The sequence below is a fragment of the Apostichopus japonicus genome, chromosome 7 (assembly GCF_037975245.1).
Source record: "Apostichopus japonicus isolate 1M-3 chromosome 7, ASM3797524v1, whole genome shotgun sequence".
NCBI classification, from domain to species: Eukaryota; Metazoa; Echinodermata; class Holothuroidea; order Aspidochirotida; family Stichopodidae; genus Apostichopus; species Apostichopus japonicus.
Genome location: NC_092567.1, coordinates 23849976 through 23959180, shown reverse-complemented (window position 1 = coordinate 23959180; position 109205 = coordinate 23849976). Strand labels below are relative to the sequence as shown.

The window sequence follows — 109205 nt, the reverse complement described above, 5'->3', positions numbered from 1 at the left end:
TTCCTCCAGTAAATTGTAAATACTCGCACATAAGTTGACTCAAGTGAATACAGGAATATTATCGCTATTTTAATACATTAATAGAAAAGATGACGCAATTCTACAATTAATCAGAGTTAATCAGTGTAAGGCTTTTACTTTGATGATTTTTTAAAATTTTATTTCAGGCCCGTAGCCAGGTTCGGGCACATGACATGGAAGGGGGGGGGGGCGGGGATACAAAGCATCATTTGTCATGGCGAAAGTAATGAACACAACAAAAAGACAGACACAATGTGAAGGAAACAAAACCGATATAATCAGAACATATTTTATTTGCATCTAGTCTTAATACTATTTTAGACAAAAAGCAGCATCAACAGTTAAACCTTGCAGTTCATGTAAGTATCGATGGAAGCAACAGGGGCAGGGTTGGAGAGAGGGGAGGGGGTTACTGATCTGCTATAACTGATTGTTTGCTAATGCTTGGAATTAACAGATCTTGTGTAACAACCAACATTGCCTCTTATTAAGTGTTACTTCAGTATTAAGTTATATTGAAATCAAGGACACAAGGAGTCGCTTTTGGATCACATCAAGAAGCAAGTATGCTAATCAGATGCAAATCTACTGACATAGATCATCACAATAATATCTGAAGCTTTACACTGAGTTGACTTAGCTGAGATTTGATGGTATCATACTACACCTTCAAAAGAAAGGGTAGGGTGACTTAACATAATTTATCTTTGTTTTGTAACATTTTAATCTAGTCCATAGAAGATCTCACGATGAAAGATGAGATTAGATATATAGTGTGCACAGTGTTACAGATGAAAAAAAAAACACAAAGGTATACTGTAACATTTTGTGGGCAGTTTTCTTTAATGAACTAAAATGTTTTTTTCTATTTGTTTAAAATGTTTCTGATTGAGAAATACAAGGATGTAGTCACATATTGTCAAACCAAAACTAACACACTGACTTATAACTTTTTGTTGGATATAAAATTTTCTGTAACTCAGCAGGTAGCTGGTCTCTCATTACGGGGCAGATACTAGGATGTAACCACATATAAAACCCTGTTAACATTAAACCACGAGCACAGGATCAAGGGAGGACCAGATGCTGTGCTAGGTGTAGGATCACAAAGGATCAGACACTGTGCTAGGTGTAGGATTAACAGAGGACCAGACCCTGTGCTACGTGTAGGATCAGCACTGCGCTAGGTGTTAAATCTGGACACAATGAGAGCACATGATGAGTTTGTGATTTCGCACCTTTTTTCTTCTGGTAAACAAAGCTAAACATCCTGTTCAGTGATTGTAAGTGTCTGATTCCAAGCAAAATTAGACGCTAAGAATCAATTTATCTTATTTTAATGCTGAACACCAAGCGAGTAACTGTGGCCTATGTCTTAAGGTTAATACCTCTCTAACTTTGTGTGAATATTCCATATTTATGTCAGAATGTCCCGCTGTTGCAAACACATCAAAACATGCAGCGGTAGCACCTCCTCCTTGCATACATTAACAGACTACCAAAAAATAATTCAGCAATTAATACTTTCATATGACACTAACTTTTGGCAAAAGCCATAGTGTATTTCATTCAGCAATTTACAAATGATCAGAAACTTTACTCAGCAAATCATATTTTGATTTGACAGCAACCTTTAGGATAAGCTATTAGCCAACTATTGATCATGAAGAAGTGAAATGAATATGCATTTAGGACATCATGCAGGAATAGGTGCTTGTTGTATTAAATTGAGCCAATGGTCAAAACAAATTGACCTTTAATAATTAATACTGCACACGTACATATATTATACCTAAACATACATTATATTTGATGTCACTTCATAACCTTGAGAAGGCATTTTACCTAATTACTCAAAATTCTGATAATTTTTGTTTCCTTCCCACAACAGCCATCCAGTCATACAGTTGCGACAATTACCCAGTGCTAATACCACTCTGTACTGTCCTCCCATATCATGCTTCAAAGCACTCGTACTGACAGTATGAACAGATCCTATCCTTCATATGATAGAAACATGATATGCATACTGCTCATACTGTCAGTACCAGTGCTTTAAATGCATGACATGAAAGTAGTTTATAAAAACAAAGTTGTACCAAACTGGGTGTAACTTCAATGCCAGCAGGCAAGAAAATTGACCCAGCACTCGAACAAATTGAAATAAAATGAATTGCTGGCGAGAAAAACAACTTGTTGAATTAAAAAGGAAAAGGTGAATGGACAGTTTGAGATAGAGGAATAAAACAATAAATAACTAACAAATAAACACACAGACACAAGAAGAAAGAAAGCAGAGAACAAAAAGCAGAGATAAAAGCTAGGTGAAACCAATATAAAGAATATATATGAATATACATTAGAAGATATATGAATAAACATACATTAGAATATATATGAATAAACATACCTTAGGCACTCCTTCTGATTAACATATACATGTAGTAACAGTATCTTATAATTGCTCTTTCTTTTTATCATACAAATTATTATTTAATTACTTTTTTTTTACTAATACTTAATAAGAATTGCAACGTAGGTTTTATTCATTGGTCTAATTAAAAGTGAACATGAACACTGTGAAGACTAATATTAATATTACCAGAAACATGATAGAAAATATTCACAATCAATCTTTTTGGTTACATATCTCCTGGAACCTGGAGGGACAGAACTAGATAGGCAAAAAGGAGGCGGGAGGGGGGGGGGGGGGGGGGAGATTCAGGTACAACAGTCTTCAGTGTTTTATCTTGTTGTTTCCTCATCTTCGTCAATGAGATTACACAAGTTTAAGCTGCTTAAAACCATTAATTTGATTTGAAACTTCAAAGATATCTTCCAAAAGTCTCCACAAAACAATAACTATGAACAAAATCTTATTGACTATAAGCGATCAACTCCCGGTACAGTTATGATCTACAGTCAGAGACTGCATGTTGTCAAGTTCGGGAAACTAGACAGACTGGATACGACAGCACTCTCTGATGATTTTGGGCGTGGAGAAGCCCCAGTAAAAAGCACTTTTCTAAAATGATTTTTCCAACTTACAAACAGGTGTCAAGATTTGACAACCTGCATCTCACCTGCGGCCCTTCCAGTCTGATTCTCCCTTCCTCCAACTGATCACCTGTTTCCAACCAAAGTCTAAAACCAATTTTGCTGCTTCTACCTCTGGTACTAAAACACCAAGATAATAAGACTTGAGAATTTAACTTGCAACATGAAATTCATCACATTTTTACAGCTTAATAAAAGAGACACATTTGCTTCAAGACCAACCCATTAATATATTGAAACAGTATTACAAACCAAAACGATAAGTAGTCGACCAACATTGCTGAACATTTTTTTCGTAAAATGCAAGGAAAAGAAAAACGTCAAAATCCCACTGATATTCCCCATCTTTCAACAATTGCAGACAACATTATACATATCATTTTATTTTGAAATAAACTTTTTTAAAGCCTTTGGTCAATTTTTATACAGCAGTGCATATGTGTATACAGAAATACTTTTCACTTCGATTCAAAACTGCTAATTTTGCTCATCATCATAAAACTTAGAAATCTAACCACAACAAAAATCAACGTTGTTATCTTACTGATCGGAAACTGAATGAAACGGATAAAATATGTGGCATGTGAAATAAAGACGAACCCCTCTCCTGAAGGTTATTACACTTGAGGTAACTGGTTACAATTCATACCCATAATGCACATCTCCACGCATACAATCAAGTATTTCTTTCTGCCCAAAAGAACATTAGTACAGTAGTTATCCTCAACTGTTAAAGGTCCAAAAGTCCTACATGCCCCATTGTTCATCCTTTATGTTGAAATGGTGTATCCCAACAAGGCCCCAAGCAGAAGAAACTCCCCAACATAAACCGAATTCAATTTTTTTATCTTGCTGTAAGGTTTTCAACAGCTTCCGAGCCACATTTTTGCCCACCTGTGATATAGACATATAGTGGTCCATATTTGTTTGAAGAAAAAAAGAAGATTTTTCCAAGATTATATATCCTTCCCGTACGACAGTAACAACACAAATATGCAGCAAAGTTATCTGTTCGTGATCAGATGAGAGGATGTGTATTGATTCCAATGTGGAACAGTTTCAGTCAAAGGCAAACTGGTTATAGAAATTGATTATTTTGTTTCTAGTTTCTCTAAACCAATTGAATTCAACGTTGACATTGGATATTCCATTTCTCTTTTGTCTCGGATGTGAGTAATAACATTTATGGCTATGTAGAGAGTAGCAGCAGAAAAATTAAAAAAAGTTGCCATTTCAATATCTCCATCGAAGAAAATGCATCCAAAAAGAGAAGATTTATGGAATCACGAGTAGAACCAATGAAAAGTAGATAAACATTAACAGTCCAACAGAAACTGCAAAAGCTGGTTATAGACTCATGAATACTCAGCCTCCTATATTGCTCCCAGCCTCTAGAAGCAGTGGCGGAGCGTCCATACAGTCAGAGGAGCCGGTTCCCCCCCTTGACGGACTCAAATGGACTGCTGGCGCCCTTTTCAGCTTTTTACCACTTTTTACTTATTGGCGATTATTGACTTTTGTATTGCGCTCTCAAATACCTATTGACATTTGTCACATTTTGTTGGTGTAATTTTCTGACAAAATGGCGATGACACCTATTTATTCTTCGTTTATCTGCAAATTAGCAAGGCCTAGAAAGGGTCATTTCCGGCGATCTAGGGAGTATCTTTACTCAAAAAACTTCTGTACGCTCTGCACCAACCTGTCGTGGTTCTGCGCTTAGATAGTGTCGAAAGTGCCCCTACAGACCATTCTCACCCCCCCCCCTGACCAATACCCCAAGCTCCGCCACTGTCTAGAAGGATATTCCGATGGCATACAATTAATACGCACTGCTAAGAGCACATATACTCTTTTAATGTTTAGTAGGTAATGACCCATCCATCTGAATTTTCTTTCATGATTTAGTTTCATCCTTCAGCAACATGATTTTCCATTAAAATTTTGATAAGATTACAACCGAAATTCTTTCGACCTAACTATAACCCTAATTGATAGTCTAACTATGTCTCAGAGTGCACTATTTTAAATTTATATCTATTGTTTTGGCCAGGGGAGGTTCCCCAGAACCCCCTACATGGTAGTCAGCTTCAACATCCACAGGGCCAAACCCTGTCCATTATAAACTACTAGATATGCCTTTGGTAGGAACGTGAATTGCAATGTTTAGTACCTTTTCTTCACTATTTGAGACTACTCAAGTTAATTAACTACAGGGTTATAAAAATTTAGCATTTTAAAGCAACATGATGTGATTCCTGACTTTGTTCCACTTACCCTCATATTCATCTCCAGTTTCTAATGCAATGTTCTGCATTAATTCAACAAATTGTTTTGTTTTAACAACAACAACAATTTGTTGAATTAGGGCAGGTAGCAGTTTCACATTTGCATTACCAGCTATACATGAAAAGTACAACTTTAGCCTCAATTCTTATATGCAAATTTCTTATATGCAAATTTGGGCTAGGAGATACAAGTGTGGTAGATCTAAAGCATAGTGTTGGTATTTTTTTATTTTTTGCAAAGAAAGTATTTTCCGAGATTCTTAATTAATGAAGTAACAATAGCTATCGTGCTAAGATTATCTTTGCTTGACAAATATTGAAATTACACTGCAAATTCAACAGTACTGCATTTAAAACAGTAAAGAACTCCACAAAAATGAGAATCTGCAACAAACAACTGTAAACCACCCCCTCCCCTCCCCAACACCCTTGTCCCCATCTGCCTCACTGCTCCGTTATTCCATTTATGTTCTTTTTACAAAATTGTGACGAAAATTATATCCTTACCTAAGTCTGTAAAGTTCTTTATCCATGAAGAAGATGGAAAACAAAGAATGAACAAAAATGCTGTCATTTCCTTTAACGGCAAGAAGACTCTTTTTGTTTGCAAGCAATGATTTGAAACTAATTATTGACACTATAACTGGTTGAATTTATCAGTTTTTATTTGTGTTCATTTTTGCCAGATTATGATATGACGAAATAGCCTGCATGCTTCTTTGATAATGTCAGTATTTAATGTTATATTTAACTGTTTAATACTCTCAATGGAATTTAATCCACACCATCATAAACACTTTAGTGAAATGCGTCCTAGAATACATGAGCAGTAACTACGGAAGCTTTAAAATTCCATTGCACTAGTCAGAATCACAGGAGAAGCATACCAGAGATATCAGGCAGTACCATCAGGGAGTTGTTATGGAACTACTCCCTGGTACCAGGCAGATGGGAAGACATATGGAGAGATGGACAGAGACAAACAGAAAGACAACCTCATCGTCTTACTGACTGGTTGCTATGGCTACTTGTAACATCAAAATACTCTCAACTACAAACTCTTTGTCTGAAGGGAAATGGTCCTCATTATCACCTTGTGATTCAGAACCTCAGGTTGAATCTAACAGTTGAACATTGTGGAGTAGTCGATAGAACGATTCTGGTTAGCATCTTCGAGAAGACAAGGTTATCCTTTTGCAAGAACAAGTGCGAAGGTCCTTATTATCGCCTTGTGATTCAGAACCTCTGTGTTGAATCTAACAGGTGAACATTCTTGAGTAGTCCACAGAACGATTCTGTGGAGCATCTTCAAGAAGACAAGGTTATCTTTTTGCAAGAAAAAGTGCGAAAGTCCTCATTATCCCCCTCGTGATTCAGAACCTCTGGGTTATATCTAACAGGTGAACATTCTTGAGTAGTCGATAGAACGATTCTGTGGAGCATCTTCAAGAAGACAAGGTTATCTTTTTGCAAGAAAAAGTGCAAAGGTCCTGATAATCGCCTTGTGATTCAGTACCTCTGGGTTATATCTAACAGGTGAACATTCTTGAGTAGTTGATAGAACTATTCTGCGTAGCATCTTCAAGAAGGTTATCCTTTTGCAAGAAAGCGTGAAAAAGTCCTCATTATTGCCTTGTGATTCGGAACCTCTGGGTTAAATCTTACTCGTGAACTTCTTGAGTCTTCGACAGAACGATTCCGTGTAGCATCTCCAAGAAGACAAGGTTATCTTTTTGCAAGGAAAAGTGCGAAGGTCCTCATAACGTTATTTTTATTGCAAACTCACTCTCAACCTTCATGTCTTTTCTATTCTCCTATTTGTTTTATTGCTCCGGGCTTGATCCCCGTTTTGGATCGACCGCCCCCGATATACTTGAATCAGTGTCTGTTGCCGCACCACTGGCTGCCGATCCTTCCTGACAGTTGAGTTGCATGATCTCGATCAAGTCCTCCAGTACGGCGGTATCTTTGGTGTCTATGAGATCAAATTCCACAGAAAAATGCATAAAATGACAGAAGATGCTGTTGAGATGACGATGAAGGTCGTGCTCTGTGAGGTGTAGGAAGTGACTGTGGTAGATGTGAGCCAGGAGGTGAAAGAAATAACGGTTTATACGCTGAATTATTGAACGGAAATCTGACGGGAAGATTTGACCTGCGGAGGAGACAAAGGAGAACAAATAAATACAAATAAAAACAAATAAACACAAAAAATAGTAGTTCGGGGAATAGTTTACATTGGCGGTCAATGTATTTTAAAGCAGCATTTTGCCTTTTGTCGCCGTTTTCCACTTTTTTGACAACTCCATCAAGTTTTTTACATATATCAATCACAAAACAGCAAACTAAGATATTAGCCAAGTTTCTTCCCTGCCAAAAGCGTTAATTGGCGAGTAATTACTAATTAAGGACATTTGCAGATAATAAGAAAAGTGTCCACCGACAAATTACACATTTATTATTAATCGCATACAGTTCCCCCAACCCACTAGTTTGAATTCAACCAAGCAGAGATGCAGGTTTAGTTATGAGCCGTTGCTAAAAATAGATTCAAAAAGTCGAGTTGGTAACTTGGTACAACCAGCGAGCTGGACTCTAACAGCTCCCTGGTACAACTGCCATAGACAATCTACACAAATCAAGCATGGTGTTGTATTATGTATTGACCAATGACGTTCGTAGCTTTTAAATATTCATATTATGGTCAAGGTTTATTTGGATCCCAACGGAAAATATCTTTGAGAAAAAAAAAGGTTGAAAGTTGTAAATTTTTCGACTATTATGCCACCATTTGAAGTATTTGAATAGATAAGCTAGTTATGTATGTCGTTATGGCATCGTGGAATCAGTGAGGTTGAGAAAAACCATAGAAAAGGATGCAAAATGCTGCTTTAAAGAGAAAATTATTACAATCTAGTTGAAAAAAGCAAATCGATAGCTTGTTCCTAACTCATGGTACTGACTGGCTACATCCCTCGATTGTTCTCAGAAGTGGATCACAGTGGGTAGTCTGTGATGTCATGACAGGAGTTCTTCAAAAGCTTTACTTTCCGTGTCAATTTATCCTTGAAAAGTGATGCACTTGAGATCTTTCCTCAACTTTAATTGTTTTCTGTATTTCTAATTTTATACAAATGTCAAATGCACTTTCTTTAGAAATGCTCATTTTTTCCCTCTGTGGATAAATGACTGATATACTGTAAAGAAAACCAAAAACATTTTTACAGCTCAATTGCCATGACGACACCCTTCATTCAGCTATTACCATGATTTCCAAAAATATCGCTTAAGTTTAGAAAAGTCATACAGCGATCGCTATACAAAGTACTGTCAAAATGTGGTTTTAACCTACAACCTAACAACGCAGACAATTTTCCAAAAATTTTACTTTAATACTCAATGGAATACCCCTTTAAATGACATTGGGATAAAAAAAATTAGGTCATGATCGACAAAACACAGAAATCTTGGAGAACATGCTGAGCGGCATTTAGCAACATTTGCGATCAAATCATATTCCACACCCTCTAGATATATTAATTGTAACATTCTCGGTGGTATTTCGTACAGTAGATTTAGTTGTAGTCCAAAATGGTTACATTTTTTCGCTAAGGAATAGCAAAGCATATCATGCAAGCATAACAACGTACCAGACAGACAGTACTGGAGATGTATATCATAAATGCAATGTAAACAGACAATATTATGCACGGCTGAGTAAGTCTGTAAGACTCCAAGGGTTGAACTCAACTGAGTCAACTCTTTGTTTTTTGAGGGTTTTTGGGGTTTTTCTTTTTCTCACTCCTACTTGTGTGTACAAACAATTTATTGCACAGTTGGATGCACTTATCCAGTTACTCTTAGATTGAAATAACAGAAGACTGACTTGACTATTAAATTGCATGGCACTTGTAGCAGTTTGTTTTCATCACTACTCAAAATAGCGTAAATGTAATAGAACATTTGACTTGTTATACAACTTTGCAAATGTTGTAACTTTTATGGAACACAAAGTGGAATTTATCTCTTCTCCAATAAACAGCATTGTTCCATGCCATAATGCCACTTACACTTAGCTGATATTAATGGCATGGCTTTTTCACAACATTTTATTTCCAAATAATAGTAAAACCTATCTTTGTTTGGCCTTCGTGTGGTTCATCCCATAACGTAATCAAACTGTTTGAGCACTTTCCCCTTGGCGACCCATCTTGTAATTTCCCTAGCTTAGCTGTGACTCAAACGTTTAAAAAAAAATTTCTTATTGTATAAATATGAAAGATGAACGGCCCCCCCACTTTTAACGATGATTCCGAGAGAGGGCTGGCATGCTTTAAGTTTTCAGGGAACATGTAAATTATATTCAGCATGCTTGATGAACGCCCACGTTAACTGGAGAAAATATGCAGAATTATGGAAGAAAATGTTCAACGGTAAAAGGATAAAATCGATGTGCGTTTGGGTAATGTTGTTCCCCCTCTAAACTTACCATACTTCGTGGGGAAGACAGTCTCATCTTTGAATTGTCTCTCTGAATAGGTCATTGCGTACTCGATATATTGCGGAGCAGTACACTTGGCTTTCTTCCCTCGTTCATCCTGCCAGTTATATTGTCTGGAGAGAGAAGACGTCGACGGGAAGAAACGACAGGTGAGAGACGGATGAAGTAAAATGTGTGACATTTATCCAATTGACCAGGGAATTAATTTCAGTAAAATACAGAAAAATAATCAACTCTTCATGCCCTGGCAATTATGATATGATATGAACATTGCATACCAAGTACAATATTATTATATCTACTGTATGAAGAAAGCAGGAGTTTAGACACAAACATAATACCAAAGAACAACAGTATCCCTATGGAATGCTATTGGAAGTACACTAAATTTGAAACCAGTTGATAGAAGCATTTTTTACCGACATGGTCCAATGAAGGGAATCTGGATAAACCAATAACAACAAACATAAATACATCATAGTAATTAATACTAGTGTTGGGGCTGACATAACCAATATTGGCTTTCACTAATATCCAATTTCCCAAAAGCAATTTTAGCAAAGAGTAAAACAATCTCCAAATGTTTGTCCTTTCCGTCATAAAGCATGAGATAAACGATAGAAGCATTTTTTACCGACATGGTCCAATGAAGGGAATCTGGATAAACCAATAACAACAAACATATAAATACATCACAGTAATTAATACTAGTGTTGGGCTGACACCACCAATATTAGCTTTTTACTAATATCCAATTTCCCAAAAGCAACTTTAGCAAAGAGTAAAACAATCTCCAAATTTTTGTCCTCTTTTGTCCCAAAGCATGAGATAAACTTTGTGTTTTAATGTCCAAAATGGCTACTAAACAAGCCTTGTTTATAACATGACCAGGTATCACTGAGCAAATTTACACACACAGTTTTAGGCAGTCGCCTTTTCGACCTTCATTTATAATTTGCTCGTTCCCAGAAAAAAATATTGCTGAGGTGGGGAGAAACGGGTGGGGGGGGGAGAGAAGTTTGCCATCATTATCATGAAAACATGACGGTGGGGAGAGAACTTTTGCAATCATAGTCATGGGAAAATATACACCTATTAGACAGACAGACTGGTATGAATTTGGCTACTTGCATTTAGTATTAGACTCCAATTTGTTGTATGGACAAACTCAGGTGTTCAGATGCACTGGATTGTTTTTTTTTTTTCGGGGGGGGGGGGTTTATTGTTTTGTTATGGTCTTATTGTCCTATTGTATGATATTGTGTATTTTGCTTTGTTGTACTTTGATTGGTCTCTTTCTCTGTATTTTAAGGGAGCGAAGCACCCCGTCAAGCCCGCAAGGGTTTTTTGTTCCGCTTCCTTCACTTCATGTATTATTCACTACTTCTTCATGTTATTTGTTATTTGTAAACGTTTAAATGCATGTTGTGAAAAACAAATATATGAAATGAAAATATTAAGGACTTTAAATTAAAATAATACTTACACATTATTAGGTGCTGACATAACAGGGCAAGATTCATTGTTGCAGTAATCATGAACTAGAACACCATAAAGTAAATTGATATTGTTGAAGAAAGAGAGAGCTGGAAAAAGGAATGAAAGAAAGAACAAAAAAATTATACACAAACTTATAAAAATATAAAACATGTAATCTGAATATTCATCACCAAAAGAGAAAAACTTACAGTACTATTTGTACCAAAATATTCTATTGATACAGTTTAAATTTTAGCCCCATATTTCCACTTTAAAAAAGCTGCCTTCATACACGGATTGTATTTCACACACCTTTTTTTTTATTAATTTTTTTTATTATAATTGTCATCTTTAATGAGGGTAGTCCTGCTCAGTGCAGAAGCACTACAACACCAACACGAAAGCAAAGACCATGTCGAAAGTGTGAGTCCTTGTAAATCAGTTGACACAGTATCTACATGAGTACAGTAAATGAAGACCAACCATCAATTTAAACTACACACGGATACAAATTTATCTCAAGTAGAGTCCCTACACTTACTGGGTTGGTTATTCAAGCGATACAGAGAACAATCAGACTGGTTTCACCATTAGTTACGGCAGGGAGTTGTTATGGAAACAACTCCCTGGTTACGGTATGCTCCACATTTCTGCTATAACTCGTGAGCAACTTTTAGTCCTCAGTATTTCCAAGACTACAATTAAATACAAAATCTACCTAATGGCAAATTTTTAATATCTGAGATGACCAAATTTCTGTAAGGACACACCACAATCAGGCTTGGGAGGTCATCTGCTAATTGTATTACATCAAATACAGATTGCACTGTAGCTAGATAACCCCACCCCATCCCCCCTAACAACTGATAAATTGGAATCACCCTTCATCACTTAGGAGATATTTACTTAAATAAAAAAAACAAATAAGTATTGGCCTATGATTCACCCGAACGGGAGTTTTACGTGTCCATAGCTGGTGTTCTAATCACCGAACCTACACGTCTCCCCTCAGTGCAAATACATTGATCATTCTTGACTGTTTTGTTGCCTTTTATTTCGGACAACCAAACAGTAAAGACCTGTTTTGTGTGAAGGACAACCAGAAAAAATCCTTAAAAATTTGCCCTGAATGGGCATTTATGAAACATGAATATTAGATCCTTTTGAATCAATATATTGAAAAAGTTTTAGTATTTTCAGTATCATTGTTGGTCAAATATGCTATCTAATAAGTAATTCTGCACGAAGCTGTGAACTTTATACAAAAGTGCCGACTTTGAAACAAAGAAAAGAAGAATTTAAGTAAAAGCAACAAAAACAAAGAAAAAGAAGGAAGATGCACCCTCTACTACTTCTATAAAATACATTGACTCATCTAAGTTTTGACATATAAACATGGAAAACCCCACTGTCAAATGACAAAATATTGTTGCCTACAGTGTGATATTTGCAGAGGTTGGGTGGATCCATACAAAATTAGTTTACATTAGACCATCTGTTTACAATGTAGATAAGCATGTTGAACCAAGATCAATACAAACATTGCTTGGCCTGGGCTCTAAATGATTTGTAACTGGCCAGCTTGGTTGTTCAAAATTCCTCGGGTATCAACATCCACACTCCGTGACCAGACTAGTTGGGAACATACGAATATATAAAAATTACAAATCCACTGCCGTTCAAATAGCAGATAAAATGCTCTAAGCTTGCTGTAATTTATACTGACAAGGACTTTAAATTAGTTAATACACACCTCCAAACAACCGTAGCAAACATGTTTTCATTTCACTTTCGAAACAACGAGTGCATTAATCTAAGTACTCTGGTGCATAAAGGCACAATGTCATACTGTAGGTGCTGCAGCATCCTGTAGTCAGGCTGTGTAGGAAGTATTCTGCTGTGCAGTGTCACACAATAGGCACTGCTGCTCTGCTGAGATTATCTCTAATTCTTTGAATATTCATGCAGCCTTACTGCAGGGCATTTTGCAGCTGCTGCAGCTTTCCTTCCTTGACACATCTATGTCTTAAATCTGAAGAAAGTCTGCTACCTCTCAAAACGGCATATCAATTTACTCCTTAATGGTTTTCCACCGACACCTACCATGCTTTCTGTACCAGTTATGCCTATATAAGGCTACCCAACATATATAAGAATATAAATACGAGGGTGACAAGATTTTTTTGACATTAACTGATGACCAGTTAATTTGAAACTATTTCATCATCGTCGTCGTCATCAAAGACAGACAGACAACTACAACCATCCTTGATATTCCCTGTCCTCAAGGAAACCCTGAGTTTCCCTATAGAAAGTGACTTTAAAAGATTTAACTCCTCCAAACATCAATTCATACAATCTGAATGTACACATACGCAATGCATCATAAACTTAACATGATAACGACTGATCAATGACTCACTTGTGCTACCAACCCACTCGTCATGTTCAAACCCTGTCGGTAACCTCACGATTTCTCGTATATCAAGGTCGATGACCTTTGCCTTTGAGTACTCAGGGTGGAGATAAGGGCGGGGTTCCTCTGATGGGGACGGGGTCTTCTTATCTTTTTTACTCGTTCTCCTGTAAAGAGAGAAAATAAGAGGTACTTGGTAACACATTTGAAGAAAATATTTTGTTCAGGTTCCTGTACAAGAGTAACACACTCTGAGCAGTTACAAGTAAAACACACACTGTTATGAGATACATTTGAACAATCTGTTACCGTTTATTCAGCTTTTTACGATGTTGGTAAATAATGCGACTGACATCATAATGTTTTACTAAACCTTAAATTATAGATCCACCTTAACGGGGACACTTTTTGAACCAGAAACTCATTCTGTAAAAGTCAAGTTTCCTACACTGTTTGTAAAGTTTCAAAATTAATGCTACAAATAAAAATAAAAAAATTAATAAAAAAAAAACATTTAAACATCTCTTAACCTTTTACTTTTCATAAATATGAAAGAAGGATGTCAAAGAATAATTTAAGAGATTCTGTTCCAGGAATACCCAATTTCAAGGCGGCTCTGTAAAATATTACGATAATGAACTTGAAAGTTTCAAAATTAATGCTACAAGTAAAAAATAATAATTTAAAAAACAACATTTAATCATCTCTTAACCTTTTATATTTCATAAATATGAAAGAAGGATGTCGAGCAATAATTTAAGAGATTCTGTTCCAGGAATACCCAATTTCAAGGTGGCTCTGTTAAATATTACGATAATGAACTTGCTTTTAGACAATTTCGTCTGCCAAATGCACTGCTCATAGACAAGCTATATCTTACAGATACAAAATTCCATCACGTACTGTAGGTGGGTATTTTTATTTCATAAATGGTAAATACCGGATGAGGAGGGAAGATGGTATGACCTCATAGGGTCAGTGAGGGTACACTGCTAAAATGTCACCATAGGTTCGGTTGATGAAAAGGTGCATGTTATGTTGAGTGGGGACAGGTAACAATGGAGTGAATACTGTAAATAAAAGACACTCTGATCTTGATACTTCTAGTACCACCAAGTGATTTTCTGAATATTTTGAGAAAATTGTCAAAAGCAAATGTGTTTCAAAAACATTTCTTCTCAAAACTCATGACTTGAGATTTATTCAAGCCTATTTAGTAAAGCATCAGTTAAAAGGCATGTAGTAGTGGTTTGCATTGAAATTCACATACACACACACGGCAATTTGAGTACACAACCTGTAAACATACCAACAGTCAACATCAATTTCTCTCATGAATGCAACTTCCACCTAAGACAGTAGAAAATGTTGTACCTCTACAGTCAACACAGTTTCCCCAGCTGCAAGGTGTTAAAACAGGCAAGCAATTCAGTGGGTACTGCAAAGGCATACTATACTTTAAATCCCCTATGTAGCCCAGATTATTTGTATTTTGTCACATAATTAAGTCACAGTTCGTGACACCTGACATACTAAAAATACACAAAACTGGGTCAACCCCTTTAGCCGCCAGCATACCAACTAGATTTAATATCCTTGTCATGTTATTTCAGCGGGACCGCATATATAGGATCACATTTTCTCATCATTAAATCTCAGTTCTTTCCCTCGACAAAATTGATTGTTTGACCTCAGCGGATGCTAGCTTTTTTAATCTGTCCTTAGAAGGAGCTCCAAGACTTATATCATAAATATAATATATAAAGAATAAATACTTGGAAATCAAATTTATTTGTTTTATTATTATTTTATCAGAGTAACATTTATCTGATTTAAAGTTTTAATGACTTTGATGTAAAGGAAATGCTGCAAAAAGGGTACTTTTAATCACTTTCTTCTTAAAGGTCAAATCTTGAACTTGAAGTAAAAACCATGTTTTTTTTCTTTCTATTGTGACATTGCCCACATAAACTGCAGTCTTAATGCAAACTTGTACAGAATATAACAATTTAAAACCCAATGTAAGAATCTTTGAACAATGACAACTTTGATATTCATTTAAGTGGGTCTACTTATTTGGCAAGCATATTACATACACAGTAGTAGTGGTGGTTTGGCATAATTTCAAACAGTGCAGATATTTTCTACCCTTCGTACTAGAGGTTATAGCTTGCTCAACTCCTGTAATTTACCTGCTGGGTTTTGGGAGTCAAATGATTACTTGATATTATATGTACATAAATAGAAGGCTCTTGAATTTCAAAGCAAAATATTTTCCTGACTTTCCACCTAAAAATGTACCAACAGAGGAACTGTACTCTACTGTAAATAACATTAAATAAGCAACATTTGACTTGTTTGCAGAGTAATAAAAAATACAACAAATGTTTCAAAACGTGGGTTTTCTGTTACAGTAGGTGAACAGCTACCCATGCACATGATATTTGTAATGTCAGTGTCTTAATGGCTGAGGTAGGGGAGAGGTGAAAGGGGTCAGAGAGGTAAATACCTTAAGGCAGGGTTGTCCAACCTTTTGCAGAGGAGGGCCACATGGAATGATTATGATGAAGGAGGGGGCCGCATGAACCCTACGCTTGATTTTTCGATTTTTTGCCCGAAGCCCAAGGCAACAAAATGTGAGCACTGCGCGCAGAGCGCACTGATTTATTTTCCTTCCTGATAAAACAGATGAATAAAGTTCAGCCGCCCCCTCCTCCGCTGAGAGAGTGTCACACAAACTGACCTGTATGCAGTTTTTGGGACCCAGAAGGTTCGAATGATTGATTATATAGCTTCAAATTGTTATCAATAAATCTGCTCACTAAAATTTCGCACCGTAGAGCATCTCTGGCGGGCCGGACGCAACCCTGCGGCGGGCCCGACTGTGGCCCGCGGGCCGTAGGTTGGACAACCCTGCCTTAAGGCCATGCTACACTAACACAAACCCTGTACAGTAAAGTGGAAAAACTGGCCTAAAAAGTTAAGAAAAAAACAAACAACATTTCTACACCAGCTGTAGATGCCTTTATATATATGCTTCTCATTATTATCATTGTAACCATGGTTACCATGTATATCTACCACAGATACGCATATATTAATATTCAACTTCTAACGACAGAGTCAAATGAAACATACATTATCAAATACAAACACAAGTTATCATCAAGATACATTTAGAGCTTTATATACCAAAACAAAAAAAACAACTTTATTTACCTTTCACAACTTCGATAAGCAGTTCCCTAGTTAATATACTTGCACTGCAAACAAAGGCATCATGCAAGGTACAAAGAGTTCTCTGTGAGCTTATCCCAACAGTAAACCTACCATACCAGTAGTATAACATTGTTTGTGCATCTATACATTAAATGTGTATATAGTACCTCATCTATTATATTAAAGACCGTCCAAAGGAAAATATTAAAGATGATAGGAACATAAGCATCCTGGTGAAAATTGCATTTATTTCAAGATTATACACGCACCTTTTTTCCAGATAAAAACGTTTGATGTTGAAACATTTTGCAGCAGATGTGAGCTTCAAGCAGACAGGTGTGGTGCCATAGAATCACAGCAAACAAAAACGTTTTAAATTTTAAGTTTTCCTTCAAAAGAGAATTACAATTTTCTACGTTAAAAAAAAAATCGGGACGCATCTCACTATGAATGTACACTATTGTCAGTGGTATACGTATCTAAATTTCAAACCCTCTTAGGTAAAGTTAGAACGCTGTCCAACCTAAGGTCAAGTGGGCTTTGTTCCCAATTATGCAAATGTAGATGGCAGAGACATTTTAATAAACATATATATATATATATATATATGATCGCTCAAAGCGTGAAACTCTGAGTAACAACTACAGTATACATACTGTATATATATAAAAATATTTAAAAAATCAGCCAGAATTTGTTTTATTATCTGTGTTGATAATTCTGCCATATTTCTTTGACAAGAAACACTTCAAGTCTGTAGATTTAACAAGACACTAATTTCATGCTCAATTTACAATGAGTGTCATCCTAACATACTACAGTAATATATTCAAGTTCCCTATGGGACAATGCATCTAGCTCAAGGCTTCCTACCCGCTAGTCTGAAAGATGCCTATGGTTCATACAATCCAGGGAACTGTTTACGAATATGCTCATTGCAATTAAAAGTTCGTTCTGTCCTTGTGTACAGTAGGATGTTAGTCAATCTCACCAGTAGGCAGATGGCCAGTAGTGTGAAGGATGCATCTAATAGCAAAGGACATCTCAGTGTCCTCAGGAGACAAAAAACTGACATGTCAATATTTTGTGAGAACTTCAATTATATTGCATGTATTGAATGTAAGGTAGTGGCTGCATTACACTACTGCACAATATGCCACAGTAAAATATATATATATGGAATGAGGAAGACACGTGTGCTGATTAGTAGTAAACCTTCTATACATACTTTTTTTAACAGTTATTAATTAATGAGATCTACAGTGTATAGTAGGCAAAATATTGTTTGTCATCTTCCCTCCTTCTCCAACTTTCTTTTCCAACCTCATCACCACGTTTTCCATCATCCTCCACTCTGTAAATTGTCTAATACAAAGATATACAGTAACTGGTATACTGTGTGATATTTGTGCATAACTGAATTTTAATATACGAATGTACAAAAGTAACATTTTGTCGTAAATGCCAAACTATTAGACAATGTGTCAAAAGTCAGACACTGGAAGGGCTGCAACATCACTGCTGAGTAGGACGTATGTATGTATTTTAGATCCTCCTGGAACTCGCCAAGAAGCCATCATTGGCTTATCAAAGCAGCAAGCTGACCCAAGTCAGTCTCTAAGATTCATATTTAACGTCCATGATTATGAATTGTCAATTGTCAACAACTCTGTAACTGGACGACATACTTTAATCTTTGAGTGACTCAAACTCGGGACCTTAAGATTGAAAGGTACCGGCGTTAACCACTGAGCTTACACTCTTAAAGTAATCTATTTGTGCAGTGCAGCGTCACACATTAGGCACTGCTGGTCTGTGGATATAATCTCTATTGCATGATATGATATGATATTGATTCAGTCTTGCTGCAAGGGATCTTGTGGCTGCTGCAGCTTTTCTTTTTGACAAGTTTCTGAGCAGAATTACAGTATGTACCTAGTATCATTAAGACCTGGGGTGGGTAACCTATGGCCCGCTGGCCACATATGGCCCGTCAGTGATTTTTTTGCGGCCGTGAGATGTCTCAAGAAAAAAATCAATCTATTTTACATCATCACAAAAAACGAGCAAGCTGCTTAGAATTTATCGGCACTAATTATGATGTCAGGTAGGCCTATAATCCCCATTTATTATCAACTGTAAGTTGTATTGACATTATGTTTTTGTGAATACAGATTTAAAGTACACAATCAAAGGTTTGAAATCAACAGCAGATCGTTGGTTAGGTGCGGCCCAGTCAATTTTTCACTCCTTATAACTGGCCCATTCATTCAAAAAAGGTTGCCCATCCCTGATTAATACCAAACACAGCTTTATGAAAGTAATACTACAAATCTTACTTGGTTTGGGTATTTTGGAAAAGGTACCTTCTACTGAACATACAACTTCCGATCCACATAGCTTATGACATTAGTAACATTTTTGCACTGCTGCCCACTGACCCCTCCCTGTTCCCCCACTCCCCCCCCCCAGGATCATTGTCCTCTGCCTATGGAATCAACCATGCTAAGTTCATGGCATTGACCCAGTGATTCACTACGAAGTCTGTGAATCATGAATGCATTCAAGTACTGTATGTACAGTGTAGCGTTGTCGTTGGGAAAAGCAAAGCAAGTTAACTTTCATTTTGATTTATTATCAATGGCTTACTCTTTATGCTGCACCTTTTGTTAACATTCTCAATCTCTTTCTTCCGAAGTTAATGGGACAACTAGAATTGGAATAGACATATGATGTGTGAAACTGTTCTCTGACACTAATACCAAGCCAAGTTTACAAGAAAATTTCTGAAGTAAGATGGAAACAAAAACCTTAAAAGAGTGGCAAAAAAATTAGTTTTTATGTTCACTGATGACTATATGCTAGTTGTGATCTTCATTTTAACATATATTTTCAAACATTCAATTTTCACTTTATAATTCAACATTTATCCTCTTTTCTTGTCCCAAATGTTTTACATTACAATGAATTATGGTCGGTTGTTAGATTATTACTGGTTGTGTAGCACATTCTTAAAATGTAATTAATACTTGTCTTATGCATGATATGGATTGCCAAGTGCAATTAGTATTAACTTCAGGCAGGTAAGGTTCCATGTCAAAAGTAGGACACTGCAGGGGCTACAGCATCTTGCAGCCAGGCTGCGTAGGATGCAATATTTTATAATCTGCAGGTTCACACAATAGGCACTGCTGGTATGTTGAAATAATCTCTGTTGCTTTACATTGATTGCAGCCTTGCTGCAGGGGATTTTGCAGCTGCTGCAGCCTTCGGACACATTGCCTAAGACTAACTATATAATGACAATGCTTTCTCTCTAGAGCTGAAAACTTAGAAAACTTGTACTTTGATTTGTCATCGGTCCTTTAAGCCATAAATGTAACATGTTAATTATACTTTGAAAGTTTAAAGGCCATGTAGAGAGCATTGTATTAACTTTACAGTTGTAATCATATTTCCTTGAAATCAGCATTGGCTCCTGAAGAATCCTTCAGATTATTACTCAGCATTGTGAATATGTGCATATACTGTTCATACAGTACTGCAATAATTACAAGAGTGCCAATTTCTGATTTAGAAAAAACAGTTTATAGGCCGCATGATTATTACATATCAGAATAATTGTAAAAGACGATGACAAATCCATATTTAACAGTGATTTTAAGAATAAAAGCTACAGTATGCAGCAGACTATCACCAGTTTTGATTGGCTAAAAAACTAAAGACACCTTGGTTAAATTGTAATTTTTGTCCTTCAAGCAACCACAAATTTATCCTCCTTCCTCCCTCTCCCCTCCCCTCTAAAATCCACTCTCTCCCTCTCACATTCCCTCCTAATCCCCACCAGCTCCGGAACCCCAGAAACATAGAGAAGAAACGGATCTAAGTGGTGGCATTTCTCATTGATTGAACCACCTACTGTAGCTGTGATACTAGCGAAACCAAAGTAACGTCTAGAGAAACATTTTCTAAGAGAAGTTAATGTCTTCTACAATTATAAAACAAAGGACTTACAGTTATTAATATTTTTACTTTACTACAATAAATGAGCTTCTGCTCAACTGAACATATTGTCTGAGATTGTCTCTCATGAGATGGTAAGGGGAGACATAATTCTCTTTTCATATGTGTACAAAAACTAATCTTCAGATTGCCCAAAGGACAACCAGTTCACTTACTGTATGGTATAATTAACAGACAATTCCCATCTAGCCCCAAGAAACCAAATTTACCGTTCAGAACACCTCCAGAAATGCCATGTTCAAATTGAAAGGATAACCTGCAAATCTCAAAACAGTCACCAATCACCTTACCGCATGATAAAAGGTCTACCCCTTATATTTCCTTAACTGTTTCTTCATATTTTAAATGAAGCCTATGTACTATATGTATCTCTCTATTTATAACTTTATATACATATATATATTTCTATCTATATATACAAATATATATATATATATATATACATACATATACATGTAGATATATATATGCCTTGTTATATATATATATATATTTATATTTTGATATATATATATATATATCTATATACCTATATAGCTTTATATATATATATATATATAAATATATAGATATAGATGTTTAAAATATATACCTGAATGGTCGCCACCATGTTGTTCCAGCTGTGACAGTGCTTGACATTCTCAGTATGTCAAATGTTACCATGTTGCAAAAAGACAGTACGATTCCCATAAAGGCATCTTAGATGAGATCAAACTTTGCATGTACGTAAAAAGAGCAGAGAACAATTCATCCAACAAGAGTGATTCGCGCCGAAGTAACAACTAACATCCTCCCAGTCGTGAATAAAACGAAAGAGCTCTTCAAATCTTGGACTTTGATTCGTTTGCACAAAACAGAACGAAAAAGAAAAAAAAAGTTGACATTCCTTTGAGTAAACAGAAGGTTCTTTGTTTGCAATGTCATCAATGTATAAACATTTGCCCCAAACAGAAAATAGAACCACAGAGCCTACTATCAAACATTCACCGACCTTTCAGGAGTATATTTCAATGTGTTTCTGTTCTTTTTTTGTTCGGTATATATATCTTTACATCATGGATACAAGTCTTGCTTGGAGCACGTTCTTGAGCAGACAATTACATATAATCTAGTTAGACACACAGTAAGATATTAACAGCACTCTGCTTGAATAAAGTATGTCAAGATTACAGCAAATATGTATATACACCAGAATGTGAACAGAGAAATCCTAGAAACGCATTAATACACGCGGTGTTATTTTCCACTTTCTCGCTTTGCTGTATAAGAACATTTCGTGCCTCGGCCAATCAGATTTTGCACACATCTATGGTACTCTTCCTCAATGTTTGTTCACATTCTTCTTAAAACGTAACAGCCCGACGATAACGGAACATTTCTGACACCAGCACGAGTCCTTCAATTTAATAAGGTGTGATATCTGCTAACCGAACTGTCTCAAACCTGCCAAAAAGACGTGGGCATCCGTGTCACCGAAAAATTCAAGTCAGGAAAGATTGCGTGTTAAGGCAAAATCGAAAGTGGAGCATATTATCTTCAAGAATAATTTCTGAACTGGCACACATTGAACAAAAGGAGAACAGGTGACTATAGGAAAATGAAAAGGCCAGTTAACAGCATAGCCAACAAGGATGCAAATTCTTTAAGGGCAAAAAACATGTTGACAATGAACAATATAAGTGATATGAATTGACAAAGTAGTTCAGTACTTGTATGTACATACTAACATCAAGGATATGAAGAAACTGCAAAGCTTGCAGGCTGTTAATAATGTTTAAACATCATTTAGTCATTCAATGTTTGCCTTACGTGCATGTCCTTGAATACAAGACCAAGTGGAAAGTCCCGAGCTGACAAGCAAATACTTCCCATAAGGAGACATTAACCGTTTTGTGATAATACACTATATAGACTAATACAGTACAGTAATGTAATGGTCTTGTTTGTCGTTTTCATAATGGTTCATTTCTTGCGACATACATAACTATTATCGCATAAATGGAGACACAAGCCCTGCCATGATCGCTGAGGTATGTGACAGCTCTAAGTGCCATGAATTTAACCTCCAAAAAACAGTTATTTTAAAATGAATTGATATGACTTTCTAAATTGAAAAGATTCTAAATTTGAGTTTAAAATGTTGAATTGGAAGCCACCCGAAGTGTAAGTTGTAATCCAAAAGCCCTTGCAGGTTCCTCCCACATTTTGTGGTCGCTTAAGCATCGTAAAATTAACTGATGATTATTATTATTATTATTAAATACAGTGCACACCCTTCTAGCAATACATCTATGAACAGTATACTACAATACAAAATCAGATTTGAGTACCAGTACAGATTTCACCACAAGACAGGTACATAGGTATGACACATTACATGTCAACAATATTTAAATTACGAATAAAAAAAAAGCGTCATTAACATTATGCGCAAGTTATGTATTTTCTTGATACTGTATAGCCAGCATCATCATTGAACAAATACTGAAAATTTCCCTGCTGTGTCATACATTCAAGGTTTGCCAAATGATTATACAGATGTTTACCCCCCACCCCCCCCCGACAACAAATTCACTAGACTGCAAACACCGCCAATGCAGCAGCTGTCTTTGCACAGTCGCAGGAGTGTCTGTTTCCATAGTAACCGTTCCAGATGAAACATCAAGGACATTTCACTATTTTTCCCACTGTTCCAATATTACTTTCTATTCATATATTGTCTGCAAATATGACAGGCAGTGGAAAACCTAATTACTATACCAAGGTTTAGTATCAACTATAAATGGAATGAAACTTTCTGTGTATTGATGGAGTTTTTTGGCACAAGAGAGAGACAAAGAGCTTGCCCCAATGTCATATTTACTGTTACATTATATATTTTTCATAAATTCATGGAATGTCAAACATGCTCACAATATACAAATTTCTGAAATTATGTGTTATATATATATCAGTATTAACCTCTATATGTGAATGATGTACTCATATTACCTATGTGGTTGCTGCGCATGAAATTACTACACAAAAACAGGGTACATAAACATATACCAGTTATATATCAAAATACATTTAGTATGCCTACTTGCACCAGGCCTGGAGAGGGTGTGGGGGGGGGGTATAGGGAGGGCTACATCATGCCTTATGACAGCTATTTTTGAAGTTTCTATTACATTTCAATCACCATGGAAATCCTGCTAATATTACAGTGTTATGTGTTTGGTTGTCAGGATTGCTCTGGGGAGGGGGGTGCTAAATAGGTAAGAATTCATGGGTGCAGTAGTGGTAAATGAAATGCAATTTTGATCAGGAGATTAATTCATGTGGTTAAAATTGTACTTCAATTAATTTACCTCTAGAGGGAACATATAAAACTGGCACTGCGACTGACCAGTTTGAGGAATGACTATACAAAACAAGTTGCTTTCCTCCGTTATTATTGATATCACAGAAAGGAAAACCAAGCAGTAGAGAGATACAGTTTACTATCACAATCATGAACCAGTGGTCATGCCTGACTAATTCTACCTTCATACTCAATTATTCCAGCTTTAAATCAATATTTAAATCTTGTTTATTTGTTTGTACTTTTGCTCCTAAATAATGCCCTTAATTTTCAACTTAAATGAAATACAGATACTAATTACCATAATTAAAGAAATGTTTAATTATTACCTGCCCATAAACAAGCAACAGGAACCCACTTTCATGATAGAAAGGAAGATTCGATTCCTGTTAAGAATTTCCATCGGCTGCTAGCAAAAATTCCGTCGAATTAATCCGTTTTTTGAAAAGCATGCAGTTTCATACTTTTCAAACGATAGAAAAAAACTCAATAAGAAACTCCACCAATCTTATATCAGAACATTAATCATTTTTAGTAGTATAAATGAAATTGGTTGCATTTAATATCAAAATTAGAATTAAATGTACATCACAGGAGACTACTGTTATGTAACATCGTTTTTTTCCTCCAAAACTTCTTGATTCGTTTGCAGAGACTCTTCTTCGCCAAAAGAAATGACGTAAAATTTCCGCTATTTGGCAAGGTCTTTGACGATCAATAAAACATCAGATATCCTCCTCAACAAATGTCAGCAGACAGTATAAAATATAACACCACTAAAATACATGTACAGTATATATGTTAAGAACGAACTTCCACATGAAACAACAGGCAGATAGAAGCTGTTAATCCACCACATATGCAACCCATATTAACACAAAAGAAGTGCTGGATTGTTAAATTTAGTTTTTTCTTTCGACAACATTGCATTCAGCCCACTTGAAGAAGTGATGAAGAGCTATCAAAGCAGTGCTCGAAAACCCTCTAGCGACTGTTTGCATAGGTGTGGTTTATTTTTCAATTGGTCTGTACAAATTGCCGGACAGACAGATTAATTAACGATCAATAGATAGCTTAACGGTTGAAACAATCATTGACTAACAGTAATTAGGCTGGAATTCAAGTAAATAATATGTCGTGAATATTCATGACGATATGTAATGTATATTCATTATTATTATTACTGTAATAAATAAACATCATCTGACTGACATTTCCAGCCAGTTGGGACGATTTCCTAATGCTAATACCGCTCTAAACTGTCCTCTGATATCATGCTTCAAAGCACTCACATTGACAGTACAAACAGTTCCTGACCTTCATGTGATAGAAACATGAAAATTGTCCCAACTGGGTGACAATTCAGCATGTGAAGCTGCCAGGCATTCATACCTACTGTATTATAGCACAGATCTGACTACTTTCAAAGCTGCATGACCATTTACACATCCATGTCCATGACCCCACTTTTGTGAGTTCCAATTTTGCTATATTTTGTATTCATATCTACTATTGTTACAATTGTGTGAATTTATGTAGAATTTTGTGAATTATGTACAAGTTTCTCGTATTTGGTTTGACCAACTGCTCTGGATAAACTGTTGCATACTATACCTCTTTGGTTTCTTGTACATAAAATGAATGTAACATCCTCAGATCCTCGGAAGTACTTTTTTATTTTTGGTAAGGAAAATCCTAAATATATTCAAGGTAATTGCTGTAAGTATATTCATAAAATTAAGATACCATTTGCTACACTGGGCACCTTCCCACCCCCCCATCCCCCTCTCCCATGGTCCTCTTTTTTTTATTATCAAAACAATTCCTTTTAGCCTGAACTTTGTATGTGAGGCTTTGAATACTAGTCTTATAATCCAATGGATGATCTTTGCCAAAAGTGCAGGAAGTTCTCTAAAAGTACTTACTAAGTGTCTTTACTGTATATTCAGATAAACAGGATACCAGAATGATGTATTCATTACTAGATTATTTTTTTTATATATTTTTTTCTGCATATGATCTGAACATTACTATCACACTATTAAACAGACTTGACAAAAGGTTGCTTTCATTGATAACATGAGGATCTGGACATCACAATCTCACAGAAAAAATATCATCCCTGAACTCATTTCATACTTTGACAGGAGGAATTCATTTTGATCCATACTAATTACTATATATACTAATATTACCACATTCCATTCATTGCCATGTCACCACTGTAACATATTTTCACTTAAAAAAAAATCACTTATTGTCATAAATTTGCAAGTAACTCTATAGACGGTGCTATAAATATTGATGCACTGTTCGTGCTCCATTCAAGGTTTTTATAGTGATGTGTCATACTGTAGCACAGTTCGCTATGATGTAGGCTATTAATGTAACTCACCCGATAACATTAATGATTGACGAGGTAACATATCAACTATGTAAACATCGGCAACAGAGAGCTTTAAAGCAGTCTATTAGTCTGTATATTTCAGCATAGGAACATGCCTTTTAAAGCTTCATTTATGAATCCACTCATCTCAACTGTTTTTTATTTTTTCATAATAACTAATCACACTATCATTATGCTGTATATATCAATCACCTAAATATTTATAAAAATAAAAAGCCCACCATGCTGTATATATCAATCACCTAAATATTTATAAAAATATAAAGCCCACCATAAAAAGTCTAATGTATCCATTTACATTAATGTTTTGGTTTCGACCAAATATAAAGACAGGATTATACTGATGTGTTTGTTCAAATTTTTATATTCACTCAATCTTTCCAAATGGTTAAAAAATTCCATAACTGACTGGTTTGGAAATTAACACGTCACAAGCTTACCTGTCTCCCCACAACTTTAGCACTCTGTTTACAATGTCTAGAAGGAACTAGTAACCTTTCAGCACTGTGCGCCCTCTATTTTCGGACCTCTCCGGAATAGTATTATTTAAATAAAATAATACTATTTAAACATTTCTTAACTTGTTGCCAAAAATTTTTCAACAAAAGAACAAGCTTTGTTTTCTTGAATCCTTGCCTTTCCTTCTTATTCTACCACCCAAATAGTTCAAACTGGGTGAACCAGTAAAACATCATGGTGTTGTGATTAATGTAGTACACATTAGTGCACAAAATATGTTAGACAATTTCATGATATTTGACATCCAAATAGATTCAAGAAAACAAAGCTTGTTCTTTTGTTGACAAATCATTGGCAACAAGTTTAAGTAGTATTGTTTTATTTAAAGTGACCAGTCCACAAACTATTCTGTGCATCAATAATATTAAAGGGGTGGGGTACCGGTGGGCTGTGGCTGCTTCCTCATACCAGAGCTCAGATTGTGGACCTAAAATTTTGCAGTCTGCTGAAAGTGAAGCAGCCCTTTTTATACATCACCACTAGTCAAAGATAAAGATAATTGCAAATCATTGTTCATTAATGTGGCTTGTTCATAGGATGGAGGAGAAAGTTGAGTTAAATACAGTAATGTGCATCTCTATAGCACATGACTATAGAAGACCACTGGTCTTGCTCCTCCTTTAAAGTTAATTACGTTAAACTCTTCTGTAGAGAATGAAAATAAGAGCCAGACATCTTGGCTTTACTGATTTATACCTTTGGAAGGTGAACATTGAGTCATTTATAGTCATCCGGCTTTCTCAAAGCTATCATCTTGAAAGGTACTGTACTGTCTCTAGGAAATGTGTACATGCTTAAGTAGTACTTGAGCTTAGCGATGTTGTAGGAATCGCAAAAAAATGATTGTGCTGCCAATTTGGCAACTGAAGAAGGCAGTAGAACCATGGAAGTAATAGATTCATCGATGGTATAGCCTATAGTCTGAATCAAGAGGCATAGTGCTACTGTAGACTATTTGTTGTGTTGTTTCCTGGTCCAGTTTCTTTCTTTTTTTCTGAAGCAAATTCCAACATCCTTCAAAGAAAGTGAATTAACACCACAATTTGCTTTCTCTCTTAATTATCATGTATAAAACAAAAGAAATTAAAGGTTTAGTGATTGACAAACAATGCTTGCAATTATGATGTTAACACTCAAGTTTTGAAAAAAGATATTGTCAGGGGAAAGGATGCACAGGTTTGGCTACACTGTAAAGTAAAATGGGTCGGTTTTAAATCTTGGAACTGATTATAATCGAGTTTTCATAACATTGCGCATACTAATCTGTCTATAAAATCGTAATTTTCTTCCTTCCCAGATCACTTATTGAACTGGAAATAAGTTAACCTTGTGTTCCTTGTCTTTGCAGCTGTGTGTTATGTTTGAGTGGAACTTGAAAGTAAAAACTAAGATTTACACACTTCCTTGTTTCTCTCTTTTTTAAAGAAATCTAAGTTAAACTATGCACTTTGGCATAAAGTAGCCTACCTAGTTACACATATTTGTACAGCCAGTTCGGTTTGATTCAATTTCTTTCGGCTTTTAGTTATGTACAGTAAGGAACGGATGGAACTGCAGTTTCCAAAACCTACTTTCAATACAACACCGCTTAATTGTGCAGCTATAGTCAGTCAACATAAACAGCATGAATGTTTGCGTAAGCTAAACAGGTACAGGTTCTGGCCGTCTTCTGCATGGTCGAGGAATAAATTATCTTTTACAGTAGAGAAATTTTTTAAATGAAATTAATTTTCTGTATTTTATGAGAAAAGGAAAGTTACAAACCTCGAAAGTGTTACGCAAAATCTGGACACTAAATTAGGCTATGCCTTGAGGCAACATGTATTTTAAGAAATGTGCATGTTTCAAATATATGTTTCAACTGCACACTTGCTGCACACAAAAAAGGCTCACGTATTTTATCATCATTATCACGAGGGCGCAAACACACTTACATAGTTATACCCTGTGTCGTACAATGATAGGAAACACTACTTAAACTTAATTGGGAAATTGTTAACAAATTCTGCAAGAGAGAGATCACACAGGTGGAGGCTGTACAGAAGTGAGCTGACCTGCGCATGGTACCACGTTGTAATGGCTGATTGTTCTGGGTTCAAGTAACAGTATACACTGTACATATTTAATCAAATGATTCACGCACGTATAGACAATACTTTGTAAATATGATAAAACTTACTGGTTTATATATTTACAAGTGACCTGCTTACCTGTCTCCCCACAACATTAGCACCTCATTCTACCGTGTCTAGTATGCCCTGGTAATCTTTTAACACTGTGCCCCCTCAATGACCGGTCCTATCCGGTCAATGCCCTTCCTTCTCATTCTACCATCCAAAGTGTTTACTCATGCGTTTTCGTAGTGGATTCAAATCTTTCGAAAACTGCCCGGATTACATTGGATTATTACTCTCTTTACATCCTACTGGATTTCTAAGCGTTTCAACAGCCTATTACAGCCTGATAAGTATCCTTTTCTTATATACACTGTACATATTTAATCAAATGATTCACGCACGTATAGACAATACTTTGTAAATCTGGCATTTTGCACTGTCAATTGGACAAATGACCACAGTAGATTGAGTCAATGACAGGAAATATAGAAAACTATTTCTCAGAATTGAAGGTTTATTTGCTCTGCATAGCTCAGTACCCTATGAAGTACCCACAAAAAACAATGCTAATTTCATTGTGCAGTACAGCATATTGATATACAGTAGGGCTAAGCATGTTGTACATCAATTACTGATATGTTCAGTAATGTACTGCACAATTGAAACATAATTTAGGTCAATTCATTTATATTCTTAAATCTAGGTTTGTAATTGACACTGAGTCCTGCTCCAATTCTTAACTCCCTGGCACTCTGGGAAACCATTTGGGTGAAATATGATTACTTTGGAATTAAAATAAAATAGTTCTCTATTCATCCTGAAACATAATTAGGCAATTTTATGAGGAACAATTTTATGAGGAACAAGCTCATGCACACCTTAGAAATAAACTCAATATGCACAGTTCATAATACAGTACACAGTATAGTACAATACTTCACAGTCATACAAGTACTGTATATATATCACCAAACCATTACCCGTGATCAAGTGATTACAATCTTTTACCTACAAAAAAAAAAGACACAGCGCGCCCGTGTAGATCTCACAATTCTGGGACAAATAATAAAGGCAGATGTTTGAGAAGTTCAGTAATAGAATTACCTTCGATTTATACATGTAGTGTACACTGTGATGTCACTGACACACTGAGGAAATTTTTGTCATTGATCACAGCCCACGGGACAGGCTTTAATCCTATCAACTGCATACGTAATACAGCAAGTGCAATTAATTTCTTGGATGACCTAAATTTTGGGCAGGGCTTTAACAAATCCATGATTGATTCAAAAAGCCAGAGACTGCTCAGTCAATTGTAATAATTGTAAGCATTTGACCTACTGATAACATTTTCAAAATAATTTGATTGCCAGATGGAAGTGATGTTATTTAGTATAAAATACTATACATAATACACAGATCTATGATTAACAGTAGTTTGTGTGTGAATCAGCCAGTCTCTAGATATAAACAATAACATTTAATTACCTACAGTACTGCACAGCAATATCAATCAGAGGGGATATAATGAACAAGCCAATCTGTAAACAATCTGGCTGATAAAAACAACTGGTAAGCACTGTACATGGAAACCATTTTTACAGAGTTACTATATCACCAATGACCGATACATGAACATATAATTAAGAAACAATTATGCAAACAAACCAGCTAGATAAAAACAATTGAAACGTTATTAAGAGAACACTAGTAATGTAGTACAGATCTCTGAATAAAATAGACGGCTGTAAGATCATAGATTTTGTGACAGAGAAGTCACGGCCTCATTTCAAGGTACAGTAGTATCATGTATGTAGTAAGTACATTACAAGCTACTGTATGGTGGCAGAAGTGACTTGCAAATTAATTATGGTTCGTTCAGATATTTCGGGCCAGAGTGTCGTTAACCCCGCTATGTAATCTCAGCCTTCTCAGGATGTTTAAACATTGACATATCTTGTAACTTTTATGATGTGATAGGCCTATAAATGACTATGTACAATATATAGACACCCACTATCCCATCCCCCCCCCCAATCATGCTACAGTTGATGCACTATTTTACATGAAGTATGTGCACTGTACAATATACTATAGACTATAGTACAGTTAGTTCTAAAACTACATTATTGAAGCACTGTGCAGCTTATCAATAATGGCATCAGAAAGTCCCACTCCCCAGTCAAATACTATATAGTGACATTTACAATAATTATCTATGTCAGTTTATTCACTCATTCCAGAAATTGTTATGAATAAAACATCAATCTTTAGCTCATTTGCATACATGAAATGAATAATTGATGAGTTTAAGGTGATAAACCAATATCCCATGTGACTGGGTTTATACTGCGAGTCCTCCCCAGTTTAAAGCTATACATACTGTACAGACATACACAATTTTGAACTTGAGGTAGATTTTTTTTTTTTTATACTTCAGATCACGTTTGTCAAAAATTCTAATAAACTAACTAATCCCTTTCTCAATTAAACAAAAAGAAAAGAAAGTAGCATTAAAAGAATCGTCAGAAATCTGAGAGATAAACTGGAATTCCCCCCCCCCCCCCCCCCGTTCCTCAAGGCAAGCAGCATACAGTACCTTACTAGTGACTATACAATACAAAAAATATCCCGTTTGGTTCTTAGGCAAATACAAATACCAGTATTTAATATGACCCACTTATATGGTTCCATACTCTCTAATAAGACAGAAAATGTACAAACTTGATATAAATGCTTTACAAAGAAACAGTCTAGGATGGTCTTTAAATGTTGCTTGCAAGTTGTCTTTTGTTCTTGTACTGAACTATGGCATGTCATGGCTAAAATTCTGACGCAAGTCACCCTTTTATGAGCTTTTACCGAACATATTTCCTCAAATCTTACCCTGAAGAAAACAAACCCCCGAAGAATATCAATTGATAAACCATAAAATTAAAAAGAGACGATATTTACAATTTGAACTTATCCACCATGAGAGAAATATGGTTTGTCAGGAGCGCCATCATGTTATTCATTGGTTGATCCCACTCTTGAAACCAAGGCCTTCTTCGAACACCAAATGGTTTGTCACGTACAAAGACGAAGTGATGTCCAGCAAACAACAGCAGAAAGACTACGAACGAGCCTTAAAGTCCACACTTTCTATTTTAATGCCATTAATTATTCCGGTGATGCACAGCAATACTTGATGATCCGTAAGAAAATGAAGATTTCTCAATGACACAGGCGTATAAATACCGCCAAAAATTGAAAGACCACCACCCCCGCCTTCCTGTGAGGGGGTACAAAGTCCATGTTTGAACAAGCTGAGTTATTTTGGACATCTAGAAGGTGAAGCGATGTCATTACCACTTACAAACTAGTAAACTTTGTTTGTGGTCTTTAAAGGCTGCACAGTAACCATAGCAGAAAATGGGAAATGGGAGAAATCAAGACTAACCTCAGAAAGTATCAATTCTGATCATAAAAAATTAAGACCAAACCTCCTGTGGAGATTTCCTCAGTGGATGAGAGGCATAGGAAATCATTTGAGGATGATAAACTATAACAGTATTGTTAATATTATGATGCTGTTTGTAAGCTGCAAAGCTTTGACCCTTGGGCGCCACAGTGTGGACTGAAAACAACAATTTTGATCACAAGCTGTTGGAATTTATTTTTTTTCAGCATTTTCTTTGATTGAAGAGGAAAGAATAATGACGAAAACTTAATAATATCCGGTGAGCTTAGAAAGTGTAAAAGTTTGTATGTCTGTGAAATTGTGACATTTTTTTTTGGGGGGGGGGGCATCTCTTGGAGATGAAATACAGAAGAAAACTTGTAAGTTTGCATACTAAATTTTGTGTCATATTTATTCATTACAACTGCAAGCAATGAACCAAACATCAGTCATCAGGCATACAGACCCTATATATAAGACATAAACCCAACCATCATCATCGATTTTTTTATTTTGAAAGCTAAGAAAAATCTTAACCCATTTGGGAGATATCACAGGATCATTATTCCTCCGTGCACAGAGTAGGAGACTCGATCAAGTCAAAATAAATTGACGTCATCGTGCCACACGTGCTTCAACATTTATGGTCCGCTTTATTTAAACGACAATCCCGGGCAAATTTTTTTATGGTCTTCCTTCCGGTCTTATGAGAAGAACAAATTTCTGTTTGAACAACCAAAGTTGACTTTCGATGTGGTGCGGTGGGCAACTAGTTGTTTATGACTGCACTGTTACTAAGTTACCCCCAAATATATTCCATGATTATCTTGGTAACATATTCCCATTGTCATTATAGTCATTGTTTGTGATTTTGCAAAACAAAAGTTCGGACAAACAAATTTGCTGTTTGGACAACCAAAATCTAAGGACCTGGTTGTCCGAGGACAACCAGAAGAGATTCTGAAAAATTGGCCCTGACGATGTTTATTTTTCTGTAATGGGGATACATTTTGCAAATGCTGAATGTAAATTATCTTTTAGTAAATGTGTGTATCAACACTGTTAACAGTCGACCTAAAAATTCATGACAGTCTTCAGAGACAAAAATGAAAAAAATCACTAATGGTAAAATCTTTTTCTTTGCTGTTTGGGAGGTTGGTTCATTCAAAGATCTTTGATACAGAAGTTTGCTTTGTGTATTCCTTTATAAGTACAGTAGGAAGCAAAATAACTTTTTGGCGAGAAAAATTTTGTCTTTGAGCATAAGAACATGGAAAATGTTTTTGTCATAATGCCAGCTATTTTCACTACTATGTCATATTTGGGGTTCATCAGCATGCGAATAGTTGGATACATATGCATATAAAGGAATGCTGGGTAATCGGTTATTTCAAGGTTCCAACTTGTGCAGTTTGACTGAATGACAATAGTGCTGTAGAAAAAACTCACTTTAAAGGTACTCAAAACAATTTGTTTGTCTTGAAACTTTAAAAATATGTCGCAAAAGATCTCTTTTCCAATTACTACAGAACAAAATTGGTGATAACTACATTACTAGTGATCAACTCACAGTACCATTATGATCCGTTGTCAGGACAAATCAGCTTGTCAAGTTTCAGGGTGACAAGATGGGACCAAAATGGGTGTGCCAACTGTTGATTTTAGGCATGGCTGGAGGGCCCTATTGGAAAACACCAAACAAAGTTTGCAGTACTGTACAAGAATGATCACTGTCAGGCTACTATCAAGCGATCAGTAGTTTACGGCCAGGCTAGTTTGGGTCATGTTACGGAAGATGTACCACATGTATGCATCTACAAGCTTGGAAACATACAAGAAGTATCAACAAAAGTCTTCAAGGGTAAAGTAACCTAAGCTGCAAAACTTACATTTGAACTTGGCAGCATCTTTCTGGCAGTAATGACAACCTTACTGCACTATGCATACCTGCGTTACCCTTTCTACGTCGGTAAACAAGTTGTTTATTGGGAAGGATCTGAGGGTCATCTAAGTGTCCCTTTATCAACTTGTTTGATGGTCTTCCCATTTGTAAACTCCTCGTGACGTCAATGGCATAAGGTCGACGGCTTGGTAACTAGGCGTCATACTCCTACACCGTTAAGTTACTACATTTTATAACCCGTTTACAAGGTGCTTGTAAGAGATAACGAGATGACAGTGACGCTCAATGGGCCAGATAATTATGCAAACATAACGAGGACAATTTGTAAATATAATTAATATTAAGAAGAGACTAAAAAGAAGGCTCCAGTACAAATGTTTGATCACTTTATAAAGGAATATTAAACAAAAAGGTTATAAAGCTCTGTGATATGATATATATGTGAAGCGAGAAAATCTACCCTTGAACAAACAGCAACTTTCACACAGCTTATATTATGACATATACAGCCACATTAATTTGCATTTTTGAAGAAATCTCTGTGCTGATATCTTCTTTTTGCTTTTGTCAGTAAGTACAGTACCTGTAGGACAAGAATTACCAGCTGAATGCACCATTTTTTATAGTGAGAAGAACAAAAGTGAAAGCTGTAGGCATAATTTTACCACACCTTTTGTGTGGTTGTTATTTAGTATGAGAAGTATTAGCTCTGCATCATTAAATCTAACAAATTCAGATTTCCTTTTGGTCAAAGTGAAATTGAAAGTTATGACTTGGTAGCAGCTTTCTCAACTTTGCCATTATGTGTTACACATACTGTACATTTCATGCCATGTAAATAGTATGTAAAGGTAGACTTATATATGACAGCATTTCCTGATGTACTAACATCTATACGAAGCATGATCCATGATTACATTCATTGTGCACGGGTATGAAACACAAGGTCAGCAATGTACAAAAACTAATGAATTGCTTATGATATCTTCAATGGATATCAGGTATGTTTCGTTGAAGACGTATAGAGCCCCTTCATATAGCTAACCTAAACTGAATTTGACCAAACTATGTTCACCAAAAGAAATCCATAGCATGGGAGAATTCACAGATTAATTGTAGCTTTAATTTTGGACCTTGTGTGACCTTTGACCTGTAACAATTTCAATAGGATTCTTGCACTCACCAAGCTGGATCTACGTACAAGTATTAAGTTCAAGAAAGAAACGTTCATCTTATGTTATCATGTTTACAATATTTCAGACTTCATTTAAATATTGACCACAAATGACCTTTGACCTCCACCAATCTCAATGAAGCTCTTGCACCCAACAAGCTGAATCTGCATACTATGCATGAAGTTCAACAACATGTACTTCTTCAGTTATCATGTTCACAAAGTCAATAATTGTGATCTTTTGTGATTTATTTACTACAATATATAGTACAGTACAAACAGAAGATTGCTTTTATAGACCACAGGGACCTAAGTTGTGTTTGTTTAGAGTATATTTAAGTCACAGTCTGCTGATTCAGCAACTAAAAAGCAATGGTAAAAATTCATCAAACAAACAACTATTGTGGTCCAAAATAGAAATATTGATCCTTGTATTTCGTAGAATTTAATATAAGCCCATGTATTAGGGCTACCGTAATTCTAGGATTCCGAATGAAAGTGCAGCTACCAAATGACTAACATAAGTTTAATGGTAATCACTTTAGCCAAACAGTCGACATTATAAAGTACTTAAATCGCAAAATAGCTATTTATTGGTTTATTTTTGTCAGCAATAAAGGGTAAACTCGGTTAGCATAGGGTGAATCTCCCCAGAGGCCCTGAAATAATAATAAAACTTATTCTTTCGACAATTAAAAATAACAACGACTATTAACGAGTATAAGATGATGACAATGAACAATGAAGAAGAAACGGAAAAAAAAAGTACTGTACATTAACGTTTTGTGTGCATCGTGTATGCAGCCAATGTAACACAAGAGCTCCAGACTGGAATAATGGGGATAACATGTGACCATCAATCATGTTTGAAAATAATCAGGGGCTTAGGCTGTCATGCTTTTGAGATGGTCACGTATGGTGATGAGCACTGAATGAATATTTTTAATTTGCATATACAAGTCATCTTGAAAACACCAACAATTTTTAACATTATGAAAATCAGGACAATTCAGTCTGCTGGCAAGACAACATATTTTTGTTGTTCAGGACATATGGTAACCCTACACTGCATATGTGTTAAACAGAAAAATGTCCAGCATTATCTTCTTCTTTTAATCCATGTCATTTCGACAGAAACTTCTTGCATGATATTACATCTATTATGTGGCAGTACATGGACAGCTCTGGGAGGGACATTGTACAGTAAAACAACTCTCCAATAGTAATTCTCTCAGTACATTGTCCATAGATACAAGAAGGTTTGATTTGTACTCAAAGCCAATGGTATTGTTATGACACAACATCTAGTACAAAGTAAATTCATTTAAGACGATCCCAAAAGTATTCAAACTTTTTTTACAGACAGACAAATTGCACATAACAGGACACTAGACAATAAGACTGCCAAGAAGGACTGACAATGAGAAATCTTGGGGCATACTTCTTTACTTAATTATATACCGCTAATATTAACAGAACAAGGGATTCAAACCAACACAACTTGCCTTGAAACTGTCAATATTTAAGACAAACATTTATAGTAAGTGGGATGAAACTTAATCAAAGACTGAAAGATCATTGGTTGTATATATTTGCTGGTTACCGACTACGCTGGCAAGAGGACAAAATCTAAAATTGCACTGTTTGCACACAAAAGTATTCCAAGCAAACCACTTGAAGTTTCGAGAGGCAATAGTCAGTTTATGCAACCATGACAACTGCAAAGTTCAGCATTACAAATTGAATGCCAGCCGTTTCTTGCAAAATTTTGCTAAGACATGTTTAAGACCAAACTTTGGAGGAAAAAAACAAACACAAAATGATGGTGTTATTCCAGATCTTTAATTTTCATTGTGACTCCTGTTACACGAATGTAGTCTACTTGTCATTTGAAATAGAAAACGAGACAAATGTACCCTCTGTACAGGGCCAACTTCTGAAGGATATTCCCAGTCATTTGACAGAGGACTGCTACCTGTAATTAGATTTTGCCCCGCAGGTAAGTTTGATTGTTCGAAAACAATCCCACATATGACCTAATTACGTGACCGGTGTCAAGCCCCAATATTCAGGCTATGTACTGGCTGTATGCCCGTAGATTTTGCCATTTGCCAGTAGAAAAAAAAAGGCACTGGCATGTTTCTGCCAGTAGAAAATAAGAACATAAACACAAAGCAAGTCAGCTTAAAACAGTCGCATATGCAGAATGATTTCCATACCTGACACAAGCCCTACTGTATATTACTGCTTATTAACAGCAAATATTATTGGACTGCTCTCAAATCCTTGTGCAGTAACTGATATGTGTTGGGATTCATGACAATGCTAATCGAAACTTGTTTTAAGCTAGTACATATTTTAAGTAGCTTGCATTTTATAGCAAACTTAAGCATCAGAGTTTGAACCTTACCATTTTCATTATCATAACTCAGTGCCAGACATTACCAATATTGTTTCAGCACAAAATTTTGATATTAGGCCTAGCAGGTCTTTCACATTTCACATTATATGTAGCCTTTAGATATGCTAACTTTGTACCCCCCCCCCCAAAAAAAAATAATTAATAATAATTGACCGACACAAGGAGAGAAGACTTTTCTTGCCTTTAAATATGCCTAGTTCATAGGCAACAATATAGCATTTGTCTTTTCACCATACTTCATGGGCAAGATCTAACAGGGCAAAGTTTTAATAGTCATCCGATTGTCGGAGATGACCAAAATTTTGTTCAGACAACCAAAATCAACATTGGGGTTGACCGACCGACGACTAGTTGTTAACATCAAAATTCAGAAGCCATTGTAACTAAATTCCCCCAAAATAGGTAAAATGATGAATTAGTTTCAATTTAGTTTCAAGTCTCTAAATTCCCTGGTTGGATTGTTCCATTTTGTTTAATACCAGTAGCTACAGCAACAAAGTTGTTTGAACTTTGACAAAACATCTGACTTCTGTAATTGTGTAAAACTCTCTTACTCACATTAATCCAAACTCGCTTAAAGAAGTAAGGGATGTGAAGTGTTGTTCTCAAATGAATTTAAGACCCACAAACAACTTTATTGATGTTAAATACCCCTCATAAATAAATAGAACAATCCAACCAGTGAAATCTGAGACTTGATCCATTGAAACAGGCTAGGCCTAGTCTTTTTATGATTTTTTTTTGCATCAATCACGATCAACAAACCATAACATCACAAATAACAGGACATACACCATTTAGTGTATTGGTAATGAAACATAAAATTGCAGTCAGAAGGAGGGTACTATAGCTAATGAAACCTAACAATTTGATAATATCCAATTTATGGTTCCACTTTGTATAGTGTTGTTCTTCAGGCCTAGTCTACTTCAGAACTTTCTGCAAAGTTAGGAGTTCCCTCAGATTCTACTTCATAGCTTATGCTAGCATGGTGTATCATTTCTTTGAAACACTGCAGTATGTGGTCCAGGCCAGTGCTGTCTTGGTCTTGAACTGTGGCTAGCCTATGACACTAACTTAGGCTAGGCCTTAGGTATTATAGAGTATCGGTTCATGCCATTGCATCTCTGTCCTCCACAAAAGTTCTTACACAATGTAGTTTACAAGATAGGTTTAGCCTGTATGTTGACTGTAATACTAATAGGCAACAAATACTAGATGGTTATAAATAACGTTGACCCTGACTAGCTAAGGTAACATTGTAACTTAAGTTCCGCCTAGACTAGAGTCTTGACTTGAGTTATTGCCTAACTCAGGCTTAGGCTAGCCTAGGTCTACGCTAGCCTAATTGTTAGGTCACGGTGACACATAGCGTTAGGACTGTAATTTCTACGTGCAAGGTCGACCTGGGGCCTAATCAGCATTAAAATTACTTACCCGATTAGCCAGTCCATTCCTTCCTGTATAGATCTAGGTAGATATGTTGCTAAATCAGACATCGAAGAAGGATAAAGTCATCTCAAAAAGGAATACGGCCAAGTGCAGTTCTATGATATGACGAGAGGTTCACACAGAGAGCTGAAGTTCACTGTACTACACTCTTTTACCGTAAACAAAACGTAGTCTTCTGTTGACAGTCGTTCATTGTAAGCGGACCCTGAACCTGACGTAGCAAAACTTGGGGACTGTGCCATGCAGTCCTGCAGTGTGAAACAAAATAAACTTTTCCTGGCGAAGGGAAAATTAAGTTTGAAAGTTTATTGCTGAAATGCAATATAAATATCGGTTAGAAGCTATCAGAACAGCAATAATACTAATATCTTTGAAATCTATGTTAATTTGTAAAGTATATATGTTCCACAAGAATACCTTCAGACTGAAGCTGTACGAATTGATTCGTATGTTACATGGAGGGTCAGCGGAGGGGACTTGGGAGGGCGGGTAGGGGGGGCCGGGGGAGAGAAACTCGGAAGGGATGTGGGAGAAAAGACGAGGGAGGGCGGGGTGTGAAGAAGCTCACGAATTACATTATTGTAAATGTAATTGTAAAAAAGAAGAAAGTGAAATAAACGAAACGAAATAGGTTATCAACAACGTTGAATACAAGCCATGACACGACTTATTCGTTATGATTGGATGTGGTACCAAGAAATGAACCCTAATGATGCCATCGTTCATTCAGTTCTTGACATTTTGGTGCCAGATTTGTCCACTATATGACAGTAACAGAACTTATTTCTTGACCAAATTCGATCAAGATCACTCCCCCCCCCCCCCCCCCCAATAAAGTCCCTTGAAATTTCGAGTAATTCGAGTTATCGAGAGATTTGAGAGGTCAGAATAATGCCAGAGCATAGATGAGGTTTTCTTTAACGTGTTGCAGATCCACTATCGCCGTAATATTTTAATAAATTTATCGACAGACGAAAACGGTGTTTCTACAAACTGCAGGGCTGCATTTCATGCAGTGAATAAATTCTAATAACATAGAACATTCAGACAGCTAACTTTCAAAAAACGTTTAGGATTCCAATATAAAAAAAGAGAAGATTATAATAGCATAACCAAAGCACTGTCCAGATTACATCACAGACCATCTACTGTGACTCTATGGACCACGCAGTGGACTCGGAGATTTAGCCAGTCAAAATATATATGACATAATCCACCATGTCTTGAGTTAGGGTCAAGAACTCAAGATATTGAAATTGGGATTTTAAACCAACAGTGTGGAATATTCTTCTCTTCGTTATAGGTTTTACATTTCCTGGCACCGGAATATCCCTTTAATGGATTTGCCCTTCCTTATCACCTTTACCGAGAACCTGAGCAATAATTGACACGCCATGAGAAGGATATACCAACTTTTCAAGAGTAGATTGCCAGAGCAAAACTTCTAGTGCGCCGGAAATAGTGGCGCTCTTTATGAAGCTCAATGCAGACGACAGCGATAAGGCGGGAAATTCAGCAAAACAAAAATTGTGTTTATAATAGTTATGCAAATTATTGTTCACAGAGATTTAATTTCAAATGGCCGTGCGGGTGTAACAAATCAAAAGCAGCTCTGTGCATTCACCGAAATGTAAAGAATCCGTTTCTTATTATTGATTAAATATGCATTCCAACTGATGCCAAATTACTGTGGCAAATATTTAACTTAATCATAGTCTAGTTTAGTTAGGAATTTGTTGTTTTTTGAGTTAAACATTGCTCGACCCTGACTTAGTTGGAGTCGGACCTAGGCTAGGCCTGGGCCTAACTTGGCTAGCCTAATTTAGACCTAACGTAAGGCCTGCTGAACAGTATGTTACGTGTAGACGAAGTAAGGCTTGCTTGGGTCAAGTCTAACTACGGATATTATTTTATTTTAACATTAATTCAGTTAAGAGCTCAGACATTTAAGAGTAAAATAATGCCTTACGTGTAACAACTAACAAACAATTGTCACTGACTAAATTACTTCTCTACTAGGCTAGTGCCATATTATTACTAACTAGTGGTAGGCCTAGGCCTAAATTTAGGCCCCTAACTTAAGTAACATTTACAGTGATACTGATGTCAGTTTTGCCAACAACTTAGTTTTGCATACCAAACAAACTAGGCCTAGGCCTTGATGATACCTAATGTTAGGTTGCCTTTAAACATTTCCTGAAATCTCAAACAAAGCTTTATTATGAAACTATTCTGAATTTTTGAGATACAAATTGCAAAAACTGCTGAGTGGTGGTCATCTGCCTAAAGCAAAATGTTCAATTTCACAGGTGATTTAGTTTTGCCATATTTGTTTAGGCTATGCACTTTCCGCAAAATGCACTAGCTACACAACAAGTGATATTATTAAACACACTTCTCTGATATCATCATTCATCGCATCAGAACCAGTCATTCTTAGTGCTTAGGCCTACCTGCCATCAGAAGTTTGTTCTAAACTCATTCTTTTACTAGTGTCAAGATTACCACTTTCAGTTGAAAATCAGAAACTATGTTGAGTTTTTATTCCAGTTGGTACTGAGCAATGTTTGGTTTGCTATACCTAGGCCCTAGGCCTATGTCCGAAATTTAGTTGCCGTGCCTATGATTATACTAGGTTCAACCTAACTAGTCAGTAATGGAACATAAGTGCCTAAAACGTAAGTAAAGTAAGTATCATTGGTATCCTGTGCCTGGTTGAAAATAAGTGGTCAGTATAATATTGATATCTGTATATAGCCAATAACTTTTCCCTCTTTTTTTCAGAATTTTTTGGAATTTCCCATTAATTAAAAACTTCCAAGTCTACCTTCCCTCTATTGGATGTTTGAAAGACGTACAATCTGAAATCTGCTAAAATAATGAAGGAGCCAAGACCAAAAAACAGACGACTATATCTTAGTGGAAGTAACTCATGTCTGGCAACACATCACAAGCAAAACTATCAACAAGCATCTCCTCTGGGATTTTTTGACAGTTTGCCTCATGAACTGATTTTCAACATTTTCCACTTTGCATCCAGTAAGTTCACTGTCTACTCACTTAAATTTTGAAAACATGGTCATCAGTAGTGGCCACAACTTTTAGCAAGCTAGAATTTCTAAAAGATTTTACAAAAGAACTTTTCAGAAGGCTGCCACCATTCGGGATGTTTTCATTCATTGAAGAATGTTAACCTAGACAATGAAATGTCTTAGGGAGGGAAAGTGCTGTATGGGTGCCAGTAGAATGATTGCTGAAATCTGAGCATGGGTGATTACCCGAAATATGACTTTTTAACATTTCTTGGGTTAAACTGATAACCTTTAAGAGGTTAGCAAAGCAGTTAAGCTAGTTTCCTCTTGCTTGAGTTGTGGTATCTCAAAAATAAACACTGACAATTGTTAATGGCAGTATTACTCAAAAAATGAGAGAACTGCACTCCTTGTTGTAACATAGTTTTGTTGCATTAACTTTTAATTTTGTTTTTTGTTTTTGTTGGTTTTTGATAGACAAACTGTAGCCCCATGACTTTTGACAGAGGAATATTATTCATTGTTTGGGGGTGTTGGAGTTGTTTATCATATTTTTTTATCTATGAAACACAGACAATAAGTGATGTTTCTTTTAAGAAAAATCATTCTTCATTATTGCAGTGTCTTTCACATGCATGTCTTCGGAGAATTTTGTGTTCAAATTTGTGTAACAGTTTAAAGGCTCTAAAGTTTTTCTCTTATAAAATACTATGGTTTCTGTGTACAAAATGCGCTAAATGATTGCACTTGTATTGCAATGAAGTGTACCATTTTGCAATGTGATTCCGGATAAATTATTTACGGGGCTTCACAGATTATTCAATGATTCTTCCACTTTTAGCCGAAGATCTAAGTAAACTATCCATCTCTTCAGTGGCGCTCTCACATCTTGTGCGGAACTTTCTATCATGTAAGAGTATCTTGAAGTGTTTTCTCTGGAGCAAGTTTTCTCATACCAAGTTGAATGCAAGGTGGCATCTAGTCGACAGGCTTTTCACAGAATTAGGTAAGTCAAATCAACGGGAAAATTTTAGAGCTTTGTTTTATGTTGCACTTGCAGGGATTGGGTACATTGTGCCTCGGACACACTGTTACTTTCTTGCAGCAATTTTTATTTTTCTGTAGGCCTACAATAATTCAGTTGTACAATTAGCCAATACTTATGCAATTAGGCAATGCTTATTTTCATTCTGATTATATTCTTAGCTTTATCAGGACTGTGTGTCATGTGATTAGGATAATGTTCATATTACAGTAAGTTATTGCACAAGAAGGATGCGTGAACAAATGGTTTAAAGCAATAGACTTGTGATATAAGGATTGCAGGATTTGAGTCCTGGTCAGATTATTACGTCATTCAGCTTCAAAACTGTCAAGGCACTTAATCTCACTTGCTTCTCCTCACCCAGGGGTATAAATGGGGAGGTAACAACAGCATTAAAGTAACTCTTTTCTTTTCAGGTTTGCTTTTGAAGAGATCAACATTCTTACTTCCAACCAGAGAAAGATTGGTATTAATGGGAAAGTTCACAACTAAGGTGAGCTATAGGTTTGGTGACAGTGAAAAGTTACATTTATGTCTGGCAAAGAATCAAGACTATTCAGGTTAAACATAGTCATTGGAGAAGGAGAGGGGAGAGAGGGGGGTAATGTGGACATCTCTCTTTGCACCCCAGTTTTTTGTAGAATATATTCCTACATGAACTCTTTCCTTAAGTTTACTCCCGCTTTCCTAAACAGTCTTACATATTCTAATATTGTCTGTTTTTTTTATCAAATTGTTATCTAATGCCTTGCTGTGTGAAGTATGATGTATTTAGTCTGTAGCTTAATTTAAGATACGAATGGGCGTCAAAACAATTTTTGGAAATGTGAGGATAAAGACATGATGTTCTGGTGCCTTGCTTTTGTCACTTTTTAATGCATTTTCATCAACACTATGTAATACAAAGTAGCCTTGCCTTGAAATCATAGTCACCCGTCATGTCTATTCCATTCAATTTTTTAACAGATTTATCAAGTCATCAATGTGGAGAAATCACACAAGCTGTTCTGTCTAGGCAATTTCTATTCGATGTTCACCAAGGGTTGGTCACAAAAGGAGTGTGGATGGGCATTTAAGATGGTCATGGAACACTTTAAAATAAAATCAAAACTAGGTAAGCTCCTACAATTTGATACAGTTTTTATATATTGCCCCAACATTCCACTTTCACCTCCAAAGCTGGTTTTATTTCAAGCCCACTTGTAGTTTGATTTTCTTAATTAAAAAATAATCAGTAGTAAGCTTTTGAGCAAGTGGCAATGCAGCTAAGGGGCTGTAGGCTGTAGTATGCAACTTCTAGCTTTATTCCAAAGGCAAACATTATTGTTTCACCTTAACTGAAGTGTATACATTTGTAACCACAGTTTTCATTGATAACGACAATTTTTAATCATTCGCCAGTGTCTCTTTCTAGTTGGATGGTCGTTGGTGACAGCTGCAGTGAGAATTGTCCTATGCATGTCCTTATTATTTTACTAACATAAACAAACCAGTGTATACGTTTCATATGGAGATAAAGTAGTAACCAAGAATAAAATAAATAGTGCACTGAATAATATGTGGTACAAGAATTCATTGAGTTAGGCTGTTTAATATATTTAATCAACTTCATTCACAGCTACCGTTTTGACCAGTGCCCCTGGTACATTTCCAGAGATAGAGTACGAAATCCGAACCTTCCTTTGTCATGTCTTTGTAACAAATTCCAACAACATAACTGAACACGGTTTGTACTTGGAATTCATTTTGAAACCCTACCCTCTGGTTCATCAAGCTAAAATACTGTACCTGATGCATGGACCTGCTGATACAGACAATGGTATGTAAGAGTTGTTATACTTAATACTTGATCTTCTTTTCTTGACATATTTAAATAGTGTACACCCCCCCTCACCCCCACAAAATTAAGCCACCCCTCCTGGATCCATGACTAAGTATTGAAATGGATGGGTGGGTATACATCTACACAATTAGGATGATAAAGTTGTCCAAATGGGTCTCTATTCCCAATAACCCATGTATGCTATCGTCACTCATATGTTATATATATTTTGTTTGGTTTCATTATATTTATTTTTTAAATATAATTCATAATGTCTTCTTTGTATGATAATAATTAAAGTTTCATGGCTACAAATATTCTCATCCGAGGTTACAAATATGTATGCTTTGTACTCATCTTTTGTTATAAAAAAGTAAATATAAGTTATAAAAAATCCATACTTGCTACAACCAGAGAAGGGTTATGTAATATGCATGTCTTCTATGTAATGAAACTAGCAATGTCATTGTGATACGAAGACATTCAGTAATTTCAGGGGTATAAAATTGTACATTAGTTCTCTTTCGATCACCTATTTAAATATAATTTTTTGAAATTTGTGACAGTTGGGCCATAGTAATATTATTTCAAATTCATACAGACTATATCTTGAAGGGTTATGTAATATGCAGGGAATAATATCAATTAAAATGTTTTGTGTAGCAGGTTTGAAGGCTCTGAACTTTGCTCTTATAAATACTATGGTGTCTGAAATTTCTGTGTACAATAACTGCTTTGCACTTGCATAGCAATTTGACCATTATGCATAGCATTTTGTCATACAATACGGGATATATTATTCCCTTGTATGCATGTCTTGTTGGTATGGTAGTAGTTAGTATTAAAGGGTCTTTGTGCTATGTACACATTCACTAATTTTTATGAAATACTACATTAGTTCTACATTCCATTCCCAGTCACCACAGCATGCTACCATTACTCAAGAATTTTAGCAAATATAGACGAAAAAATTGATCAATATGATGATAATAAGGCTATATTAATATTATTTCATATATATATATATATATATATATAGCCTATATATGGTTGATTTTATTTAATAAAACATGCTATACAATGATCACTCTTTTGGTATTTTGAAGGTTTAGTAGACTGGCAGGAGATGTCTTCCCCTTTACCAGACACAGGGATAACTAGTATGGACAACTGTTCTAGCCTAGCTTTAGCAATAAAAATATTGTTTGGTCAATCATCATGGAGTGAGGGGAGCGTTAACAGTGTTCTGAAGGAACTTACGGGTAAGGCTTGCATCTAGTTAAAAAATGAGAAATATGATAGAATATTTACAAAAAAGAATAAAAAAGAAAGAAATAGTAATAAAATATGTAAAATTGTAAATACGTCAATAACTTTAGTAAATAAATTTAATAATAAATTATTAATTTAATAATGATAATTGAAATGTAACATTGTCTATGATGTACTTTCAAGCTGAGCATTAAGACCCTTAATTAGTCTGTTTTTCTTTAATATTAACTTTCAGTTTTAATTTCTTGATAGCTGCAACTTTTTCACATATTGTATGTGAAATAAAATTCAAATTTGCATGCATTGAGTAGTACATAAACAAAATGAATTTTGTTCTTAACTTGTGTTAATGTTCAAGGGGTAAAAAATTAAAAATGCTTTGAGTAGTACATAAACAAAATGAAATTTGTTCTTAACTTATGTTAATGTTTAAGTGGTAAAAAATTAAAAATGACTAGTGTCACTTTAGAAAATATGACAATTCTATATGTTATGTTCCTTAATGGTAGTTCTAGTTCATTACATCGTTTGTAATACAAATCTTATTGGCCACCTATTGTAGCAAAAGGCAAAGAAAAAAACAGTCGATATTCATGTTCATTAACAAAATGCATTTGATTCTATTGTAAAAAGTAAACCAGGTGTTCTGTGTCATTATGAAAATACTTCACTATGCAGTCTTTGTAAGCTGAGAGTAGCCAGATAATTGCAATGATTATTTATAATGATGTATCCGTCCAGTACTTTCTGCTGGTTCCATTTGCACAAATAACAGAAGACAAGACAAAAAGAAAGAAAGAAGAACTTGTAATAATGATAATGGTCAGCTTAAAGTTTGTTTTTTTAACGCCTATTGAGGACTATGCAGTTCCTACATATTGCCAACTAGTAATGTATAATCTGAGTGAACTGCTGATTGGTGTAAACAAGATCAGACTTGCTAGTTTTATGATAAGGGGAAATCCCTCATGGAATTCCCCACACCTTAATCTGTTCTGTGCAAATATCATGCAGCAGAAGAATAATATCTCATACTCAATTAAGATCAATTATGCAAGGTCATATTAAATGAGATTCTGATGATAATTCATTTTGTTGTTCTGCAGTTATGAATGTCCTTGAAATTTTATAACAGACAGTAATTTGTAAAACTTGTGAATAGTTGCTATGATATTTCAGGATTAGTTTAGATGCTATTGTTACTCAAATATGTGTCTTTTACATAGTTCTAATTCCCAGAAAATGAAAGAAGAAAATATTAAACAATCATTCTCTATAGAGTGTGGACATTCATTTATTGTCCATTTATAATGATCGAGTGTGCATTTCAAGAAGTTTCAACAATTTTCATTTTGTCACATATCAAGGTGACATTTTCATATTTCTTGTAATGTTTCCAGTGTGTTTGAAAACTGCCTTCATGGTAACAATTTTTGATATTGAAACAAATTTTATGTTTAAAGAAGGTTTACATGTTTCTCTTCTAGACTGCCCACAGGAGTGGACAACTCGAAATGTTGCCAAGCTGCTTCTTCTATGTGGAGAGGCTATATGTTTCAACTTTGTTGTCAGCATTGCACTGAATGGAAAAATGAGGGAAGTTGCAAACATCTTTGTGACACTGTCCATGGTATGTTAATACCAGTGTATGTGTAAATTTGAAAAGTTAAAAGCTGTAACTATTTTCTGTGTCTGTGCCAATATGTGTAATATGTGACCCTGCTATTTTATATTTATCAGTAGACCATCACAGGTTTGCAAAAAAATCTTATTTTTTCCCCTTCACATCCTCATCACCCCCCCCCCCCCCCTTAGCTACTAGTATATTTGGAAAACAACTTGAACTGAACAGCAAGCAGTTAATTCCAGTCCTGTGGTGGATCTCGTGGTTTTAAGTGCAAACTGCTTGTTAACAACAGCTGTTAGCAGCATATTATTATAGCATTATTATTAAGAATAAACATTAGACATTGTGTGACCTAACAGCCCACATGAACTGCAGTGTTATTGTGCTAGAAATGTTTGACCTCATGATTGAGTGTAAACTTGCTTTACAGCATTGGTTACTAATTGTGCATGTGCATCTGCATGAAAAAACACCAAAAATTTACGCACTGATGTTTTTTGGGTCGCATTGCAGAATCACACTGATTAAATGAAAACAATGAATCCAACTTTTATAAGGTTGAAAGAATCAGGATCACATAGGCTGATGATTAAGTCTTAGTCATTGTTAGTTACAATTCAATTGTACTGTGGAATGGACATCATGCAAATTTTCAAATTTTTAAGTTTTGTTAGAAATCTTAGTTACTAATGAAAAAGTTATATACTAAGAATGTGGTTCATACATTTTCAAAATATTTAAGAGAGAAGCATTAATCTTTGCATGTGGATTTTAATTTTAAAAGGAAACCTAATGCAGTTTTATTCATCCATTTATGTAACTGTCTATGTTCATGTGTATGTATAGTCTCTATTTATGAGTCATTGATTGTTGCAAAAAGTGTATATTCAAGTCATCTATAGGGAGGAGTGGATTGTATCAATAAAAAAATACAAACCCTTTCTAACATTGTTTTTCACTAGATCATAAAGGAAGAAAACCTGCAAATGGCATGGTTACTGAATCTGGTCCACAGGGTATGTCGATCTTTGAAGAACACTCACGACATTAACTCATTACTTGACGCCATTCCAGAACTTTACAAAGACTTGACCGTGGACTTGCAAGAAATTCCAGATGCAGGTAAGAAACTGCATAACTCTATCTGGCTTTTAAATCTAAGATGTTTTCCTGACAACATATGATCACATTGGTATAACAATGTTACATGATATATGTAAACCAAAACTTTGCCTTTAGTTTACCTGAATACCAGTAAAATCTTTAGTAAATGAGAAGTTGTTTTTTTTTAAAATTATTTTCCAGAGGAGCCCTCATGAGTGCATTTAGGAATACTGGGGCTCTCCAACCACGCTCCAAATCAACAGAGGTGCTCTCATATCCTCAAGAAGGGTTCAATCATCCATTAGTATCTCTGCTTTACTTCTCTTACAGAGTCATATTTGAGCATTTCCGATTTAGCTGAGACACAAGCTGAGTTTATGAGAGAGTTACTCTACCAGAGTTTGCAAGAGAAGAAGGAAGAATAATGAAGGAAAGAGACCACTGAATGATTTCACAATATCTTGAGCAAGAATAACACTCTGTCCAAACACCGTTGAGGCACCGTGTCAAAACAAACAAGCTGCAGCAGCTGCAGCCATATCCCCAGCAGCAAGGCTGAATCAATATGAAACAACAGAGATTATCTCAGCAGACCAGCTGTGCTAGTTGTGTGAAACTGTGCAGCACACAATAGATTGCATCCTACACAGCCTGGCTGCAGGATGCTGCAGCCCTTCAGCATCTTTCTTTTGACACAGTGCCTAATATGAAGTTAGTGAAGAGCAGCTTGTTTTGAAATTTGATTCTTCAAAGTTGGTTATTATTTTCTGTCTCATGTTTTCATGTTGCGAAGCAGACCATGTAGTTTACTTCTTGTTTCTTGTCTATTGTCTGTCCGATTTATTTTGTTTGTTTTCTTCCTTTCTCAATCGGTTTCTTCATTCTTTTTAATGTTTGTTTTGTATTTATCTTTTCTTTTCTTCCTGTTCTGCTTACATGAGACACCCTTATACTCATTTTGCTCGCATGTATCCTTCTTTAGTACTCTTTATTCCACTTTCCACTAAAGATGTTTAACAACCAGCTGCTCTTCCCCTTTCACAGGAAACATAATCGATAACTTATTGTGGGCAATATCTCTTGGACATGGCATTATGCAGGTATCCTTGGCATGATGCAGTACTAGAAATAACAATGATACAAGTTTGGCCTATCCTTTCTAACCATTGTAGTCACATAACTAATCAATCTAAAATAGATTGTCCTCACTGTAAGAGAGATAGACCTACTAATTATCCTGTAGTATATTCATGAAGAACATTTGTCATTTAGATTATATAAGTTGTTTCTTCGTAGCCTCAGACTCCTAATTGAAACTATAGCAGTCACCATCGGACTACCATTTTAAAACATCTAGGTGAAGCTTTGATCATAATACCAAAATTATTTTCAATTTTTCCTCTTCTTTTGAATTCAAATAGTTCCTTGCAACATGAAAGTGAAACACAGTGAAAGTGTTTTTTGTTGAGCTTGTCCTGTCACTTATTCAATCACTTGCATACACACACCAAAACATACAATTTCAGATATCCATTTGCTTCTCCTTCTTCTCCTTCTCCTTCTCCTTTTCATTCTTCTTGCTCTCCTTCCTCCTTCTCCTTCTCCCTCTTCACGTTGTTCTCCTCCTTCTCCTTCTCCTGCTTCTCAGTCCTTCTCCCTCTTCACCTTGTTCTCCTCCTTCTGCTCCTCCTTCTTCTCCCTCTTCTCCTTGTTCTCCTCCTTCTCCTTATGCTTCTTTCCGTTCGCCTTCTCCTTGTTCGTTTTTGTGTGTGCTTGCTGTTGTTATTTGTTTTGTGTATCCTACATAATCCAAATTTTCATAACCTTCAAACAGTTGATAATAAGTAAAATTTGACGAAAGGTTTTTGTCCATTGACATTCTAACCAGATGTACAGTATTAAAATAAGGAGGAGAAAACATGAACCAGTTTCTTGAATTGAAAGGTACAGCTTTGGAGAATTACATTCAGTGTTATAAACTATTTAAGATCTTTTACATATTAATGTACCACATTACAGGAAGGTGTCCATAAAAATTATTACATATTTCATTATTCCCTGCAGTTGAAAATGTTTAACATATATATCAAAATTTGAAGTAATCAAAACAATTGCATACTTGCAAATGTATCCTTTGTCAGAGTTATGTGTTTCCAACTTCCATTAAAAGAGTTGTTCATAACTGTTATTTAGTCTTGTTACATCTTCTGTTACAAGTTACAGCTCGTTATGGCATGCCATGAATTATATAATAAGTAACATGAGTAGTAAAACTAGAACAAAGGGTTTTGTTGGTGCATTCTATCCAGATCTACACTGTTTACTGAGGAGGACAAACATGGGTGAGTTCTTGATTTGAAAATTCTGGCGTAGAGATATATACATACAGTATTATATATTATTTATTTAACATATTTATATAGCGCATTGCAGCAAGACGCCCTTGTAGATTATAACCTCTTTGATTATTCTTGTAGTTGAAAGACATATTGCAATTGGAGGTAATCAAAATATTAATTCGTACAAATATTTCCTAAGCCAGAGGTATAGGTTTCAAATGTTTATTCTTATATAAATGTAGTCTTGTTATATATTATATTAAAATTTACAGCATGTTGTGGTGTGCCATAAAATATGAACTGGGTGACATGATTATTAATCTTTAGAAGGATTTTAGAGAATTGAGTTTGTTAAAAACAATTAGTCCTTTATTAGAGATGCTTATTTTTAAAAACAGGAAACCTGTACATAATAAAATTCAAATGTAAGGGAGATAGTAACATATAGCAATTTCTGTCCTGTGTTAAACCATGTTTGTCCCCTGAAAGTTTTCAATACAGTCAGCGTGCAAGAAAATTGGCCCAAAATCTTGCACATGTCTTAGCTTTGAACACAATACCAGCCTACCTTGCACATTACCAAAGGTAGGTATAATGATACTGTCTGGCTCTTTGATCCAACAAAGTTTTTCCTCTTGCCCCGCTACAAAATGAATTTGGAGTCTAAGCAAACAGTTAATCATCATTATAGCATCTATGTGATCAGCCAGCAATGTGATCAGCCAGCAATGTCATGCTTTGCGAGGTCAAGAAAGAAAAGAGTCACAAGTTGACCAGAATGTGCAGGGTGTTCTTGTAGGGTGTTCAGGCCTTAAATGTGCACCTCCGCATACCTATAAACTGCAAGATTGTGGTCCGATGTTTGCAATTGCCTTAGTTTGCCTGATACATAAAGTATCTTTGAGAACATTTGATTCATCAATAGTTATGGCCAAGATCGTTGTTAAGAAAGTTGCGCACAGGCATATAAAAAAAATCTTGAAAAAACCAGCATTTGACTATGGTACTTAACTGCCATGTACTTGCAAACAAGTTGGTAGATTTAGGAAACTACATAAGTCCATTCATTTGTCCTCTCTTGACTTCACTGTGTAACAGAACACCCAACAACAAGAATGCAGTAACTAGATAATGAAAGTAGTTGATGTTCAGACTAGGTACCATATTTCATCATAAATGTAGTCTTTGCAATAAGTTTGAAATTAGATAGCAGATGCTCAATAACAACATGAAGATGTATTACAAGCAGGAAATGAGATGGATGATATCTTGGTAAAATCAATATTGATGTAACACAAGTATGTCTTATAATCTACTGTCTAGAGTTATATCAATATGTATGGGATGTAATGAATATTAGATTATATAATAGTACTATAATACTGATGTACGAACTTTGATCTTTTGGTATGATTTAATTTAGATTAGTTTACAACATTATGTGCAGTGGTTCTCAAAACTCTCTGACAGACATATCCAGATGTTACAAGATTTCAATGTTTTTATTTGAAATAAATAACAGGTATTTTCCGGTTATGTATTACCTTCAACAACATGCTTGACACCTACTCAATAATGGATAGGCACCTTCAAAATGAAAAAAAAAAATTGGTCAGAAGCCAATGCTTTCTATAGCCATGATCAATACTTTAGTACTGTTTCAGAGTTGCTCTGGAAATAGAATACTGTTTGTCCTAATAACAGTAACACTGATATAGTTTATTTACTTTTAATTTATTAAACTTGCATTCACAGAAAGCCAGTAACTCCCCCCCCCCCACACTTTCTGGAAAACCCCCCAAAATTTGCCAAACAGCTGTTTGCATAATGCATGATGTACTTTGTCTCATTGGTGCAATGGTACAATGTGATAATACTCAATAATATTTTAAACATAGTAATAAAATGGAATTGCATCAGCTATATTCTCAATCAAACATTGTTATGGCACTTGAAATATTACATTTCTTTAGAAATCTCAAACTTTTCAACAAATGATTTCACTATTAGGATTATTATTTTGGATATTTTTGTTTGTGTTTATTTTCAAATACACTTGCAAACAAGTTGTATCACATTTGCTGAAAAAGACAACCCTTTGAACAAATTTTGAGTTGCATTCTGTGCAGCCATTATGACTGTACCCTAATATAATTTTCATGCCCCTTCCTTCCCAATGCACTGTTGTCAAAAGTAATCAGCAGAGATCATATTCTGCATTAACTTCTTCATTTTCAAAAATATCTCATAGTTTAGTTGTAATTTATTATATTCATTTATTTATTTATTTTTGATTTTATGTGTGTAACTGACAAAGTGTACATTCCTAAGTTGCCCATAATCTTTTGTTTAAGAAAAAATTCTCTCATTCTTCAGTATCTCTTTAATTTAAATTTGGTCAGTCGTAATAAGACAATTTGTGGGTCAATGTTACAACATTATTACTAAAAATACATCACATCAAGGATCTGCTATCCGGATAGCAGCAAACTGCTTGCATTGACTTGTAAGAATTCACTTCATTTTAAGGCCAAGGCCAGTCATTGCCAGTTACTTCTGTGACCGGGGTCACTGTATCATCTCAATGAGGAAAAGCCTCATAAGCTTGTTTGAGTCACTTTTATTTTGGAAGTCTAGTGATTTGACTTTTGACCTGTTACACGTACCATTGCTGTGTCAAACCATAGACTGTAACATACCATTTAACAGTATGCACCACACCATGGTCCCCTTATCAAATTCATATACCTCTTGTATAGTGTAAGGTGTTATATGGGAAGACATGGCATTCATTTAATGTATACTTTGTTGTTTCATTTCTACTAATTTATCTCTTTTTTCTTTTCTTTTTTTTTTCTTTCCATTCTTTTCTCTTTATTTCATTTATTTTCTTCCTCTAATATTTTGTATTCTTTATATTCTAAGTTGATATATTTTATTTCTGAAAAAGCAAAGTTGTAAAAACATAACTGCCTGTGTCTTGTCGCTTGTTTTTCGTTATTGAGAGTAGATTTAATGAAGACAGAAGGTCAGTTAGTATTCTCAGACAGTTTCTTTGCTGTCTCACACATATAGCATTATATATATCACAATATCAATATTCATTTCTAGGAATTCATCCTCTAACAAGAACACCCAACTAAAGCTTTAAAAGTGGTACCGTTATGTCTGCAATTGATACAATGGATGTATTTCCCCCCTTTATGACCAGTAAAAAAGCAAAGAAACAACAATACCATCAGGACATGTAATCCCTTTCAACTTCACAAATACCCCTTTCAACATGTTTCTAGGATTAATTGATGATTGATTCAGCAGAAAAGTCAAGTTTGTGGAAGAACCATAGTAAGAGAAGTTCACACTGATGTTACTTGAGTGAATAAGGAAAAGTGGATCACATTTATGCAGGTCTGAAGAGGGGAAGGGGCAGGGGTTTAGCCTTAGGGCCCATGGTAAATTAGGGGCCTGGGAAAATAACAGATGATGAATAGTGAGGGCCTGGTGATATCATCTCTAGGGCATAGCTTGTCGCTTGATACATTTGTAGTCAGATGTAATAGGGGTAATCAAACAACCAGCTGACTGTATTAATGTGATCCAGAAACTCTAGGTGTTCCGTTGGAAGAGCTGCCATGATATCAGAGGCATATCTTCAGTTCGGTGAGTAAACGTTTCAACTTTCAGTCCAGTCTAACCATCGACGAGATTCGGATTTTTGCTACATGTTGATATTGTAAAGTAGAGGGTGGGCAAATATGTATCTTTCCAGAATCTTCCGAATATAAATATCCTGTTTTTGTGTGTGTTTTTTTCAATATATATATTTATGTTTAGTACTTTCATGTCGCGGTTCTATGCAATTGTATTGACAAAAGGGGAAATATGTATATCCTGTTTCTATAATATAATGAGGGGTTAATCAACGGTCTAGCGTGCGTTACTCACAGGATTAATGCACGATCGGGGGATAATGCAAACGAGGCCGAGCCCGAGTGCATCCAGCGATAGCATTAACACCCGGAGTGCATTAATCATGTGAGTAACGCACGCTAGACCGTTGATTAACCCCGTTCATTCATACACTACCATTTGTGTGGGGGAAAAATCATAAAACAAAACATTTTTGGTTACATATAACCAAAGATTTATTAAAGTGATGCCCCGTAATTTTACCGTGCGTTACTCACAGGATTAACCACGGTCAGCTGACCTGAATGGATCAATAGGATTTAGGAATCTTTACTAAGTATGAATGAACATTGGATTAACATTACACAAATGTTGTAGCAATCAATCATTGTGAACAATTCAAAGCGATCGTTCTTATAGCGAGGTATATTATTGTAATATTGTGACGAGCCCGGCTCCTCCGATGGTAATACTACATCGGGACTCGCGATAGAAAGGTACTGGGATATCTTGATGCCGTTTTTATGCTTCTTCAGGAGATGTCTCGAACGGGCGAAAACAATGAGTTCACAGAAAAACAATTTGACAAGATCGGATTTGATTAGTGATTCGGTATAATTTCTTCTCTGTCGATTCTCTTTACAAATAAAACTAAATTACAATGATTTGACTTGACTTGACTCCGTCAATTAAACAATTAGGAGTGATGAACTTTCGGCGGAGTGATAAATTTGCTGATCAAGTGATAAACTTTGCTGACGGAGTCCTCAAACTTTCGGCCTCCTTTTACTTTTTTACCTTACTTCCATAAAATCCCTCTGCGCACAATCAGAAGGCAGCCAATGAACTGACCATCCAGTATTAACTTAACGATATAAAAATAATTGTGCTGGCACTGATCTGCCCTGATTGGTTGGGAGTTTGGAAGTCCATCCCCTTTCGATGGAAACTTCCATACCACGTGAGAGAACCTTCTCGAATGTTCCACAGACATAATGGAATCTATTTTGGGAAAAGGCCCTGTACCAAGATTCAATAAGATAGTTAAAAACTTCTCGTGGGAAAACTGAATCCATGACCTAGATAAATACATAAGAGGCCCGTAAGGTGTCTCGATGGAGTTTTTCGGTAACATCAAAGAGGCAGCATTACTATTTCATAACATTATGATCCGGGCCTTTTTACCAACATACTGCCCTCCATTTCACAAGTATCGCGCAATTTATTTTGCGTAATCCTAATTCACACAGGGTGACAAAACGGCTGATGGTTTCAAACCGATAATCATTTGCATGATTATCTGCTATTTTTTAAAATGATTATTTGAGGGGGGAGGGGGTTAAATGATGAAGAGTCGACTCGATTCTAATGGGCAAAAGACTCGAATGGTCTCGATTCTCTGATGGTTAAAGGTCAATACGCTCGACTCGACGGGAGTCTCAGCTTATTGTTACTCAGCTTGACTCGAGTATCTAGGTTTGGTGGGAAGACTCGACTCGGGTCATGCCCTAACTTCTGTTCAAGCGGACGTGTTACTTTAGTCATAAGATCAAATAATCATTTAATAGTTTTACTTACATATATACAGTGCACTGTAGAAGACTAAAATGGCACAACATTCAAAAAGGTATACTGGTCACACTTACTTGTCAGCGACATTCTTACCCGGTTCACCACGAACATTAATTATGCATTTTACTTTCCTTGTTTCAGAAATTACTAATGTGGTTTATATAATCAACAGTAGTTCAGACAAAATAACTAACTACCTAAACGTTTAATTCAAAACATATTATAAAGAAGGTTTGAACGCAAACAATTCGATTGTTATACGGTATAGTCATCTAAACTCTCCCATACATGCCTTTCGGCGCCTTTTTAAAAAAAAATTCAAAGCTGGGCAGATATGAGTGGGGGAAAATTAGAAAAGTTAAACTTATATTACCACAAAAGATATCATTTTCAGAGGCGTAGGAGGGTATTTCTTATAAGGGAGGGTGGGAGTACTCTGTATTGGCTGGGAATGAAGGGGTCGACCTCTTGAGGCGGTTCAGGGTGAAAGAAATTGAGGACATTTTCTGTTCACTCGTAATAATTTTCCAGCACAGTTATACATGTCAGACAGACCAATAGCTATACAGTATTCTCTGCACTAGTGTTGGGTTTTCCATTTCCCGAGGGGGAAGCATTGGCCGTTTGAAAAAGGTTTAAAACTGTGTTACTAATTGGTGAGGTCACAAACTATAATACGCATAAACATATAATGATTGCAACATTTTTTTTCGAGAAAAAGCCTAAAAACAATGCCATTGTGATATACGCCTCAGCACTGGCGGATCCAAGGGGGGCCAAGGGGCCATGGCCCCCCCCCCCAAAGGTGAGCCAAAAAGTGTTTCCGAACATCCGCTAAATCATATGATTGGAAATTTAAAAAATCGAGAGGAATAGCAGTGGTAGACTAGTCTAAACCTTTTCGTTTTCTGGTTTAAAATTAAATGCAGAGCTCCCAACTGACACGCAATTCGCGGGAATTAGACTCGCATTCTATCACCCAAACCCGCTGACCCGCACAAGCGTCCGAAAAAACCGCATTGTAATTGTCAAGTATACATAAACAAAATTTGCATCAAATTTTGACTTATAATTAGCAACCATCATTTCTTTAGCATTTAGCATAATAGAGTATAAAACCTCCTTTACAGCATCATTTGAACCTCAAATTAGCCTATAATTCTTTTCATTGGGGTGAGCAGCGAACATTTTCGTGCCACGGGAAAGAATGAATTATCACCTACTATTCAATTTATTGATGTTACACACAAAAAAATGCATATTTCTCAGAAAATTTTGGGTTCCGAAAGCCTTCCTCTATAAGTGCTACCATTTTACATGTAGGCATCACCAGGATTCCAAAAAATATTCAAAAGGGGAGGGGGACACCCCCTCCCCTTACACCCCTCCCCCAGGACGGCGATTCGTGGCATGGACCAGCATTTGCCTTCTCAAGAGTTGGGAGCTATGTAAATGTATGAGCATGAGGATTTACAGTTTAACACCATTTTGCAGTTACAGGCTGGTTGTAAGAAATTTATAACCTATGAGAAATAAAATTTCTTGAGAAAGATGATCCCAACTTTTTTTTATAAATATTTTAGAAAATTACACCTGGGAAACATTTTTTAGAAGTAAATTAACATCACCATTCTACACTTTTGTCGCACCAAATTGCATCTGAGGGCATTCAGCAATAGAAAATTTTCCAAAGGGGAGGGGGACACCCCCTCCCCTTAGACCCCTTCCCATATCACTCTAATGCCACTTCCCCTCCCAAGCAAAGGCCCTGGATCCGCCAGTGCGCCTCAGTACACCTAATTGAGACTTCTGTTTTAGTCATACTCTTATTACATGTATTTATATGATTGAATTTGTAACATGTTTGCAGGAAGTAAATCAACTTCAGGGGTAGAAAATGAGACCGTGAGTTCGAAACAAAAACACGTCCATAAATTATCTCAGTTTTCTCAAAACTTCAGGAATTGCACAGAAATTTCCCCACTTGTATTTTTCCTAGCTAGTATACCCTTGCGGCCAGGGTTAATTCCCAGAACAGAGGACATTGCCCCAAAAGTTCATGCACTGACCACTGCCTGTCCCAGCTCCCCTGCCTGGTTTAAAGCACAGACATGATATATAATATGTACCCTGTAAGCTCATGTAAGCTCAACTTCAACGGTACACGACAGAGCAACTCGATGCAAAATGACCACATAAGGGTTTAAACTGCTGCCGTTATTCTCACGGTCGGACTAATGTAAAAACATTACGTGTAGACATTGTTGCCAATGCAGCCAAAGCCTGGTAAAGTGATATTTTCGCTTTACCAGATATCGCGTCTGTTTACTGACTGTCAGGAGGAAATATGCCACTTTCCAAGAACTATAGACTAAAAATAATAAAGTGAATAATGACCTATTCAATTTTTGTTAAAAATATGCACATTGCAAACACTGTAAAGCCTACTGGATGGTGTCAAGCCTTGAGGAAATGGTAATTGAGTAGCAGATGCTAGTCTAGTATCAACGGCGAAGACCAGTCTTGTTGGAAGCTGTGTGGGAAATAAAAATGAACGTAAAGAAAAGTTGTTTTCCAACCGCAAACTAGACTTGTCTCTGAACCATTCATTTATTGTGTAATAGCTTTGGTATATTGGTGATGTTGTTATGTCAGCTGGGCATGTTAAATGTGTTTCTTTTCTTGAATATGCTTTTCTTCTGCATTCTTTGTTTTTAATTTTTCACTGAGAAAACAAATGTTGTTACTATTATAAGTTGAATTCAAATTCTGTCAGTTAAGGGTACGTGGTGAGAGGGGGAAGGAGGGATCGAGCACCCCCTACCCCAGTGATCGTCAGTCGAGAAGATTTAAAACATTTATTCGGGCCAGTAGACCCTTCCGGGAAGGTTCATGCACTGAATTTAGAGACCCCCCCCCCCTTCCCCCGCCAAGGGCTTACCTTTGAAAACAAACACCAACATTTTAATTCATCATTATCACATGTAGCAGACATAGGCCAACTAAGGAGTCTAAGGTTATATAGTAATGTCGACGCTGTGATTTATTGTCACTAAATTCGTGTTGGCATAGCGACACGATTAGATCACTACTAACGACAACGGTTTCCAACACCGTCCAATGAAATAAAGAAATAAAGAAGAAAGACAAAGAAGTTAATATAAAAGAAAGAGATCATTTATGAGAAAGAAAGAAATGAAACTCGATACCAAACGAAACAACAAATAACGCAAGTCTTTTCCAGAGAAACTGAAAACGATACTTCTATTGTCTCTATAGCATATGCGTGCAATCAGTAAGTTTACAGATTTCGATGTCTCACTTTTAAGTAACTCAAGACAAAGCATTGTAAAGACCCTTTGTTCAGCAGCTAAATGCAAATTATTCAAGTTGGCAGGCAGCTGCTGCGTTTGGTCGCTTGTCTACAATAATACATATAACATTTACATACCACCTCTCCACTGGCAGTTCGTGACTAGAACAGTGCAACAAAATTGCTAGATAGATAACTAGCTATTAAGATAAACTTGTAGATATTAACAAATTTTAAGGGAATTGATCAGTCGCTGCTCAAATCTAAGCTAATTGTTTGCTTCAATACACTCCTCTTATTTTCGAAATTTTCATGTTCCGTCGTCTATGGCGTTAAAAATGCACAGACTGCTAACATAATACGTTTAGGAGTATATGGTCACCTACTGTATTTTCCGACGAGTCCGTTTGTCAAACGTTTCGACTTCCAGGAAATTGTCAAGGTACGTTTTCCTGGTATCTCCGGGTTTCAGGACGTGTCGTATGATGAATAACATGAGAATGAAGGACTGTACCGTGATTACGACTTCCCACGCAGTATTTGTGATCTATTTCGGGAACTTTGTTCGTCGCGGTAATGATTTTACTTTAGATTCGGGCTAAATTGGCGGAGTCTCCACCTGTGCTGTCACTCCCGTTAAGAAGCACACAATGAGTGTTATCTGATGACATGCATGGTACTGGCCTAACACTTACCGAAGTTAACGATACTGAAATATTTTAAGCAAAACTAAAACAACGTGATCATCCGGTGAAGTGTGAACAAGAAAGCGGAAAATACTACTTCTTATGAAGTGAGGCTATGATTTGACTGCGACCTTAGTACTTTTAAATCGCACTTGAAGGACCACTGCCATTGTTCAAGAAGTCAAGCCCAGATAGTTTGTGGGAGGTGAGTCACAGCGCTATACAGTAACTTGAGTAGGCTTGCTAGAAGTATGTTAGACTAGGCCTCGTCTAGCGCACAGTAGGTCCAATTCAGTTTGATTTAACAATTAGGCTGGGACCATTTAATAGACTCGTTTTGATAGCAGTAAGGAAAAATGCCCAGCTTAGTTCAGCTATGTCAGTTATATCTCCTAACTAGCATATAACCTGTAAAGTGCTACTGTTACTTTTATAATGTTAGTGAGCTAGGGTAATGACTAGGCCCCTAAGTATAATTTATTATTAATTATGATCATTTATGCATGCAGTGTTATTTTTTTATCATAAGCTAGCCTAACCCAAATTGCATCATATTGTAATCATGCGTGATCAGGTAACTTGCCATCACTACTGTGCCCTCCACCCCTCTCACCCACCTAATGGCCCACTTCACTCTTCAGATGAGGCTAGGCTAGGCCTACTGAGTATTAACAAAATACATGCAAAAATACCTCTGCACTCTACTTTTCACTACTTTATCCCTTAAGCATACAGTGCTTGGGAGTTGCCTTCACTCATAACAAGAAAATGTTTGTAACTTTGAAATTGTCATAAATATTGCAAAATCCTTTTTGCATATATCTTTTCATTAGTTCTCATTTGTCTAAAGGGATTTATTACTTTATGAAATATAAAATAAAAAAGTCAAATATCTAACGAATAGCATTTTGATGGATTAAATTCAAATCTATTTGCCCATATTTCTCTCTTTCGTATTTAAAAAAACTATTTTCACCCTCCTACCTTTTCCCCTCCCCTCCCCCTTTTCTTTCTCTCTTCTCCACCCTCCATTGAACACAGTACTTTCCACTAATCTAACGAAACTTTGTGAGATGCCCATGTTCATTTTTTAATTTTCTTTTCTGAATGTCTCTCAACGCCACTCTTGCAACTATTAGCTAACTATATGGCTTCATTTGTTAGAGATCATTATGTACAGTTTGTATATACATCAATAGTGAAAAATACAAGACCATTGGGAGATAGCTGCATTTTATGCGTTTCTAACTCAAGATGTATACATATTTTCTTATGTTTTTCTTAATTAATCTACACTGTAGATGTTTATTTACATTGATTGGGGGTGGTGACATATTTTTGTTGTTGAATTTGCTGAAATATGCAAGCTTTTAACACATTTAGTATGTAATCTGGCTTTGTTTTCATTAATAACAATAATTTATACTTTCACTTTTGCAAGAAAAGCAGTGGGAAAACCAAAAATATTTTCCACATCCTGTAGGCGACATGATATCACATACTCTACAGGCGTGGTTCTTCAAGTATATACTTTGTTCTGTGTATCGTTGACTGACTCTAGATTTTTAAAGCAGCTTTTTAACATTATAATTTGCTCAACAATGTTTTTCAAACCTACCAAATATTCCTATTAAATAAGAGTGCTTGCAGTTACGTCACATTGAAACAAGATTAAAGTAAGATTTGTAAAATTCAGATCTAAATAATAGCTAATTTCCAAGGTTTTTGATCTCGCTAAAATTTTACAGCAGCAATGTTTTGTTACAATTCTCCAATGTAATGTCTTATAGAACAGTTCCTGAAGACTGTGTAATCAACCCTGAATTTTGTCTTTGATACAACAAATCAGTTATTTAATGGTGGAGAGTAGTGTATGTTTCCTGTGAAAATGAAAATTACCATGATCTGCGTTCAAGTTTCTCTTTTTTCTGAAGAATTGGGATTTTGGTTGAAACTTGTTGCCCTTTCTCCTTTTTGTTTTGTATATTTTTGGCAGTGTGTCAGCTTTGTGTGGGCTTTTGTTTTTGTCTGCTCACAAGTTAAATATGGTACCTTGGAACCCACAAAGCAAAGTGACATGTGAACAATTCTAAGAAATAAAGAATGGTGCACTCCTAGTAAGGCATTACAACCATACATGAAATTTGAATATAATTTGACTTGAATCTACTGTATGTAGTCTTCTGTGTGAATTTTTTTTTCTTGGAGTAGCAATTTGCTGTCCCATTCAGGGATCATAGAAACCTATCTTGTGGTGTAGTAATTTAAGCAGCTGCCTAGATGCAGGGTTGGCCGGTTTTTACTGCCCGGTAAAAAAACAGGTTTTTACCGGTTTTTACCGGGAGGTTTTTCCCACCTATAAGTGGGAAAAACTGGGAAAACCCCTAAATTATATAGAATTCCTAAAAATTCATGTGGAACTTGTGGAGGAGCATAGAAACTACAAGTAAATGGCATCTAATGGTAGGGGGTTGGGTTACATCCAAAGAACAGCCATGATCTATAACTTTGTGAGTTTACCGATTAGACTATTATAAATAATTCAAATAAATAATATGTTGGATGCTCAAATCAACCAACTTTATTTTCCTATCGAGATGCATACAGTAATTCCTCAGTTAGCCTATACACAGGAAGTGCCCAGTATCACCTCACCTGTCCACCTTAAAGTGTTTAATCACTCATACATGAAGTTGTATAATAATTGGACCATGTTTGCATCAAGGTTAACAGTTGGGTTGTGTGAAAGGCTCGATAGGGCCATTGTGCGTTTAATACTTTAATTGGGCCCATGTGCCTTACATAGTTTCAAAGCAGTTTCTATTGAGCCCCCTGGATTGAAGTTCACCTCAATAGACTGTTGCCTACTGTATTAATTGAATGAACTGTCTGAGCACATAATAGGCCTGAAGAATTTAGGAGGGGTGAGTGTCCCAGTGTAGACCTATAATGGTTTGGGCAATAGGCAGTGCATACTGCTAAAGAGATCGTGACAGAATAACTATACATGTGCAATATGAAAAATACTCTTTTTTCCACAAAAAGTAGAATTAGGTTGTGATAAAATAGCTCAAAATGAAGCTAAGAAACTCCCATATTCAATAACATATGCCTGTCATGAAACAATATCATGCTTACTGATGACCCTGCATATTACGGACAAGTAATAATAGTTTTCGAGGCGGAGGCGGTTTTTACCGGTATTTACCAGTTTTTCCCGGTTTTTACCTGGTTTTTACCGCTTAGTGGGAAAAACAGGTTTTTTCCAGGAAAATGGCAATCCTGCCTAGATGTTGAATTTGGATAAACATCTTTTTTTTTAATTTTTCAATTTATAAAGAATTGATGTCATTGTTACTTCCTCAATTCGCCGTAATCACTTTCGGGGAAAAAAAAACCCAACAAAAACAATTGTTTTGATGAACAAGAAATTGTAAATTGAATAAAACTATCTACAGTATGAATTTATTCAAATAAATACAAAACTTCTGAAATTGAAATTATGAACTTCAGTATATATTTGAGTACCACTTCTTAATAGCCCTATGACATCATGTTATCATTTAGGACAAAATGACAGATTTATTAATTCACAGTGAATTGTTGTTTCCTATGTAAAAAGCCAAATTTTTCTTTAAACCCTATTCCTGACTGCTCTCTGGGTTGTGTTCAAGAATCGAATTAGGGTTTGATCCTTGTTTACATTTTAGCATGCAAGCGACTGTGGATTATCATTGACACCCATTAGCAATAGAAAGGACTAAACAGAAATTGCCAGTAGCTATGGGCTGGATAGCTCAGTTAAAAACTTTAATTGGTTTGGTGCAGGACCCCTAATCCCGGTCTGGCCAGCAACTCAAGATATACCTTCATTAGGGTGTATGCACTAATTTGTATCTTAGATACTAACACAGAGGAGAGGTAAGAAGCAATCATATTTTTGGGAAAAACAACGTGTTTTATGTCAATATTGCTAGGTGCCATCGAATCAGCAGCAACTCCCCCTTTTCAAAGATAATGTCTTCATGAGAAATGAGATCTGAAATCATGGTCTTCCTCGCGTCAATGATATCTTCTGAACACAGTACAGTGACCAGTTTGTTAAACTGTTAAATATATATCTGATAAAGTTGGTGTTCTGGTGCTTTGAGGTAAAGAAACACCGTTTCTAGTGCATACAGAGGTGAAAGATGTGTAATGTGCTCACTGTACCGTAACAACCTATATTGTTCTACCAGGAATTTTTTTCTGTAGCTATTTTATTATTGAGTAACCAAGAATTGAACAGAACAGGAAGTGCTATTGTTATGCTTTTGTCTTTAAATTCAATAAAAGGAATGTTATCAGCCCTTCACGTAATTTCCAGCACTGTAGCGCAGTTTCCTTCTTTTGTACTTTTCATCTACTGTAAGACGTATCCAGGTTTCTCCATTTGTTAATGAAACGGATATCCTTGTATGTTCATAGCCAAAAATTAAAATATTTAGCAATTTAAGATTTATAGCAAGATAAGTGAAATTTCAATTTTAATATCATTCCTATATCAATACCTGGCTCCATTCATATATACTGCCCCTAATGACTCCTCCTCATGAGGTCACTGCCTTCCTCCTTTCAGAATCTATCCATTTCACATGATTATCTGAACATTCTGTGTTCTGGGTGGAATTTCAGGTACACTTACAGTACAGACTGTACAGGGCAATTTATGTCGACCGTTGAACTGTCTGTGGTAGTCCAGTTATCAAATTTCTGTTGGATAACCTAAAATTACTTGTCTGGGGGTGTCTGGGCGGATGACTAGTGCTTTACATCAGATCAGATTCAAGTTGCCTTGGAACTAAATATCCCACAAGAGGTAAAATGATGAACTGCAGTTGTCATACACAAGGCTGGTGTTCTATCCACCACGCTACACATCTCTCCTACAGTAAATTAATCCAACAGTGACATATTGGTCACTGTTATTTTGCTTGATTGTTACCATGTTCTTTTGTGGCAAAAATCCTTTGAAGGAAGGTACTTGTCCCCCCCCCCTCCCTCCCCTCTTCATGGGCAAGTATGTCACCTGGCCCTCCTTGTTTTTGAGTCTTTCTCCTTTTAGGATCCAGGGCTCTCAATGCTACAGTAGTACCCATCAGTCAGTCTTCAGAGTGGTTTCAACCAATTGATTGCTTTTGCTTGGAGAATAATTAAATGATTTATTCCATGGAAAAAATATGTGCATCCCACCAATTTAACATTTTTTATCACATTCGTTTGCAAAAACCTACGCCATAGTTACATCATTTTTTACGTAATTTTGTGGGCTCAAGTAACTGGTTATATAGTGTGCTTACTTCAGGTGCGACATTGTGTTTCCATATTCAGACACTAGTTTCAAAGGGTAGGAAGCTGAGGGGGCTGCAGCATCTTGCAGCCAGGCTGCCTAGGACATATTCCTATATATTATGTATATTATTATATTCTGTAATTTGCAGTATGGGTTAGCTTGGTCAGAACGACAGGATGGTGTAAAAATATCCCAAATGCTCTAAAAAAAATTCCGCTTCAAATAAGTTGAAGCTTGCCAAGTTTTACTCTGGTCTATTTACGTCACAGGAACCTGCTTATATACAGTGTGTGCTTTTGTGTATACAGTACAAAAAGCTATGTAGAGACTTCCTCAATTTGTTTAACAGCGCTCCACAATCAGTTGATCAAGGTCTGTCCATTGATAACAGTGTGTTGTGTACACATGACTGAACAGCGATAAATGATCGCACAGTACTAGTTCCTAGGAAGTAACTCCTTTTTCCAGGAAATTAGATCCAATTGGCCTGTCCCTTAAAAGTTTATTCAGAAAATCATATCACGCATAGTATTGCACACTTTATGTATTGTAGGTTTTTAAATCTCCTGGGTTGTCTGTTAGTTGAATAAAGATGGAAAAGTACTTGATTGATTGACAATTGTTTCAACCCTATGGAGTATTTCTCAAGATAAGACTTTAGTTGATCAAATCATAAAGAGATACCCTCCCAGATATCGTTTTGTCACCAGTTTTATGAAGGTTAATGTCAAATATACTGTATTGAATGATATATCAATATTAGAAACATCAGCATCTTCCATAGTACTATAGTATTAACTGCATGTTATTTATGATGCAAATATATATGAAACGTTTTGAATTTTACTTAATATGAAACTTCATAATTTAACTTTACTGATCTACATTTTTGATATTTGGATTTTATAGTACCCAGTGAGTCAGCGATATAACTTAGAAAGATTATCAAAAACAGGCCAAAAAAACAAGAACAAAACAGGGGGATTGAGAATAAAACCTACGCATATCTGAGAAAGAGTACACGGTAGAATGATGTCGAACAATAGAGCATTATGTAAAGCACAAAGGTCACAACCATAGTTTACAAAGCAATGAGATAGTCATATTGTACCCACCTTTAGATTCGCTGTGATCATTGGTTATGCGGAAGTGATGAAGGAGTAACCGGGGATCTCGAGTCACATGATCCTCGTGTCACATGATCCTTCAGTCATGTGATCCTCGAGGATCACATGATCCTCGGGTATTCTTACACCAACCTTGTGTCCCTGCTGTGTCAGAATTATCCCAGAAAGAGAGATGACAATTTAGGGGGTTTATATATAAATTTTCGTTCAATAGTTAGGTTAATTTCTTTTCTTTCTATTTTTTTAGTCTGCAAAATTGCCGTCGTTTTTCACAGATCTGCAACCCAGTATCAAATAAGAATTTTAAGAGCCTTATTCCAAGAATTTCCAGAAATGGGTTTAATGGGTTTAATAGGATTCATTTTAAAAAGTGCTGGTTGGTATAGCTAGCCTAACATACAATTCTAATGCAGAATTATCTGTCCTTTACTTCACAATGCAGCCACTGCTCAGTATTAGTTTGTACTTTAACAACAAGTCTTCCTATTGATGTGAAGATACTCATTAGAATACCCTTATAACTTCCTTCCAATTTGTCAAGGGTTTTGTCCTTCTTGTTTTTCTATGATCTAATGGGTATTTATGACAGAGGAGGAAGTATGTAATGAGCCCGGATAAGTCAAGCTCGATACTGTTGTGACAAACTATCCAGATTGCAAGTTCCAGCTAGCTTAAATTAAACTCTGCAGATCGTACGGCGTAGAATTGAAAGCAGCAGAATTGGATTGACTTACTGTCCTAGTACTTTGTCTGTGTATTATTTAAGCTCATGATGGTGAGTGTTTTTATGGGGATTTTTTTGGGGTGTTGTTTGGTTTTCTGTTTTTGGGGGAGAAGTTGTTATCAGATTTTAATTCAAGATTTCTAAATTCCACTCCAATTTTAAAGTGTTTATCATTTGTGTCGTCAACATTAAACTACTTTGAAAGAGTGAAAGAGGTAACAGTTACTTTTAAGACTAACTAACTTAGTAGTGTATATTAAAGCTCGTTATAGGAAGTGGTTTCATTTGTGTATTTGATTTTGAAAATAAAGTTTCTATTCTCTTCTGCTCCAGTTTCTTTAAGAGTTTATAATATTACTACTTGTGAAGTCAATATTTAAACTAAATAGTTTGAAGAAGTGGAAGACTTAAAGAGTGACTGGCAGGCAATTAAACCTTGACTAATTTTTTTTTTTCTGTTTTGAAGTTTGGCACGATAAAGGAGGGGGGGGGGTGGTGTTTGATTGTAGATAACATTGCAATTGAACAAAATAAGACAGCTATACTTCTACAAGCTACCATTTATACCAATTGAAAGTTGATGTTTAATTTACAAGCTTATAAAATGTTTTGCTCAGCTCCAGTGAAATGTACATTTTTCTTCCAGGAAATTTTGAAGTCATTTGGTCAACAAACTTCAGGGGTATACTTCAGGTTTTGCTGTTATCTGGATGTTATTACGTCAAGATAGATCTACCGTCTCAGGTATCGGAACTTAAAACTAACTTAGTCTGCTACCTTTATTCCACATGGACTTATCGCTGTCATCAGTTCATACCACACAAATGTGGAAAGGTAAGAAAGATCTTCTTTTTTTTCCAATATAATTGTGTTTTTCGATGTTTGTTTTCATCACCGTTTTTCCTGTCTTGACCCAAAATGTAGTCAAATCTTTTGCTCAATCGATGCAGAAATGAAGTTGCAACTGTCGGCTCCAACGTTGTATCATGAATTGTAGTGTTTGCACGGGTTATCCGGGTACCCGGGTACCCGCCCGACGCGATACTACCCGGTTCCTAATTTATTACCCGAATCCTACGCAAAGTGTGATTTAAAAAAAAAAAAATCGGCAAACCGACGGTTAGGCAGATTTCCCATTGACTTAGTGTGGTATTAGGCTACAATGTGGTCGAAGATAGCAGCAATAACGAAGGTCCCCGCCCGACGCGGTACTACCCAGTTCCTAATTTATTACCCGAATCCTACGCAAAGTGTGATTTAAAAAAAAAAATGCAAACCGATGGTTAGGCAGATTTCCCATTGACTTAGTGTGGTGTTAGGCTACCATGTGGTTGAAGATAACAGCAATAACGAAAGCTTTCCACGGATATCTTATAACTGCGTCACAATTTCAGCTAATAAACAGAAGGCTAGGCTTTATTACCCCCATTGACTTTGTGTAGTGTTAGGCAACCATGTGGTCGAACGTAACAGCAATAACGAAAGTATTCCATGGATGTCTTATAACTGCGTCACAACTTCAGCAAATAAACAGATGGTTAGGCTTAGCTAGATTTCTCATTGACTTAGTGTGGTGTTAGGCTACCATGTGGAAGAAATTATTATTTATTCATTCGTATGTTTCATAGAAGGAAAGGCTGACAAGGAATTTTACGAGATGTTCATGGATTATAGACGGGAAAACTATAAAATAGTAATTGCAAGTGGCTTTTTACTAATCGTTTATTCCAAATGCGATCAAATTGCGCGAATCGCGCGGCTAATGCGAACCCTGGGCCTGCATAAAAGATAGTAGTAGTAGTAGTGACGAGCTAAATTGGATATATATGGTTCGATCCAATAGACGTGCACGAGCAAGCATAAGCAGCGGCGGCAGTGAGCTCTTTGTAGTAATGCTAATTATAATTAAATAATTTATTAACAAGTTAATGAAAGAAACAAAAGCAAATAAAAATTATCGAGGAAGGTTTTATACCTTATCTTACACCTACGTATTTGAACATGAGAACATTGTCAGTGGGAGAATATAATGCATTTATTACAGCATCCAAAATGTAATTCCTTGAAAATCATGATACACGAGGGTAAACAAATTTTTTCCGGGTACCCGGATACCCGACGGGTAACGGCCCTCGGGTACCCGGTTCCCGATTTTTGGACCCGTGTAAACACTAATGAATTGTAAGAATTTTGAATGTCAATCTTACGTTGAGCGGTTTGAAAGATCTTTTCTCTAAACCGGTTGGTCGGAGGTGTTCATCATAGTTACTTCACTCTTTCACTTACCAGTCACCCTCAACAAATTCATTCTCACTCTACTAACTAGAGCAATTGGTATTAAACCAATTAACACTATATATGTATATATATATACTCTCCCAACAAGCATCTTATTCCGGTCTACTGCCCTCCTTCTCATTCTACCACCCAAATTGTCTGGAGCACATATGTTTGTCATACAGATCAATGATGACAATTAAATTGTGTTTGCTTCTCCTCAAAGAATATTATTACAGCCACTTCCGAGATAGGTTCCCAATATTTGTTTTGTTTCATTTATTTGTTTTCCACACTACGTGTTACATATATGTACAGTAATACAGTCTAAATATAAAATAAATGTATATGGTGTGAATGGGGGAATAAACCACTTGAGGGCTTGTCGAGAGCTTACTCCCTGAAAAAAAACCACAAACAGAAGAAAGAAAATAGACAAGAAGTCAATATAAATAAGCAGCACTGATGACAAGAACCCATCCCTAAACTGACAATGCCCATGTCCCAGTGTTGCACCCCTCTCCCCCACCCCCCTCCCCCTGAGAATAGTGTAGTGTGACAGTCCTCAAACTATGGGTAGCGATTCAAAATCCGCAAGGCAAAATGTTTCAATGGGTCACCGAATGTTTCTGCATGTCAGATGACTTGTCTGCTGATGATGTCATAGTCCAGCCAGCTTCCATGCATTTTGTCAGCCTCGATGCCAAGGGGTGGGGGGAGGGGGGTCTGGTCGGTTGTAGCTCATGGAAGCTCCTGGGTAGGGTGCCTAAAAGTTTGCAGATGGCCGATTTAGTGTTCACAGTTTGTATAGCAGTTTGTCAGGCTCATTCGGTTTATTTCTCATTATGAAATGACTGGAAATAGCATGCTATAGGACATGTACAAAAGCTACCAAACATCTTCTCATTTGGATCCGTAGCAATTTCATTATTTGCATATGTAGTATCAGGTAGCTTACTGTAGATGCGGAATGGCATCAAATATACCCTGCATAGAATATAGTGTTACAACTAGGCCTGACGAGAAGGGGGTTATACTTTGGGGAGGGGGCAAACGGCCTGGGATATATGAATAGTGCACAAAGGTGGCCACTATGACGTAATTTGACCCCAGAGTCAGGTCTGCCTTCCTAAGCCCCTGGACAAAATACACATCCACACGTACAGTAGGAAAGTCTGTGAAAAGTCAATGTACCACATTACTTTTGAAAAGTTGTAGTACAGTACGTCGTCAAAAAAAGTTCCATTTCAGCTAATCACAAAAAAAGGCATTCACATATAGGATAGTAGCTTTGTATGTTCCGATCTTGTTACGAGTCAGGTGAATGCCAGCATATGGGTCTCATTTGTCATTGTGTCCAAGAATTGTTTATCCAAGTTTTGAAATCAAAGCAACCAATGATCTTGTTTTAATCTAGGCTTCATGATGATATAAGTAGGATTTATTTCGGTATGTCTTCTTGAGCATGTAACTGAAGTCCTCAGCTTTTACCGTAAACTGGAATATGATCAGGTAAAGAAATACTGTAGTAAAATAACTATGAGTCCTTTGTTCTCCATTTAATATCTACGGGTCACAATTTTTCGATTGGGTCACTGAATGTTTCCGCATGCAGTCATGTCCGATAATTACTGGTGTCCATATTGCAGCTAGCTTCCATGCATTCTATCAGCCTCTATTATAAGGGGTGGGGGGTCAGTGTTTCCACTTTGAAGGAATACAACCCTCTCATATTGTAACAAACTTATGTCTGCTAATAAGGAGCAAAAGGCAACCTGGATAAAATGAGATGGGAGGAAAAGAAAAGACACCGTTATCCGGCCTATGTCTTATATTTTTCACAACAGACAAATGGATAAACTGCTCAGAAATATTGCCAATCAAAACAAATTTCTTAAATAGAAGTTTAGTTAAACTACTAAGTGCAGTGTTGTTACTCTTGTTTACAATATGCATGAAATTTAAAGTTCCCCTGTGACCTTCTTCAGCAATGGCTAGAGTTGAGGTGAAAGGTATTAATACAAGTGAAAGGAACATAGAGGTTTAAGAAGTGATAATGATATAGTTAATCAGAGAACATCAAGCAAGATGGCGGGATAAACAATAGAATAAACTGTAGTAGAGCAGAGAACAATGGCTGAGGTATCAAACGACATTATTCTTTGTTTGTAAAACTGGCACTGGGCTATCGATCCTTAGTCTTTGATAAAGCTAACGAGGTGTGATTTGATTTAGAAAGTCCAATACACAGGATACACATCATACGAGAAATATCTATAGGATGCTTAACAACTTGCACATTTAATTTATTAAACATGCAAAAGTATAATAAAAAATAAAAATAACAAGGATGCGGGCTTACACCACAGAAACAGGAACGGAAGTGAATCCCTGAGACCGGTTATAAACCCACATGAAATAAAACACCCATTCTCACCACGCCTGATGGGTATGCTGTATTGGCCCCAAATATGCTAGATATTCATATATGGTCACCTTTGGTCAAAATTCTTAAACTGTTTTCATTACAACCTTCGAGAAGATGTTCCTCACTGGGACATTCAGTCATCTTGTGTGTACCTTAAAAATTGTCTGAGAAAAATTTGGAGAGTGTAAAGACCTCCAGGAAAGTACTATTTGAAAACTTTTATCAATAAAATAGTGTGCTATAATTTGGTGCCTATACTGACTACCTTTAAACACAACAGAGTCGGAAGTCCGGCCAGGTAGTCCTGTAATATATATGCTCTTTTAAACAAAATAAGTTATCCCGTGACGAAAACAATTTCGTCTCATTTTCTGTTCTGTAGAGTAGATTTCGAAATGTGAAGCAATTACGGTACATTTTCAGACTTCTGAGGGAGTGGTGGTGCAGATTGTTAGTGCTCGACTATTGGATTGGCCAAGAAATTGGACCTGCTGGCAATGTGGGGAAATTACCTAACAGTGTGGTTTCTTACAACCAGTGCATAGTTTTGGGAAGTCTGGATGACGTACTGGTTCTTAGATTGGTTTTAATTTCAAATTAAGTCAATTAAATATCTAAATTCTGGGAATTTGAGCTAGTCATGGAAAGAACACCTTTGCTCAGGTTTTTCTTACATGCTGGGTAAAAATAGGTTTTATAGTTAATCTAAACCTAGTGTTTGAATCACTATTAGCAGACAATTTCTGGTTTCACTTTATGTCTTCCCAGAAATGATAGTTTTTAAATGCTGTCACTATATAAATATATGTATGCAGATTTCATACAAAAAAACAGATTGAGAAAAAAATTTAAATTTTTTTTTTTATCCAGCGTGATTTTATTTGGTTTATATATATTTTGCAAACCTGCATATCTTAAACTAGAATATGGAAAAGATAACATTCTACTGATAAAATAAAACTCCACAACGTTTTAGTAACTCAGTACAGTGCCATGGAATTACAGTAGGCATGAAATTGTAACTGTACATTAGCAATGCAATCAAGCTGTTCATGGAAGCCAAAGTAATTGTTAGTTTCCCCCCTTTTTAAGTGGAATTTATTCTAATTACATTGCTGCATATTCACTTGCACTTAACAACTCCCTGGTTAAGCTACAGTGCGTACCCTTGTTGAAAACACAGTGTAGATCCTAGCATGTAAATGTCCAAATCATGGGGTATAACAGCCTGTTTTATTCAAATTTCAATGACATAACTATGTTCGATGAGAATGTTGAAATATCAAGGTTTGCAATCTGCAGCAATTCTTATATGTTAAATATTTATTAATTCCATTGTTTTAAGTTCTTTCTAAATCCTATTTCATCAATATTAAGTCTGTTCATGAATTAGTGTGAGTCACTTCAATTATGTTAAACAATGGGAGAAATAAAAAATGCAAGCTTGCATAAATAAATGCATACGCACAAATTCTGAGAAAGTGTAACTGTAGGAAAGAATACAGGCTAGTCTTAAGAGAGAGGGAATATAAAGATGGGAATTTTCCGAGAAACATACGCAGGACAAAGAAGATGATATCATTAATATAGGATGGTAAAGTTGTAACCCAAACCAGGATTTTCTCCCTCGAAAAACAATCTGGGTGGACACAACTAAAATCAGTTTCTATATTCAGTCCATGTGATTCCATGAAAACTTGAGTAATATGTCGCTAGATTATATTTTAAGATAGTCCGTACAGCCCCCAAATTATAGCCGGCTAGAATTGCTAGAAGTTTTCAGAAAGTACTTTCCTGCAGGTCGTTACTCTCCAAAATTGTTCTCAGACATTTTTAAGGAACACACAAGATATCTGAATGTCACAGTGAGGAAAATTTCCTCAAAAGGTTGTAATAAAACAGTTTAAGAATTTTGACCAAAGGTGACCATATTTGAATATCTAGCATATTTGGGGCCAGTACAGCATACCTTTAAACACAGAAGTGCACCTTTTAATATTGTCTGTAGGTGGCATCAGGTGACACCTTGGGATTTTAACTCGACATAGTTTATTGGCTTTTGACGGGTCGACAAGTTTGGAGCGGGGTTCCTTAAAATCCGAGCCATTGTCAAAAATTATTGGCAATTTATTGAATGGCTCAGGAATTTATCACCATGGTTTCAGTTTTTACTTACCTACAGTACTTGATCTTGTGAATGGCTTTCAGCTAAGTTTCTCGGTAATTACTTAAAAGGAAGGAATTTAAGCTACTGTACAGGACAGATAGTGAATGAGGATTTTATTTTATTTGTTAAGGATTTTTTTTTAGTGCGGAAAGCTTAAAAATAGCAAATTTGGAGTACAATTGCAAGATAAAAGCAAATAGGCAGCAATATTACAGACAAGAGCTCTGTGGCTGTTAGAATGTAGGCTTTCGTTTCTGTTCCTTTTAAACAAACATTTTAAAAGGTTAACTATAATAACTAACCTAATGGAGCTAAAAAAGCCCAAATCAACAGGAGGCACTATCGATCATATTGGTTCTAGATATCTCTCTATCTACAGTATCTGTCTGTCTGTCTATCTATCTATCTTAACTTGACAAGCTGCACACATGACATTATTATTAGTTGATCGCTAGTATCGTAGTTTGCAATTTCATACATAAATTATTGAACAAGAGGATCTTTTTGAAACCTATTTTCAAAATTTCAAGTTTAGTCATACTAGTTTTTGCTTTCTTAAAAGCACTGTTTTTCGCCCGTCCAAACTGCACAAGTGGAACGTTTACGTTAAACTATTCAATTAACCAAATCGTCAGTGTGCCCATTCATATGACGTGCTTGTGTGCCTTGGAGTGCTTTTCAGAGGTCCGTAACCTCAGCAGTATTGAACACATGTATAAGTACCAATAAGGCAGCGCCCTCTATCGAAACACTAGATTTATGTACAGTGGAGGCAGACTTTAAATTTTATACTCAGTAACATCTTTATCTTTTTATGTTGAAAGTATGATGCAACCAGGTTGTGAAAAAAATGCTCTCCTTTATCCAAATCCTAAATATGCCTCTCTCCCTTCTGCACAGGCTCATTTCCAAACCTAAATCAGTTGGGAGATTCTAGAATTCGTACTCCTCCCCTCATTCCCCCCCCCCAAATCAGTTGGGAGATTCTAGAATTCGTACTCCTCCCCTCCTCCCCCCCCCTGCAATTTTGAAACCCTATGCAAGTCACTGGAGCCTGACAAAGGTTTCATGGTGGTTTTTCCTTCCAGGATTCTTGGACCACATGGTCTGACCTTTAAGTCAGAGCAAAGATTAAATATTAATGTATTGACCAACTGCTGGATGTTGCTATATATGGAAACATATAGCTATCAATGAGACTGGAATATATATCAGACCATGGTTCAAAGTCATACCTCGAAATTGATGGCTATTTACTGGCTAAATGCCAGTGATTTTTTCGTCCGTTGGGTGTAGTAATTAACTGCAGGCAGGTATTTTTTTGTCGGTGCAGATGACATAATCTACTAATTAATGTTATTTTTGTATTTATTCAAGGAAACTCGTGCAAGAGGGAATTTGATGTTATAAGTAGCTCTACTAGATTGTTTATGCACTGGCAATTTTTTCAGCAATTGGCTCCAGTGATGTAACTAAACATTTTCATCTTTATGGAACCACAAGTCAAAACTAAATCTTTACTTTTGTTGACATCAAAGTATCCCTAATGTCACTTGTTGTTCGAAGCCTATGGGTTCATTTAGAGTTCAACAATTGCCATGACGACCTTTGGGGGCTTCTGTATATATATATATATATATATATATATTTCTTGCTTCTGCATTGACAAGTGTCTGATGTTTTATCGTTTTCTTCAGAAAAACCCCCGAAATGTTGGACAAAGGGAGAAGTGAAACAGTGGTTGGTTTGGTGCAAAGAGGAGTTTTCATTGGACAATGTTGAAGTGGACAGATTCAGCATGAATGGTAAAGCACTCTGTCTGTTGGGAAGGGACGCATTTCTTCTCCGTGCACCCTTCGCCGGCGACGTGCTGTTTGAATATCTTCAGCGAATGCTATCCACAGGTTGGTATGATCAAATATTGAGAAGTTTCCATGGTAACGGAACTAAGAGAAAAGACACAATTAAAGGTGCTTTAGAGGTCATCCGTATTGATCCCAAATGTTTCCAAAGTTCAGAAGTTTACCAAAGTACTCTCCTGGGAGTTTCTGAAACTTCTATTTTAAGATTTCAAAGACATTCAGGAGTCTTAAAATAGACACAATGAATCATATATCAGGTGTGGAAAACTCTGTCTTGAGTGGCAAAAATAACAGTGCTTGTTGAAACAAACACTGCATACTACCACAACATCTGCCCACTCACTTTACTGAGACCTGCGTTGACCTGGTAACCTTTGACACTTTATATCCCTGATAATTGAATGGTAATTATAGATTAAATGCTATGCTAGCTATCCGGGTGTAGAACACCACCATTTAGCATCCATGGACTTACATCTGTCAAAACTCTGGTGACTAATTTGAAGAAACAAAGAAATGTAAAAAAAAAATGATGATGTTGATAAAAGGATATATCAATTTGTTTTATTATTATTTTAATTGTAACTTTCTTCAGTGACAAAATCAGAATTAATCTTTTCATCACACATTTCCATGCAGATAATTCCAGCAAAATGACTCAGGAGAGAAACACGATTCCGACGAGACCAGAACCGCTCTACAGACACATGTACTTTCCCTCTGGAGAACCTCCTGCTACATGTCTCACAAGTACAGGTAAATTAAAACCAATACAATACTAGTTGGTATTGAAGACTCGCCCCAAACTGCGTGCGGCCATCTGAAAAAGTTAACTTTCTGTTGCTTGCAAGTGACGTTTTGTTTGTGTCGCTACAAAATGCAGACAGTAATGAAACGTGATACCTTGTTATCTTTAGCTGGTCCATCGCTGTATCGTTTATACAGTGTCCTATGGGTATTGACCGCAGCTGTATGTACTGACTGTACACTAGTGTCTCAGTACCGACAGTAGCAAGCTGTGTGTGTATTTTCTGGGATTGATGGTGGTGTCTAACACTTCTGTTACACCTCATTCGAAACTAGGTCAGATTACCGGCATTAGACGTTTCTTTTTGTGGGAGTCTTCACACCCTTTAATTTAAAATTTGGGAGAATGTCATTCTTGCATCTGATTATTTGAGAGAATATGAAAACAATTTTCTCAGTTTACAAACTGTTTAGAATTAGAAATTGTCATTCATTTCTAGTTTAATAATAAATATACATTTTTAAGATCCACATAGATTCCCTAGTTTTAATCGTTTGCAATCTAAGCATTGTTGATACTTGTTGACCGGGGTGAAACGAAGGGTCAAGCACAGCCTTCGAGGACCCAGAACAATAGTTAATGCACTAGGCATAGCCTCTCGAATCAAATCTGAACATATCTTAGTATGTTTGTGTACAAAGTCTTTTCAGAAGTCATGTAAATCTCAACACTGGGAGGTTCAGCACTATGTCACTTTCATGTTGCTAGCTATAACAGCTGGTGGATGGAGGCGTTTTGATCACATTCAGTCTACGCCGCATGGTAGATTACGTAAACAATCAAACCTTAAAAAAATTAAAAATAAAAAAACTTCCACATTTTCATTCAGGATGGGACGGGGTGGGGAGGTAATACTACACATAAAAAATGTGAAGCTAACTTTGAGATGCGCACAACTGTTTTAAGGTACAATTTTGATCATTAGACAATTTATGGAAATTAAGGCAACAGTCCAGACAGGAGTTTGGTTTTGTTTCGCGTGGGAAAACGGATAGATGAAATGATCAAACAGGAAGGTGTGAGCACAGAGGAATGGCAGTTTGTCTTAGGGGTTAATTACGGTAATGAGCGGTATCCACGTAGACGGTTATGGATGTTAAAAAGGAAATTTCCCCACGGAGGTCAATCATCTTCCCCTTTTTCCATTGATGGAAATGTCTCCCGACAGTTACAGTAATACCTCCGTGACGTGCGTGTTTCAGGACGTTTGAGTGAGATGCGTCTGACCATTCCCATCAGTGCTACACTGCAGTTGTTTACTGGCGGAAGTATTAATGAGCAGAGTGAACTTTTGGTTACTACGTAATGTCGTCGTCATGACAACATTCTTTTAAGACTTCAATCTGGCCAAAATCTGGCACTACTTGGGTCTGTAGCCCCTTATAGAGCCTTAGGATTAAGCACCCTTCCGACCTACCTTGCACAATGATCAATCAACTTTTAGTGAGATTTAGCTCCTCTGTGACCCTTTGCTGCAATCAATGTTTCTCTCTGGCCCTCGTAGAAAAAAGAAAAAAAATCATTCATTTTGAGTTCCAGGGAATCTGAAATGTGCAGTAACTTTTTGTGAATTAATTAAGGATGTTTTTCAATGTAGACAAGAGCTTCTTTGTAAAAACCCTTCCCTTTCTGTTATTGATTGGATTTGTTGATATATTTATTCCTATTTTTCCAATTTTGCATAATAACGTGTCAAGGTGACTTTGATTTCAATACTTTCATCAGTCTCTATATCCCTATACTTGTATCAATGATATTGTCATACTTTCCGAATCTATCATTAAACTTGGTATTACACATTTCTGCAATGTGCATCGACTCAGACGGTGTTTACCTGTGTGTCTGGGAGCAGGTGAATCATGTAAACTGAAGCGCAATAAATGGGTAGCTCGAACACCCACTTTCCTTAAGGTTTTGTTATGGTCAGTCTTTGCTGGGAAAGTTTTAGTACTGGAACTGCAACCCAATATCTACTTGAAAGTTGTTATCCTGCTCAATACCTACTGCCTTCATTCCGTCCAAGCCTACCAGTCTATTCAAGTGCTGAATTTTATAGAAATCTGTGACATATTACTGTGACATATCACAAATCTGTGACAAGCTGTATGTTGTCCAGTTACAGAGTTGTTGACAATTGACAATTCATAATCATGGACGTTAAATATGAATCTAAGAGACTGACTTCGGTCAGTCTGGCTTTGATTCAAGCCAATGATGGCTTCTTCGTGAGTTCCTACTTGCAGGAGGATCTAAAATACATACATACATATATTTTTGTATTGAATTAATGTGCAGTTTCTACAGAACAACTTCCATTGATTTCACACTCTTTTCTCTTTTATTGTCAGGTCAAATGTCAGGTCAAATGAACATGACAACAGCCATGGACCCGGAGTACCACAAACGATTGCTGGAGCATGCAGATGCTGCGTTGAATCTCTCGATACCAGGTAAGTGGTTAGTTCCCTTCAGGAAAAACGTACAAATCCTTATTCATGCTTTCATGATGGGTGAATTGTCCTTACAGGTATTGAAGACTCGCCCCAAACTGCGTGCCGCCCGCTGCAAAATTTAACTTTCCGTTGCTTGCAAGTGAAGTTTGTTTCTTGTCGCTACAAAATGCAGACAGTAATGAAATGTGATACCTTGTTATCTTTAGCTGGACCTGAGATGTCCATCGCTGCTATGTATACTGTGTTGTGGGATTACTCATTTTTAATACACACTCTGGCCTGTGAACATATTGAGTCTGTTGAAGAAATCTGTACAAAATGCATATATATGTCCAGAAAATCCAATGATAATCACCCCTTGCATCAACTTATTGCATTTTTTTCGTCATAGGATAATGTTTTACATCCGGAATCTCCATCTTCATTTTGTTTTTCGATAACAGAGAAGGCTAACAGTGACTCTGGCAACAGCTCTCCTGGAATTACAGACGAAGATCTGCAGGGAACTCCCTCGAGGTGTCGTGCCTTCCAGAACATGAGCAGCTTAGGAACGAACAGCCGAAGTCACGTAGCAACCTTTCATCCTGAGAGCGGCGGACGCCTCAGTCCATCTGCCAGCAGGTCACCCGAGCACGTTTCGGCTGTCGTACCCAAGAAGAGACCCTTCCAGTATTATGAGCAAGCCAAAGTAGATTACCCACAAGAGTGTTCCCCGCCTCACACTTACTCCTCGCCAGATCGTACCTGCATGGCCTCAAAGAGTACGGCCGTGTCCGGTCTCGATTCATCGGGTCACAAATCCAGCTTTGCGATACGTACTCCCAAGCCTGTGATGACCTCATCATCTGACGCGAGGTCATCTTTCCTCTCCCAGAGGAGGAGTGACTCGGCTGTTTTGTGCCCACCCTACGGCAAGTTGGTGGAAAGTGAAGTCTTTTCAGAATCGTCCCACCGACAGACGGTCGCTTCCCATCATCCCCCAGTCTTTTTCCCCCAGCTAGGACCCCTGGGGTCAGCTTCCTATCAGTCAGATTTTCACAGGAACACAGCCTTAGGAAGCTGGGGTCATGTTGAGGCCCCCCCGGGATTGCATCTCATGAACGTGCTACCTCGGAACACCAAGCTCAGGGGACGTTCAGATTCCTCATCATCAGAAAATTCTTATTTCCTGAAACAAGGCAGCCCTATGGAGATGGTTAGACAGTCACCGCCGAGACCGGAACATGGAACAGGCAGTCCACCATGTGAACGCATCGGTAAATATATAATATGTAATATTAACATGGAACAGGCAGTCCACCATGTGAACGCATCGGTAAATACATAATATGTAATATTAACATGGAACAGGCAGTCCACCGTGTGAACACATCGGTAAATACATAATATGTAATATTAACATGGAACAGGCAGTCCACCATGTGAACGCGTCGGTAAATAGATAATATGTAATATTAACCTGGAACAGGCAGTCCACCATGTGAATTCATCGGTAAATATATAATATGAACATGGAACAGGCAGTCCACCATGTGAAAGCATCTGTAAATATATAATATGTAATATTAACATGGAACAGGCAGTGCACCATGTGAATGCATCAGTAAATATGTAATATTGACATGGAACTGGCAGTCCACCGTGTGAACGCATTGGTAAATATATATTTATGTTAACATTTTGTGCAATAGGTGGACCGATGATAACAATGGTGTGCACAAATGCTAGAATATAACATAAATGACAGGTGCAGTTTTGTTTTAGGAATAGATGCATTAACAATAAATTCCTAATGTGTATGTGAAAGTCTTCTGCTCGGTCAATTCACGCCCTTTTGATATCTTCTCGCATCATCAGGTAAAGACTGTCGACTTCTTTGGGACTTCATCATCCAACTACTCTCAGACGACACATTCAAACCGTACATCAGTTGGGAAAACCGCGAGAAACGAATCTTCCGGATTCACGACCAGCAGAAGATCGCACAGCTCTGGGGACAGCAGAAAAACAGGACCAACATGACCTACGAGAAGATGTCGAGAGCTTTGAGATATTACTACAAGATGGGAATCATTCAGAAGGAGCAGGGTCAAAAGCTCACATACAGGTAAGTAAAGCAACAGATTAATTAGAGCAACAGATATACTTTGTTGCTTTATCCCTTACAAGTGAATAAACTTTGGTGGCATCCTGCTTGATTCTTGAAGGATATTACCATAGGCAAACAATGTTAACACTTATATATAAGGAGAAAACATACAGGTGAATAGAGCAACAGATAAGGTTGATTCTTGAAGGATATTAACACAGGCAAGCAATGTTAACACTTATATATAAAGAGAAAACATACAGGTGAATAGAGCAACAGATAGGGTTGATACTTGAAGGATATTAACATAGGCAAAACAATGTTAACACATATATAAAGAGAAAACATACAGGTGAATAGAGCAACAGATAAGGTTGATACTTGAAGGATATTAACATAGGCAAAACAATGTTAACACTTATATATAAAGAGAAAACATACAGGTGAATAGAGCAACAGATAAGGTTGATTCTTGAAGGATATTAACACAGGCAAGCAATGTTAACACTTATATATAAAGAGAAAACATACAGGTGAATAGAGCAACAGATAGGGTTGATACTTGAAGGATATTAACATAGGCAAAACAATGTTAACACTTATATATAAAGAGAAAACATACAGGTGAATAGAGCAACAGATAAGGTTGATACTTGAAGGATATTAACATAGGCAAAACAATGTTAACACTTATATATAAAGAGAAAACATACAGGTGAATAGAGCAACAGATAAGGTTGATTCTTGAAGGATATTAACACAGGCAAGCAATGTTAACACTTATATATAAAGAGAAAACATACAGGTGAATAGAGCAACAGATAGGGTTGATACTTGAAGGATATTAACATAGGCAAAACAATGTTAACACTTATATATAAAGAGAAAACATACAGGTGAATAGAGCAACAGATAGGGTTGATACTTGAAGGATATTAACATAGGCAAAACAATGTTAACACATATATTAAGGCATTGAAGACTCGCGCACAAAGAAACGTCTAATGCCAATAATCTGACCTAGTTTTGAATGAGGTGTAACAGAAGTGTTAGACACCACTTTCGATCCCAGAAAATACACACACAGCTTGCTACCGTCGGTAATTAGACCTAGTGTACAGTCAATACATACAGCTACGGTCAATACCCACAACACAGTGTACATAGCAGCAATGGACATCTCAGGTCCAGCTAAAGATATTACAAGGTATCACGTTTCATTACTGTCTGCATTTTGTAGCGACAAGAAAAAAACTTCACTTGCAAGCAACAGAAAGTTAACTTTTTAGATGGCAGCACAGGGTTTTGGGCGAGTCTTCAATGCCTTTAAAGAGAAAAAATACTCCACACTGTTAGTTGAAAACCCTCATCTTAATATCTATAGTGCTAGTTTCAATCGTTAATGTCGCTCATGTAGTGAGTGGAAGGCTTACAAGCCTTCCAGTCAACCAGTTTCTTGACAAGAATGCAACATTGTTTGAATAAGTACACATAACAAAGAAAAGTCATTTGTATAAAAACAAAGGTCATAACAGCAAGCCTCCTTTATGCAGTTTCATTTTGCTTCCTGAAGTTGTTTTCTTTTATTTACACCACCTTTATCTTCGCTACAGAATTTAAAGCTGTAAAAATAAACGCAGGAACTTGTCAAAACAACTGAGAGAATTCAAATTTTTTGCTTATATATTTTAACGATTCCATACTGTTTGTCTTGTCATTATTTTCATTAGATTCCTACAAGACAGGAATGGTATCGCCAACGCCCCTCGATTCTCAAAGTTTGGAAAGTTGAGGCAGGCAGAGAAGAGAAAGTTGGAGTCAGAGGCGGCCAAGGTCGGCCCGGGGTCCGTGCCGGCCACATCATCAGCAAGCCACGTTCCCGTCATCAACCAAGGTTCACCTCATTACCAATCACATCCCACGGCACACGTCAGCTACAACACTGCCACGAGTAAGAACCTGACCCGTCCGATTGGTCTGAATCCAACCAACATTCTTCCTTCTTCCTCCTCAACCTCTCATTCTTCTTCTTCTTTGATGGCAGGAAGCAGAAACATCGAGACAACACCACCGTCCTTTCAGTCTAATGAAACTTTGCATAACAATAGGGTAACCGTGAAATCAGAACCAGGAGTATGAACCTTGGAACTGATAGACTACTCAAAATAAAAAAAAACACAAATTTTTCTTTCCCGTTTCTTGTAGATATGTATTTAATGTAATAATGATTCACCGAAAGGGTGTCTCAGACGCTAGGTTAATAAAAGTTTTGTAAATTAAAGCATTTGGTAGATACTCAACTAACATCAAGTGATGACCCAATGACTGACGACCTCCCCTTACGCCCCACCCTTACAAGTGGATAAACTTTGGTGGCTTAATATTGTATTCTCTGTGTCCCCCACCCTTACAAGTGGATAAACTTTGGTGGCTTAATTGAGAATTCTCTGTGTTGCTTGTAAAGACTTGATCTTTAGCAGCGGTTTGGGTTTTGAAAACAATTTTTACCAACCTGCAGACTATTAATCCAAATGAAAAATTTTCAGTTGATGTAAACTTGACACCCCCCCCCTACCTAGATGTTTTCACCAGGTGAGTTATAATGAGCAGATAATTAGTGAATTAGGTTTGATTCTCAATGATTTTTGCCTAGAGAGGTTTTTTTTTCATATTGGTGGCTATCCCATACAAATTAAATTTTCAAAACTTCAACAACAAAAAGAAATGTTAACTAATTGAATTAATGAATTATAACAGTAGGGTATTTAAGTATTGATTAGCATGAAATGATCAATCAAGGAGTTATTTTGACTTTTAAATATTGTTTAATCAATGATGGACACTTCTTTTATGCTTTGATATTGACACTTTGCAGTTAATCCTCTAGCAGGGATCCTTGTAAAGCAGGGTTGTCCAACCTACGGCCCACGGGCCACAGTGCGGCCCGCCGCAAGGTCCCGTCAGGCCCGCCAACCTCATTAATTTACAAATGTATTTTTACCCAGGAATTCTTTTTTGATAAATTTCAGAGATCATTATATCTCAATATGAAGATTGTTTTGATACAGATCAGAAGGCTTGTGAAGTGTCATTTCCTGCAATCTGGGGGTCTTTTGGGCGATTTTTTTTTTCTTGCACGCCACGCGCCAACCTACGGTGGCGCTCCGTTTGCATAGTAACTTCATTTCCCATACAGACCCCCTAGCGGGGCCACTGAAATTTGCCGCTCTGGCACGAAACCCTGGATATGCCACAGGAGCTTGTAGGCTCATGCGGCCCCTCCTTTATCATAATCATTCGAGGTGGCCCTCCTTATCAAAAGGTTGGACAACCCTGTTGTAAAGGCATTGAAGACTCGCCCCAAACCGCGTGCGGCCATCTGAAAAAGTAAACTTTCCGTTGCTTGCAAGTGATGTTTTGTTCGTGTCGCTACAAAATGCAGACAGTAATGAAACGTGATACCTTGTAATATCTTTTGCTGGACCTGAGATGTCCATCGTTGTATCGTTTTTATACTGTGCTGTGGGTATTGACTGCAGCTGTATGTACTGACTGTACACTAGTGTCTAATTACCGCCGGTAGCAAGCTGTGTGTGTATTTTCTGGGATCGATGGTGGTGTCTAACACTTCTGTCACACCTCATTCGAAACTAGGTCAGATTTAATACCGGCATTAGACGTTTCTTTTTGCGCGAGTCTTCACACCCTTTAAAGTCCCTTACAGATAACTACATAAATCGTCAAGTTTCATTACGGAAGTGTATGATGTTGCATCCCCAATATTTCTTCTCCGTATGATTATGATCATTAATTTTTTTTTTTTTGGATTGGCTGAAGGGAAGTGCAATTTTTGACTTTTCTCTTAAATATTTGGGATTGAGTTTTCATTCCAGGGTTTAGAAGGATTAAACCTTTCATTCCCAATTTCCAGTGAGACACTTTTTTTTTTTTACCTTTGCGGCCTGGAAATGATATGATAATATCATGTAGTCTCTCGATTGAGCATTTTTAAAGCTGTTCGCTAAAACAGAGTCCTGGTTGCCCAGTTGCCGATTGTCACCAACAACCAACGGAAGTGCATCACTGGTCGTAATAAAAACATTGATGAAACTTTTATGATCTTAATAATCAAGTACATTTTCTCCAAAAGGATGCATTTCATAGGCAAACAACTTTGTTCATGGGAGGGGGGGGGGGGGGATTTAGGGGGAACTAGTTCTTTCTTACAGGTGAAGCTAATTATTTAATTCTTGCACCTTTTGTGACTGTGTCACATATCTGACAAGTTTACAACTTTTATATCTGTTTATATTTTACACTTTTAATGTTTTTTAGTTCAAGTCTTTCATTACTTATTATTACTATGACAGAGAGTCAACGAAATTCAATCAGATATAATCCCGGCAAAATAATTATAACAACCCCCCCCACCACCTCCCCCTTCCAGTGAGATCATAGATTGTATTATTTGACAAACCTTAAACACTCTAGGAGGGATTGTAGAAATTAGAACTAGAACAAAAGTCCTTTTGAAAACTTTGGCCGAGCTGTAACAGGTCACTTAATTCGGAGGTGTTGTGAAGGAGTCACTGTGTTTTCTTTATAGTGAGGTATTTCGGACATTCTTTTTTGGTTCCTTGCTTTAGCAAAAGGAACCTATGCAGTCAGGTTGGCGTGTGTGTGTGTGTGTGTATGTGTGTATGTGTGTGTGTGTGTGTGTCTGTGACACTTGCTTGGGTACGCTCTATCTCAATAAGGGAATGTTGGATTGAGGCCAAACTTGGACTATAGATCCGCCATATGGAGAAGGTGTGCCCTATTGTTTTTGGTGCCCACAAAGGTCACCAAAGGTCAGTTATGGTCCAAAAACCGAAAATATTAAAACTGCAATAACTCCCAGTGCCAATGTGCGACAAGATTGATATTTTGGGACAAGTTGTGAACTAGTTAGGGGAGCATTTTCAAACTTAACGGTCATGTGATCCGAGGTCACCAAAGGTCAATTAATGATAAAAAACTAGTATTTTTGCAATAACTTGAGAACGAAATGTCTGTTAGGGTTGGGAGTTGCCTCAATGTAATCCAATTGTTGACCCGCATCTGGGTGACCCCTGACCTCAATTTGACCTCTGGTGACCTTTTCATGTTTTTGGGATTTTTACAGTTTCGATGCTATTTTCAGATGTCAAAGGTACCTTCTGATCATAAATGTCAATAGGTTGACCCCGTGTGACCTTTATGTGCGAAGTTATATGGGGTCAAAGTTTTTCGGTCGGAGTTAGGATGGTTGTGCAGACTTTTCGTTTTGTTTTTTGGAATCAGGAGATTAAACTACATCTGAAACCAAGGTCAAAAGGTCAAAGGTCACATTAGGAAAAATGTGCTTATTTTGGGAGGAAACGAGCAAAAAAGAAAATGTTTGGTTTTGATGCTAGATTTGGATATCAAAGGTACCTTCCGATCAAAAATGTCAATTGGTTGACACCCGTGTGACCTTCGTGTGCGAAGTTATACGAGGTCAAAGTTAATTTTCACACATTTAATGCAACAACTCCCAGTTCCAAGGTGTGACATGGTTGATATTTTTGGACAAGTTGCAAATGGTATAGGGGAATATTTTCAAACTTACCGGTCATGTGATCCGAGGTCACCAAAGGTCAATTAATGTAAAAAAACTAGTATTTTGGGGGTAGAAAATGGGCAAAGAAAAAAAATGTTTGAATTTTTATAGTTTGATGCTCTAATTTAGGTCTCATCAATCAAAAATGTCAATAAGTTGACCCAAGGTGACCTTTGTAGGTTAAGTTATATGAGGTCAAAGTTAATTTTCAGACATTTAGTGTAATAACTCCCAGTGCCAAGGTGTTACACAGTTGATATTTTGAGACAAGTTGCAAATGGTATAGGGGAATATTTTCAAACTTAATGGTCATGTGATCCGAGGTCACCAAAGGTTAATTAATGATAAAAAACTAGTATTTTTGCGATAACTTGAGAACAAATTGTCCATTAGGGTTGGGAGTTGCTTCAATGTAATCCAATTGTCGACCCGCATCTGGGTGACCCTTGACCTCAATTTGACCTCTGGTGACCTTTTTAGTGTTTTGTGGATTTTTACAGTTTCGATGCTATTTTCAGATGTTAAAGGTAACTTCTGATCATAAATGTCAATGGGTTGACCCCTGTGTGACCTTCGTGTGCGAAGTTATATGAGGTCAAAGTTAATTTTCAGACATTTAATGCAATAACTCCCAGTTCCAAGGTGTGACAAGGTTGATATTATTGGAGTAGTTGCAAATGGTATAGGGGGATATTTTCAAACTTAACGGTTATGTGATACAAGGTCACCAAAGGTCAATTAATGATAAAAAACTAGTATTTTTGCGATAACTTGAGAACAAATTGTCCGTTAGAGTTGGGAGTTGCTTCAATGAAGTCCAATTGTCGACCCGCATCTGGGTGACCCTTGACCTCAATTTGACCTCTGGTGACCTTTTCGTGTTTTGTGGATTTTTTACAGTTTCGATGCTATTTTCAGATGTCAAAGGTACCTTCTGATCATAAATGTCAATAGGTTGACCCCTGTGTGACCTTCGTGTGCGAAGTTATATGAGGTCAAAGTTAATTTTCAGACATTTAATGCAATAACTCCCAGTTCCAAGGTGTGACAAGGTTGATATTTTTGGAGTAGTTGCAAATGGTATAGGGGAATATTTTCAAACTCAACAGTCATGTGGTACAAGGTCACCAAAGGTCAATTAATGATAGAAAACTAGTATTTTTGCGACAACTTAAGAACAAATTGTCCGTTAGGGTTGGGAGTTGCTCCAATGTAATCCAATTGTCGACCCGCATCTGGGTGACCCTTGACCTCAATTTGACCTCTGGTGACCTTTTCATGTTTTGTGGATTTTTACAGTTTCGATGCTATTTTCAGATGTTAAAGGTACCTTCTGATCATAAATGTCAGTGGGTTGACCCCCATTTGACCTTCGTGTGTGAAGTTATTTGAGGTCAAAGTTAATTTTCACACATTTAATGCAATAACTCCCAGTGCCAAGGTGTGACAAGGTTGATTTTTTTGGACAAGTTGCAAATGGTATAGGGGAATATTTTCAAACTTAACGGTCATGTGATCCAAGGTCACCAAAGGTCAGCTAATGTTAAAAAAGTAGTATTATGAGGGGAGAAAATGGGCAAAGAAAAAATGTTTGAATTTTTACAGTCATGCTCTATTTAGGTCTCACCGATCAAAAATGTCAATTGGTTGACCTCTGGGTGACCTTTGTGTGTGAAGTTACATACAAGTTCAAAAGTTAATTTTTTGACATTTAATGCAATTAAATCTCAATGCCAAGGTGTGACATGGTTGATATTTTGGGACAAGTTGTGAATGGGGTGGTGGAACATTTTGAAACTTCAAGGTCATGTCATCTGAGGTCACCATTGTTATCATATCTGTTGACACGCTTGTAGGTCTCTTATATTTCTTACATTTTCGACGCCATATTTAGATCTCAAAAGTGCCTTTTGATAAAAAATCCGATCACATTTTGTGATCACAAAAGTGTTGGCTATAGTGTTGGTTACTTTATGGGAACATGTAGGACAATTACTTGGACTATTTCAGCCCAATCTTGCTTGATAATATGATGTGTTTTGTCATATACCCCAAGCAAGGAACCACAGTGCCCTTAGGCTCTTGTTAATCTATCCATGTATCTGGAGAAGGAGTAAACTCTTGTTGTGACTCATTAATATATACTGACGATTGACATGCCATATATAATTTATTAAAATGATATAAAAATAAACAAATTTTTAGAATGCTCAAATAGTTGGTAGCAATGTAAATGATCTTGGAATATCATGTCTGACTCGACGTATGTGGGTTTATTTATGAATTAAATATTGTAACAACAGACGTGATAGTAACAATGTCATATTTTTTTATAAATCGAATGTTAAATATTATGAGTATTTTAAGGTACAAAATTTGAATCTTAATCTGCAATTGGGTAAAATTTTGTTGAATGTCATCTGGCTGTAATAAGTAAACTAGTCACAAAACAAAATGTGTTCTAAATTATTATTGGATATTCCGGGGGTTTTTTTCTTCTATTTAACTGTATTTTATTATTCTTATAATTGAAAAAAGTCAAGATTTCTTGTTTTCTCATCAGGCCTGCTACACCTATTAAAAGCCATATTGTCACTAAGGTTTCTCGTTAGAAGCAACAGTATGGAGTGAAATTGTATCTTATCGCAACATTTCAATGCAATGTAATAGCTATAAAACAATGGAACCTAAACCATGCACAGTTCCCAATTGTTTTGTATTTTTACCCACCAGAACAAAATCATCCAATTTGAGATCAACATAGTTAATTTATAAAATAAAAAAATGTTGCACTGCTGTTGATTTTCATGATTTTATTTAATAGATCAAATTGTCGTCAAAGTTGATCATTGTTTAGTTTTGTACATGATGTATAAAGGTTAAATTAGTGAGAATGCAGTTGTGGTCGTGAAACATTAAAAATGTTTTAGTGATATGCATTCTATTTCTTAACAAAGAATTGTGAAACATTAACTATATTTTGTCTTGTAAAAATGTAAAAATATGCAATATTTCAAGGACAATTCTCTTGCAAAGAAATGCGTAGGTGAAGGGTTCAGCTTGTTTAACTTAATTTATATTTATATCTTTTCTAAAGGTTGAAATAAGGGTATGGGGGGGGGGAAACGAAATAAAATCTGAAATAATCTCTAAACATTACTCTGGAAATTAGGTCTTTTCAACATAATATGAAATGTAATTATCTACAATCAGCGATGGCAGCATATGGTTCATCCTTGGGTGGGGGTGGGGGGGCCGGGGGGATGAGGCACAGACTGAGGGGTAGCATGACATGGTGACTGATATATACAAGCTCTCTATCTTGTAAAAGCATGACAATAAGGGTAAAAGATTAGCTTTTAAATGTTACACTCATTTATGAAAAGGGCCATTCTTGAGGTTTGTCACAAGAGAAGGGGGGGGAGGAAGAGGGGGATGGACCGCCGGTGTCTACAAACAGCACGTTTCAACAAATGTACATATGGAGATATTTCTTAGGTACCTTACTCTTTCTTCATTTGCTGTTATATAAATTGTTCATAAAATAAACAGAATATTAACTCAGATAATCTAAACCGGATAATTTTTGGTGATGTTCTTTTATGTTTTTATTCGTCTGTGGTTGTTTTAGAGTTAACTTAGCCTAAGATGTATATATGATTCATACTTTCTCTCCATCACCCTACCCTTCCTACATGCTGAAATGTACTCTCTCTAACTGTGAGGGGAAATTGCCTCATTTTGTAACTTTTCAAATGGATTTAAATGCTGTTTAATAATTGATGACCCACCCCCCCCTCAATCTCAAAAATATAAAGATATATAAATGAATCTTTTGCCACACACCAACATAAATATGGCATTCCTCTCTACAAAACATGGCAGGTGGACTGTTTGTCATTCCCAAACCCCATCAATTTTCCTTGCAAATGTATACTCAAGTCATAATTGCATGTAAAGTATTTCTTATGAAATGTCACCCAAGTTAGAGGAGCCTGGCCACAAATACCAAACAACTTGATCCACTCTCAACCTCATAATTGTAAAGGGTGTGAAGACTCGCGCAAAAAGAAACGTCTTATGGCGGTTATCTGTCTGCATTTTGTAGCGACACGAACAAAACGTCACTTGCAAGCAACAGAAAGTTAACTTTTAGATGGCCCCATGCGGTTTGAGGCGAGTCTTCAATGCCTTTAAGTGGTCCAAGTTTCCAGTACCCTGCACCACCACATGGTATATTGTATCAACATGTACACACAGAAGTGTTGGTAGACATCTGTATCAATGGATGTTGTTGAGGGGGGAGGGTGGGGGGTTGGACCAGTAGGGACCTCGCAATCATCTTTTCCCAGTTGGTTACATGACTGATTAATTAGAAAGTAAAAGCAATGATAGGTATTATTATTGTAAGGGTGTTAGCCAAGTGCTGAAAATAATTGTTTGTTCTTGATCAGAGAACCCTGGGTTTGGTGTGATGACCAAACACAGAGCAAGACACATAAAAAATGGAAAACTCAACTGGATTGGATTAAATTAAATTATAATTACGAATAACAAACAATTTACAGCTGATCTGGGCCCAGAATAAGAATTACATAAAATGACTTACAGTTGTCAGGTGCGCACCCCAATAGTTAATGTTATTATAATATGCTTAATTTAAATGCTGATTCTGGTTGGCTGGCCCGCTGGTGTCATCAAGGATGTCATCTGACCTTCCACGACATCAGTATATATGGAGTCCTCCAATGGTCAAATAATATAAAAGGAAATAGTGTTCCAGCATAGCGTTCGTCAAATTACAATATAAAAGGAAATAGTGTTTCAGCATAGCGTGTTACAGAGTATCCATATATAACAAATATTGTGTCCCAGACAGCCAGATAAAACTGGATTGTAACAAACAGTGTCCCGGACAGCCAGATAAATTTAGCGGTGATAGTAACAAATATAGTGTTCCGGACAGCCAGATAAAGCGGTGATATAAACTGTTACAAATATAGTGTCCCAGAAATCCAGATGAAATAAAGAAGGATTACAGAATTTTCCACTTAGAAGATTTACAATAAAACAACTATCCAAAATGATTAATAATTAATAAGTCTCCTTTCTCTAGACTTTCCACTAAGAAGATGTACAATAAAACAAACTATCCAACATTAAAACTATATTTCTTCTCATTAGCAACTGTCTTGCTCCAATACTCATGGCCAACTGCCTGACTCCCTATACCCTCACAAAACTCCTTCGTTCCTATAATATATACACACAGACCCCATTCCCTGTGAGGGTTATTCCCAGGAAGAACAAAGATAGTTGCTTAGCAACCCAGAAGAGGTAGCAGTGTAAGAGGTGTTAATCCCACCCTTTTGCCACCAAAACAACATACAAATACACACACTGTACAAATGCATAGCCCTCTGTACAGTGAGCACTGCACAGTGCACTAATAAACAAGTAAAACTATGGCACAAAAGAAAACTTTATGTAAGAGCTGACCATCTTACATCATTATCATTTCTTTTGAACTACTATCGCTCCCCATCCCTCATTGAGCATAAACCGCCCATCATCATCTATCTTACAACATTCTGGTCCTTTCAGAAAGTCCAAGAATCCATCAAGCAAAGTCGGTGGCGCTGTTTTCCTAAAGTTCTTGATATGAGCTAAGAAATCGAGTAACATGTCTCCCTTTGTGTCGATGCCCTCTTTAAAGCAACTGGAAATATCCATGTAACTAATGCCCTCTATGACGTCATAACCGATTCCCTTCTTCCCGAGGAATTTCGTCACCTGATTGATGTGAACTAAGTTACTTGCATCATCTGCTAGCATCGGGAATTTTGTCCAAATATTGGCAAATCCGCAATCACCTGTTGAGAAAAACAAGAAAGAAAACAATTCAGAGAGAAAAAGCTTTGAACAAACTGTTCATCTACTTAAAAAAGTCTGAATGTGAATCCGAAAACTGGGAAATGGAAGAAAGTTTAGGGGTGTGGAGGGGTGTGATGTGGTAGCAGAATCTTCTTCAGAGGCATACTGGAGCAAAAACAGAGCAAAACAATAGAAGACAATAATCGATTTATAATCTTTCTGATACCATAATTAAATTTGGCTCTCCAAACTCACTGTAGGCAGTCGATACCAGGGAACTCAAACACTGAAATGTAACCACTTTCATGGCTGCAGTTTTTATTTTGGGAGATACGTTGTGTATTTTAAGCATTATGTTCTATGTTATAGATTTACATTTGGGTACAGCTTATGATTCGGTCGTTTCCAAAGTTGATAAATTCAGTTTTCATTTAATTGATTCACTTCAGACAGAGTTGCTACTGTTCAATAGTTCAGCAAACAAGGAACATGTGAGTGCTAGTTACTTTATAACGCAGCATTCCGTATTTCACGAAATGAGGCTTTAAAATATGATTATTTTGAAATGCTCCTTTAAGGTTGCAGCTGCACTGATAACGCTAGCTCCTGATTTAGGTCTAAATTTGAACCATAGACAGATGAGGGTACTTAAATAATTTTAAAAAATGCAAGAGAAGTACAAACAGGGTCGTAGCCAGGAATTATGTGCACTTAATGTGCTATTTATGGAAGGGCAGAATACTCGTGTCATATAACTTGTGAATTATTTTGTAAACATATTCAGTGGTGAGCCCCTCCTCCTCCCCCGGCTCGCGTGCCCTGACTACGGAATGGGGTTATAACCTGTACAGCTTTAGCATTGTTTTTAACACTATATGCAGTATTATATTCAATTTTGTGCCTACAGTCATTCTCTAAAGATAGTCAGTATTGGCCCCAAATTTAAGAATGCCACAAAAAAAAGTTCAAACGTACTTTGCTGGTGGTTCGGTATCTCCCAGTTACTTTCAGACATTGAGGAGGGGTAAACTAGATAATTAAATTATTTCACAGAGGTAAACTATATTTTGAGAGTGATAATTAATGTGGTAATTAAATATCTGGTAATTAAATATATAATTAAATAAGTGGTAATTAAATATCTGTTGAAGTTGGAGCGTGTATGACCACTTTTTGAATTTCTAGCATATTTGGGGCCAATACTAAAAACCCTTGTGAAATAAAGTACCTGAATTTAACGTAATGAACAAAACTCCTCCTGGTTCCAATAGGTCGAACATATTCATGATCGCTTCTTGCCAGTTTCTCAAATAGTACAATACAGCGACGGCACTGATGAAATGAAATCTGATTGGCTCTTCACATCGTTGAATATTCATACTGTCATAAAATTGTTCCCACGTTTTTTGTTGCCAGGTCCATTCTACACCTGCTATACCCTTTGTCGTGACCATATTCATATAATCATGAATACTAACCAGTGGTTCTAACACTGTGGCTGAAATATGTGGATATCTAGTGGCAAAACGTTCCATCAAATCGTAGTGTTTTTTCCCTGTTCAAAAGAAAAATGAAATCTCATATTTTGAAATACAATTTCGGAAGGCTTTCATTGATAATTCCTATCAGTTCATGTTGGCGTCTGTGTTATAGCGTATATACACACCTGACGATGATCACACGGTCACACTCTAGATGCAAGGGGACTGGGGTTGAGAGCGGATCAGTCCGTTCGTAGTTCGGTTTTTCGTGCCCAAGTTCTTTCTTCATTGGTTGGGCTTTTCTCAAGAATCACTATATACAAGATATATGCGTAGTATTTCTTCTATTAAGTGTATATATCGGGTCTCCCACAATTTGTCCTTCGCGAATCTCGAACACTGAGGATTATGACCCCTAAATATGCGTTCTTTTCAGAGTTTCCTACTCCTCTACTCATATCTCCTACTTCTCTGTCGCCCCCCCCCCCTTCACACACACACACACACTCGTCTGATTTCTCCCTCCACCTCTCTCCACCCACCCCCTCCCTCTCTCTCAACATACCGCCCTCAAGTGATCACTCTTAAGTTGTAAAACTGCCCAGCCCCTCTCTTGCCCCCCTCCCTTTCTACATATCTTTTCTTCCAAGCCTTACTCCGCCTTTCTCTTCATTGTCTCTTTCCCTCTTAATTATTATGGCTCACAAAAGATCTCTGTAAATACCGGTCTGCTCAACAGAAGCCCCCCCCCCAGCCCACAGGTAACTTTTAACCCCCTCCTCAACGTAAACAAGAAAGTCCATGTGAAAAAGATCAGTTGCCCACCGGGTTTTTATTAATCTGTTCTTCACCATAAATTTGTCACACGTACATCCATCCGTCAATATTCATTTACGATTACTAATAAAAAAATACTGATCAATATCTGTCGTATAATGCAATTTATGCAGCTTCAATTAATCATTCATTCACATTGCCAGCCATGCAAGCGCCATGCAGTTAATCACGATCGCCATATATTTTATACAGTATAACTGCAATGAGTTGCTAGCAATAGCGCTGAAGTACTACCATCAGAAAGTAACCAGATGTTTCATTTTAATAGTGAGGTGTCAAAAAAATATGCTGAAATATTTCCGCAGCCTTGACTCGTATGAAGCTACCATTATAAACCCAATGGAAAACAGCGTTACTTGTCTTGCATAGGAAAATATAATACTTCAATTTTGTCAATTTTGCAAAAGGAACACAGTGGAGATTCTGACCCCCATCAAAAACGAGTCTATTAGTACCTAACATTCTTTGTAGCAATCTGAACTGAAAGAATTGAAGCTTGGCCTCAGAAAGAGTGCTCCAATGTATACTAACAATGCGACGCCAGAAGACAGACTTGAAAAGTTAACTTTACTTCAACCAGACCTCCTCCATTCAATTGGAATGGCATTAATTAAGCCCCAATAAGTTGTAAACGTGAAAGCACGCAGCTGGTATTTATTTTCAAAAGCCTTAAAACACAGAGGAGCTCTGTTCTCGTCGAAGAGATTGCCCACAAATAGGCCTAAAATCCCTTTTTTATACAAAATATTGTTAAAAACTACATTACCATTGTTGCGTTAGTGAGAGTTTCTACAAAAATATTCATCTCCGAAGGAGTCCGTGGGTGGTATATAAGTGATGTCACACCATGCCTCACATATTTGTTTAATAAAACCCTTAGAAATGTTTTTGACATCAGATTTCTGACAATTGCATTAAAAAAAACAGTGCGATACCAAAAGATAATAAGTAGAGATCGAAGAAATATTTCCACGATCCATCCATATCATTTGTATAACGAGGTCAATGTGAGGTACCTTTAAATCCCCTCCCCCCCCCCTCACCTAATCAATTTATTATCGATGAACGTTTGAACTTTGTCTGGATTGCCAAGCCAAACTAAATCAAATATTTGGTTTCCTTCCCCCTGGGGTCAACTCTCCAGTAGACCAAATACGTAAACAATTTTGAAGTCTCGATAGTTTCGGAATGAAATTCAAACGAAATAGGTCGTCGCCGTTTATTAGTAAGACAATGCCTTAGATATTTACTGGACCTTGAGTAAGTTTAATACCGAACTCATTAATAAACACTGGACTACGGTGAATAACAAGAGCCTAAGGGCACTGCCACTGCGGTTCCTTGCGCAGGGGTATATGACAAGGGCGTAGGAACCGGGGGGCTGGGGGGCGCCAGCCCCCCAGTGAAAAATGTGGAGGGGCGGAAGTATCATTCCGCCCCCCCGCTCCGCAAGTCAGAAAACCCCTTTTTCATTTCCAAATGAGAAAAAAAATCTCATTTGGAGCACCAAATTGCATCTAAGGCCAGGTGAAAGTACAAAATTAAGTTTACAAAATGGAGTGGGTGTTGAAGTGTGCTATATTGCACCAAATTGCATCTGAGGCCACCTGGAAATGCAAAAAATTCCAAAGGGGAGGGGGACACCCCCTCCCCTTAGACCCCTCCCCCAGGCCGGCCATCAGTCTTCAGCCCTCCCACTCAAAAGTACCTTCCTACGCCACTGGTATATGACAATACACATAATATTATCATAGCAAGATTTGGCTGAAATAGTCCAAGTAATTGTGGTCCTACATGTTCCCATAAAGTAACCAACACTATAGCCAACACTTTTGTGATCACAATTGTGATCGGATTTTTGATCGGAAGGCACTTTTGAGATCTGAATGTGGCGTCGAAAATGTAAGAATATAAGGTCACCTACAAGCGGGTCAACAGATATGATAACATTGGTGAACTCAGATGACATGACCGTTAAGTTTGAAAATGTTCCACCACCCCATTCACAACTTGTCCCAAAATATCAACCGTGTAACACCTTGGCATTGGGATTTAATTGCATTAAATGTCTAAAAATTAACTTTGAACTTGTATACATAACTTCACACGTAAAAGTCACCCGGAGGTCAACAATTGACATTTTTGATCGATGAAACCTAAATAGAGCATCAAAACTGTAAAAATTCAAACAATTTTTTCTTTGCCCATTTTCTCCCCCCAAAATACTAGTTTTTTAACATTAATTGACCTTTGGTGACCTCGGATCACATGACCGTTAAGTTTGAAAATATTCCCCTATACCATTTGCAACTTGTCCAAAAATATCAACTGTGTCACACCTTGGCACTGCGAGTTATTGCATTAAATGTCTGAAAATTAACTTTGACCTTGTATAACTTCGCACACGAAGGTCACATGGGTGTCAACCCATGACATTTTTGATCGGAAGGTACCTTTGATATTCAAATCTAGCATCAAAACCAAACATTTTCTCTTTTGCTCGTTTCCTCCCTAAATAAGCACATTTTTCTAATGTGACCTTTGACCTTGGTTTCAGATGTAGTTTTATCTCCAGATTACAAAAAACAAAACGACAAGTCTGTACAGGCATCCTAACTCCGACCGAAAAACTTTGACCCCATATTACTCCGCACAAAAAGGTCACACGGGGTCAACCTATTGACATTTATGATCAGAAGGTATCTTTGACATCTGAAAATAGCATCGAAACTGTAAAAATTCCCAAAACACGTAAAGGTCATCAGAGGTCAAATTGAGGTCAAAGGTCACCCAGATGCGGGTCGAAAATTGGATTACATTGAGGCAACTCCCAACCCGAACGGACATTTCGTTCTCAAGTTATTGCAAAAATACTAGTTTTTTACAATTAATTGACCTTTGGTGACCTCGGATCACATGACCGTTAAGTTTGACAACATTCCCCTATACCATTTGCAACTTGCCCCAAAATATCAATCTTGTCGCACATTGGCACTGGGAGTTATTGCAGTTTTAATATTTTCGGTCTTTGGACCATAACTCACCTTTGGTGACCTTTGTGGGCACCAAAAACAATAGGGCACACCTTCTCCATATGGTGGATCTATAGTCCAAGTTTGGCCTCAATCCAACATTCCCTTATTGAGATAGAGTGTACCCAAGCAAGTGTCACAGACGCACACACACGCACACGCACACACTTACACACACACCAACCTGACTACATAGGTTCCTTTTGCTAAAGCAAGGAACCAAAAAGGACCCAACGGAAACAAATAAGACTTGCTCAAATTCACGGCAAAACCAGACGAGAGCTTGAAGTTATTAAGAAAACGATGAATTTCCTTAAGAGAATCTCTGTTATGATCAATAAAAAAGACGGCGTCATCCGCGTATTCGGTCTTTCTTCTTGTTATTATTATTTATTTATTTAATTAACTTTTTTCTTTCAAATCGGTTGTTTTACTCACCTGATCCACAACCAATTCCAAGTGTTTTGAATGTTGTCGTCAATGTGGTGGATTTCCTTGATTCAGTAGGCAGATGCATGCCATTTCCAACTTTGTCAAATAATTCTTCATCAAAAACCAAATCGAGCCATTGAAACCAAGATTTAAATGAATCACAGCGTTCGATGTATTCCTGCCAACATTTAGCAAAATGCTCTGCATCATGATATATGCTTTCCATTTTCAAAGTTATTTATAAACACCTATATATACGGTATCATTAAGCTTATGGTTATTTATAACCGTGTAGGAGACTATACGACTGCACAGTCATGTGTATAAATACCAGCAACTGTATACTCATATCATATCTGCCGTAGGTCAGGCGTAACCCGGATCAGATCAAGTTTTATATTATATTGGTTTCCAACTATAGTGCTGATAATTAGGATGCCAGCTGCCTCGTTTTACTGCAATGCTCATCTACGATTGTGCTTCCCTCACTCGCGTTGGATATGCGTGCTAGACAGCCAGCTAAACAAATATGAGGCAAAGACAGGTCCAGCTTTTCTGTATAAGTTACCCACTTGTATTTGTGTGGTAAAACTGTGAAACAAGATAAATGATTCATAATAATACTACAGCATTACGAGATTAATTACTAAACTAAATACGATAATGAATGATCGTACTCCGAACAGTGTCATGCCAACGTTGTCGGTTATGATGATTATATCATAACTATGACTGAGTATGACAGAGACGAGAATAAAGTAGGTTAGGGGCCTACCTCTAATAGCCCTACTACCTTCAGATTTACTAACTGATTAACACATCTTATCTATCGGATAACACCCATGAACTGGAAGATAGAAACTACAAATGCTAAAATAAGTAATTTAATTAGAACAAGAAGTATACTATAAGATCCTATACCTAACAAAGACGTGATACACATCATCATGTGATTATAACGGTGAGCAAACACATAGTATTTGACTGTGCTCTCATGGAGTCATGGTACATATTGAGTTGCCGATATAATAAATTAACTACTCCTAATAATTGTGGTCAACATTCTAAACAATTGGAGTCACCTCAGTAACAGGTCATTTCCTAAGTTCTATTGAATAAACAAAACATCGAGTACTTACGAACTATTAATTTGCCAGGACAAAAACTGTAAACCCAAAAGAGAGGCTGGTAGGCGTATAATACAGTGTTAGTGCAGCCGCTAATACACAACAACTGGATTCAGCAGTGTACAATCTGCTAAAACAAACTGTCTCAAACAACTGAAGTTATGAGAACAGCTGAGGGAGAAATTTTCAAATCTGACCTTAGGCAGCCTTTAATGAGTAGAGACAGAAAGGAATGTCGCACAGAGGCCGGACTAATGTGACCCCCTGATATCCTATAGCCAGACCCGCTTTACATCTAAGGTGAAGGACACTAAATTACTGACAGGTGCAATAACTGTAAATATATTAAAGGGCTTGAACACGGGCATCACTTGAATAGGGTTCAATGAGCTTCTTTTAGCTTCCTATCCCGTTGAAATTGTTACTATTTTAACACATTAGAAATTTGGAACACCGAAGGTACAGTAGACAACCATTAAAACTTTTATCGGATGATGAACCAAAATTACCGTAATAATTTAAAAAAAAATTAAACATGAAACAGAAGATGATATAAATTATAATATATATGACACGATCATGTACTTAAAGAGGTGATCATGTACGATGGTTAAACTGCGTCATCTTGCTGATGAAATACTGGAGGGTGTATATAGGGAGGTGGGATGAGAGGGTGAGGGGGGGGGTGAGTTCTATCTCTTGCTCGAAAGGTCTACAGGAGGGATAGCTGAATTCAATCTGCTACAATTTTCACTGAACAAGCGGCAATCCTTGCAATGAATATGGAAACGTTTGGCATTGCAAAAACAGTATATATCTTAGTTTATTCTGTATAGTATAGGTCTTTTATAGACACATATAACTGAATGGTAGGATGATGAAGACAAAAAAATAACCTGGAGGCAAAAATTTGATGCGAATATTATTCAAATTTAACTTTATAAATTTGTCTTCTCTTTAAAATAAGGGAGAAATTGAATATACTTATAAGGGCAGAGGATCAATGCATGGCTACATGGTTATTATATTGATAATTAAAGGCATTGAAGACTCGCCCCAAACCGCGTGCGGCCATCTGAAAAAAAAGCTTTATTGTTAAAAACACCACCAAGTGACCTAGTTTCGTCTTTTATAACAAATGTGTAATGAGTATGTATAGTTGTATACTGTACTTTATCTCTCCTTATGGATTCGGTCAAACGTTTACTCGGCATTTAGAACCTGTCCGGAATATTAGCAACATGGGTTTTCATATATTGAGGAAATATTTTAGAGATATTTACATTGCATCATTGATGTTATATTGAAGGCTATTCAGAGACAGCATTGGTGATATGCAACTTTTGCTTACAGCAACAGCTATCCAAGCAAATGAAAGTATAGATCTTTTGAGGAAATTATGTATATATTTTCTTTTCCTCAAGTGTTCATGCAAAAGTAAATTTCTTCATGAAGCAAGAAGTTGAAAAGACAAGATGTTAAGTAATATGTAAATTTGAAGAAAATTTGTTGATGTCATAGTCTAGGGCCAGGATACTCAACCTGGGGTCCGCGGACCCCTAGGGGGTCCGTGAAATTTATTTGGGGGTCCGTGAGGGCAAAGGGGTCCGCAGGGGGTCCGTGAAGAAATAAGGGTCCGTGAAAAAAATAAGGGTCCGCGAAAGCCGAAGAGGTTCGTGAAAAATGGAATGAGAGATATAGTCGAAGGAAGAAGTATGTATGCCTCTAGAAATCTAGGCTAGGCTAGCCGTCAATACGTCGGACCCTGATGATCAGACCGTATCGTCAGTAGTCGATAAATGTTGAATCGTGCGTTCCCCGATGAAAACAAGTTATATAGTTTCTCATTAAGGTATACATTCGGTGAGGTATGGATAACATGCCACCCGAGTGTTGTGTATAACTTAACTGCACACTATACATCCTAATATGCAGAGCAATAACTATGATGCGTTGCTCACTGTTGACACAGCGAAGCGCGGTAGTTATAAGGCTTTGGTGGAGGTAAAGTTATAACTAACTTGGATTTGACACAAAAAAAAACGGTGCCATTTGCAGCTATCTCTGACAAAGAAAACCCATATTTCTCCTGACCTCATGCAGAATCAACCAGTTTGTACCTGACAAATCATCGCTTCCAAATTAACATTTAATTGGGAATATATAATTTGAAAGTAAGGATTTCCAAGTAGGCCTATGCCTAGCAATACTTGCAGGTCTAGGAAAACTGCATTCCAGGCCCAGAAAAATGCATTTCTAAACAAATTCTTGAACATAAATTTACTTCAAAAGTCACAAAATAATGCACCATTTTGCATCTAACCCTCAAATATTGAAAAAAAAAATCAAAAGGGGAGGGGAACACCCCTCCCCTTATACCCCTCCCCAGGTCGTCGGTCACTGTCCGGGGGTCCTCCAAAAATTTCAGTTGATCTCAAGGGGTCCCTGGATAGAAAAAGGTTGAGAACCTAGGGTCTAGGGGTCTCTTTTATGGTATCGAATATCTAGTACTTTGGTACTTTACTAGACTATCAATTCGGAGTGCATACCTAGGGTCACCATGCTATCGAGTCACATTTTCTTGATTTTCTTGAAGTGGATGTATATGAAGTGGATGTATATGATTCACAAGGTTTCAAAGCAGTTTTGAAACTATGCCTTCATTAAAGAGGAGGTTTGTAAATAGGTTTGTAATATTTTAAGGTTCCTTTTTTAGTGTGTGAATTTTTTCATGGAACGCCAAGGTGTTCTGTTCAGTTAAAAGATAACTAAGTCCAGTATTCTCTGATCTCACCCCAATCACGGCATGATTTCACTTTTGATATAAATGTATTATTGATGTATGAAATGCATAAATGTATTTTGTAAGAGATACTGCATATTTTGCTGTGTCATGTAACTTTAAGATACCTTAATGATATTTTTTTTAGATTACATCATATGATGTCATCAATATTGAAGAGGTACCGTACACCAAAAAATTCATGGAGTTAGTGTCAATGTATATACCATATGATCATTTTGACTTACTGACTTAGGTGCGTAGGACGCTGTGTCCCTTTGCCCTCTGGCGAGTAATCCTCCTCCAATTTGGTCTATCTGCTGCGCAACTTTCAACAGCTTGGGTTGTCATACCTAGGTCTTTCTGGATTAGGTCCTTCCATCTTGAAGGTGGTCGTCCTGGAGGTCTTGGCTTGCTGAAGTCATTCTTGAATGCTTGATATGGAAGCCGATGCTCCGGCATCCTAAAGACATGGCCGACCCATTTCAGGCGTCTCTTGCAGATTGCATCATTGATGGTAGTTGTTACATTCAGCCTTTGTCTGATGGTGTTGTTCCTCACTTTATCTAGGATGGAGACACCCAGTATTGCTCTGAGACATCTCATTTCAAAGACATCAAGTCGATGACGATCTTTTTCACGGAGTGCCCAGGATTCAGAGCTGTAAGTTGCTATTGGCAGAATGAGGGCCTGGTAAATCCTTACTTTCAGGGATCTGGTGATGTCATGGTTTGACCAGATGGTATTTTTCAGACTTCCAAAAGCCCAGGAAGCCAACCTTATGCGGCGTTTAACGTCTTCATCCATTGAGGGGACATTGCTGCCCAGGAAGACAAAGTTGTCAACTTTCTGAACAGGTACTTGGTTAAGGAGAACATCTTTGGTGTCTTCAGACACTATTTTACACTTTGTTGGGTTGATTTTCATTCCCCATCTTGTGCATGCTTCTTGAAGTTTGTTGGTGGCCTCCTGTAGGCTGTCAAGGTCCATTTCTATGAGAGTGGTGTCATCAGCATAACGGATGTTGTTTATACACATGTTGCCCATCTTCAGACCTGAGTCAAGATTTTGTATCTCTTTCATGACAAACTCCAGGTAGATGTTGAAGAGACAGGGAGATAGTAGGCAGCCTTGTCTGACACCAACTTGAACCTCAAACCACTCAATGATCTTTCCATTCACCATTACAGAGCACTTTGTTTTCTCATACATCCTTGCTATAAGGTCTACTAGCTTTGGATCTACTCCAATTGAGCGCAGGCATTTCCAGAGAGCCTCCCTCCAAATAGTGTCGAAGGCTGCTTTGAAGTCCACAAAGTTCCAGTGAAGCGGTATTTTCCTCTCTTTGGCTTTTTCGAAGATCTGGCGGACTGTGAAGATGGCATCTGTTGTTCCTATGGAGGCTCTGAATCCGCACTGCTCCTCACTGAGGTGGTTTTCTACAGTATCTTGGATTCTAGTAAGCAGCATCCTGCAGAAGACTTTTCCAGGGATGGACAGAAGAGCAATGGCTCTGTAATTGGCAGGATCAAGCTTGTCACCTTTCTTATAAACAGGAGTTACCAGACCTCTGCTCCAGTCTTCTGGGACCTCCCTATCTGACCAAGCTTTGTTGATGACTTTGAGGAGCATCCGATTCATCAGTGGTCCTCCTTCTTTTAATACTTCAGCTGATATCCTGTCACAGCCACAGGCTTTATTGTTTTTCAGCTTTTTGACAGCCTCTTCTACTTCCTCTAGGGTAAAAGGTAAGCTGGTGGTATTACGGTTGACAGGCTCCGGGATGGTTTTAAGGATATCATCATCTCTGGGGAATTCTGTGTTTAGATGTTTGTTGAAATGATCTTCCCAACACTTCATCACTTCGTCTGGAGCTGTCCTATGATCATTTTAATAATGCGTAACCAAGATGTTAACCTTTGAGATATATGCAGACCATTTATTGAAGTCAATGAATATTAATGAATGTGCTTACACCACCTTCTTGAGATTATGATAAGTTAAAGCAGTATGATGTTAAAATTTTGGAGTATCCAAAAAATTTAAAAGATTGAGGGGGATGTTATGATATAGTAATACTGCCTCTTTGATCTTCCGAAAAACTCCATCGAGACATCGTACAGGCCCCTTATATATTTATCTAGGTCGAGGATTCAGTTTTCCCACGAGAAGTTTTAACTATCTTATTGAATCATGTAACAGGGCCTTTTCCCAAAATAGATTCGATGTGTCTGTAGAACATTCGAGAAGGTTCTTCTCACGTGGTATGGAAGTTTCCATATAGAAAGGGGTGGACTTCCAAACTCCCAACCAATCAGTGCAGATCAGTCCTTTACGTAGTGATTTTTATATCGTAAGCTAATACAGGATGAGCAGGTTATTGGCTGCCTTCTGATTATGCGCAGAAGGATTTTATAGAAGTAATCTATAAAGCGCGGCATGGTCTCGCAAGTTCTTCACTTCGTCACTAATTTGAGTACGTAATTGACGGAGTCAGATCATTGTAATTTTATTAGAGAAGAGAATCGACAGAGAAGAAATTATACCGAATCACTAATCAAATCCTATCTCGTCAACTTGTTTTTCTGAGAACTCATTGTTTTCCTCTATCGCCCGTTCGAGACGTCTCCTGAAGAAGCATAAAATACGGCATCAAGATAACCCCAGTACATCTCTCTCGCGAGTCCCGATATAATATTACATGTCGGAGGAGCCGGGCTTGTCATAATATTACACTAAGTGCCAAACCTTAGTTCACAGAAAGTAATGATGTTGTACTCTACTATGGAGACTGGAAAAGCAATCATAGTGGCGAGTGAAATTTGCGTTTTGGCCAGTAGATTTTTCGTCACGGTCGCCAAATAGCGAGTACTATCAAAATATTTGTCGAGGTATGAGAAGAAGCCTTTTGCCTTTGGTAGAGGTCAACCCTTATGCTGAATACAAGAAAAGTTTCCATCTAGGTCATCAGCTGCCAATGTGAATATTGTTTGTCATATCTCAGTGCTTTTTGCTCTACTACTTAGTTTGAAGTATGTTGTTCATCCTGGCTATACGCATTTTGTGTCACAGTCTTATAAGATAATTCATGTAGCATCATCGAAACCGCAAATCGGTTTTACTGTCTGGATTAATTACGAAATACTAAAGTCAAAATGTGAAAATCTTTAGAGCGCGTTTTCTGTAAATTCACTTTTTGCACGTTCGTCACAACGTCAGATTAGGGACGATTTCTAGGCTTTAACATAGAATATTACAACTTATAAGTGATAGCCCTACGAGTTAATTTAGTAAATGAAATATTTTCAGTTTCTAGTCTCCGGAAAATAAACTAATTTCATCATTTCTTTTCATAGTGAGCCGGTATATTTTTGACGATATGGTTTTCAAAGTTAATTTCATTTTATCGCATGCAGAATAATAACATTAACTTTAGAAATTCCATGTACACAACATATTTGGTTTGCATTGTAGGAGGGCTTTACCACCAAACAAGAAATTTCAGGTTAACGCTTAGCTAGGCTGAAATATGAAAGATAAATTGCTGGTTGATAGTCATTGCTTTTATGATATAAATAAGCCCATCTTCATTTCTGTTTCTTTAACTCTATAACTTTCCTCTTTGAAATTCGAGAAAGAACACTTCGTGCTCAGTCAGTTCACGTATCCATTAAATTATAGAGTTTTCTTGTTGTATTGATTACAGTTCGGACTGTTTTGGATTTCATATTTTATTTCAAGCTGACTTTGGCTGTAAACACTTGCTACCAGCTATATACGTCGTTGCTTAACCGATGTTAAACGTATTTAAAAAAGAAACATATGAAAGATCACTCCACAGAATAAAATTATGGTATTTCAAATCAAACAGAACCTACCTGATCGAATCCAGTAATATCTTGAAGTGTCAGCCACACAAATCTTCAGTATTTGTGTCTAATTGCGTGCAGCAAAGAGCCTCACGTCTTTTCGGTTTGTTGTAGTATTTTATTTACATTCAGTGTTAAACAAACTTTCTACAACATTCATAGTTGAATAAAGCACGAGGAAAATTCCAGCCGGAGATTCCATGCACTACGGATGCGTTGGTGGAGCATTCGTACAACTAAAGCAACTTTAGTTGTTGCCTGCCTGAAGGCATACATACACACGCCCACGCATATGGTTGGCCCATACAGCATACATACACACATACATATATGCATACACGCACACGCCCACACATACACCCATACATACTTACATATATACACACATACAAACGCACATACATAGATACATACGACCTAACATAATTTCTAATATAGCGTAAGAAATGTATTCGTAGTTATATCTTTTCATAAATATCGTGCAACTGCAGACGATTTTTATTTCCCTGATGTTTGTGATGGCACATTCGTTTATCTGTAGCAATATCCTTGCGCACGTGAAATTACCTCCACGTATGCATGGCAACTCATGGTGAATTTTACCCACAGAAAATCGCACAATGAACTCTTCGACGCTAGCTGAACTTTAACAATACATCTATATAGGATAAAGGGTGAATTTGTTTCGATTTGTCAACCCGCATTACTATTATAAGCTCTATATTGCATATTGCGTTTGGAGTACTTTTTGTTAGCAGGATGACTTGTGTGCGGTGTGGGTGTGTGTGACATAAGGTTAAGGTTAAGGTGGAAACACTTGGTATAGCGCACATTACTGTAAAAAAACACTCAATGGCGCTGAACAAACAAAACAATTATAAAAACGATTTCTTAAATAAATGAGTCTTTAAAGCAGCTTTAAAAGTTCTGATGGTCTTCGAATTTCTTGTGTCGACGGGGAGAGCGTTCCAAAGTCTAGGGCCAGTGACGCTGAAAGAGCGGCCTGCGACATATTGAAAGAGCGGCCTGCGACTGAAAGAGCGGCCTGCGACATATTGCTTACTTGACGTGTCATAGTCAATGTCATCATCATGTGTTACTTTACAGTCTCGGGTATGTAAGGAGACTGGGGTTGAGAGTCGATCAAGTTGTTTAGTTTTCGTACCCATGACTCTATATCTTGGGTGACTTTTGACTATTAATGTTGAGTCAGTAGCTTGAGGCATGAGAACAATGGCAATGGCAAATTAAAACATTCAGCCCCTCAAAATAGTCAAATTCAAATTAATCCAAATGTGATTTACCAAAGGTGTTTTAAATATCTATTCTCCACTTTGTCATAAACAGAGAAATATATTTTTTTTTTTTTTCCTGTTCATC

At 36.8% G+C, this 109205-nt stretch overlaps 4 protein-coding genes across 7 annotated transcripts; 2 read left to right on the top strand and 2 right to left on the bottom strand.

The window, feature by feature from the left end:
* Positions 1 to 294: 294 nt before the first annotated feature.
* LOC139969812 (MOB kinase activator 2-like) lies at positions 295 to 39942 on the bottom strand. Of its 2 annotated transcripts, none has more exons than XM_071975099.1 (5): positions 39769 to 39942; positions 13769 to 13929; positions 11354 to 11453; positions 9856 to 9980; positions 295 to 7521 (listed from the first exon to the last, which is right to left on the bottom strand). In XM_071975099.1, the coding sequence occupies exons 1-5, from the start codon at positions 39828 to 39830 to the stop codon at positions 7190 to 7192; spliced, it is 780 nt and encodes a 259-aa protein (XP_071831200.1). In that variant the 5' UTR covers positions 39831 to 39942; the 3' UTR covers positions 295 to 7189. The 2 variants fall into 2 exon arrangements, with proteins under 2 accessions (XP_071831200.1, XP_071831199.1); XM_071975098.1 differs by lacking the exon at positions 39769 to 39942 and adding an exon at positions 21597 to 22568.
* A 1312-nt stretch (positions 39943 to 41254) lies between these two features.
* LOC139969811 (F-box only protein 47-like) lies at positions 41255 to 54993 on the top strand. Of its 2 annotated transcripts, none has more exons than XM_071975096.1 (10): positions 41255 to 41413; positions 42568 to 42822; positions 43657 to 43821; positions 44277 to 44353; positions 44827 to 44974; positions 45479 to 45679; positions 46789 to 46944; positions 48442 to 48584; positions 49544 to 49703; positions 50016 to 54993. In XM_071975096.1, the coding sequence occupies exons 2-10, from the start codon at positions 42663 to 42665 to the stop codon at positions 50108 to 50110; spliced, it is 1305 nt and encodes a 434-aa protein (XP_071831197.1). In that variant the 5' UTR covers positions 41255 to 41413; positions 42568 to 42662; the 3' UTR covers positions 50111 to 54993. The 2 variants fall into 2 exon arrangements, with proteins under 2 accessions (XP_071831197.1, XP_071831198.1); XM_071975097.1 differs by having other exon boundaries at positions 49887 to 50018.
* A 6368-nt stretch (positions 54994 to 61361) lies between these two features.
* Positions 61362 to 85477, top strand: LOC139969809 (transcription factor ETV6-like). Of its 2 annotated transcripts, none has more exons than XM_071975093.1 (8): positions 61362 to 61709; positions 69334 to 69521; positions 77257 to 77463; positions 78061 to 78177; positions 80578 to 80679; positions 81126 to 81938; positions 82540 to 82789; positions 84502 to 85477. In XM_071975093.1, the coding sequence occupies exons 2-8, from the start codon at positions 69476 to 69478 to the stop codon at positions 84908 to 84910; spliced, it is 1944 nt and encodes a 647-aa protein (XP_071831194.1). In that variant the 5' UTR covers positions 61362 to 61709; positions 69334 to 69475; the 3' UTR covers positions 84911 to 85477. The 2 variants fall into 2 exon arrangements, with proteins under 2 accessions (XP_071831194.1, XP_071831195.1); XM_071975094.1 differs by lacking the exon at positions 61362 to 61709 and adding an exon at positions 68316 to 68738.
* A 7437-nt stretch (positions 85478 to 92914) lies between these two features.
* On the bottom strand, positions 92915 to 107987 carry LOC139969810 (histamine N-methyltransferase-like). The gene is made up of 3 exons (XM_071975095.1): positions 107835 to 107987; positions 95494 to 95820; positions 92915 to 94264 (listed from the first exon to the last, which is right to left on the bottom strand). The coding sequence occupies exons 2-3, from the start codon at positions 95798 to 95800 to the stop codon at positions 93906 to 93908; spliced, it is 666 nt and encodes a 221-aa protein (XP_071831196.1). The 5' UTR covers positions 95801 to 95820; positions 107835 to 107987; the 3' UTR covers positions 92915 to 93905.
* Between the last annotated feature and the right edge of the window lie 1218 nt (positions 107988 to 109205).

Bases quoted from the DNA above. Each gene is read 5' to 3' on its own strand.
- LOC139969810 (XM_071975095.1), bottom strand. From the start codon at position 95,800: ATGGAACGTTTTGCCACTAGATATCCACATATTTCAGCCACAGTGTTA. The intron at 94,265-95,493 runs GTACTTTATTTC...TTTTCTCAACAG, and splicing joins GTTCATTACGTTAAATTCAG to GTGATTGCGGATTTGCCAAT.
- LOC139969809 (XM_071975093.1), top strand. From the start codon at position 69,476: ATGGACTTATCGCTGTCATCAGTTCATACCACACAAATGTGGAAAG. The intron at 78,178-80,577 runs GTAAATTAAAAC...TTTTATTGTCAG, and splicing joins TACATGTCTCACAAGTACAG to GTCAAATGTCAGGTCAAATG. The intron at 81,939-82,539 runs GTAAATATATAA...TCGCATCATCAG, and splicing joins TCCACCATGTGAACGCATCG to GTAAAGACTGTCGACTTCTT.
- LOC139969812 (XM_071975098.1), bottom strand. From the start codon at position 21,694: ATGGGAATCGTACTGTCTTTTTGCAACATGGTAACATTTGACATACTG. The intron at 13,930-21,596 runs GTATATATTTTA...CTCTCTTTACAG, and splicing joins ACATGGTGGCGACCATTCAG to GAGAACGAGTAAAAAAGATA. The intron at 9,981-11,353 runs GTAAGTATTATT...TTCTCTCTCCAG, and splicing joins ATGTCAGCACCTAATAATGT to ACAATATAACTGGCAGGATG.
- LOC139969811 (XM_071975096.1), top strand. From the start codon at position 42,663: ATGAAGGAGCCAAGACCAAAAAACAGACGACTATATCTTAGTGGAAGT. The intron at 45,680-46,788 runs GTATGTAAGAGT...GGTATTTTGAAG, and splicing joins ACCTGCTGATACAGACAATG to GTTTAGTAGACTGGCAGGAG. The intron at 46,945-48,441 runs GTAAGGCTTGCA...TTTCTCTTCTAG, and splicing joins TGTTCTGAAGGAACTTACGG to ACTGCCCACAGGAGTGGACA.